This window comes from Parasteatoda tepidariorum, chromosome 7, assembly GCF_982258835.1.
Source record: "Parasteatoda tepidariorum strain Cologne lab strain chromosome 7, Ptep-v5.0, whole genome shotgun sequence".
NCBI classification, from domain to species: Eukaryota; Metazoa; Arthropoda; class Arachnida; order Araneae; family Theridiidae; genus Parasteatoda; species Parasteatoda tepidariorum.
Genome location: NC_141761.1, coordinates 104,051,895 through 104,196,073, shown reverse-complemented (window position 1 = coordinate 104,196,073; position 144,179 = coordinate 104,051,895). Strand labels below are relative to the sequence as shown.

The following is a 144,179-nucleotide window of genomic DNA, read 5'->3' as shown; positions in this document are numbered from 1 at the left end:
TGCTGTTCAAACAGTGACCTTATTTTCACTTTAACAAGTGTATGTTACGAAGAATAGGTAATGTGCAGGTCATCTAGGTAGTTTGCAGACTACCCTGATTACCTAAGTAAATTGAGAGATGAAACAATGTTTCGGCACTTAAACAGATTAAACATTACACATTAGCTAGATAATCAGTAGAATAAATTATTTCTACGCTTTAGAGGTAACAAAGATACTTATGAAGATAATCAAAATAAATAAAAATTTTATTTTTAAACATTTATATTACTTTTTTCTCTTTTTAGTTTTTTTTTCTTTTTTCATTCACTTTTTTTTATTTATTCATATCATTTATTTTTGAGGAATATAATTTTTAGAATATTTTTTTTATATTTGATGTAAACATTTGTTTTAATTTATATGCCATGCAATAAATTTTTAATCATTTATATTTTTCTTTCCTTGGTTTAATTGAAGCCGAATTGACTCAGAATTATTGATAATTTTTTAGATATAAATATTAAAAAAATTTCCAGCATATATATATATATATTGATTTTATACTTTAAGTTCAAATTTAGTTCCGATAACCTAACAGATTTTCTTTAACTATTAGACTGCTTTTTAGTAATTTAAAAAATATCTAAATATTTTTTACTTGTAATTAGAGAGTATAGAGCGTTAGAAAAAATATATATAAGGGACACCGTTGTTTTATGATAATTGTTTGTTTATGATAATTGTTTGCATTGTTTTATGATAATATTCAAATCATTAAAATAGAATGATAAAGTCTGAAAACTGAGCATTTTGACACCTCCTAATAAAATAAATAAAATCCTAATAAAATAATAATAAATTTGATTTTAACATTCTGAATTGCACAGATATTTCTTTTCTTTCTTTATCTTTCATTTTTGTTAAGGAATAAAAATATTTATGATAGAAAAAATTGTCTTTGTTGATAAGCAAAAATTCGTTCTTTGTTGATAAGCAAAAAAACGTTTTCCTTTTTATGTAATTTTATTTTTTTAAACTTATTTCCTTGTTTTTTTTCTTCCTATTTTTCCTAATTTCTATACCTTAATTTTTACTCGTTTATTTTACTTATTTTTATTTATTTATTTATTCATTTATTCATCTATTTATTGATTCGTTTGTTTGCTTATCTGTTCTTTTTTTTTTTTTTTTTTTTTTTTAAATTAGTTATTTTTTAGGAAGGAAAAGATTTCCTTCCTAAGAAAAAACTAAATAAAAAAAATAACTAAGAATTAACTAAATAAAATATTAATTAACTGTTTTTTTCTTTTTTTAAATAACCAAAAATACATTTAATGATGCTTTTTTTTTTCTGAAAAATAAATTTTAGTTTCTTTTTTACCTATTTTTACTTTTTCTATTTTCGAAACATTATTTTATTCATATTTCTATATATATAGTCACACTAATTTATTAATTCAAATTTTATGTTATAAATAATACAACCTTTTTCTATCTCGCATTTTTTAAGAATCTCTTATTCATTGAGATTACTTATTTCTTATTACTTTTTCTACAACAGTGTTTCCAAATTCATTCATAAAATAAATGAAATAAAATAAAATGAAATGAATAAATAAAATATGCAAAATAAAATAAATAAATAAAATGAAATAAAATAAAATAAAATGAAATAAAATAAAGTGAAATAAATAAATAAAATAAAAAATAACAAGACAAGTTTTTTTTTTTTTTTTTTTTTTTTTAAGGAAAATAAACTATATGATCATCAATATGAACAGTTATTTAGATCATTTTTTCACTAGATTTTAAATCTACTCTAACGATTTTTCGTAATATTATTATTATTATGATTTTATATAAAATATATGACCTTTAAATTTTCATAATTCAAATTTCAAAAATATTTGCACAAATCAAGGACCTATTTTAAAGCTAATTCAAACCATGGGAGTAAGTCCCACCACCGCCAAATCAAAAAACAACTACGCCCAACGTGGGGCTCGAACCCACGACCCCGAGATTAAGAGTCTCGTGCTCTACCGACTGAGCTAGCCGGGCTTGCTATTGCAAGAGGATCAATAAATTTATAAAAGAAAGCAAGATAATTGTTTTAAAAAAATTCTTGTTACCGCCACCACATCGATAACATACGAAGTTATGCAATAAAGTAATTGTCTGAAAATTGAGAATCTACTATATTTAAAAAAAGAAAAACTTCAAATAAATTCAATATATAATCTATAACAAAGATTACTTATAAATTCAAAATAACTGCATATAAGGTATTTTAAATTATAGTAAAGTAAAAGTTTGAGTTGTAACTTACTTAAATAAAAAAAAAATTCAAAATTACAAAAATTAATAAGCAATTCCAAATTAAAGCTTATATAACCTTCAAATTTATAAAATAAAAACACCGTTTGAATAATAAATTTTTAAAAAAGAGAAAATCAAAATTAGAAAAAAATATTACGAAACCAGTATATACTTTTACCACCATTTTATTAAAACACCCTATTCCAGTTGTACCATTAACAGAGTATCGAAGTTTAAATAGCAATAAATATTCAGAGAATCGATTTTGTACTTTGAAACCATATTCAGATTTTCATATAATTTTGAATCAAACTTAAACTAATTAAAATTTATAAATTTTTCTGGTGAAAAGCAAATAAATTGTAGGTTTCAAATTCAATTTTTTTATTATTCTATTTAAAAATACTCTTCTTTTTTTTGCCACTTAAAACACTTCTACTAAGTTCTCTACGATTCATGATTATTAAATTTATTTATATGACGATGATTAATCATTTTGAGAATGTGATAGCCCTTTCTTATAAAGAAATAGCCATTAGCGAATGAAAGTGTGGAAAACTAATAAAGAAAGAGCCTTTCTTAGCAGCTCAATTAACTTTTGACAATTGAGCTTTTTTCTTCTTCTTCTGATTGTCTGAGAAACAGTTAGCATCGTCTCATTGGCGATAATTGGCGATGCGTGGGAGTTTTAATAATTCTTGGCTCACAACTCAAGAATAACCATCAAATTGTCACTCGCCGAAGACAAAAGAACTTAAGAGATTCTCACCTTTTTTAAACGCTATTTGCATTATTTCCAGGCAGATTTTGTTAAGACTGGTTTTTAATTTCTACCGAACTTCGTCCATTTGGTTTGGATTATGGATAAAAGGATGAAAATCAAGACATCAAAAGTGGATGAGCAACAACTTCAGTACGCGCACTTTGAAATCTGTACGTTTATTTTATTGTCCGTTTTCGTTGAACAGCTGACCCAATTTTGGGTTTACGACCACTAATGTTCAAAACCGTAACCTTGTAATTTTGAACCCAATCCAGAAGACAAGGGAACTCCTGGATGAAGTATTGGGGGAAATGTTTTGCCTTCGTGGAGGACTTTTTGATGGAACTAACTCGCATTCGTGTTACATGGAAAGGAAAACCACGGAAACCTCACACAGTTAGCCTGACGGCAAGGGGACAGTAGCCCATGATCCGTCTACCACTGAGGATATTTAACGTCATCACTGTGGGCAGTGCGAGCAGGGTGTGGAATTCGTATCGACCAGACCCTGGGATTTGAACCCAGTTCACCTCATTGGAAGGCGAGCGCTTTATCCCCTGAGCCACCGTTTCTGTCCGTTTCTTGTCGCATTTGGGAGTGTCATTTCAGTGTAATTAGTTTAAAAGGTATGAGAACATAGTCGTAATTGGGTCACAATTTCAGTGCAGGTATTTTAAAAATCTGTAAGTTAATAATCATAAATGGATTGTAACATCAGCTTACGCACAGTACCAAAAAACGGACCATCCTGAATAACTTTTGATCTAATGATCGGATCTTCCTGTTCTAGGAATCAATCTTCATGGCTCGAGGGGGTGACCTCAAATATGCTAATTAATAAACGCAGACGATGTTTTAAGTTATGAAATCAGCCTTCAAAAAGTACTTTCTCTGAATAAAAATATCTTTTTTTCGGATTTCTGACCCCCAAAATATAGGGGGTAGCCGCAATCTGGGAAATAAGGTCCCAATAGTTTCGTCAAGTCACTTGATAGGGTAAATTTTGGCTGTCATAAGTTAGCTGCCAGGAATAGCATCATGCCAAGTGACGCTAAATACTGTTAATCTCTATTCTGATGGGATAAACTACAAAAAACGACTTTAATTATGTAAAGCCACGGGAAAGGCCAAACAAATAATACATTTAAAAAATTTATATTATCTTTAGTAATTGAAAACAATTGTGGAAGAACCAGGTAAGTAAGTCTATAATCTGTGTAAGAAGATAAAAAATTGGTGTCTGAACTATTTTATTAACGATTTATTGGAAAGCGGGGCTAATAATTCTTTGTCTTGTTTTATTTACCACTGCCTAATTTGAAAATAAAAACAATGTATGCATACTGAAAACTAATGTGGATTAGTTATGTTAAGATTAAAGTGAAACAAAAAACAATTCAGCTACATTAAAGTTACCAATATTGTTATAACCAATTTATGTTAGTATCACTAATTCATAAATACCTCTGAAAATCTCACTCAGTTCTTCGATTGTGCTCTTCAATTGTGAGAGTATATGCCTTTCAGTTTTCTGCATGATTTTCTAGTGTTGTTCAGTACTCATACTGATTTTTTTTTTTTTTTTTGGATTTTTTTACCCCGTACCAAGAACATTTCAAATTATTAGCCAGTAAATTATCCAAATGTCAAAAGTATTCGCCAATTTTCGAAAGTCTTCGCCAAATGCAAATCTTAACTATTTTTTATGATTAATTTTTTTCCATAGAAAATTATTTTACTGCAGTTTGTTATAGGCTTATATTATTTGGACCCAGATCTAATCAGTCATGCGGCTCATCAAGCGAAAATTATTGCAATGGAATAAAAGGAAATACTATTTTGCTTAGAAAATTTCGTTTTAACGTAATTTAAATTTCTTTCGAGTGGAAAAAATCATTCGCCATTACTTTCGCCAAAATACAATTTTATTCTACAATTTTACGATTTTATCCCAGTTGGAAAGGTGGCAAATGCTTAGAGTGGGCCCTTAATATTAAGAACAAAAAATGAACTCAAAGTTACCGTATTTAGTCATTTTATTATCCAACCAAGGGCCTAAGCCCCCTGTTCGCTGACGCTCGCCAACCCCAATGATTGCTTATCAATAATTGCTGTTTCTTGGCATAAAACAGTTGAAACTATTCAACTAAAAATATATGTACTTATTAAGAACACTTTTGCCTCCACTTCCCATGTCCAAATATTTTCCTTATGATACTATTAAAATCTATAAGTGAACATAAATCATTTTTCTGAGTAATCACTTTTAGAAATAACATTTAAAATTGAAAGTTTATTGTTATAACAAATTAGGTGAGTTTACGATTGTAATTTAATATTTTTGCTTTCCACGGACGGGTGTATTTTAAACGCAATTTCACAAAATCAAACAATAACTTAATGACTTAATGACAAACCAATATGAAAATTAATCTGGGAAAACTGAATTTTATCATGTGATTTTCCAGCCAATGAAAATGTATTGACAACAAAGCAGAACTGCGATACCATCATTAGAATTTTATGTATAGTAAGATACTCTATCTGATTGTTTTTCTTTACTTTATCACCCATTGGCAAAATGAGTGTTGTTTAGGGTTTGATGGCGTGCTGACCTTATTTAGATTTCATCACACTTTTCGACTGTGTTCAAGACTAATAGTAAACAGTGCGCATGCGTCGTCAGTGCATGCGTTGCTGTAGTGACCGCTGCTATTTGATTTTTTTTTTTTAAATTCTTTTTTTCGCTTTTAATTTTGTTATGCACTAAGTTGGTGAGTTTATTTTTGAGATAAGGGACCAGAGAGATCCCATAAATGCTTCTTGAGTTGTGATTAAAAGAGAATTTCATCATTTGAACGATATTTTTGTTTTTGCTGCTTTAATTAAGAGTCAAAAATTCTAACCTGTAGTTCAAACTGGATCGTTTTCAATACTAATTCAGGTGAATATCACAAATAAAGAGGATTCCAAACTGATTGACACGGTCTCAAAGGTTAGAATTGAAATAAGAAAAAAAAAAGGCCTAAACTTACCGTGACTGAAAGAGCTAAACCCGAAGAACGTAGACGGAAAAAAAATTTAGACAACAACCATTTTGCCGAAATTGCGATCGCTGAAAGGCGATCGCAATTTTTTTATGAGTGCTTTTTAACTATACCTTACTAAACTTAAAATTGCATTAATTTTAAAATTTTTTAATTATCAATCTACTGATTTAGTTAAGTTAATTTTTACGTATTTCCGTACAGAAAATTAACATTAGATAGCAACAAACCCTAAGAAAACGAATTACCCTTACGATTTCTATTTTATCAGATATGCATATATATGTGTCGCTCTGTATTCTGAAAGGTTATTTCCTGCATTTGAAGAAATATTACTCGGATGTTCCAAAGAACAATTGCATTTTTACACAATAACAAAAACGGAAATAACAAATGGCAACAAATTAACATTGTTTCCCGAACGCCACCCTTTATCCCAAAGGGGTTAAAACTCGGAAAACATGGATTCAAAAACATGACACCCATATCACCTTCCGCGTACGTGTTTCATTTACGATATGGTTACCCATACCAACTGCAGTAAAACCTCATTGAAACACAACGCGTAAATCAATAGAGATTCTCACGAGTTTTAACTGTAACCGGAAAGGCATCCACAGAAATGTATTTAATCAGTACATTTCCCATTCAATTGAGTCCCTTTGGGGGCCAAAAGAGAGAGAGGATATGTATGTATCACTTGTATACATATTTATTTAATCAACGGTAGTCATTATGCCCGTTTCCAGCGTTGTTAAAGCGCGTCGAAGGTGTTGATTTGACGCTTGCTAATGATAATTATTTTGTCTTTTCATTTGTGCAAAAGCGTGTGGAAAGGTAATTGTTAAGTACTCGAAGTTCCATTGTGCGGTGGTCGTGAGAAATTGTATTTAGATCTCGATGAGTATTCTTTTTTCTGTGGATTTGTGTCAGGTTCATAACCGCTAAATTTGAACGGATATGGCAATGATTTTTTCCCATACAGAGATGAATTGGGAAGTTGATGTTGGTATTTTGAAAATAACGCGGAAGAGTTGTTTCATTTGTGAGGACTTATTAAACTGTTTTATGCGTAGATCTATGATTTTTTTTTCATTGATTAGAATCAGCAGTATTGTTTAACTATTGCGTAAATTAGTTTTTTTTTCCCCTGAGATTTGTAGGGATTAGTCGTGAAATGCTGTTAGATATTTTTTTTAATTTATATTAAAAACATCGCTCTCAGAAATTAAAATCTCACTTTTGACGATTCCGGGGTCATTAGCGCTAATTTTGAGAATCATTCCGTCACGAAATCACAGGATTTTTTACGAAACGCGAACTCTCAAATATATGACGAAAATGTTTTCTCAACTCGCATTGCATTGTGGGAAATAGTTAACTAGAGTAAAGACTGTTCCGTTGCAAGTTAAGAAAAGACCATTTGCGGGGTAGGATTTAAGTAATCATCCGTGACTGCATATAGTTCCGTTTTATTTCGTTAACAAATTGTGCAAATATGCTTTCAAAACAATATGAAAGATTTTAAAAGTTAAACACGTGAGGCAGAAATTTAATTCGTACGATGTTCTACGGTATATATTATTGATATATTTAAAAAAGGTTATAGTTTTGTTGTCTTACTGGAATTCTCGACTTGGCGTCATATTTCGATAACTAAGGAGAACATTCGTTTTTGAAAATTAAACAACTATTTGACGTTGCAAGAGTATTGGATTTTATTAGTCCACTAAAAATAACACGTCTTATGCTGATATGTTCTTAATAAATAAAATACGAGGTAAAGAATTTTTACTTTTGTATCGTTGTCGAAGAAAATCGTCTGCAAAAAACAATATTTATTATTTTTTCATCAGTTTCTTTAAAGTGAACAGAAAGACGTGTTATGAGTTTTAGATATCATTTTTATGAATTCCTATTGCTTGTTAATTGATTATTGTTGTTAATAAGAAAACAAGCAGAAAAAGGCAGCGCAGCGTCGTTTCAAGAGTTGGCGATGTTTATATTCGTTAGCGCTGTGAGCTTGGCATTCATTTGGCGTGCACTCAGAGGCAAACAGGCTCTCACCATAGGAATAATGGTTTTTTCTTAACTTACAACAACGGATAAACGATCGAAAATAAAGAGACGAAACAAGTCGACTGGGCCGTATGGTGGTGAAGGAGTTGGCTACGTAACTGAAAGATCCCGGGTTCGAAACCTGTTTCGGGCATGAGTATAATTTATCTATTTGTTCTATCTGTTCGTCTTGTGTTCTTGGCAACAGATAAGATTCCTACGGTAAAGTAATTGCTAGAAAAGTTAGCAGAACGAGGTCTGTTGTTTTCTTCTTCTTTTTTTTTTCTTAGAAAGAAAAATAGAATACATTTTCTTTAATTTTGACGAAGTTTGTTAAATTGAAGATTTTTGACGAAGTGACAAAATTTTTGCCCAGAGCTTATACCAAGAAACGGTTTCGTCAAAAACGAAGAAAGTTTCGTGACATTTAAGTATTTAATTTTTACAGGGATTAAAGCGTTAAAAATGAAGCTTTGTGATTGTGAAAGCGAAATAATAAGTAAACATTAGTACGTATTTGTCATGTAAAAGCATCTAAGAGGGGAGTGATTTTTTTAAATTTAAAAAGGGCACAGTTAGAAAGTTAATTGATAGAAAAAGCTGGAAAAAATTTCTTCACGAAGTTCCGAAATTTTGTAAAGTGAATTAAAACTTAAATAATTTTTTTATGAACAAATTCATTTTGCCTTGGAACTTATACCTGAAATTTCAAAACTAAATTTTTTCAATACAAATCAAAGGTTAAAGGGAAAAAAAGAAACAAGTACAGTATTTCGAGCTTCTAATGGAATTTGTGATATTCCTATTTTTGGTTTCAAATGAAGGAGGTCCAAAATTGTCAAAATCATTGTTACGTAATATTTGCACTGTTCCCGGTGAGAAAAACTTTTTCAACTTTCTAACCCTAATTACATTTGACACACAATTTAGTTTCTTTATAAAAAAAAGGCAAATAAAAAATTAAATTGAAAGAATTATTAATGAAAAAAAAATTTCAAGGAAAAGAACAGCTTTATGATAATTATTTAAAACTGTTTACACTGAAATTATGCAAATTTTCAGTGAACATTCTAAAACTACATAAATAAATTAAATTATTAAATACAATCTTAATTTAACAGTGATATTGTCTACTTTATTGAATAATATTTCGATTTACTAATAAAAATCTCTTGACTAGACATGAAGAATAAAAATTTACATAACGAAGAGCATTAATTCATATTTAATGTATAATAAATGTATAAAGATGTATAATTTTGAATAAAATTAAATTATTTAATTGCAATATGCTGTTGGCCCCCTTGGTTTAGAAAAAGAGTGCACCTGGTGAAATGTACCATTTATTTCAAAGGAGAGGAGACAATCCCCCTAAGTTACTTTTCAAGGTGTCCATTTGCTCTATTTTCATGAATAATTACTCTATTTTCATGTTTAATTTAATAATAATTAAAAGAAATAATTAAATAAAAAAAACGATAACTGAAAAACAGAAGAAAACGCTGCTTAAATAATAATCGTTATTTTTTAAATTAATTGCGCAGAACTATTTAGCTTGTCTTATTGTAGTGTGAAATTTATGCCTTTCTTTTTAGTTTAAACTAATTGCTTTCTTTTAAACTAATTATTCAGTTTTAACTAACGCTTATTAAGTCGGAAAAATATCCATTTTCTCAAAGCATGTACTTATTTTGTGTTTGTTTGAAAAACAAAGAAATAAAAGCTTCACGAGTTATGATTATTACATAGTAATTCACGAAAAATATTAAATTAATCGACACTCCCAACATTTCTTGTGTGAGACGTTTGAGCAATTAATTTGTTTCATTGGCTAAGCATTTGCCATTTTTACAAATAAAATTGCAGACGATTCTGTTGATTCAAATATTTTAAAGACAATATCTGGTATTTTCGTTAACTTACAGCTCTATTTAACCTCGTCATTACCTCGGTCCATATATGTATCCCTTCGCTTCTTAGCTTCTAATAACACGTTATTATAAAATTTATAGTTTTACCTTCCCATAAACATTCGTGGATATTTAAGCTTTCTGCTGATTCGGCAATAGATGCGGAACATTCAGGTTCTGCATATATTGCGTATTATTATACATAGTATTATTATAGTATTATATAATATATTATATTATATTACGTTACGCTGCGTTGCGTCGCATTGTGTTGTGTTGTGTTGTGTTGTGTTGTGTTGTGTTGTGTTGTGTTGTGTTGTGTTGTGTTGTGTTGTGTTGTGTTGTGTTGTGTTGTGTTGTGTTGTGTTGTGTTGTGTTGTGTTGTGTTGTGTTGTGTTGTGTTGTGTTGTGTTGTGTTGTGTTGTGTTGTGTTGTGTTGTGTTGTGTTGTGTTGTGTTGTGTTGTGTTGTGTTGTGTTGTGTTGTGTTGTGTTGTGTTGTGTTGTGTTGTGTTGTGTTGTGTTGTGTTGTGTTGTGTTGTGTTGTGTTGTGTTGTGTTGTGTTGTATTGTATTGTATTGTATTGTATTGTATTGTATTGTATTGTATTGTATTGTATTGTATTGTATTGTATTGTATTGTATTGTATTGTATTGTATTGTATTGTATTGTATTGTATTGTATTGTATTGTATTGTATTGTATTGTATTGTATTGTATTGTATTGTATTGTATTGTATTGTATTGTATTGTATTGTATTGTATTGTATTGTATTGTATTGTATTGTATTGTATTGTATTGTATTGTATTGTATTGTATTGTATTGTATTGTATTGTATTGTATTGTATTGTATTGTATTGTATTGTATTGTATTGTATTGTATTGTATTGTATTGTATTGTATTGTATTGTATTGTATTGTATTGTATTGTATTGTATTGTATTGTATTGTATTGTATTGTATTGTATTGTATTGTATTGTATTGTATTGTATTGTATTGTATTGTATTGTATTGTATTGTATTGTATTGTATTGTATTGTATTGTATTGTATTGTATTGTATTGTATTGTATTGTATTGTATTGTATTGTATTGTATTGTATTGTATTGTATTGTATTGTATTGTATTGTATTGTATTGTATTGTATTGTATTGTATTGTATTGTATTGTATTGTATTGTATTGTATTGTATTGTATTGTATTGTATTGTATTGTATTGTATAATTTAGTTTATTCTGGAGAAAAAAAAATTCTTTTAACTTAGTAGTTCTGTGATCTGTATGAAGTTTTTAAATTCATATTTGCTTATTGTTTAAAAATAATAAACGTAAAAGTATACCTGGTACGTATCGCGAAATTTATGACTGTTTAGTAAAGTGAAATCTCATAGTATTATTAGTATTTAATTTTATATCTATTTAGTAATATTTTTATGTGCATTTTAATTAATTACTTTAAATTAAGGTACATACATATATTTAATAACTTTAACTTTTTTTGCTTTTTTCTCTTCAAAATTTCGAATTTTTTCCCCAAGAATTTATTTTCTGATAGTTAATGTTAGATTATTTTAAATAATGATTTATTTTGCGCGGTTCGCAGAATTAAAATAGTTTTGAAACTGAGATTTCATGCAGTAATGCATTGGTATTGTATTTAGTATTACATCGCATTGTAAAGAAAACTTCGTAATTTTCAAAATTTACTTTTTTTTACAAAATAATTAATAAATGTATTTATCATTGTATTTAAATAGGTCATAATATGACATTATGAATGTTTATTACCACTTTTGGTGCAAATTGACATTTAAAATTTTTATATTATTTTACTTAATTGAAAACTGAGGTACACGTATGTGTACCTAAAATTATTAGCTTCCTGTCTGCATAATTCTTATTTTGTTAATGTTTTCATGACTTATGGCAGAAAAATGGAAATTCGAAACTGTAAAGAATTTTTTTGCTATATTCCTTTATACTTGAGTAGAGAAGAGGTTAATATAAAAAAAAAGGAGCTTATTCCGTTTTTTAAAAAATTTAATTATTTTTTATTTGTTGCAACAGATAAGCTCAAGGATCAACGTAAATGTAGTAGCATATGCAGATTATGCCATCAAATTAGTACTCCTAAAGTTATCTGAAATCACGTGTTTATTTTGTTTTTAGTTAATCGTTTGAAATGTGTCATACAAAAACTAAATAATTTGAAATCAACGGTAACTAATTTAAAAATAAAAAATAAGTTATATACTGAGTAAAATTGATAGAAGCTAAAGGTTATTAAAGGTAGGTATTCGTTACCCCCCACCCCGAAATTTAATTCGGATGAACTTTAAAAAACTTATTTAACGCAATCATATAACGTAAAAACTACCGAAAAGAGCACCAAACAATAAAATGCAAAAAAAATATTATTTTTATCTATTATGTTAGTACTATTGGTCTTTCAGTTCTTTTTTTTTTTTTTTTTTTTTGCATGATTTTGTATCATTGATAAATATCGATTTAGTACTTATTTAATTTTTTTTTACCCTTTACGAAAAGCGTGCGCTCAGTTGATAAGATATAAGCGCACGTAACGTTTTCACTTCATTATATTTATCGAAATCATGTCCGCATTTCATTGTCTAAAAACATATATCCCCCCCCCCCCGAACTTGAAAGGATGGCTCATATTTTTCTTGCTATTTCAAATTATTTAGAAAATTAATGTTTAAAATCAATTTATATTTTTAAATATGGTTAAAATTATAAAGATATTCAGCGACTTATTATGATATATTTCACTCGAGCAGTAATAAAATAAGGATTTTTTTTCCATAAATTTCTCTTTCCTGTACTTTGTGGCAACAGCTTAAAAATCGTTCATCATTGGAAGGATTTCAGGTAATATAGTAATAAGTCACAATGGAAAAAATTTTCTAGATATATATAACCCTTTCCCTTTACTTTGTTGCAAGAATTTAAAATATCTTTCACCATTTAAAAAACTTTAATTGATATCGCGATGGGCCACACTGACGTCATAATGAAAAAAGCTTTCTAAGAGAAAATAATAATCTTTTTCTTACTCTTTTCCTTTACTTTGTGACTATAGCTTAAGATATCATTAAAGGATTTTAGTTAATATAGTAATATGCGCAATGGGATGATTTTTCTAAAAATATTAATCCATTTCCCCTTGCTTAATGGTAGCAGTTTAATTAGATTAATTTAATAACTTAGTGTAGTGATAAGCACACTTTTTTCAAATGCGACGTTTTTTACATTGAGTTGTTCTTTAGTTTTGCAGAGAAATTGGAAGTTTACAAGTTTCTACTACAGTCGAACTTCTATTTAACGAACTTCCACTTTGCGAAATTCTCTACTTCGCGATTTTTTTCGAGGAGCCAAGAAGTTTTCGGAAATTTCTTCGTAAAATAACTTCCAAATTGCGAAGTGAATCTTCTATTTAAGGAACTTTTCTTTGAGACCAACCTGCCTTATTTCCCGAAATATTTCAAAACATTTTAAACTTGTTAACTCATTTTATACCTTACCTTGAATTGGGAAATAACCTTGAATTGTTTTTAGCCACTTAACTTTTAGCAGTTAAGTCCCTTTCCCTCTTTGTTTGCATTTCAAACGAAAAACTCAGACAAAATAAACGGATTTTATCAGTAGTAATTAAACTTAAGAACGCGTGTGGTAATGCATGTTTAAAATTACTTCTATAATAAATACAACTATAATCATATACATACATTTAGCTTTTATTTAGTTGAAAATGCATGTAGCATGCACTGGATAATGTTTTGCACTATTCTTGCTTCTCATGCAGATTTCTTTTATGGTTAAGATTAATAAAATAAATTGCCGATACTAGTTTACAAGATAAAAGTGTATCAATTGCTATTTTAATTATGTCTAGTGTTTATGAATTTAAAACCTGTTTTGTGTTGTTTAAGTATTTCAAAAGGTGACTTTCTATTTAACGAATTTTCCATTTAACGAACTTACTATCGGGATTTAGCGACTTCGTTAAAGAGAAGTCTGACTGCATTTCCACTAGATTATAGAACAATATATCGAAACATCTTATTTCCTTACATGGATAGATCATGGACTACAGATTAGTCGTATATAATAGAATCGCCAATCAAGCATCGAGTTGTTCTTTAGTTTTACTTCCAAATAGGAACTTAACAAGTTTCTGTTATTTCCACTATTTCCTTACACGGATATCGCTGCGTTTTCTACTGAAAAACGCTCTCCTGAACGATTTAAAAATGTGGCTTATCATTATATTGCCTCAAGCGCTTTATATGTATATTCGAATGAAAGTGTCCTACACATTCAGTCATTGAAGTAATTAAGTTAGAACACGATACTTAGTTTCTGTTAATCTCCTCCACATTGTCAACCATGCGGGAAAAAAACGACTATAGAATAGTCGTATATAATAGAATCGCCAATCAAACATGGAGTTGTTCTTTAGTTTTGCTTCCAAATTGGAACTTTACCAGTTTCTGCTATTTCCACTAGATTATTATGGAACAATCTATCGAAGCATCTTATTTCCTTACATTGATATCGCGGTGTTTTCAACTGAAAAACGCTCTCCCGAACGAATTGAAGATGTGGCTTATCATTATATTGCCTCCAGCGTTTCATGTGTATATTTACATGAAAGTGTCCAGTCATTGAAGTAATCTAGTTAAAACACAATGCTTAGTTTCTGCAAACCTCCTCCACATTGTCAACGACGCGAAAAAATAGGAATATAGAATTACATGACTTTATTAACTTACTACACGCTTCGGGCAGTCCGAAATATAGATATCAATCCCTGACCAGTCCCTGGAGCTTTTATACTGATTCATCATATACCATCGAGCATTTATCCATGAACAGACCAATATTTAACCAGGTTAACTCGTCACCCCACCTCATATCCATGGAAAGAATAAAAACGCGATTAAAACCTCGGGTCAAATAGCTATTCATTTCTTGATGTGTAATAACTGAGCCTAGTGTCCATTCCTAATATAATTTCTTGCACAGCAATCGTTATGGGAGATTTCTTTTTATTGTGATGTGTCCCCCCCCCCTCTTTATGGGGGAGATAGAGGAACCCCAATCTAGTGCTTTCACATTCATCCATATTGCAATAAAGCCTGCATGGCGAAATAAGAAAAAATAATAGATATAAAAAAATATTGTGTCAGGGGGCCGTGGAGGTCTGTTCCCCTAAAACGCAGGGTCCAGATAGAACGACAGATGGCTCCTTTGCGAATTCTATCGTTTTAGCAAGGCGGGGTTCAAAAAATACAGACCCCTGCTTAGATCGATGGGCAGCATTAGCTATCTGCCTCCCTATACTTGAGCCTCCTGTCTTCTAGCATCATCTTTCGGGGCCCCCCAAGCCCCAAAAAACTCATATCGGCGTGTAGGGGTGGAGGGAGATTTGCCCACATCACTTTTGTGGTGAGTCATATTTAGAGGGTGGTTGTTGAGGTTTCCCGCAAGAATGGAACGACTCATTAACCATTGAGCAATGTGGGAGGGCGGGGGTGGCATGCCCTGCAATCTTTCTCCACCCCCACCTTCTATTTTGCCCGAACGGAATCTTGCTGGAGATGCACTGCATCACAAACGACTTTTTGGTAACTTCGTTTTGGGCTTTTTAATTTGCCTGCTTTCCAAAAGTGGGAAGATATATTTTTTTAGTGCAGAATTTTAGGGGGTGTCAGAATCGTGTGGTTTAGGTCACGTGTCGACTTTGTTACGGGGACAAAATAAGCGTGCGTTGCACCAACGGCCACCCTTCGAAAATACCATTTATTTTTCAGTTCGGGAGGTCAGAAAATTGGATGGTGTGTAAGTTTTTGATACAATAGGAGTGATTTGAAAACTGCCCTTTCAGCGGTTGCAAGGTGCAATATTTTCTGGTTGAAATACATATTTGTTGATTTGTGAATCGTATTTATTACAGCCATATATTTAAAGAGTGGAACACCGATCTTTTGCTTGCCTTTTTTTCTTTTTTTTTTTTGTATTTTGTATTGTATTATTGTATAGTGATTTTTGGATCGTAAGCTATATATACTATTCTTACAAAAGATAATTAACTGGACATTAAAACGAAAAAAATAGTTTAAATATTTGAAAACGTTAATTAACTTTTTTTTTAAAAATTATCGCTAATTTAGGGAGAGTTTTTCCTTAGAACAAAATTGTAAAAATATATGAATAATTCTCAATTTTTCTATATTTTTATTTGCTTAGATAATGCAGCGTTTTAATAACTTTTCAAATGTTGCATAATAAATTGCAAACGTTTTTTATTTTTCCAAAACTGAGTTTTTTCCCCCCTTTTGGTAATCATACGTACAACATACAAGAGGCATGCTAAAAGATGGACAAAACTTAACCTGACTGTCATGAATAACTTTAGAAAACTTACAACACCTATAAAGGTTTTAAGTTTTATTCAAAAATGTTATTTCGTGTGACAAAAGAGCTTTGGAAGAATAGCCTTAACGAAAAGCAAAAACAGTTTCTTGCAAACTTACATCACTTATAAAAGTATAATATTATTTACTCAAAAATGTTATTTCATGTGACGAAAGAGCCTTCGAAGAACAGCCTTGACAACGAGCAAAATCATCTAACATTTGCAAACTCACACCACTTATAAAAGTATAATGGTGTATAATGTTATTTACTCAATTCTGCTATTTCATGTGAGAAAAAAGCCTTCGAAGAACAGCCTTGACAACGAGCAAAAACAGCTAACATATCCAAACTCACTTATAAAAAGTAAAATATTATTTACTCAGAAATGTAATTTCATGAGACAAAATAGCCTTTCATAAACAGCCTTAACAACTAGCGAAAACAGCTAACTCGCGTAAACATATTTCAATATAACCTCAAATTTAGGTCAAATGTTCTATACATGCATAAAAACTTTCTTTTTTATTCATGGAAATTTCCTAAATGAAAGTGGAAACCAGTTTTCTATTACCCATGCAAACGTTAATTTCCAAATTCAAGATTCGCAAACTATTCTTGAAATTTTCAGCAATAAGAAAAAAACCATACTTTAATGTTACATTCCTTGCATTATCAAGTCAAAAAAACCAAAAAAGCGAAAATCTTTTACGGAAATAAATCTTTTGTGTTCGCTCAGCCAACCCCTCTTTAGCTTATCAAGTAGCATTTAGTCCTCTCTGGCTCTTCTTTCAAAAATCCCCTCCGGCATTCTGTTTCGAACTTTTTTTTTTCTATTCCATGCAAAAACATAGGGGGTGATCTGCATGATTCAGATGCCAGTCGAGCAGTAATAATCTTTCCAACGCTTTTTTACCATAGTTCGACGCCTCTTATATTGTTTGCGGGTTTGCCGAGAACGAATCTTTTCCCCTATCCTCCTGTTACACTAGAACGAAAAACGGGCAACGCTGTTAGTGTAAGGCTTAACCGGGTTGATTACACTATCAAAGGATAAATCTAGTCCACAAAAACAAGCACTCCGGATTAGCAACAGGTTTTAAAAAGTCTAGTTGAGTTGTTTTTCCCGTTCGAGGGGTGGGTCTGCAGAGAAAACACATTTACAGATGTTTTAAGAGGACGCCATACAGCGGAAGTAAATTTTCGTCTCAAATTCTTTTTCACCTCCATTACTAATTTAAAATTTAAAAAAAAGAAAAAATGAGTTCAGGCAAATCTAGAGTAAGTCATCAATTGCTGAAAAAAAATACTTTAAAATATTAAAATGCAATCATTAGAAGAGAACTTCTCCATTACGTAATCATCTCATCATTTATTTTCATTTGTATATTTTAAAATTTTCTGCTCAGTATTTGGCTTACTCTAGGTTTGACTGAATCCGCTTTTTCCACACTTTAAATTAGCAATGAAAGAGAATTTGCGAGGAAAATTTTCTTCCGCAATTGGGTCATTCCGAAAATGGAATTAAATGTCAATATGATAAAAATCCATAGTTTTGTGAAAACAAAACAATGGATTAACGCTTAACCTTTTGCTTACAGCTGGTACAACAAGTCGACCACATGTGATGGTACAACATGGTATACCGTAAGTAAAGGGTTAATAAGGCCTGTAAATAGTAAACGCTTGCGATCAAGTATATTAAGAAAAAATTGCAACACTGCAATGACGCAGCTCAATTGAATATGCAAAAACTAAGAAATTACTTATTGATTTAAATGATTTTTATCAAAGTGAGAAAATCTAGCAAAAATGGCAATTTTTTAAAATGTTTAATAATTGTTTAAATGTTTTAGCTACTTGTCTATTTTAAAGCCCAACTAATTTCCGTGCGTCAAGATATTATAAATTGGTTTAAAATTATACCTTTGCTTCGAGTTTAAGGACCTAAGGTTTGAAGACAAAATCTCGCTGTCAAAATATTTACATACAGAATTCGTGGACAAAATATAGCGAAATCAAAGTATTTATGATTATTATTAATTTTTCATCATGGCATCTTCAAAAGAAAAAAAAAAGCACATTTTTCAGTTTTATTGGATTTGGGACAAACCTCAGCATAATTAGTTGTTTTATTTATTTAAATATGTCACGTGGTATTATTCTAGATAAAGATGATACTTTTAAACATACAATATAACTGTACTCAAATTTCCAAATGTGCAATTGCTCCGTTTACTCCGTTATTTTGTTATCGTGATCTTTATCAATATTTAAAACTCTTGGTGTGTCTTCTATTTTTTTTAAATTCTTTTCGTTTGGTTCTACTTCATTCAGCAGTCCACTTTTTACAATTTTTTAATTCTCTTCTTTTCATAATTTTCAATTACATTTTTACAATTCCATTCCATTTTTACTATTTTCAATTCTATTCCATTTTTACAATTTTCAATTCCATTCCATTTTACAATTTTTAATTCCTTTCCATTTTTACTATTTTCAATTCCATTCCATCTTCACAATTTTCAATTCCATTCCAATTTTCAATTCCGTTCCATTTTACAATTTTCAATTCCATTCTATTTTACAATTCCAGTCCATTTTTGCAATTTTCAATTCCATTCCATTTTGCAATTTTTAATTCCATTCCAATTCATTTTCAGTTCCATTTTTACTTCATTTAAAGAGATTTCTTTCTGGAAAAATTCTAAGCATTTCCCTAATTGAGGTAATGGTTTAAAACTCCCATGCCAAGCGTTTATGGCATTATTTGTTTTCAGAAGTTCATTTTCAGCTGTTTGAAAACAATTCCACATTTTAATAGAAAAAAAAGACCCCTCTACTTCTTTGACACCCATTAATCCACATATTTTCCACATGATCCTACGTAGAAGCTGACGAACCTCTTGCAAATCTGAAAGAAATTCTTATCACCCAATCATCTTTTCTTCAGGGACGAGTGCAGCTAACATTTGAACTTTTTTAATTCACGTGAGGTTTTGTCTACGGAGCGTCGTAAAACATCTTGAAGGGTCGAAAAAACAAAAGTATTTTGATTTTCTTTTCCTCTAAGAAATGGACTAAATCATAAATCTGAGAAATGTTCCCTACTATCCAAGTAGCTGAGCCGCGATGATTAAGGGATGGAGCGTTCGCCTTCTAAATTGAATTGAACCGGATCCGAATCCCAGCGATGGCTGGTCGATACGAATTCCGCATCCGGCTCGCACCGACCACAGTGCTAACGTGAAATATCTTGAGTGGTAGATCATGGATCAGAGTCCCCTTGCCGTCAGGCTAACCGTAGGAGGTTCTCGTAGTCTTCCTCTCCATGTAACGTGAATGCTGGTTAGTTGCATCGAAAAGTCCTCCACTTAGGCAAATATCTCCCAATACTTGATGCAGGAGCTCCTGTGGCTTCTGGATTTTGTTCAAAATTACATGGCTACGGAGTTGAACATTAGCTGTCGTAAACTCAAAATTGGGTCGGCTGTTCAACGACGGTTATGATTATAGTAATATCCAAGTGTCAGACTATATATAACTAAATTTTTCAAAACGATGTGGCAGCTGATAGAAATTTACTTTTGTATAGCCGAACAAGAATAAATACAATAAAATAAATTTTAAAAAAAATGATTATCCATGCGAAAAACTACATGAGTATGCGAAATCTTCGTAAGAAAATTTTTAATAGGTAGATATTTAAAAGAATTACGCGCTTGAAATTAAAATCATGATATCCATGGGGGGAAAAATCGCGGTATAATATATACTTCAAAATACAAAATATGAATAATGTGTATTTAACATGCATTGTAATTACATTGAAAATATTCCTTAACATGGTCGACATTTTATGCATTCAACTTGAACTGTTAACTATAATATTTAAGACATATTAAATTTAATGATTTTAAGAATTTTCATTTTGAAGGCTTTAATATTTTTGTTATGTTTTAAGAAAAGTAAATTGAATAAAATAAATTGAACACTCTTTGTAGAGAAAAGCCCTTAAAGAAGAAATTTTAAACCTTCTCTTTCTGATCAAGATATATCAGTAATCCGATTCGTTGAACATTCCTTACCTTAATTGAAATACTTTAATCCAAGCGAATTACCTTATTTAAATGCGTTCGCAAATGAAACCGAATAACATTTCACCCCTGCGGTACGAAAGGAGGTAAGCCAATTACGATTCATCTACAGGAATCACTCGTGTTTGTACTTTTCGAACAAGTCAGTTGATTCTGGTGCACCAATTAGCTTCATTTATAGTGCATTGTCCGCAGGCCACCATAAGACGGAAGCCGTCCGAAATTTGATTGAAGGGACGGATAGTGGACATAAAATGCCCCTAGGCGTTGCCGGCTATTGTCCTTGCCCAACCAAGCAAGGCCGATTACTGTCTTTTATTTTTACTAGTTTTAGATCTGTCCTCAATTGAGGAGCATTGGTGTTAGATTGTTACAATTTAGTTGTAAAAGTTCGTCTGCCCTTTGACGTCCATACTGGATCGAAGAATGGATTCCTCTTTTTATTCTATATTCGATACTAAACGAAGCGTGCAATATCATGCGATGAGATTGAATTGGGCGTGAAAAGGAAATCGTTGGCAGCTCTGTTAAATATTTGACAAGAACGGATTGAAGGACTTGGAAATATGATAAGCCACTGCTGCTAAAGATCTCCTTTTTTTTCTTCTGAAAAACTTAAAGATTTTAACAAGTTTTTTCGATGATCTGTCACAAAACGAATAAAATTCGTGCCCCAATTTTAGTGCTTTACAATGAAGCAAAGTGATGACTTTAAACTATACATATCAATCATCGTTCCGTGAAGAATTATTTGGACTTTAAAGCGGACAAATGGCTTAAATATTTTTTTTAAAAAAAAAAAAAAAAAAAAAAAAAAAGAACCTTTTTAAAAATCGCGACATTTTCCCTCAAGGAAGAAAATTATTAAAATCGCTGCCTTTTATGCTCAGTTTTCAAGCGTAAGGCATAAAACTGAGCCTTTTTTTTTCCATTTTCCTTGGCGACAGAGCTTCGAAAAACCATGTCAATTAAATATTTAATTATTCCTTACGTAAAAGAAAAAAAAATTATAGCGATTAGCTTAGAAAAGCTTTTCAATAAACTATGCGCGATAAAGGAAAGGGTACCAGATACAGACAAGTTCAACAGCGTTTCGAAAATCTCAACTTTTCAAAGGAACTTGTCAAGTAGTTTCTGAGAATTTACAATTAAAATAACATGAAATATAATACAGTAATTGTAATTCATCCTATAGTTCATATCTTGGCCAAAGAATACAAGGTTCATATGTATCCATATCCATAGCTTACCATTATATATTCAGAGCTTACAATCCAATATTTCTTTTTTCTTTTTTTTTTAAGTATTTGGATTCAGGTTAAAAATCTCTACGGAAAATTATTCTAGAAAATTTGAGAATTATTTATTTGTATTAATAAATTTCATTGAAGTGTAAAAATCTCGCCAAATTGGGAGTTGCGCGACTATATGAATAAAGTGTCTATATGAATAAAAGCCATAATTTTGTGAAAATGAAAAGCGATCTAATTTTTTAAAAGTTACTACAACGCTGCATTATTTTGACTCTTAAAAATTTTAAAAAACTAAGATTTGGATACTGCAAGCAACGTCAAGCGTGATCATATCGTGGCATTTGTTTATGCCATGATTCTGCAGCCAATCAGGTTCGACACACACGCGTGATGTCACTTGTAGGCATCCTAATAAATCTGATCCAAAAATTGGTTTAGCGTGATAATAAACAAAGCCTAATAATTGATAACGTTAACGAACAGCCACATGATTAAGTCCAACCAAATGATTTCAGCGGTATACTTCTTCTCGAGTAGCAAGTACCCAAATATTCATTGTATTTCCATAATTTTCAGCTTGTTTTAAAAATCTTGACAAATTGGAACTTTTTAAAGAAGTTTAAAAATATTTGTTCGTTTTTCAACCCAGATAATTCTTTACGGAGATATACTTAAAAATTATTTCTTCGCCTCAAGCGTAAGGCATGTTGATGACTATGATTCTATTGACGATGATTTCTTTCTGCGAAAATGAAAGAACTGCTTAACACTTCCTACCGGTATAATATTTCATTTAAACAAGCATATGCTGTTGACAAGATACTTGAATTTCGCAACATCAGGTGTTGAGATAAATATCGCATAATTATACTCCAGCGTAATAATTACGACGAAAACTAATAATTACGTAGCAAAATATCAATTAAGTCGCTCGAATGCGTACGGGAGTTCACTTTTTTGTTCTTTCCATAGAACGAAGGGACAGTTCATTTCACCCCTGTCGCTTTCTGGCCACCCATCTCCAAATAAGAGGGTGTTGTCGCTCAAAAGGAAGAGTTTTAAGAGGGTGACCTTTTCCCCATCTTCATCTCCACCCATATCCAAACCATCGATCGATTATTATTCGATTGGGTCAGGCCCCAGCATCTAATTGCAGAATCGCGTGGAAATACTTTTTTTTATTTTGAATAAAGAAGCTGGCAACGCTGTAACGTAAGACGTTTCGAAAATAATTGGGGCTATAAATATAATCGAGGCTTTTCAAAGTAGTTAAACACTTTAATTTTTAAGGTTTTTGGCCCTTATGTTGAAATATTTGTTTTTCATAATTTTATTTAATATTTATTTGATGCTGAAGTATTAGAAATGTATAGGAAAACATAATATAACGTTAAAAAGCGGTATATTGGTGATTCCTTTTAAACATGACAATTCGGACCAAAAAATTTCTTCAAATTTAAAGTCTTCAAAATAATCTAAAAAATTTTTTGTATACTTCTTTAGTTACATTTATTAATATCTTACAGACAGCAGTGTAGTTTATTGACATTTACTCGAGAGAAAAAATAAAATAGAAATTCACCAAATCTTGAATGCCAGGAAAATGACATATTAGCTTAGAAGTTTAAAAAACAGTCATTTTAAGTTAATAGTAAATAACTCAACTTAAGTCTTTATGTTAGATGGACCATAAGTTGTTTAAATTAATTCTTTTTATCCACTGTAGAAAGAATAAAAAAAAAACTTTTTTGTTGCTGATATGTACAGAATAAAATTGTGCATAATAATCAATCATTAAATAAATAAATAATTTTGATTACATCCAATCATATTAAAATCATACATAAACTTGGTATTAGGTTAATATTTACTTTCCCTCTTTACAGTATTAGCAGTTAAAAAGAATTTATGGTAACACTTCAATGTCCTGGCATTCATAAGCCAGGAAAATGACAGCCAGGATAATGACAAATTCGCCATTTTATAGCATATAACTTTACTTTAATTTAATATTTTGTCCTAAGACGTTTTCATTCTGCAGAAAACAACAGGATTTCTTAAAAGAACTCATATAAGTCTATGTAGTTTATGTTATTAATGATTTCAAGAAGCCAGGAAGATGACAACACAAAAACCTACTCATCATGAAAAAATTTTTGAAATAGATTTTGAACCAGAAAATTGATTCTTTATTCATGCAACAAGACATGTTCAGATAGGAGGGTATCTAATCAAGCTATTTGCATAAGATATTGATTGCTGGCTCTATCTATTTTGGTTATAAATCACTAAATAAAAGTAGCCAGGAAAATGACAGATTTTCTTGGGACAAACAAATTATTGACAGAAAAAATTATTTTAGACGAAGTTTTCGTAAATAATACCTTCTGCTTATATTCTAGAAATGCTTACACCGGTTGAGATAAAAAAAAAATTAGATATTGAAACATTTATGGGAAGTTATGAAGCTAGTTATTATAGGAAACATTGTTTGGGACATGCCAGGAAAATGACATTTTGAAGTTCAATTAAATTTTTTAACTATACAAAACAGTCAATGCTAGAGCAAAGTCATTTTAAAATGCTAACAGCAATGCAATTTATTAATACTTTTTTAAAAAAGTTCTTTTAGTATTATAGTATTAGATCTGTAGCAAGGGACAGTGAATTGTCATATTTCGTGAGAATCACCCATGTACTTAATGATATTAAAAAATGTTTACTAAAATTTCAAATACTAGGGAACTCCGCTTTCTGTACGCTGACATTTCCAAACCCCCGAAGATTGCCTTGCAATCTTACATGGTTCGCAAAGCAAACCATATAAGACTAAGATCATATAAGACATACTACAATATACTCTCGATATCTTGAACTTCTATATCTCGAAAACCTTGTTATGCCAAAAAAAAATATTTTTCCCCTTGGCATTATATATTTACTTAATTTGAATTCCTATGTCGAAGAGTTTCTTCTCAAAACCTTCATATGTCGAATAATCTTCGATATAGAAAATGAATTGTTTCCGGAGAAAACACAATGTAAGTTTATTGTAAAACAATTCTTTTCTCTTTATTTCATAATTGTTTTTGTCTTAGTTTTAAAAATTATCATTGCTGTCAACTATCATAATATGCATAATTATTAGTAGTTATTCTTATGTTTCATGACTCTACTTTTTAGAGTAAAATTTTAGAACAAATTTTTCTACTTTTTAGAACACATTTATCTCTGATTGGATGAACCAATTGTTATTATTCTGTTTACCAATTATTATTTCTTATTGGATGAACCAATTGTTATTGTTCTGTTTACCAATTATTATTTCTTATTGGATGAACCAATTGTTATTGTTCTGTTTACCAATTATTATTTCTTATTGGAGGAACCAATTGTTATTGTTCTGTTTACCAATTATTATTTCTTATTGGAGGAACCAATTGTTATTGTTCTGTTTACCAATTATTATTTCTTATTGGAGGAACCAATTGTTATTGTTCTGTTTACCAATTATTATTTCTTATTGGAGGAACCAATTGTTATTGTTCTGTTTACCAATTATTATTTCTTATTGGAGGAACCAATTGTTATTGTTCTGTTTACTAATTATTATTTCTTATTGGAGGAACTAATTGTTGTAAGATCACACAATTCATTTATAAATTTCATCAATACAATTCTTCAAATTCGCATTCCATGTCCGTGTTTTTAATTCGAAGGTAGGCTTAAACAGATAACAACATTTAACAGCTATAAAGGGCGAAATTATGGGAGCTAACGGAAACTTATGTAAAAGTGCGAAATCTCCCTATTAACTCTTCATAATAGATAACATGTCTTTCCATTTTTACGCTATTTTGTTGTTTTATTATGATATAAAATTTATTTTATTTGTGTTTCAAATTTGTTTTCTGTTCCATTTTACTTGGTAGGGCATTGCACGCAAACACAATTGGCACCAAAAAAAAAAAATGCCAAAATTCCCCAGACAGTTCCTCTAAATATATTTTACCTCTAATTATATTTTCCTCTAAATATATTTTAAGAGTTATTAAACTTTTTTAAAAAATTGACAATTTGGCAACATTTTTCTACCTACAAGAAAATAATCAAAATCAATGCCTTATTCTCAGTTTTTGCTAATTTTTATATGCAGAGATAATGATGCATTGGTACAGGTTTTTAAATATTAAAAAATTAGACAATTCAACAAAGTATTTTTTCTCTATATTGATGTTTTGCGCCATTTTCAGAATAAGGATAGATAGCGCTAGCTTTAGATAGGGTAAACTTGTCCTAACAATCTTGAGTAACTGTTGCAAAATCACAGCAGTTATGAAAATAGCATATTATTCGCAAAAAGGCATCATTTCATAGGACGACGAAGGCTTCGAAAAACAACCTTAAGTCACTTAACTCAGTATTATCATATGCAATATACCGCTGCATACAAGTTGCCCTAAAGTAGAATGACAGTTTCCCAAAATTTATAAATGGAAAACTATTAAGGTTAAAAAGAAAAGAAAAGAAAAAACAATTCTTACAAAAAAATCGTGTGATCGGGCATACAGTTTCCTCTTAGAACAGGTCGTTTTCAGTTCAAGCACTTTTCAATAGATGGCGCTGCAAATAGTGAGCCAGTAAATCAAAGTAACACAATTGAAAATCTCATCACAATTTTTCGAAATCTTTCAAACGATATTTTCGAAATGCTTTCTAATTTGATAATACACTGTCCGCGTATCTCAACGAGCTATGCCATCAAACGCAATTACTTGTCATAATAGAGGGACAAAATTTTCAGATATCAAGTTCAGAAAGGAAATAAATAGTCTTGCAGCACTAGCTGTCGGAAAATATTTGAACTAGAACCAAGAACTCGGGGAGGAAAAAAATCATGCCTTATCAGATAAAGTTGCTGCAAGATATTTTTTTATTTTTAATTTAGTTCTTTTTCTGTTATAAATTTTTTAAAAGCGTTAGCTTTATTTAAAATACCCTAATCAATATGCATATACCGTGATGAGTAAATATGAATACATACCCAAGTCAAAGTTTTTGATGGTTTTCCATTGATGGACTAACATAATCTTGATAGTAACCATCAATAATTCTATTATGAACCATTATATTTTTTGATGATAACCAACATAAGTAACCATCACCCCGATATAGGAATTCGGACTGATTTATGATGGTTCAACGGAAGAATAGCAACTTGTTTTGATGGTTTGTTCACGTTGAACCATCATAAATTTCCATCATAGTTTCTTAGAAATCAAATGTTGGAACGGTATGAACAACCATCATCACCCCAATGTAGGAATTCGGACTGATTTATGATTGGCCAACATAAAAAAAAAAGAATTGTTTTGCTGGTACATTCCTGAGAACCAACGAAAATCCGCATTAAACCATCATAAAAATGTATAGTTGGAACCATCATGAACCATCACAGATCATCATGGATTGTTGGTCCATGAGAATCAAACTTCTCCTGACGGTTAACCATCAGAGTATTAAAGTATCATTTTCCATCATGGCATGATGGAAGTCAGTTGGCATATCAAAAAACCATGAACGCTTAATGGATAAATTTTTATGATGGTGACCATCAAATGATGTCGGACCATCATGAATCGCACTGAAAACAACATAAACCATCAAAATGTTGTGATGGGACCATCAAGAATTTTGACTTGGGTAAATATAAGACTTTGAAAATAATTAAAAGAGTGGTTTAGGGGAGTTGGAAGCGATTATTTTGCTTTAAAAAAAGCACGAAAATTGACCTTTGTTACATTAAGGGCACTGAAAAAAAGAAAGAAAAAAAAAACTTCATTCTGACTTGATAATACACCTGTACGCATATCAGAACGAACGATACGAAAGCCACTTTGGTTGTTCCCCATATGAGGTACCCAGACATATTTTTCAACTGTAAAAGGTGTCGAATGAGTAGGTCTGGTAATGCCCCCCCCCCCACTTTCTACTGAGGTTCGAATATTTTTTTCCCTAATAAAAACTGCGGTAAACACATCGTACGAAAGGTCAGAGGGTCGGTGAACTTGAATTCATAGTTCTATCTCTCAATAACGCTCTTGCAAGCACCCTAGTCTACCCCCACCATTGTGCCCCCTCCCTCTTTCATTTTATTATTTGCTTATTTTTTTAAGTCTGTTGGAACGCTTGGGATTTCGAGAAAAAGAAAGTGTGTTTATTAGAGCTTGTAAGCCCGTAAGTACTAAATACAATGATCGTCTGCAACCACTTACAGAAGTTTCGAATTCTATTTGCAATAAATGGAATCTTTTTATGTTTCGAAACGCTTCGTTTTCCTTATCTTTTATTTTTTTACTCTTCTTCCTTTGCTTGTATTTTATTACCTTTGTTCTAGAAAATGGAAAGTATCGATATAGTTTCATCATTTGAAAGAAATAATTTATGGCTAATTTTCGTTAAAAAAAAGACTAATTAAGAAGTAAAGATAATTTATTAACAAACGATTGAGAAACAGTTCTTTTTCAATCTTTCAAAACATTATTGAACTTCTCATAAAAGGAAAAAACGGAATTAGTTATAGGTTATAATTTCTTCATTCTTCGCTTACTTTTTTTTTTTATATAATTTTAAAGTCTACGCATAAAAAATAGTTGATTTTTTATCAACAGAATTTTTCGTCCCTTTTAATTCTTTTCTAGCTTCAGCAAATTGAGTGAAATCAAACGACTGATGATTTTTTTTTTTAATTAGTGAAATAAAATTATATCAGAATCGAATAACACCCACTTTAGCAGGGCTGTTTGAAATGCAGTAAATAAATCGTACGAGTACTTGGCAGTACCTGAGAGCGAGTACTTTTTACCTTGATTTGATCCGGAATTTTTTACAGCATTCATCGATATTAAGAGGACGCTTTAATAAGGAAGAAATTTTCCATGGAAAATTCTGTTTCACTACCATTTAATATTTTAAAATATAGAAGAAAAAAAAGTTAATATAAAAAAAAAGAAAAAAAGCTTTTTTATTTACACAAAGTGTGTCAAATTATTTTTCACTTTGTATCAAGGGAATTAACATTTTTGAAAATGATCGTTCTCACTTAATGTATCAAGAGAATTTAGCATTTTTCAAAACAGTAGTTTGCGCTTTGTCAAGAAAAAATAATAATAATAATAACTTAACATTTAAGAAGTATCAAGAAAATTAACATTTCTCAGATGGACAGTTTTCACTTGGCATGATCAAGGGAATTAACATTTTTCAAAACCGGAGTTTACGCTTCGAATAACAAAAGAATTATTGTTTAGTTTTTCCAGAAAATATTCTACAAAAATATATTTATTTAGAGAAAGAGTGCCTAACCTCTCACGATCTGCGCTTTCTTAGAAAATATGGTGCTTCATAAGTGATCTCCAAGTTTTGCACGTGAAAAGGTTCCAATAAAGACAAAAGACGTCAACCTGCCAGCACAACCTGTACAGTCAACCCCGCTTAAAGGAATACCATCGGTTCCAGCCAAATCTATGCTATTAAGCGGGTTATTCGATTAATAGGGGAGTGCTATATTCAATTTTTAATTCTGAATTTTTGCTAAATTTTATTTTTTAATTGTATTTGATTAAATAAACTCAGTTTTGTGATCAATAAATAATTATAATTAAAACTTTCTGCCTTAGTATCATCATAAAATGTCATTTAAAGTTACATAAAAATAAATCAATGTTAGCAAAAAGCATCATGTAGGAACGAAAATATTATTTTATCCCATCCGAAAAATTCTATAATTGAAGACTGTTTTTTATACCCGTTTAATTCGTTAATTTATCAAAATTAGATATTCCCTTTTAGTTTCTACAAAAATTTTCATGACTTGTACGTATTCCTTTCAAACACATTCAGATTTTTTTTTATCGTTGAAACTTGAGAAATGCGCTATTTTAGTTGGGGATTTTTTTGAAATTTATTGTTTCTAAAATTCATTGTTTTTTTTCGATTAATTTAAAGAATTTTTTTTGCATTCAACTTGCAACAAACTCAAAATTATTCATTGGATTAAGCAATTATTCTACTTAAGAGAAAGACATGCTTTACACTAGTGTATTAGGTTTTTAAAACTTTTTCTTATCAACGCTAATAGTGCATCAAGAGGGGGCCACAAGTCTTGACCTAAAAACTAATCACTCTATCCCTTTTTTACATGCTAAATGATGTGTGAGTGAAGTAAGTCAAAGAGGGGTAAAACCCCCTTCGTTTACTTCAATGTATAACTGGCAGCAAGATTTGATTAATTTTTCAACTTCATCCCAAACACCTACTATAATGAATAAGAAGTTCCTATTGAAATGACCACCTACTGTATCCTTATCTTAAGTGAAAAAGGGAAATTCCATTTCAGCTGGTGAAATATTTCTTTATAATTAACAAATTTTTTTCATTTTAGTACCACTTCTTTATGCGATTAAGCGGGGACAAAAAACAACAAATAACCGTTTAAACGGGGAAGTTTAACATTAGTTAAATATAAAATGATTTGGTTCCATTAAATTTTATTCCTATAAGCGGGTTATTCGATTATCCGAGGGGCGAATAAGTGGGGACGACTGTATTGCAAATTGGTGTTGCAAAGTGCAACCTGTGGTGTAATTTGTTTGACCTTCTTGCGGTTCTCTGAAGATCAACTCTGAAAAAAAAGGAAGTAATCTTTAAAATTTAAATAAATAAATAATATATATAAATAAATGTAAGAATATGTTTATAATATGTATGTATGTGTCTTGGTGATCACCCTTATATACATATTATAAATTGAATAAGTGTCTCATTTAGACTTATGAAACACGATAGATATGCATGTATATCAAGAACACAAGAAATCATCAATTGATGCACATTGTTGGAATCTTGGCCATAAATTCAATTTCAACAATTTCCAAAATTATTTCCACCCTAGTCGCATCAGCTCATCTTGATGCCTTGAAATCTTTTTTTATTCATGCGAATGCTGATTCCCTTGTTGACGACACTAATTCCACATCACTTCTCCGTAGAGCATGGAAATGCATTTCACACTGATTTGCCCCTCTCGGCAACTGTGATTTTTTTTGTTCTGTTTTTTATCTTTTTTTTTTTCTCTCGGCTGCGGTGATTTTTTCCCCTTAAGTTTTGTGTCCCGCAATACTTTTTGAATGTGTATGCATACCATATACTTTACATCATTCCGATATATTTAGAAGTGTTTACAAACAACATATTGAAAATTGACGATTAGAACTTTTTGGACAACCAATAATTTACGACTTGGGGTGTACAACTGTGGTGGTTAGAACATCCCACTAAACTTTTGAGCCGTGGTGGTTCAGGGGATAGAGCGCCCGCCTCCCAATGAAATGGACTGGGTTCGAATCCCAGCGATGGCTGGCCGATAAGAATTCCGCACCCTGCCCGCATCAACCACAGTGCTGACGAAAAATATCCTCAGTTGTAAACGGATCATGGGTTAGAATCCCCTTGACATTAAGTTGACCGTGAGAGATTTTGTAGTTTTCCTCTTTATCTAGCACAAATGCGTGTTAGTTCCATCAAAAAGTCCTCCACGAAGGCACATTTCTTCTAATACTTGTTCCAGGAGTTCTCTTGTCTTCTGGATCATGTTCAAAATTACAAGGCTATGGAGTTGAACAGTGGTAGTCGTAAACTCAAAATTGGGTCTGCTGTTCAACGACGGATATAAAAAAAATAAAAAAAAGAACAATAATTTAAAAATATCACTCTTTCTCAAACAATTTCAACTTTGTAAGTTGCAGTTGTTCACTATGTCTCCCGAACGCGGAACCCCCAGTGTTTAGTAAACAAGCATGCTTGGTACTCATTTTATCAACCCACTAAAAAATTAAGCAATTCTAATTTCATTATAAAAAAAAATGTGATATTCTATTAATGAAAAAGCAAATTTCGGATTTTTATATTTTCAATGTTTTGTTTAAAAATTTATCTTATTCTAATATTGTTAATAAAATAATTCTAATGTATTTAAGGGGAGGGGGGAAAGAAGAAAAGAAACAGTATAAAAAATATTTAATTTCAATATTGTGAAAAAATTACATATGATTACTTATTATTATTATATATATATTTTTTTTTGATTTAATCAATTGGTTTTTTTTCTTTTTAACATCTTTAACTGTAAAGAAAAATAAATTTTTTAAAGCAAATAATTAAACCCTTTTTAGTCATTTTTTTAAATCGAAACAGTAACCAATATGGTGATTGAGGCACTGATATTTACACATTTCCATAATAAATATTTATTTAAATCTCTAAATAAATTTCTCCTTAATACTGACTGGCCACTTAATTTATAATTGTTCTCTCAGTTGACGAAATTAAGTTATTTAGAAAACAAAAATTAAATGATTAATAAAAAGAAATTAATTAAAGTCAAATGTATATTAATTCAGGAATTAATAAACATTTAATATGCTTCCTTATGTCAATAAAATGTTATGTACTTCATGTTAGGGAATAAATAAAAGTTAAATGTAATTAACCATGTAGAGGAATTATTAAAAGTTAAATGTACATCATGTTAAGGAATTAATAAAAGTTCAATATGCTTAATGTTAAGGAATTAATAAAAGTTTAATATATTTCACCATGCTAAGAAGTCATTAAATGTTCAATGTACTTCACCACCGTATAAAGAAATTAATAAAAGTTTTAAAGTATTTCACCATGTTAAGGAATTAATAAAAAAATTGAAGTTATATTAATTCCCTAACATGGTGAAATACATTAAACTTTTATTAATTCCTTAAAATTAAGCACATTGAAAATGTTCAATGTGCTTCATGTTAAGTAATTAATAAAAGTTTAATGTATTTCAATAGGTTAAGGAATTAATACGAGTTCAATGTGTTTCATGTTGAGGAATTAATAAAAGTTTAAGGTATTTCACCATGTTAAGAAATCATTAAATGTTCAACATATTTCACCGTATTAAGAAATTAATAGAAGTTTAAAAGTACTTCCCTATTAATGAATTAATAACATGTTCTTCATCATGTTAGGGTAGCAATATGAAACGGTTAATTTAAACTTATATGTTCCAATATCGTATAAAAAGTAAAAAGCATCGAAAGGAAAATAAATAGCCTACTATTGACCAAATGGTTAAGTGTGAAGAATATCATATTTAAAAGCTCCTCCGAGAAAGGATGTATAAAAAAAAAAAGAGAACGCAAGACTCAAATTTAAAACGTGAAAAGCGAAAGAGCAAATAGCGATCAACTGAAGAAGAAATCAGTGATAAAAATAAAAGGCGAAAGGAGGCATCATCATAATATTTTAAGAGAAAGGGCAGGGCCCCGACCGACCCCACCACCGATATTCGAAAGAATGAGAGAGAGACAAGTAGGGCGTACGCGGCGGCGGCGAAGAAGTCACCCGCTTCGGCGGCTTGCCATGGATAAAGAAAAACCTGTCAACACTGGCATGCGAAGGTTCAAGCAGGTTCGGTTTGTGGCGCATCTCCACTGCTCTAGGGGTCGTGACGGGAGAAAGGGGGAGGTCGCAGTCACGTGACACGATCGGGCAGGCCTCGCGCGTCCCGCCTCTTCGGATCTCTCTCTCAGTCACAGTCAAGTTCGCCTCTGGAGTTGAGGTGGTTGTGTTTCGTTGCTAGCAGAGAGAGAGTCGCATGTAGTAAACACACCAAAAAGGGCGCAACAATAAATAAACAAAAGTGTGTTGTGTGAGTCCAAACATGGCGGCGCTGGCCGTTACGCCCTGGCGAGACGGCGGCGCCGATCTAACCGGCGGGCCGCCCCAGGCTGTCACGCCGTCCAGTTCGGACAAAAACGGCGGTCAGCAGCAGCAAATAGAATGTGTAGTGTGTGGAGATAAGTCCAGCGGAAAACATTACGGACAGTTCACGTGCGAGGGCTGCAAAAGTTTCTTCAAGAGGAGTGTCCGGCGGAACCTGAACTACACGTGCCGGGGCAACCGGAATTGCCCCATCGACCAACATCACCGGAATCAGTGCCAGTATTGCCGGCTAAAGAAATGCCTCAAGATGGGAATGCGAAGGGAGGGTAGGTTGCCAGGTCAGCTATGTTTTATTCCAATGTGTCACCCCCCTGTGTTTGGTCCCTCAAATTGACCCCCCAATCGAGCGCACATCCAATGCCAAAGTACCCATGAACACCTGTGGGTGGTAAGTCGCATTCAAGGTCATCCCCCCTTGTTAACAGGTCATGTTTATGGTGACCTTCAGTTCTGGGGTTTGACCTTAGCTAATTTTTACTACACCCACTTAAAAGTGATCTTTTACCATGATTGGATTACTTTAGGGAATCAACTGAATTTTAAATCGTTTACCATGTTTAGGAAACGAATAAAAAAGTTTTTGAAGCCAGTTAGAAATATATATTAAAGATTTAAAGTTTCTTACCCTTTTTTAAAAAAATTGGTAACAAAGTTTGCGTGGGAAATTAAAAATATTTTCCATTTTTTAGGAAATTAATAACAACAGGATTTAAAGTTTTCCTTGTTTAAGAAATTCATAACTAAGTTACTTGATTAATGTTTCTTTTTAATAATAAATAGGACATTAAATTTAAATGACATTTAAAAAAAATTGAAAATATATGAATAAGAAAGAGATTAGTCAGAGAACCATTTTAGGGAAGTAAATGTTTTTAAAGGTAAATGTTCTAAAAAGTTTTTATTATTTTGAATAGGGATGGTAATGAATGTTTATTGTTGTTTACCATGTTAGGAAATGAATAACAGAACGTTATGTTATTTCTAATTTAATGTTCTATATGTTAAAAGATTGAATGGCATGTTTAAAAAATTAGTTAAAAAGTTATTTTAAATAATATGATAATTCAACGTTTAAAGAACATTATAAAAGACAAACTTTCTTATGTTCTTCTTAACTAACTAAATTAAAACTTTTTTAAAAATGTTTTTTATCTTCCTTGACTTGGGAGAATTTTTTCCCTGTTAAACTAGTATTAATTAACGCATTGTTTGCTATATATATGTTTTAGAATTATATTGCTTTTATTTATAATTTCTGTAATAAATAGTTATAAGATATACTCAAAATTGGTATTTTAGTTTGTTTTGACCATTAACCAACTTAATAAATTATAAATTAAACAAGTATTGGTTTTTAAATACGTTTTTTTCATTTGTTTATTTCCGCTTTATCTCGTCTTTAAGAAAGTGTTAGGCAGCTATGTTCTTACAGTATTTGTTATGTAAAAAAAAAAAAAATGTTAGACAAATATTAATATAGTATTTAATTACTCTGTTTTGAAGAAATAAAAGTTTTAAACAATAGTTTATTTTCGTAATAAACGATGACGTGGTCTCTGTTAATATACATAGTAAAGTATAAGATTAATCGTAAAATTGAGATGTTTTGGTTCATGAGGTTTCCAATTTTTGAAATAGTGATTGATAAAAATATAATTTATATGTGCGCTCGCATAAAAAATTCTTTATTTATATACCTATTTCCTGTCCTAGCCTAAAAAGTTTTAAGACAATTTGTTTGTTTAAAATGTTTTTATTTATGTGATTTCCACTGTTTAGAATTCAATGCTGACTTAACATAAGTTTTGATTTGAAACCTATTGCATTTTGAATAACATTGCGCATGTCTCCTATTTCCGTTTCAAATCTAAAATTGCAAGCGTTTACATAAACATTAACGTGAATAAACATAACGATAACATTAACAATTTGCTTTAACTTTGTTTTTATCCCAATAATTAGTTATTTCTTTGATATAATAACTAGGTTGCTTAAGTAATGTTAGAGTCAGTACTTTGAGTTAACTTTGTTATCTATTTTCTTTAATTTTTAACACTCTACTTAAACATTATTACTTTTAACTTTATTTCGAAATTTGAGAATCAAAAATAAAATATTTTAATATGTCTAATTTAATAACTAATGTGGGTTACTTTGATGTATTTATTTATTTATAAATACTATGTATATATATTAAAAAGAACACCGTTGTATAGTGTGAATTTTTTTTTGCTTACATTGTCTTTTAAGTAACAAGAGTTCAATGAAAGTTTACTGACAGTTAATTAAAATTTTTTAAAGTCATGCATTACCACTTGAAAAAAAAAAAATGCAAAAAACATTGGTTTGGTAACAACCGTTGTGCGATAAAAACTTTTAATTCTTAATTATTCAATTAGTGAAATATTTAAATGGTTTTTCTAGTTTGATTTTACCAAAATATTCAACTAAATTTATTATTAGTAAATTTATTATCAATAATTGATATTAATCTCGATGTATGTTATCTAGTTATTAAGAAAATAATGTTAATAAGAAAAATTCAATTCTTGATTTAAATTTTACGTGTTTCAGTTTTTTCCGAATGCCGAAAGAAATATCTCCAAACAAGTTATAGTGAAAAATATTTAAATTTGTCAACTGTTGTTGATTCCGTTATTATTTTTAGTTTCATTTGTAAAGATGATATTTTAATTTGTATTATTAATTTAATCAACTTAGCTTGAAAGTTTCAACTTGTGCTTTGTCTGCTTGGGAAACAAGTTTTTATAGTATAGCTAGCTTAAAATTTTTTAATAGTGAGTAGATACTGATAATCTAGTTACCGAGTAGTTGTTTAACAAATATGATTAATGATTAAATTATGGATATATTTCAAAATAAAATTAAAACAGTTAAAATCAAATGGCTGTTATAGTTTTCAACTTTGTATTCTCAAAAACAAATGTAATTCGATTTAAAAATAGACTTTTGAGTTAAAATATTTAATTTAATTTTGGTATTAATTGAATTACAAATTTTATATATGTAAATATCCAGTGCTTCTAATTATTCTAAATATTTACATTATCAGAACTATTGAAGTTGACGCTTGTTACGGATATCATCATTTCAAAGTTTTAGTTTTTTTTCCTTCCCTTTTTATTTAATTTATTTAATTCTTTTTTACTTAAATCTTTTGTGTTTTGAACTTTTCCTTTAGCATTTTTTTTGTTGTTGTTCATTTTGCATGTCATTAAAAAAGTAGTTATTCTTACTTAGATGCTTTGCTACTAGTCCTCGTTACTTAGTTTTTATTAAATTTCCGCAAAATATACCTGCATTGCAGCGTAGGTGTATGTCCGAAATAATTGTTAACCATGCCATATTTTTAGTATTTTATAATAAAATTAATTTTTGAAACCAATTTCATTCATAGTAGAGATAAATATATGCGTTAATGAAGTTTCCTTTTATAAAATACCCACAATTTTGAAGTAGGTTGTCATAAGAAAATTTATTCCCAAAAATAATTTCTAGCATTAATATGACCTCGATTCTATAAAAATAATAAAAAATAATTCAATAAAAATAATTGAAAAAAAATATTTAGCAATAAAACTCAGCCACCATCCTATTAGAAATAAATTCCTAAAAAGTTATTTTGCTCAAAAGTTAGAAAGCTTTTTAGATTTTGCGTTAAAAAAAATCCTTCTGTACTGGATTAGTGAGAACATGAGCAACTTTCTTTTTTCGGCCTTTCAAGTTTATGGGGGGCTCTTTAAGGGGTTTCGATTTTTATCTGCAGAGTTCTAGTCCCCACTACAGAAGATGTCATTATCTAGGGGTGGGAAGAGGGCTTATCAGTGGTCTTAGTGGCTTATGCTGATAAAAAGATGCAATTCTTCTTTGTTTTGAAATCGGAAACATTTAATGATATTTTTTTTTACTAGGCCATAAATACCACAAGGAATTTCAGCATTGCCATTTAAGCTTTAAGTTATACATGCAGAATAGACTTTATCATTTCTGGCTTTATCATTTTAATTATCAATATTATTTTGGTAAATTCTGATTGAGTCTTTTATTTATCAAAATATATATATATATATATATTTTTTCTTTTTTTCTTTTTTTTTACTTAAATCTTGTGACTTTTATTTTCTTGCCGAAGTTTCAGTCTTTTGTTTATATCCAAAATAATCTTTGTTTTTTTAAATTTTTCTTTTATTTGTATTTACTATAAGGTTGAAATGCTGACTTAATCGTTTCTTAGCATAGGTAATTTCTGCGTTGTTAGTGTGCAATAGCATTTAAAGAACATTAATAATTTATTTCTGAAAATTTTAAGAAGTCTCTTCTTTCTCAATTCTTTCATTGAAATGTTCCATTATGAACTTCAAATGATTCCGAAAATTATATAGTCAATCACAAATAAACAAAGTTTGCCACATAATTAATTAAATAAAGAATTTATCTATATTAATTATTAATTTCGTAACTTTATCTAACCTGTTTTTTAAACATAAAAGTTTTCAAAATTAATTTTTTGAAGGTAAAAAATTCACCTAAATTTAATTTTTTTGGATTAATTTTTAACGAAAATTAACTTTTGAATTTACGAAGTCTAGTCTGTATGGTTTAAAAAGTAATCTTCAAACTTAAGGGAACTACTGGAATTTATTTGTTAATTAATGTGTAATGTAATTCACCGTTTTTAAAACCGAAAAAACTTAGTTTTCTGCATTATTTGCAATAAAAATTATTACATTCTATTCATGTCTCTTAAAAAAAAAAATACTACCCTTTATATAAATTGATATCACTTATTAATTTCGAAAATACAAAATCATGCAAGTGCATAAAATCAAAGCCAACCCCCTATATTTGATTTGCTTTAAAGTTGTATGGTAATACATCATTTCTTGAGCAGTAAATATAATAGCCCTATATTATTTATGCTTGCTGTGATATGTTCTGTGGTAGATGGTTTTTACGCCCTTCCTCCAATTAAATATGAATGGCTGGGATAGCCTGGTTGGTAGGGCACTGGGTCCATGTTCAAGAGGTCTTGGGTTCGATCACCGCCGACTGAAGACTCCCCGTGTGGTAAATGGTGACTGATGCAAGTTAAATCTGTCGAGTCTTCCCTATTCCCATAACAAATCATACCTCTGGGGGCATTGATCCAGGAGTCCCCTTGTCTTCTGAATTCGTTCAAAATTACAAGACTACGGAACTGAACATTGGTAGTTGTGAACCCAAAATTGGGTCTGCTGTTTAACGACGGTTATAAAAACAAAATATTAAAAAAAAAATACGAATCAGTAAAATCCAATCTACTTTAAGATATTTGACGAAAAATGTAAAAAACATAATTTGGGGCAAATGAGTTTATTATAAATTTAGAATCCCTGTACTCTTAACTTTCTAAAAATACTTTGCTTTCGTTTGTACTCTAATTATTTACAAATGCAAAACAGTTTTTGTGTTAGGTAGTAACAGTGGATAGACTAGTGATTTTAAGTCTGTAAATGCGTTTATCCCAAAATCACGTTTTTTCACATTTTACGCCACCTTAAACATGATGTTGTTTTTAAAATAATACTCTACAATTTTTATGAGTGTTTATGATTATAACACACATGTTTTGAACTACAGACAAAGAGAAAAAAGTAGAATTTCACTTTTTAGGCATGTTTTAGCGCATTGACAAGTGCGAAAATTTTTAAAAATTTTTTCTTTTAACTACATTGATCCCTAACTCAGTAGTATATGCACTTGCTTTTAAGATAATATTTCAAATAATATTTGATAGCCTCATAAATAAAATCCTCAAAGGATTTTTTGTTTCGGGCGATATAAATTTTTTTACAGTGTTTAGCGTTTAAGAAAGAAATTTTTACCTAAAAATGGCCGTATAAAAAGAAAATAATAATAATGATAATTGTTATTGTTACTTTTATAAGTTTTTACACACAATAAAACGAATAAACTAATGTTTTAAAATTTTATATTAATATTTAGAAAAAAAGTTGTCGAAACTAGTCGGATACCTTATATAGCAAAATATAGCAAAATCTAAAACCATGTGAAGTAAATTTACTCGAAAATTAGATAAATAAATAAAAATTCTATTTTAGTAAATGCATGTAGATTTAAAATGGCAAAGAATTGCGATATTTATCATCATCAGGAACTATATTTGAAATATTTAGAAATTTAAAATGATATCAATAATCAGGTAAATAAATTAAAAAATTATATGTTATTATAATTATATACAATCGTGATCCGTAGGCTGTACTGAGACTCACTGGCTAGTGTGATATTTATCATGATCAAGAACTAAACAATATATGAATTATTTAGAAATTTAAAAATGATGTCAATAATAATCAGGCGAATAAATTTAAAAATTATATGATATTATAATTATATACTATCGTGATCCGTAGGCTGTACTGAGACTTACTGGCTAAAATGAAATCGTCCAGAAATTAAATGATAACAAATAAATAAATAAAATATAATTATACCAACTACTTTAGCGGTATCTGTCACTGTTAACCTTTCATTTGAAACGTTAGCCGCCATGCGTGATAAGCCTAAAAACGAATTGACCCGTGGCCTTAAATACTAATATCCTTTTCACGGCTTTAGTAAATTCTTCATCTCACGAAAGGGGTATCTTTGTTCTCTAATCCCTTCGATGTTCTTTAAAATAAATATCTCGTTTTCACGAGGTCGTAGTGTCATTTGACTTTTGCAGTGTCTAACATATAATTTGGAGTAATGCAATAATTTACACGCATCTTCCTTGTAATGGTTTAGCTAACAGGAAAGAGCGTTTGGCTTTTTGTATAAATATTTTTTCACTCCTAATTGATTGGAATTAAACATAGCAATTTATGTGAGATAGGTTAACACAATTCACGACTTCTTCTTTTCTACCATTCCAAAGAAATAATCGTTTTAGCATTAAATTAACTCACTTATATGAGAATTATTCCATGATTTTACATTTTTTTATTATTATCAAAAAGATCGTTTGCACTCTTTTTATTCCTTAAATGATCCCAAATTAAGCCTAGAAATAGCAATTGATGTACGATTAAATTGCATAATTCCCGACTACTTTTTTTTCCCCTCTATATTCTAAATCATCATTTTAACATAATTTAATTCACACTTATGATAATTATTTCATGATATAACGTATATTTATCGCGAAGAAAATCGTTTGGATTTATTTATTTATTTCCTAATAGATTGGAATTAAACATAATACTAACAAGTGATATAAGATTTCACGGCACAATTCAGGACTTATTTTTTCTTCATTCCGAAGTATCGTTTTTAAAGAATTTATTTCGCTCATATGATAATTATTCCATGATATTATTAATTAATCATTTTTATTTTAAATACCATTTTAATTTACCATTATTCAATTGGCAGTAAGCTGAGAGTTCGAATTTTTTTTAATAAAAATGAATTTCTAGTTTTTCGGAAAATGTCGTCTGCTACCACAAAATATCTCAACATAATTATAAGGTATTGGGGCTGTCAGTGCAGTCAAGTGTAGGGGGCTCAATATAATTGTCAAGTGCAATGCAAGGCCTAATTTAGAGAAAGGGAATAAGAGCACATGCATAAAGTCCCAAAATAACTTTTTAGTTTTTGAAATTTTTAATAAGTAATAATTTAATACCAGTTACCTTGCAAGTCGTTGAAATATCTCAACTTTGTATTTTATTTTATTTTATAACTGTCATTGAGCAGCTGACCCAATTTTCGGTTTCACGACTACTAATGTTCAACTCCGTAGCCATGGAATTTTGAACCCGATCCAGAAGACAAGAGAACTTCTGGATCAAGTATTGGAAGAAATTGGGCACATGCTGATGTGAAATAGCCTCAGTGGTAGATGGATAATGGTTTAGAGTCCCTTTGCCGTAAGGCTGACCGATGGGTGGTTTCCATGGTCGTCTCTCCTTATAACGCAAATACGGGTTAGTTCCGTCAAAAAGTCCTCAACGAAGACAAATGCTTGATCCAGGAGTTCTGGATTGGATTCAAAATTACAAGGCGATGTATTTGAAACATTAGTAGTCGTAAACCCGAAAATTGGGTCGGCTGTTCAACGACGGTTATAAAATAAAATAAAATATCAAAAGATACCCCAAGATTGAAACGAGTTAGCATGTCTAATATATTAATGAAATTATTGAATTAATAAAAATTCATTTATTTTGTTTAATTTGAATTTTAAATTGATAATATTAAACCGAACCGAAGCCACATAGCTGTTTGCATAAATTTTAAAACTCTGCTTTAAGTTCTTTTTACTGGAATATTACTGATACTTTCTAAACTAAACAATATAATTAATAATTTATGGCTTATTTATTTGAATGCATTTTAAGACAGGAATTTCAATATCTGAATAATTGAAAACAGAGTGCCTAGCCAGATTTTTCAACGAAAAATGAGTACTTTTTGAGCACTTAAAAAATATTTTTTGCACTTTCCAAAAAAAAAAAAAATCATAATAAGGGTCTGTGCAGTAATAAAAATAATTTTTTTCTATAGTTTAAAGTTCTTAATTTGTAAACATAAAATCAACAAAATTGAAAAACATTATCACAAACTTTTCATAGATAAAATAACTAGTTTCTGATAAATATTGCAGGGAAAATTGTGAAAATAATGTATTTTTTTTACAATTTAGAACGACAATCCATACGGCAAAGAAAAAATCTCTTTTTAAAAGATAGAAAATTAAGTATTTTTTACAAACACCGAATTGAAAAAGCACCTTTAAGCACTTTTTTAAAATGCTACGCATCTTGGAAAAAGAGACATAATTATTTATTATTTCGAAGACATGCAAATATCTACATAACGCTCAAAATGTAGGTTCGAAATTTCTAAAATATTCTTGATACTGTGTAAACTAAACTGTATCATTAATAGTTGGTGTAGCGTATAAAAATTGAATAAGTCATGCATTTCAATAGCAAACTGGATATAGTAATTAAAAATTCCTCTCATATTGTGATATCGATATCGACTTCGTTTCACATATAGTCTTGTAAGGAAATATTTTCCATATATAAATAAACTGTCATTTATCTGTTAAATTTCTATCAGCTCATAAAAAAAAATAAATGCAAGCAGTGTCAGCTGTAAGCATACTTCGTGTTTATCTTGATAAACGCACTTTGAACTCGGTGATAACTTTTTTTTCTTCTTCTTCTTCTCTTTGCTGACATAATGTTTTAATTTTCTTGTGCAAGATTGGAAGAAGGTATTAGTAGCGGAAATTTGCCTCTACATTAACTGATAAAACTGAAAGAGCTCTTCGATAATTTTTACGAAGAGAACTTGATCTTGCGATTGCGATCTCTGATAATTCAGCCACCAAACTGTCAAAAAAGTATTAAGTTACGTTTACAAAAGTATAACATGGCTGCTAACTTAATAGATTATGTCGGTTGCGTTATTTAAAGCAACCGGCTATTTTATAACCGTATTTGTAACCGTCGTTGAACAGCCGACCCAATTTTTTGGGTTTACGACAACCAATGTTCAACTCCGTAGCCTTGTAGTTTTGAAACCAATCCAGAAGACTAGAGAACTCCTGGATCAAATAGTGGGAGAAATTCGCTTTCGTGAAGGACTTTTTGATGGAACTAACCCCCATTTGCCTTACATGGGGAGGAAAACCACGAAAACTTTCCACTGTTAGCCTGACGGCAAGGGGACTCTAAACCCACAATCCGTCAACCACTGAGGATATTTTCACGTCAGCACTGTGGTCGGTGCGAGCCGGGTGCGGAGTTTTTTTTTGACCAGCTAACGCTGGGATTCGAAACCGGTTCACGTAATTGGAAGACGAACGCTCTATCCCCTGAACTACCACGGCTTAATAATGCATTTTAGTGAATAATACGCACATTTTATAATTACAGTATTATAAAGTAATTTATAATTACAGCACAGTACTGAGTGCCAATTATCGGATTTAATGTGGACCACGACTAACCGAAAAACTCGGTTAAAGCGAAAAGTATAAAAAGGAAAGAAAAAGAGTCGGTATAAATGTAATATATTTAACAAATACAAAATTTATACGAGTACACGACGTAAATTCATATTATAATTAAAAAGCTTACATAAAGAAGTTCTTAATCTTTTTTTGTTCTGCATTATTTGGCGCTTTTCTACACCAATGTTTCGCCATTTTTTTAGTGATAACAGGAATGCTGATGTCGCCTCTCCTTATTGTTTAATATATTCAATAGCACTTTCGGTATTTTTTACTCCATCAGTATGAGAGATTTTTTATGTTGATTTTCATCCTCACTGTCTTCATCATCTTCACTAGGTTTATTTTCATCATTGACGATAATAACGATAATTTCATCGTTAATCTCGTGTTGTCCGTCAGCTTGCTTTCCTGACTGTTTAGAAGATAAAATTCAGGATAAAATTCAGGCGGTAATTTTACATGGTGCGTAGCGTTTTTAAAAAGTGCTTAAGGGTGCTTATTTTTGATCTTCGTTTTTTAAAAGGCCTTTTAAGGTGCTTTTTTCATAGTGTGTTTTTAAGAAGTCCTTTATTTTATTTTTCGAAAATGAGATTTTTTTTTTCATCATGTCGATTTTCGCTGCGTATTATGCAAAAGCTTGGTTTTCACATTGTTTGATGAATTACTTGCGAGTCCGCATGTGTGTCTGCTGAGCAGGGTTCGTTGAGATTTTTGCACTCTCATATGCAACTCTGCTGCATTTTGCAAGGTATTCTTAATTTCAGGCTTCCTTTTTCCACCCTCTGATATCGAACCGAAAAATCTCTTAATCTTTTTATGGTGGAATTAAGAAAATAAATAATGAAGAAAATAAATAATCAGAAACTAGTTATTTTATCATGATCATGTAAAATTTAAAAAATTATTTTGCATTTTGTTAATGTATATGGTGCTTAAAAATATTTTTTGAGTACTTAAAAAGTACTTAAAAGGTGCTTATTTTTTGTTGAACGATTTGGCTACGCACCCTGTTTTAAAAATAAAAAATAAGCTAAAGCAGAAAAACGAAAATCCTTGAACTATTTGACAGCTCGGTTAAAGCGAAAACTGTGATAATCGGGACTCAACTGTATTGTGAGATAACAGTTATTCGTGACTGTTAGGTTGAGTTTTGTCCCTCTTTAGCAAGCGCTTTTTATGTTAATTACCTACTAGTGCCAATTTGCTCAGATTTACTAGAATATTTAGAGTGGTGTTAATTATTTTAATTTAACATTTTATTGGAGATGTAATAAATTTACTTTGCAATGATTTTTTTCGCCAGTACATACAAACAACTTAAACATACATATAAAACCTAATAATTGTGCTGCGAACTTTTTAAATGTAGGCAATATGAAAAAAATTAATTTTACCTTAAATTTATATTTGTCTACCTTTTTATGTATTCTGGGAAGGCAGGGACTTACGGGGCAGTTGCCCCATCCCCCCAAATCGAATAGAAAGTTTATTTTAAGTTTCCTTCTTAAATGATTTTTTTTTTTTTAAACAAAATATGAGTACAGTGTAAAATCCGTCAGTTTTATGTTAACTTCTTCGTAAATTCTAGGGCGGAATTCAGCAAAATTTTCGTAATTACGGTGGACAAATTTGGCTGATCAAAAACCTGTATTTTTACATGCCACAGAATGCGATATGTTTACAAAAATATGGGCTTCTAATTGAGCCATCGTAATTGCGAAAATGTGGCTGAATTCCGCCCTAATGTCAACAAGGATATGGATTTTTCTCAGATAGATGACAAATTTAATAATCAGAAAACTGCATTTGGCATGATGGACATAGAATTGACAGAAAATCATTAAAATGGACAGAGCGATATTTCGTCTGACTAATGGAGGGGGGGGGGGCACTGTATAGCTATATTTGTTTCTGGTGAATTTTTTTGTTATCTATAATGAGGTGAAAAATTTAAATACCTCTCTAAAGTTCGGTTCGTTATTACTGAAGTAGTGAAGGAAAGAAGTTTTTTGCCCCTGGCCCCAATTAGCCAAAGTCGGGCCCTGGCTGTGTATAAATGTATAAAACGGCGTTGACAGCTCTTTCGTCAAGGAGAACAAAACGTTGTAATTTAAGTTTTACACATGAGGCAATTTTAAACTATACATACCATGTTGCCTTACAGAATTATCAGGAACAAGCAAATAATTAATACATTCTAAAAGTTAGGAAAGTTTTTTTTTTTTTTAAAAATTGCCAATTTGGCGAGATTTTTTTCACCTAGCTGATAATTATCAAAGATTATGATTATTTATATACATTTTCTGAAAAAAAAATATTTCTTCATTTTTGATAAAGATTCTAAAACTGACGTTAATCAGGCTCTTTGTCTAGGCTTCATAGACTCTTTGTTTCGATGTAAATATTATATATTCAAGTATAGTATTTATTGAAAGATTGTTGCAATAACAATAGCTTTTTTAATCTACGTGTCTTATTAAGTTATTCTGATTAACACATGTTTTTTTTTATACTTAATGTGGCTCTACATGTTGTCTTTTTTGTCTTTTCGCAGCGGTGCAGAGGGGGCGGGTCCCCCCTAGCCAGCATGCCCTTCCTGGACAGATGACCTTGACCAACGGTGATGCACTCAATGGTACACCTAATTCTTATCTATCAAGTTTCATCTCATTCCTGTTACGGGCAGAGCCTTACCCATCCTCAAGATACGCCCAGTGTCTACAGCCCAACAACATAATGGGCATTGACAACATATGTGAACTTGCAGCTAGGCTGCTCTTCAGTGCCGTGGAATGGGCTAGGAACATTCCTTATTTTCCTGACCTTCAAGTGACCGACCAGGTGGCGCTGCTGAGGTTGGTCTGGAGTGAACTTTTTGTATTAAATGCCTCCCAATGTTCCATGCCCCTGCATGTAGCGCCCCTGCTTGCGGCTGCGGGGTTACATGCCTCCCCCATGGCCGCGGACCGTGTTGTGGCCTTCATGGACCACATTAGAATCTTTCAAGAACAAGTGGAAAAACTGAAAGCGCTGCATGTAGATGCAGCGGAATACAGCTGCCTCAAAGCCATTGTTCTCTTCACAACAGGTAGGCTCAACTCTCTTTTTTAAACAACACTGCCGTTCAATAAAAATACAACGTAAGCCGTTACGTTGTTTTTTTAATTGCTCGGAGGAATACATTTGAATCACAATGACTATTGTCTGTTCGGCGAGAATTAATAGTGTAAATAAGCATATATCCAAGGTGCGTAGCATATTTAAAGGTGCTTATTTTCGATTTTCATTTTTTAAAAGCCCTTATGGGTGTTTTTTTCATGGGGTGTTTTTAAAAAGTGCTTAATTTTCCCTTTCCGAAAATCAGATTTTTTTTCTTTACCGTGTCGATTTCGTTGCATTTATGCAAAAGCGTGGTTTTCCCTTTGTTCTTTTCAACGTTTTCACAATTCATTCAACCACAATCCATTTCGCCGTAGCGTCAGTCCGTAACATATGATAGCACCAGTCATATTACATATTTGATGTACTTGGGAGTTCGCGTGTGCGTCGACTGAGCTGGATTCGGTGCGATTCTTGCACTCTCATGTGCAATTCTGCTGCGTTTTGCAAGATATTCTCAATTTTAGACTTCATTTTCCACCCTCTGAAATCGAACCGAAAATCTCTCGATTTTTTTATGGTGGCTAATATAATTAAGAAAAAGAGTTCTTTGTCAGAAACTATTTATTTTATCATGATCATGTAAAGTCTTAGAAAATTATTTTGCATTTTGTTAATGTATATAGCGCTTAAAAATATTTTTGAGTGCTTAAAAAGTACTTTAAAGGTGATTGATTGTTGAAAGATTTGGTTACGCACCTTATATCTGTCGTTTCCTCGCTGAGTCGGCGGTTCTTTTCATACATGCCGTTGGTCAGATTTGCACCGCTTGTCATAATTTTGGCGCCAAGCAGCCAAAGGTTATGCCAACTGTTTGGTGGCTTCGTTTACTTAGGCTGCCAGTTATCGCTGAACAGAGTATAAAAAGTAATGCAAGTCGTCAATCTTGAAACATTGCCAACTTTTTAAAAATTCATATCTCTGTTTAGCATGAATAGTCTCCGTTGAAAAAAAATGATAAAATTCAGTTATAAAATGAATTTTGTTATAATATAAAAATTTGCTAAGATAAAATTCCTGGAGCTACATCAGAAAAATCAAACTTACATCAATGCAATTCATGCTATTTTCGCTTCCAAGATACTAAACTATAAAGGCCAAGCCATTGACATTGAAATTCGCGTGATTGTTGTTGAAAATTCCTAGGCTTTCTACAAAAACCTATCATTTGACGATGGAATATACTCAATGGTTGCTTAAAAAACGTTCTTTTACCATTGATATTTGTACTTTTAACTTCAAAAAACACCATAAAGACCAAATCTCATGCAATGAGATTGTTCAACCCACGCTCAAACACTCTGAAGACACTTTGAAAACCAAATCCTTTTTAAATCTTTCAATTTTTACTGAAGACACCATGAGCTAATGATGACTAATTCAAACCAATGTCTTACAAATTCTTCTAATCCACAAATTTACACATGAAAGTTTTTAAAGGTCAAATATATGAAATCTTGCAACTTTTACCTTAAGACCAAATCTCTTCTAATGCCAACTTTTGCATAAAGGTTAATTCTTTGCCAGCTGAAATTTGGTGTCCATAGTAAAACAATTAATTTAAAGAACTATTGCCTTTTGAATTTATATTACATTTAATTTTTATAATTATCATTTTCTTCCTCTGCTTACACGCGCTTCTAATTAGAGAATAAACCTGAACAGATTCTCTCCCCCTCGATTTCTTCGATTCAGTCGATGAATAATGGAGAAGTTAAGTCTATAAACATTTGATGAAGTAGTTGAAAAAAATTATCTCCCCAAAAAGTTAAAAAAAGAGTAAAAAAGAATTGATCCTGTTGATTATTATTCGTTCGTATTGTTTCTTGACATTGACGATGATAAATAAACGCCTTCTTAACTTTTTCCCTCTTCTTTCCAATTCTGTAAAGTGAAGGATTTTTATTAAATGGAGAAAAGGGGTGTGAAATAAATAAAAAAAACGAAAAAAAGTGATAAAATTCGAAAAAAAAAAAAAAAAGAATAAAATAAAGTCAGATATCACAAATTCCTGTTACCCCCTTCCGAAATAAAAATGTTCTTCACCAAAAAGTCATAAATATTCCCTCTTTAACATCTTCTCTTGGGGAGGGGGGGGGGAGAAGCAAGAAAAAGGAGTTAGGAATTTTGCATATGACGCATCACTTGATGACATCAAAAAGGGGGGTGGGGAGTGTCACTGGTGGGGCATCCACTTCGACATCAGTACCCCATCCATCCTGTTACAGATTAGGAACTACTCGTACGGGAAGATATCAGGATAAAAAAAAAAAAAATTGAAAGAATTTATGTAGATGCGTTCTAGAAGAATCTTAGAGAGGACTTTTAATAATGAATTTGGCTTCACTATTTCTTCTCTCGCTTGGCAGTTAAGGAGCAAGACATTTTCACAAGTGTCGGCTCGAGTTCTTCGTTTGGCAATAATTCGAATTTTAATAAACTTATTTCTTTGATGATGTTCTTTGTTCTTTTCGGCTTCTTGAAATCGATTGTTGTCGAACTCGACATCCGAATTTTAGGAATCGCTCGGTGATCCTTTTGTAAAACTGTCCAGGTCACTTTGATTTCAATTTTTTCATCATTCAATTTCGCGTAGCAATAATTTGAATTTTAATAGGTTTATTTTTTTTAATTATGTTTTTTGTTTTATGCTACTTGGAATATATTGTTCTAGAATGTGCCTTCTGATTTTCTATCGATCAACGAACTAATCACTTTGCTTTTAATATTTCCTACATTCTTTGCGAGTTGGTATAGATTATGTAAATCATGTTAAACTTACCTAAGAACAGCATAATTTGGTGAATGTCATATAGTTGTTGAATGCAATTTCTTTTTTTCTTTTTTTTATCGTTTTGGCAGTTACGGAGCAATACATCGCAAGTGTCGGCTCGAGATAATGTTCTTTGTTCAATGCAATTTGGAATTAATTATTGTTAGAGTACTGTAATTAGATTGCCACCACAATTCTTTCGTAAATTGTAATCATCATTTTTTACTAGCTCTTGTGATTAGTTATCGCTTGGCATTAATTTGAATTTTATTAAATTCGTTTTTATGACGATTTTTTTTCATGTTTTCCACAACTTGAAATCAATTGTTTCAGAATGTGTCAATCAATTTTTCATCGATCTTAGGTAATCAAAGTAGACTAGGTTGCTTCACTTAAATTTTTTGATTGCAAATTTGACTTATTTTTAAATTAAATAACATGTTCTTCCAAAAAGCCCTTCAATCACTATATTTAGTATTAAAATAAATTATTTTAAAATTTAACAAAATAAATTATGGTTCTACATTTAAAGCTCAGCAACTGATCATAAATTGCTATTTAAACTTAAAATTCGTTTGTTTTAAACTGTTCACTTAACACGCTCTTTTAATCTAAGATTTTCAATGATGAAATTAAAGGAAAAAAAAAAGTAATTGTAGCAGGCCCCGTGGCTGAGTTACAGCGACACGGAGACATTGTCGCAGAACGTTTCAGAGTTCTTGCAGAAAGATTTTACTTTTGAAAAGTAAAAAATTTTAGTTTTCTTTTCTACAGAAATTTGAATCGCGCATTTAGATAATCACTTTTTGGAGAGCTCAATTTACACCGATAGTATCGTCAATCGATATAATACTTTGATTGTATTTTCGGCAGTTATTGATATTGATTTTCACGTGGTTTTTAAATATCGCGATTAGTTTCAAACAATGTGGAAAATTCGAATCGTGCATTTAAGTATTTATTTTTTAAGGTAATAATTCTATCGATTTTTTGGCAGTTATTGTTATTGATTTCTCCATAGTTTATAAATCCGATATTTTTTATACGATATTACAACAACTCATTCTCCAAACGAAACACGCATTTGAGAAGTCCGATTCGCTCGATTTTGTCATCAATATTTTTTCGGCAATTACTTCTACGGATTTCATGATTTTTAATTATTTTTTTATTGTGATGATTATTTACAAAATGCGAAGTGTATATATATTAAAAGTATCTTGCCGATGGATATTAGTGCTAGAGAGCTTTGTCGCAGATAGCTCGAAAAAATTTTGCAACAGGGGTTAACAAGGAACTGAGCTTTCGTCTTTAAAACATAAATTGAACACCCCAGTTATAGTTTTCCATTCGAACATTTAAATTGAGATAATCCAAGCTTTCTGTAGACGCTTGAGGGCCCAATTCGTGTGGCCACTGTCCTCATAAATAAAACAATCCGACAAAGTCAATTAAATTCAAAGAGATGAAATGAATTCAAAATTTTTGAGGGAAACGCAGACTATCCCACGTTAGAAATTTCTCATTGCTTGCAAAAGCAGCGAGGCGTGTCTAATGTTGATAATGGTTAGGCCTAGGCTTGGAATATATATGGAGAAGAAAAAGAAAAAAAAAACCTGCCGACTTGACCCGGGTCGACGTAATGGTCTGTGACTGAAGAGAGTTGCTTCTTCAAAATGTTCCATTCTGGAATATCGAACTCTTCGCTGTGTCAGAAGTGCCAGTGACAGTTCACTGCGTACAACTCATTATGGGTGTTTAGCGTATTAAGGACACAGAAATAGAAATAAGAATTACTAATTCTTCTGCATGCCATGATTCAATTAGACCTCAGCTTTTGATACCTGTTCTTCTTTCACTTTTCTATTCTTCCTACGCTATCTACTTCTGGAGAAAGAGTTGTTCTTAATTGGGCTTTTCTTTGAGATGATAAAGTAATTAGTGTCTGAATACTCTAGGATAAATTGTATCGGCAGGCTGAGTTCGTTTCCTTTGGTGTATGTTTAGGTATTGCTCGGAATTGAATTTATTTAGTTATAAAATGACACTCATGGAGCAGAATTATTCTAGAACAAGACTTTTTTCTTTCTTTTTATAACTGTCATTAAACACCCGTCCTAATTTTGAGTTTACGTCGACCACTGTTCATTTCGTGGCTTTGTAATTTTGAATCCAATCCAGAAGACAAAGGAACTCCTGTATCAAGTAGTGCGAGAAATTTGACTTCGTGGAGGACATTTTGATGGAACTAACCCGCATTTGCGTTGGATGGAGATTGTTACCACGAAAACTTCCCACGGTTAGCCTGTCGGCCAGGGAGTTATTAGCCCCTGATCCGTCTACCGCTGAGGATATTTTATGTTGGAACTGTGAACCGGGTGCGGAATTCGCATCGACCAGCCATAGCTGGGATTCGAACCCGGCTCACTTCATTAGAAGGCAAACGCTCTATCCCCTGACCCATTGCGGCTCTGACACTTGGATAGTAAGGAACATTTCTCAGTCCATTTCTTTGCGGAAAAAAAATCTAAATACTTTTGTTTTTTCGACCGCTACAGTTACCCCCTTTAAGATGTTTTACGAAGCTCCGTAGACCCGGAAGCTTCGAAACCGGGTTACCTCATCGGAAGGAGAATGCTTTATCCCCTGAGCCACCACGGTTGGGAACAAGACTTTTGATAATAAGAAAAGTTTTGCGGGTATTGTCAAAAATCAAATAATACCTGGTTTTCAACTTTCTCTCTGGATATATATAGAGAGAAACGCACATTGACCATTCGATTTTTCTTTTGGCCCATGACCGCTATTTGCGATTTCCTAGTTATTGCTTCATATATATATATATATATATATATATATATATATATATATATATATATATATATATATATATATATATATATATATATATATATAATATCAAAATTAACGGGATTAAAATTCACTCTTTTCGCTTTTAATGTTTTTTTTTAATTACTAATTGTTTATTTTGTTTTTATGCCTTGTAGTTACAGAGATACATTTTTAAAAAATCTGATTTAAAAAAAAATAAGGGATTATTTCTTATATTATATTAATTCTTAATTTTGTTGTAAAGAAAATTTTATTTATTAAGAAGTTATTTAATGAATTTAAATAAAATAGTTGTAATAAGAATATAATTATACTGTTTGTATGGTTTTTTTTTCTCGTTATTACCATTGACAGATGAAAAAATCAAATGTCCGTTTTAAATTAAATCACAAACAAATGAATATTTTTTTCCATAGTTATTTTATAAGGGAGGGTATGCAAATTAGAAGAAAAAAAATTATCTCCTTTGTATGCAAAATTAAGCATCTGAGATTTTAAAACCAGCAAACTTATATAAATAGGATTGGTTTAATTCTTAGTTTTAATTGTAATTATTTATTTAAAAAATTGTAATTTATCTTTAATTTGCCGTTTTTTAAATCAATCAGTTTTATTACAGAATCGATATGAAATTTTGTATTTGCAGCCTGTTGTATTTGTACAAATATATTATTATATATAATACATAGCTGCCAACCAGGGTTGGCAAGGTTTAGGACAGAATGGATTAATCCACGGTTTAAACCGTCCTGTCCAAAACCCCTTTGTCCAAAACTGTCTTAAACTGTCCAAAACCCTTTTACTCAAATTATGTCACAATTTTATCTGAACTATATTTAAAAGGTAAAATAAACATAGAACTAATAACATATTGATAATTAAATATACTAGAGAATATTTGTTTTAAAAGTATAATGTTTTATTAATATTATTTGACTAAACAAAGTAAGATTAATCAGTAATCAAGTTCAATTGGTCCTCTCATTTAATAGTACATAACTGAAGTTTGGCCTTGCCATACATTTTAAAATATTAGGAACTAAGTACTTGGTTCGTCATAAACAGGTTTATTTATCTATAGTACTATTCAAGAATACTTTTATTTCATTCATGTTCAATTCTTTTAGCATAGTGGTGATACATCACCAGTGTCAGTAACTGAAACTGACTTTATGCCCTTCAAAACTGTTAATACATTTTTCAGTTATTTTGTATTTTCAATTTAAACTAATATATTTAAATTTAAGAACATTTTTTTTAAAAACAGATGTCTTTTTCATCATCCTGTGATGCTGAAATTATAACATTTTTTAAAAAAAATATTGTGAAAAATAAAAGGGTAATTTTTGAACAAATTTAGTATTTTTTTTTAAGAAAAATTATTATTTTTTTATATTGCCATATTTATCCTTATGCAAAAATATTATTTATCAGTATTAAAAGCATATTTATATTTAAAGGATTAGGTATTCACTTTTGTTGTTCAATGAATTGTGGAGCTTCAAAAATTATAAACCTTTTCCTATTATATTATATTATTTTCTTTGAATAAGTTATAGTAGATTGTATAAAAAATATCAAATATTTATTGATACATGTAATTATTAAGCGTACAATGGTTACACCTATAGAATTTTTACCTTTTACCAAACTTCAAGGTTTTGGCCACTTTAAGACAGTTTAGGACAGTTTTATCCAGTTTAGGACAGTTTTACCCAGTTTAGGACAGCAGTTTAAGACAGTAAAACCCACGTGTCCTGTCCAAAACCAATTTAGGACGTCCAAAACCCCAACCCTGCTGCCAACTCTACTGGATTTTCCAGTAGACTACTGGATTTCGTCAGTTTATCCTAGTCTACTGGTTTAATTAAAATTCTCCTGGCTTTTGTACTTTTCAGAACATTCCCTAAAATTGAGTAAGTTTTCTAAAGAAAACTCCTTATTGAAATAGAATTTTGCACAGATTATCGCTTGCTTTCTTGAATATTTAAATAAGCAATACTAATACACAAGGAAGCAAACCTCATTTATAGTAATAAGTTCAGAACTTTTTCTGTTCTAATATGTTTAGATTATTTTTATTCAAAACTCTCTTTTTAAATTAAATAAAAAAAATTCTTTTAACTATCTTTGATGAAATAAATGCCTATTAATATTCGGAATTATGAGTAAACATAATACATAACATTTCAAGTCTGTTTAATGTCTATCATAACTGGAAAATATTGCAGTTTTTCTATTTTGATGACTATAAAAATCCCTAAAGTTCCCTATGTGTAATATATTTGTACCCCTTTTCTTCCAAATCTTTAGTTTCATAATTTCGTATATTTAAAAATTATTTCCAACGGATCCCACATAATTCTGAAAAGAAAAAAAACTTAAAGCAAAGAAATTAACTGTACTCAGCTACTAACAGCAAATTCTTACGTTGCTCGTTGTAATACTTTCTTTCATGAAATTTCTTCTATAAATAGTATATCTGTTTGGCTTGTTTCAGAAAACGGGATTTTATTTTTTTAAAAAAAATGTTGATGTAATGTTCCGTGGAAAATTGATAACTGAATTGAAAGAACAACAGTAAATACCCATTTTTATGTTTGATGAAATTTAGAACTTTGTTTTTAAAGTCAGGGTAATGAGCTTTTATGGTATTAAAACACATCTTCGCTGGCACGCATCATTTGCTTGTGGAAAACAAGGGCATTTTTGTTCCATCTTTCTCTTAATCTGAAGTTCGTAAAAATATGCCCTCTTTGGCTAGAAATCAAGTATATTGTACATTTTTTTTAATGTTAGTATATGCTTGCTGTACTGAAAAATATCTATCACAGATAAAAGTTGTATTGCTGTTCTTTAAAGATTGCCCATTTCTATTGCTATGCGTCCATGATTAGCTATCTAAGATTTCAGAAAAATTCAATATTGGAAAATTATATCAATACTTTGACCATAATACGACGGAAATTTTGTGCGAACTTAAGAGGACGCCATACCATGGGAGAGACTTTTCGTCACAAATTCTCTTTCATCGTCAAAAGTAATTTAAAATTAATAGAGTTCAAACAAATCTAGAGTAAGCCATGAAGTTTCAAGCGCTAAAAAAAAAAAAAAAAAATTCAAAATATCAAAATATTGCTTAATTTTAAGTAAGTTATCTTATTGTTTTTTAAATTGAGTACCGTTATAAATCTAACCATTGTCCATCTCCTAAATACGCAATTTGAACCCTTCCCATTTTCTGAAATGCGCATTTCAGCTATGATTATTGTCTTAAATCCGGAATTTGAGCTATGATCATTTTATTGAATACGCATTTTGAGCTATGATCATTGTCTTATACTACATTTGAGCTATGATCATTTTATTGAATACTCATTTTGAGCTTTTAATCATTGTCTTAAGTGCGAAATTCGAGCTATAATCATCTGAAATACGTATTTTGAGCTATAATCATTTTTTGAAATACACATTTTGAGCTATGATCTTTTTCTTAAATACGGAAATAGAACCATGATAATTTTCTTACATACGCAATTTGAGCTATGATCATTGTCTTAAATACGCATTTTGAGTTGCGTCTATTGTCTGAAGTACGCATTTTGAGCAATGTCCAGAAGAGAAGACCTATCGACGATATAATTATAATTTGTAAATGTTTTCTACTAACCGATAAACTTCCTACTATTAATATTTATATGTTTTTAATTAACTCTTTTATTTTCCTATAAACTCAGTATTACGCAATTATACACACATACATATATTATCTTTTTATTATTTATTTACTTTCTGTGTTCTGTTTACTAGCCATGATAAGACTAAACTGACTGTAAGATCACTTTCAAGTCACTTCTACGCATATTATATATTTTTCACTCTCACATTCTACGTAATCCATTAGCAAATCGTCAAAAACAACTCTTTTAAGTTCACCCGAAGAATGTTAAATAAGAACGGCACACGTGGTTTCGAATTTAAGATTTCCTTGCACGCGCCTTTTAATGGTGCCATTTTTCTTGTAAGCGAGATAAGGAGAGACATTTTAAGTCTGCATTTGTCATGAGAGTACTTTTTTTAATAGTATGCATCAGGCTGAAAGTCTTAATACTCTCTAGCCAAGAATGGGTCACAATGTTACAGCTTTTTTCTTTAATGAGATATCGCCAAGCCCTGGGGTTGCCAAGCCCAGTGAAAGTCTTTTTAACTATAGACCTTTTTTTTAATACTGATAACGATAAAAATATGGGTGTGTTGTTTTTTTGAATTATGCTTTGAAATTAGCTTTCTTCTGCTACGTACTCACTTCCTACAATTTTTATAATTTTTATAAGATTATGTATGTAGCCCTTTTTTATCATAACTTTATTGTTTTGAGTTGGTATGAATTATGCATCTACTTGCAACAAGCGAATAGATTGTAATTGATTTTTTTTTTATTATTAAAGCACGGTTAGAAAAATTATAATAAAAATTTTCGCTTTTAGTTTTTTACAACTACCTAGTTCAAGCATTCCACTATAAAAACAGTATCTCTAGTTTCAGAAACAAATACATTATTTTTTCTACAACTACCTATTTCAAACATTCCACTATAAAAACGGTATCTCTTGTTTCAGAGACTAAATCATTATTTTTTACCTCTAAATTTAAAAGGTACCACATCCAATACCCATGTATCACTTATTGAGACACGTGCTTCGAAGGTACAATAAATAAGTCCCTCTTTTTTTTTTACAGTTGTACTTTTTAACGATACATGCATTTGAGTGATGCTGTGCATACGTGTTTCTCACGTACATTGTAGAATGGTTCAAGAGTATTGAATAAAAAGGCCATATTTATTAACAATCAAATTTAATAATTGTAAGCAGTAAAAACATACAATGATTTGACATTTGTCCCAATAAGACTTTCATACCAATCCGTTGCCTGCCACGCATCATGTGATACATAATCAGAATTATTGCGATTGATTTCAGCTCCCTCTGTGGGTCAGACAGAAATTTATGACACACATATTTTGCGCTATTTTGATAATCAACATAGTACACTGAGATTATCCACACTTAAAATAACAGTAATAAGGGGTCACATTGACGAGTGTGCGAACGTTTAGAAAGCACATGTAAGACGAAATATATAATTTTACATTCTTTTAAATTTTGTTAACTACAATTCGAACACTTATTTATTATAAAGTTTGTAATGTAAGCTTTAATACTGATATTGCTATAATAGTAAAACTGCTCTAGCGTTTATAGTGAAAATTTATGCATTTTTATTGCGTTAACTATTTTTGTATCCTGAAAAGTTATGAAATTTTTTTTTCTTCCTTACTTTTATGCTAAGATGTTGATGGAGAAATACATTTAAAATAATTGAAAAAAAAAAAAAAAAAAACACATATATATATAACTTATAGCACATTTGTTATAACTCTAAATTACAGTCTAACCCCGAAATAATGAATCAGGGATTTAGTGAAAAATTGATTGTAACGACTATTTAACTGATACGCTTATGGTAAACAGTGGTAGTTCATTTATAGTGGATACGAATTTCTTTTTTTCTGTGCATGATGCAAAATTTTATTGTCCACCAACAATCCATGATAATCCGTGATGGTCCAACTATACATTTCCATGTTGGTTTAATGGGAATTTTTGTTGGTTCTCAGAAATATACCATCGGAACAATTTGGATTTTTTTTTTTTTTTTTGGATTATCATAAATCAATCCGAATTCATGCACTTGGGATGGTCGTTGCTCATGATCCTTCCAAGATTTGATTTCTAAGATGCTACGATGGAAATTCGTGATGGTTCAACATAAACCATCAACGCAAGCTGCTATTCTTATGTTGAACCATCATAAATCAGTTCGAATTCCTGTATTGAGGTGATGGTTACTTATGTTGGTTAGCATCGAAAATTATAATGGTTCATGCTGAAATCATTGATGGTTATCATCAAGATTATGTTGGGCCATCCATGGAAAACCATCAAAAATTTTGACTTGGGATAACACTATCGAAACTGAAAAATGAAAGAAGGATATATTTCATGAGTTTATTATATTGTAATTGCCATTTAAAAACCATACACATGTTCCATTTGCAATTTCCATATTTACCCAAAGGGCAAAACACCAAACACGCAGCCAAGTGGAGACTTATTAAACCAATATACATAAACCTGTAATACCATGCGTTGGTATTGACCAAACTAGTCACACTCAAAATTTTTTTTTTCTCACGCAGGCTGTAAGATAAACATCTCTGAAAATACTCGCTGCATGAGTGATCCAGAGGTCAATTACAGTCAGTAGAAAATTAAAAGGCATTTTTTTTGGCTGCTGTCATTTTGTTTCGGTTTCATGAAACACGTGGGAAGCTGCAACCTGTCGTCTAGCTACCTTATTTTCGGAATTAATGTTATTATTTGATAAGCAGAGCTGTGCGATACAGTCCATGGACAAATTATTAGACGCACTATAAGATTCTATGTAAAATCTTTAATTATCAGGTTATACACTATACAGCTTTATTGTTTTTACGCGACTCAAACCGGTTTGCACTTGTTTACGTTCGTGTATCAGTTGGCTAACATTGTAATGTAATACGTTAAGTATAAATACAAATAGGAAGCATATACAGAATCTCCTGAATAAGAACCCATTACGTGTATGTTTAATTATAAAAGTATTGCATATAAACTCGTGCAAAACATGTAATTATTTAAAAAAACTAAAGTGCGTCTAATAATTTCGTCTAATTGTTATGATATACTAATATAATACCTGATATAACAAATATTCTATATTTGTTTCATATATCGTCTAATTTATCCAATCTTCGAATTTATATTATATATCGTCTACTAATTTAACCAATTGATTCACGAACACAAACAAGTGTAAACCGGTTTCAGCTGCGTAAAAATAATAAAGCTGTATAGTATCACCTGATAATTAAGATTTTACATAGAATATCACAGTGCGTCTAATAATTTGGCCAGGGACTGTATATCGGAAAGTAGCACTAGATTTGAATATCGGGCAAACGATATTTGCACAGTACTCTCAAGATGTATCGTGAATAAGGGACTATTCAAACATTACGTAAGCATGTTTTTGGCAATTTTATACTCCCCTTCCCCTTTATTAGAAAATAAGCAAATCAAAAACCTCCCGTGCTTATATAAGAAAGTTGTAATACACCCCCCCCTCCGTCTTTGCCTTTTTTTTGTAGTAATTTTACTTGAACTTTGACTTTTATTGTAGTAATCTAATTTTACGGTTGAATTCAAATAAAGGATATAACTATGCACAGAACAAAATTTAAATTTTCTTTAATTTTAAAAATTTTGAGTCGAATATATTTTGTGTTTTACATCTGTAGTCGAAACTATTTACCTGTAAAACTTTTCGAAATGATATTTTCTATCTTCTCCAAATCTTATCTCGTTTCTATCTCGTTCTTATCTATCTTCTCCAAATTTAATTTCAAAATTGAAATTCTTTGAGGTATAATTTTTTCGTTACATTTCTTTCACATTCAAAAAAAAGAAGAAGAAAAAAAAAAGACGTAAGCATTTTTACGTAAGCATTTTTCGCACCCCACTCTTATCAACAAAAATAAGCAAATCATAAAACCTCTCCCTAGCTTAGAGCTTACGCAAGTTAAGATCTTAAGTAATATTTGAACGGTTTTCAGCCAACGATGATATGCCTATCATTATCAAATATGGAGTCGCGAGTATAGAGATAATTCTAAAATATCATAATAATTTAAAGGACATAATCGTTAATGATAATTATCGAATACGGTATTATAGTGAGTTTTGCTATAAATTTCATTTGAAATATTGGCCAAAGTAAAAATATAATCACGACTACTGTGTCTGGAGATAAATATCGAATATAAGATAATTATCAACAACTATAACACCCGGTTATTATTTATAGCGATAATTATTGAATCCGATCATTATTTATAATGATAATTATTGAATCCAATCTTTATTTATAACGATAATTATTGCATCTGATAATTATTTATAACGATAATTATTGTATCGGATAATTATTTATAACGATAATTAATGAATCCGATCATTATTTATAACGGTAATTATTGAATCCGATTATTATTTATAACGATAATTATTGAATCCGATTCTATTGCTATCAGTATCGTGAGCGAAAAATGTCCAATACAATAATAACTCGAGTATTATCGAGTGCAATGTTATCGTTAGTTTTAGTGAGTTTCATTTTGGTATCGAAAAAAATTTCCAATGTGAAAATAATTAAATTGGAAAAAATGTAGCTGAATTGTTGGTATTTTCTGATGATCTATCGTGGTATTAAAATTTATATATCGCTCAGAATTCGTGTTAATGTTAAGTACCTGCATTCAGGGCTCCCACGGGTCAGGGAGAACAGGGAATTGTCAGGGAATTTTATTTCAACTCTAAAAATCAGGGAATAGTCAGGGAAAATTGCAATTTTCTTACAAAAACCTGGAAAATTCCTTCATTATTCCTGGAGAAAAAAAAAAACCAGTCTTAAAATTGTCAGTAACAATACTCAATTATTGATATTCGAGTTAAAAAATTCTAACACCGATTACAATTATTTATTGTAAAAATTTTACATTTTAGACATACTGAAATGCTTCCTTCTTCATATAATGATATTTATTTTACACAAAAAATCTAATACTTGGCATAGCAAATAAAAGAATCTAAATTTTCTAATGAAAAATTTCGTAGTATAGATGAAATATGGTATGGATTTTCATTGAAATTTGCCTGGGAAAGTCAGGGAATTTTTTTTTGTATTGCAAGTTTGTATTGCAGCTATGGTGCGAAAGTTAGCGTTTGTACCAAGTGTACAGTACCATATTTACAGTGCAAAGTACTCACGTTTACGTTTAACTTTTCACTAAAGTTTTTTTTATTATTTTTTTTAAAGTTTTTTAAAACTTTTTCAAAGTGAAAACTATCAAATTTATATTGTAAGGTATGCAGATCGAAATTTAAATTACCACAAGTGTAAAAGATGAGATAAGTGCAAAGAATCAAATTTATCTTGTAAAGTATGCAGATAAAAGTTTACATTGCAGCAACTGTAAAGTTTCAAATACGTATTAACTATGCAGATTAAAGATTAAATTACATTATGTGTAAAATATCGGATTAGTTTAAAATATCAAATTTATCTTATAGAAAGATTAAAAATCATTATGTATAAAGTACCATGTTTATAATGTAAAGTATTTGTTTTGGAGTACCGCGTAATCGATTTATAATTCCATGTATTTAGTGTATAATATTAATATAAGGTGCAATGACGTATTTTTAAAAGGGATCTAAAAAAGACGAAAAATACATATCATTCGAACATATATCAGCCTTTTAAATATCTCTGTTTAGTAAATCCTCATCCGAGGGGGATGTAAGGCATTCCCAGGCACTTGACACAAATGCTGAGTAACAACAGGTTAGATTTGGATAGGAAAAACGGACGTCAAATGCTGTGGTGGGGGGAAGGTAAAAAAAAATTGAAAATCAGAGGGGGTGGACGAGATTTCTTCTTGCTCTTTTCCGTCTCCCCGTATCTTCCAACATTCATTCCTTTTCATTGTTATGTTCTTTACATTCCATTGTTGAAGAATCCCCTCTATGGCGGGTCTTCGGTTTTAGGTGATTGTCGGCGACTCCTAGGTAAAAAGACTCTCCTAGACATTCCATGTTTTTGATTCGCGATGCCCCGCTGATTTTTTGGAAGGCTGTCTTGTCAGGAGATTCCTGGAATAGATATTTCTTTTACGCCCCTCGTTCTACGGGATTTGTGTGGATGTGTATTATCTCTTTCCTTGTAAGGAATTGACCATAAATGTTGATGGATTTGTGCGGATATTTAATGAAATACTTTTTAGCAGGGGATTTTTTTTTTATTGGGATTTTTTTTGGATAATTATATTAATTCTTCGAATTTAATTCATCGTATTCACTGAAATTTTCTTTTATTTTGTTTTATTTGTCGTGTGCTGAGATACATGGAATAGATATTTATTCCTTTTACGACCCTCGTTCTTCAGGATTTGTGTGGATGTGTATTATCTACTTCGTATTAAGGAATTGACCATAAATTTAGATGGATTTGAGTGGATATTTAATGAAATAGTTCTTTGTAGGGATTTTATTTTCTTTACTTGGGATTTTTTTTTCGATAATTATATTAAGTCTTCGAATTTAGTTCATCATTTTTATGGAAATTTTCTTTTTATTTTGTTTTATTTGTAGTGTGCTGAGATACACGGAATAGATATTTATTCCTTTTGCGACCCTCGTTCTTCAGGATTTGTGTGGATGTGTATTATCTATTTCGTATTAAGGAATTGACCATAAATTTTCATGGATTTGTGTGGCTATTTAATCAAATATTCTTTTATTGGAACCTTTTTTTTTTCTTTTACACTTTCCATACATGCTATATTTTTTTTTCCTTTTTCTTTTGATAATTATGTTAATTCTATAAATTGAATTCATCATATTCAGGAAAATTCTCCTTTACATCCCTCGTTTTTTAGGATTTGTGTTGATGCGTAGTTTCTCTTTCTAAGTAAGAAATCGATCATAAATTTTGATCAATTTGATTTTGTATTTAATAAAATATCTTTTAGTCATATTTTTTCACTATTTTCCATACACCTGATTTTTTTTTTCTTCCGATAGTTAAATTAACGAAATTCCGCCAATTTAATTCCTCCTATTACTAGAAATTCGCGTCATTTGAATGTTGCTTTTATTCTCCGTGAATTCAGAATAAAACATAGTCGAGTCGTGAAGTCGTTATAAACGAATCACATTTTGCGTTCCCTTTGAGAAGAAAAGAACGCAACTCTTCACGATCCATATCAACACGATTTATGTATAACTCTTTATGATTTATATACACGTAACTCACGAATCAAGCATAGATATTATTTTGATCGCGATTTAGAAATCACGCTTCCTGATTTATTTATAAACCTTCCATCGCGATTATCCTAAGCTGATATTAAAACCACACGCGCAGGGCCATTCGCATTAAAAAATACTAAAGTATTACACATCTTACGAAGAGCTAGTTTCATGACTGTTTTACGTACGTAACGGTTAGGTTAAGTTTTTATCCTAAATTGTGTGAACTTTATTAATTCACTGAGTTTAAATATAATTTTTGGAAATAAAGATATGCTCATATAGTTTTATGCATTTTAAGGTAATATTTTTTTAAACCTTGAAAATGTCCCGCAGTGAACTGATCGTTAAGACACGGTTTCCAGCAGATCACCGAAGTCAATCATCACTGGCTGCGGTCAGTGTGCGGGTGGGTGATGCGTAGGGACCGAGGGTGTGAGGTATTGCTCCTCGTCAAACTGTTCTTCTCTCGACTTCGCGTGCAGAGGTCGTCCGGCTACCGAAGCGGGGTGCCACCCCCTCTGCAGAGTATCAAAATTGTGATGGCATGTCTTAGGATCATCCTCAGGATGTTTCCCAGATCGTCGCCAATAGCCCATTGTGCAGCTCTAGTGCGACGTAAATGAGCTACAATAAACAACAAACCTTGAAAACATTTGTCTATTTTTTAAAGTCCCGTATCTCCTGCAAGATAGTTTTTGTGGCGTAAAATATCAGCTTTATATGTTTTTTAACGGTACTAAATTATAAAAAATTGGAAAAAAAAATATACGGCAAAAGAGATTTGAATAAAGCTTTTTTTTAGTATCGTAAATAATGAAATTTTGGTATAAAAAAAAAGGAAAAAATCAACGAAAATGTTATGTCTCCTTTCCAATTACATTTCTCATACTAATATTAATTAGGAGACAATTCAAGCGCTTGTAGATCATTTTATTTGATAAGAAACAATTCAAATTAAGTATTTTTCCCTCTCAAGTGTTGCCAAATAAATAAATTACCTTCCTATTTATTACTTTCAATTCAAGAAACATAATCCTCACTTACAATTAAAATCCGTTCATGTTTTTTTTTTGTACCGACTACTAATTGCTCTTACTTAAGATTTCAAGAGATTGTCTTTTAATTCTTTAAGCAGATGAGCAATCAAGCGGTTGATTTTAAGATCGTAATAATGCTGCTCTTCAAAAAACACAAAGAATAACTCGCTGTTTTGATATGTATGCATTAAATGTCCTGGAATCATCTTGTTACATGAGGATTTTGAGTGCAAAAAATCTTGAGTTTGAAGTGAGGATTTTTTTGAATGGTATTGGGCTCTTATTAAGTACTAAATGCTATTTTTTTTTACTTCTGTTACACATTTAATGCATAAGAGTCTTTTTTTTCTTCTACTTATGAATTAAATTATTGCTAACAGTATGTTGTGTAATTTTTATTGTTGTTTAAGCTAGAAAAAAATTTCTCGAATCATTGTGAGTTTTTTTTTTTTATGCGTAAAAAATAATACAGTATTCTCTCGATATCTCGAATTTCGATATCCTAACCTTACTTTAAGAGATTCCTAAATGTTGAAGGGGACTTATACCACCCGCCGCCAACGAAGCCCGTGAATAGGCGTTATTTTCAGCAAAATGAAGCATCATAAAACTACACTATACTCTCGATATCGCGAACTTCGATATCTCGAAAACCTAATTACATCAAAAAAAAAGTTTATTTTCTACTTTTTAGAACATATTTAATTCTGAACTTGTTATCTCCAGCATGCGTAACGCTTTTAAAAAGTGCTTAAAGGTGCTTATTTTTGATTTACGTTTTTTAAAAGCCCTTTAAGGGTGCTTATTTTCGGGGTTTGTAAAAAGTGCTTAATTTTCTATCTTTTAAAAAAGAAATTTTTTCTTTGCTGTGTCGATTGTTGTTCTAAATTACAAAAAATGCATGATTATCACAATTTTCTGTGCAATATTTATCAGAATCTGTTTATTTTATGTAAAGTTTTTGAATTTTATTGATTTTATGTTTATAAATTAAGAACTTTAAACGGTAGAAAATAATTTTATTACTGCACAAATCCTAATTATAGATTTTGTTTTTGGAAAATGATTAAAAATATTTCTTGAGTGCTTAAAAAGTGCTTATTTTTTGTTGAAAAATCTGGCTATGCATCCTGATCTTGAAAACTCGATATCGAGAGCATACTGTAATAAAGTTTCTGAAAGTTAGTTACTTGCTTTTTTTTTTTTTAAATTTTATATGTAATAAACTCTAAAAAATTAAATAAAAAATTTCCTTAAGAAAATTTTTATTAAAATAAAAAAATTTCATTAAGAAATTTTTATTTCAGTTGTTTACATACTATGACAAAAAGAGAAATACACGTGCTGAATCCTTTTGGATACAGTATTCTTAATTTGGAAACAACTATTGCAAATATCTTACAAGTCAATAAATAGAATTGTAATAATATTATTTCTTTACAACTTCAATAGCAGGCATGAGTGTTTTGTAATATATTTTATGTATAAGATTGAGGCATTAATAAAAAAATTAATAGTTCAAAATAAAACTTTTTGTTACGGATCCCAAAAATTAGGGAAATTTAATAAAATACGGGAAAATCAGGGAATTTATTTTCTGCGTGTTTGGGGTCACCCTAATTTATCACATTTATTTTTACTTACTATTTCCCAGAGGTAAAAAAAATTCCATGCAAAGAAAGTAGAGAAAGATATGTAATTTAAATTAATAACCGCCTCTGTAATTCGATATCACGATAAACTATCCCGTATTTTATAGCAGTGGTTCCCAAATGGTGTTCCTCGGATCCCTAGGGTACCAGAGTTAGCACTTTTTATAATTAGTAATAAGTTTTGAAACCTCTGAATACATTTAGGTCCAACCTATAACTCATCATTTATTTAATATTACGGTTGACTTTATGAAATTATTTCAATTAAAATGCCTATGAAATAGAAAAGACATTTTTAAAGGAAAATACATGTAACGCTTTTAAATTAGAATAACTCCTTTTTTTTTTTTAACCAAACCCCCCCCCCCCCCAAAAAAAAAATTAACCTCTTTTTTTTGTGTGCACCGCTTTTGATCTAGCTGCTAAACCTAATTTTATGTTTAAGTATCGTTTATGTTTAAGTGCGGAATTTAATGATTATTTAACTCTCATTCACCTTTAATTTTGCGTATGATGCGTTTTTAAGGTGCTATGTGGCAAAAACTAAAAAAGTGTCGAAAATTTCTTAAAAGTTCAGTTCACTTGATAAACCGTCGCCAATTCTCGTTTGGGCTACCAAAAGCAAAATAAAATCATATCCAGCTTTCTAATAATTAGTTCGAAGCACGGTGTTTTTTAGATCTAATTTGACTGGGCTAAACGCCTATACCATCAGAGATTTTTAATATGTGGGAGCTGCTGCAAAGGTAAAAGACGCGATAATTTAATGACTATAATTTGCTGATTGAAATCACGTGGTTTCTTTTAATGACGGTAATTGGATATTTTGAAAGTCACGTGTGAGGATAAACGATTTTAATTGGTTAGTTGAGGTCGTATATTTAAGGCATGTAGTCACACTTAGCACGTTTTGTTGCCCAAACTTGTTATTATGACATAGTACCTATAGAATTAAAAAAAAAACCGAGAAAGCGTATTCAATGGAGTAAAATAACATTCTAAAAGAATATGAAGGAGATCTTGTTATCTTTATTTTTTTTCTCTTCGGTTTCGAGGTTTGAAATTTTTTAATTAGGAAATCATGTTTCAGTCTAGTAACGAAAAATTCATTTATTTTCAAAATATATTCTAACGTTTATTTTTGTAACCTTTGCCTTTATAACTTTAATCCGCGTAATGCTTAAATCGCTATAATAGAATGGTATAAATTTTACAGATTTTACTAAAATGGTTTAAAAGAACCAAAATTATATCTATATTCTAATTTTCGTTTGCCATCTTACTAATTTTTAAGTTGCAAAAAAATTTTACTTGTCAGATTTTTTTTTTTTAAATTATCTACATTGTGTTCAAGTTTTCTCAAAATTCTAATGATTTTGATCTAGTTGAAGTACTCCACGAAATTTTAGAATTTTTTTTTATTAATAATAGTTTAATATTTAACTAAGCAATAATTTTTGCAAGATAATATGATTGATATAAAAAAAAATTAATAGAACCAATTTCCAGTTTTTATTTTTAACACTTTTTATCATTCTGCCGTATATAATTTGAATGATCGATGACAGTAGATTTTTCATTACATATGAAAGAGAAAAAAAAAATTATAATTTAATGGGGCATATAATTTAATTAACTATTGTTCGCGTGTCAATGTAGACGGAGCAGGTGACCCTGGTGGATTCTACAGGTGTCAACTGAGAGTCCTTTTCACCATTCCACCTGCGCAGAGTAGTTATTATCAATTGTTTACGCTTGGTATGTCATCCAGATCTAAATGGCCAGTTAGGAAGCATTCCCACACTAAAGGATGCGATATTTTGTAGCATACTTTAACGACAGGGTTGGGCGTGAAGTGCAGCATTCAATTTGTTTAATGCGTGGGATACTATAAAATGAATGCATTTCGAATTCTTTTTTTGTAGAACCCTGTTTTTATGGGGAATATCACCTGCTTGATACAAAGTATCCGCGTAGTAATTTAATTCCTGGTTCCTTCCGTAAGTTGTTGGACTTTGATTTAAATAGAATTTATTTTATTCTTTTTTTCCTCATGTTAGCATTCTGTTGTTTATACGATTAGGCTTAGTTATGATTAGTTTGGTGTTGTTATACAAAATGAAGTCATTTCTAATTTTTTGTTGCTCTTTTTGTGGAATCCTGTTTTTATGGGGCATATCACCTGCTTAACACAAAGTATCCGAGTAGCCATTTATTTCTTGGTTCCTTCCTTAGTTGATTTTCTTCTTCTTTTTTTTTATTCATGTTTGCTTGCATTCAGTTTATTCGATTAAACTACTCTTATGATGCTATTTCCCTTTCGTTATTTTAAAATCTATTTAGTTAATTTTAAATAAAATGAAAGAATACATTATGTACATATATTATTTACTCAGTAGCGTATTTTATTTTTTTTTACTTAAGGGTATATTATTTACTCTTATATATACGTATAAATATATAGTATGATTAAATAATTAATAATAACATAGTTATTGTTATTTAAAATAAATAATACAAATTTGTAATACAAAATACGTTTCGAATAAATAAATCATTGCATACGCAAAAACGCAAATCAAAATTAAGATACGGTTAATAAAATTTTGTTTCACGAACTAAAGCTCGACTTATTACCTGTAATGATTATACTATAATTATAGGCAAAAACATATTATAGCTGTTAAAAGCATTAGAATTTTTCAATTTATTCACTTAAATCCTTTTACGGCAATTTTTTTTTAAATTTCCCGGAAGCTTTAATTAAAAAAATATTTTCCATGAAATTGAATGTAATCGTGGGAACTAATTAACATTTAGACTTATAATATTTTTAATCTATATTTGAAAACAGGGGGAAATCATTTTAAAAAAATCTGTAATAATGTTCTTTTATTAAAAACTGAAATGAAAACTTGTTCCAGGTGCTTCATTTCTACAAAACTGTGCTACTACATTTTATTCTATTTTTATCGTATTTTGAAATTTAAAAATCCCTTTCGTGTATTTCACGTCATAAATACATGGTGCACAATTTATTTTACAAATAAAAATATTCGCATTTGACAAATGTAAATTTTATTACTGTTTATTTACTTATTTATTACAATTACTGTTTCAATTGGGGAAGGTATAAAAATTGAAATATAACGTTTCCTATGCTTAATACAAAGGAACAATTAAGGGGCCGTTCATAAATGATGTCACGCTTGGAAGGGTGGGAGGGGTGACAGTGTCGAGTCGAGGGGGAAAGACGAAAAACAAAAAGTGCGACATCCTACATATTGGTTATAATAAAAACGTTTCAAATCAGAAAGTACGATATTTTTTCATCAAAATAAAAAGACATATAATAATCATTGTTGTTATTTTTTTTTATCATCAAAATAAGAAAACCTATAATAATCATTATCGGTATGTTCACATCATTATAACTTGTCATTATCACATCATTATAACTTGTAAATAAAGTTTAGAAATAAAATTCGAAAAGTGTTCTAAAACGTAGTGCTTTCTTTCTGATTTGCAAGATGTTTATGTAATAATCGAGTGACAAGTCATAAGAGGGTAAAGTGTGATACTTTGTGACGAAGGGGAAGAGAGGAGTTAAAAATGTGTGACTTTAATTGTGGACGGTCCCTATAAAATTTATCACCCTTAATGAAATATCTAAATATTCTTCTGTGTACCCATTTTAACACAGCTTAGTGACACAAATCACTCTCTGACCTTGTAAAGACAAAATTGGTTTTGAAATTTCTTTTAACGCCAGCATCGTTTTCCTCAAAAAATAATTTGTTATTTTATTATTTTTTAAACCACGTTTTTACTAATTAGCTCGTCATTCATCAATCAAATTTTTTTTATATTTAGTTTGTAAAGCACATAAACAGAATAAAAATTTAGTTTTGAGATTAAATTTAAGCATAAGGAAGCTTGTCTCGTAAATGTCATTTGTTCCTTCTGCTTTAACAACACTGATTTTTTGTGTGTTTTACTTGTCGAAAACTATTATACTGTCGATAGTTGTTGCATTTGTTTGTTTTGGTAAATGAGATCTGCGAGAACCTAAGTAAAATTATTAATAATAAAAGAAACCCAACTTTTAACACACGTTAAAAGAATTTGATGTATAAATTCCATTTTTATCACTGACAACTCTTCAGACATGTTGATTATTGTGCAAATTCACAGTACCGCAAGCGTGTTTTACTTTTGATTTTTCCCCCTCTTTATTTTAGCTGTCATTTCGCCAAAAACTAGGATTTCTTTTTTGAAATCCTTAAATTTTTTCTTTGAATTTTTTAGTTTAGTTTCTTGCAGGAGATTAATTATTGTTCTTCTCCAACGCAATTATTTATAAAAATAACAAATCAATTATTTCTGAAACCAATAATAGAACTTTAACTATATTCAAAACTTTTTTTTAGAGAAAAAAGCTTATCAAGTTAACATTTAATTCGTACCTAGAGTTCCGTTCCTATATCAAGCTATAAGTTAATTCAAACCTACAGTTTCCGCATCCAGCCATTATATAATTCGAAACAAAAGTTCCTATATCAACCTATCAATTTTTGAGATGCCACATAAAGCCGTAGGAAAATTCGAGCTTAGAGGTAATTACATCAAGCTATAAGTTAGTACGATTCTAGAGTTCCTATAACTAGCCATAAGTTAATTTGACCCAAGAGTTCCGCAGTCAAACTGCAAGTTGATTCGAACCTAGAATTCCTATATCAAGCCATAAGTTAACTCGGACCATGAGTTTCTATATCAAGCCATCGATCTTTGAAATTCCATATAAAACCGTAAGTAAATTCGAACCTAGAGTTATAATATCAAGCCATAAATTAATTCGAACGAACAGTTCCTATATCAAGCCAACGAGTCTAGAGTTGCTGTGAAAAGACATAAGTTATATCTCATAGAGGGTTCCTATGTAAAACCGTAAGTTTGTTTACGCCTTGGTTCCTTTTTCAAGCCTTACATTTGTTCGAACTTATATTAAAATGCAAATTCGTTGTAGCCTAAAGTTTCTGTATCAGATTGTAAAACCGATCAAACGTCTGATTGATATCATAGTTTACGTCCGACTTTACACTTCGGAAATCATCTTTAGCCTAGTACAAGTATTCTTAGTAGTAAGTTTTTAGTATAAGTATATAACAAGTTTATAACACAAGTACATAGATTATGGTTCAGAGTATCAAGTGATGCATTAAATGTGACAAATTTTACTGTTTTCACTGTAGTATTTTCGGAACTAATTACAACTCTTTTTTCTTTTTCTTTTTTTTCATTTTTACCCCTAGTTCTTTTTTCCTAAATGTTCCCTGAATTTTTAAATTATTGATTTGCAACCAATTAAATTTGATTAAAACATGTTATGCTAACTCGCGTGCCATAAATAGGCATGTCACTTACCTTCAAAGACAACATAACTCATTCTATTGTGATCTAACGATATCGTTCGAAAAAAAAGATTCGATTCAGGTATTGATGAAGAATCAAAATGAGAGAGAACGGAAGAGATTGTTGATAAATCTGATGTTCTTCTTTTCAAAAAAAAAATTTTTTTTTCCCCCTCTTCATTGCCATACCGTTGCACGCCAATGTCTTGATCTAGATTAAAGAATCTTGACCTTTTAATGAGCATTGGCGAGCAGTTTGTGGAACAGTGACCCAAGTGGCGGGAAAACGATTATTTTGAATGTGTCAAGCGTCAGAGGTTGTTACCCGTGAGTTGAAAAAGTTATTTCCATCAATAATTATCAAATTGTTTTTTTTTTTAAAAATAAATTAAAATAGAATAATTATTAGTTTGCTTACTTTTCATCCTGGGCTGCTATCAGGTTTCACTGAAAGATGGATTATCTTTTATCACAAATTTGAATATATAACTGTTTTTTTATTTATTGACCCCATAGCAAAGACGATGTACTACGTTATTTATAATCAAAACATCTACTGTTTTGAATTATTCAAAAAGCAATATTTTCAAAGTAATTCCACTTCTAACTTGCGTCGTAACCTTTTATAAGGCCTTGGGAAGAACACTTACCACGAAATGTTCCCTTTAAAAATATAAGTGGGAAAATTGTTCCCTATGGCTCTCTATTAATAGCTTTAAAATATAGGTTTAAAAAAACAATGAATAGGGCTTAGTTTACATCAATGTGGGTAACAGAGTAAAGGTTAGCGTGTAGCCAAGAGTCTGATACTCGAGAACTATTTTCTCTAGTGCGTTATGCCTTCGTTCATTTCATCATTTCTCAGAGAGTTTATTTGTATTGATAAACACAGAATTTATAAATTCGGATATTGAAAAGCACAGAAGTTCAAGTTTATGACCAGTTCTATACAGTAGGTAAAATTTTGAAAGATCCCCAACCACCTAAAAATAATGGCTTTAAAAATAAATTAATTTTAAATAAGAAGCTAAATTAATTTCTTTTTATAAATCAATCTCGATTCCAAAAAAAATCACTGCTAGAAAAAAGTGGTCCAATATAAAGGTCAGTTACAAACAAAATGGCTGTTGATTTTTACTGATATCGTTATCAAAACGAAATTCCTCTCTCACTTCAAATAATAGAAGAAAAGTATGGACAACCCTTTATCAGCATACAACCTGGTTTATTTGATAAAATAATTTGGCACACTTTTTTTGTCGTTACTGTATATAAAGGTTCAAGATATAGGAAACCTGTATACCTTGAGAAACCTGTATAGGTTCAAGATATAAGGGCATTTTTTTCATTGAATTGGATTAGGATTTTTATGGGCTGTGTTTTAGATGTTTATATCACTTTGTTTTAGGGATGTAACTAATATTCGGTTGACCGAATGTCTAGTCTGATATACGATACAAGTATATTTTTTTGGAAAATTTGTTTAGAATTTTAATAGATTTAATAAGGAATAATAAAAAAATGTATTTTTTACTATAAATTATTAGAAACAGTTTTTAACACATATTTAAATTCTGGAGCTTGCAAATTTATATTCTGGAAGTCAAATGGAAAAGGGAAATTTGAAGAATTAAAATTAGATTAGTTTATACGGAACCACGAGTTTTGTACTGCTGATGTTTTTAATTATATTCAGTCAAGTCAGTTTCGTATTTTTTCAACATTTTTGGTTTTAAAAAAGTTTTTTTTAATTATTTTTATTGTAGCGCGGCATTTTAACTGAGAGTTTCTGATAGACTTATTCTTTTATTATCACCTTTTTCCTGTGCAGCAAAATAAATAACTGATAACATAGAAAACTGTGATATTTAACATTAAAGTTATATTTTAAAAACTAAGAACAATTTTTTTCTGTTTCTTTTGCTTCTTTTTATTCACTTTTCTTTTTACCAGCGTTTTTATTATGACACAGCATTTTTAAGGAGCGCTTTAATGAAAGTTATTCTTTTATCGTCACTTTTTTCTAAAAATACAGCAATGTGAATAAGTAAAATTAAGATTTTTAGTGTTAAATTTTTTGTTTAAAAATTAAGAACGATTTTTAGTTTTGGTTTCTACCTAATTTTTTCTTTTTTGAAAAAATTTTGTTTTTACCGACGTTCTTATTATAACGCGACAAGTTTCTATTAGACTTTATTCTTCTTTCTTCATTTTTTCTTTAAAATGCAGTAATTGGAGAACTGAGATTTTCAGCTTTAAAATTTTCTTTCGAGAATTAAGATCGATTTTTGTTTTTTTCTGTTCCGCTTTTATAATCTTTTGTTTTTATAGGCGTTTTTATATAATATAGAGACAATATAGGCAATATAGAGACTATATAGACAATTTATACATATACGACAATATAAAGAAAAGCCACAGTTTTATGGAAATTAAAAGCGTGGGCTCATAAAAATATGCAAAAAACTGAGAATACGGCAGTGATTTTGATAATTTTCATCTATGTGGAAAAATGTCACCAAATTGGTGATTTTTAAGAAAGTTTAATAACTTTTAAAATGTTTGAGTTATTATGCCCAGAAAATTCTTTTCGGCAAGATTATATATATATTTAGTTTAAAATCATTGCATTGCTCCAAGTGTAACTTTGGCTTTTATATTTTCCTAGGCGACAGGGCTTCGAAAAACAGTCTTAAATTCTAAATTACCAATGGAAACAGTTATGAAAACTTTCTCTCTCAAATTTTTGTCTTCACGTGAGGTACTCCCTTTTTCTCTATAACGAAGTACCTGTCCTTCTTTCCTTTCACAAAAGAAACAGTTAACTTTTTTTCCTTGCTGTAGTTTTGGGTGTGTGAGTTTACACTGAATTATACCGCTGCAGTCTGCCAGAAAAGAAAACGTTTCAACCCTGCTCATACATCAAACGATATCCTTGACAGGAATGCATTTTGAATAGAGTTTACCCCCCTATGGTCAGTCAACGCCCATGTTTTTTATATGGGGCCTTTTTATTTTTCAAAATCTACATAAATTACTAGGTTACACAGAAAAGTCTTTTGTTAGAAAACCCATGCCCAAGTTATTGTGTTGTTTTTAAAAATCATAACTTGATTTTTTTAAGCATGTTTTAACTTAGCTTTCTAATTTAAACTAATACTCATATTATATTTTTTAGTGAGAATTTCACAACTATATTCTATGTTTGATTAAAAAATATTTTGTTCAAAAATTTATAAATTTCAATTTTGCCACGAATTAGGCTTTAGACCTTACGGTACCAAGTTTGCACTTAGTTAATTATTTTCGACTCAGAGAGTATTAAAATAAACGGAAAAGCTATTTTTTAAAATTTATTTATAAGGAAAACTACGCTTGCAATAGAAGTTTGTTCGAATAATTTTAGTTAAAGATTCAACTTGCCAAAAATGAACGGTATATTTTTAAATTATGAATTTTGATTTAAGTGGGTCCGCAGGTGGCAAAATAGTTCATAAAAATATGATGCCGTGTAGTTAATCTTTGTGAATCTACGAATCATATATATTAAATCGGTATACAAATCACACATTCTGATTCATTCGCTATCGCTTTAGAAATCACTATGTATATGTGAATGATTGAAATTGGTGGTTGTTGACCTCCACCGGTGAATGTTGACAATCACATAATCGCTTTGGTAAATGGCAGAAATATATATTAGGTCTAGTTAAGTGCCACTGCCCGGTATACATTTGCCCGGTGTTCCCTATATCGATATTTTTTTTTAAGGTTCAGTGCCACTGCTCGGTATGCATTTAACCGGTACTCCAAACACTGATACTTCTCCTAATTTATCCTCAGCAGATATATTTACATATTGAATGAATATAACAATATCAACGAATAAATCATTATCAAATCGGACATTCACCAAAGCGACTATGTGATTGTTGACATTCAACGGTGATAGTCGATATTCTCTTGATTTAGATCATTCACGGTAACACATATATGAACGCACAGTTGTAACCCACCAGCCTTTAATAGTAAGCCGGCTAAGGTCTCAGTGGCGCCACCCTTGTGATAGCTGAGAGAACTTTACAAAGTACTAGATAGTTTGACTTGAGTTTCGAGGCTCAAGCATGAAGTTGACTCTTTACCCTTCTGTCTCGAGAATTGAGTAATTTTTTATCATTTCCTTCCTTAAATTATTTTTTTTTTCTATTTACTTCATGTAATGTATAAATGAGTTGTACTCCTATAAAATTTCTTTTATAAAAGTGTTAAATTTATTATACTGGCGGTTCACATAACGCTACTCAAGGTATTTACAAATTGTCAGCTGTTGATTTAGTCATGTAAATATCACTCCGTCATTTCAAACACGTAGTCTATTTCTTGCTTGTTAAAACAAGAATAGATTTCTTATTTTTTTTATTCCATAATAAAAAATTGACATTTTATTTCTAAAAACATTTTTCGATTACTTGGGAGAATAGAATTCGATATGTTAGGAGAAGTGAGCACCACGCTTTTAAAAAGAGAAAGAAAAGCATTTCTTTTTCTTCAAGGTCGATATTTTGTTATAAACCAGTTGCGTTAAATAGATAGAAACTGTGTGTCGCAAAGGCCGATGTAGTCACATGTCTGCTTTTCTTTTGAAAAAGCAACATTTTGATGCTGTTTGACTGTAACTTTCACCGGACCTATTCTTAATGTCTATTAATAGAAATTAATTATCTGAAAGATGAGACTTTTGAAAAGGAAAATCAGCTGTTAAATGTAAATCGGTTAATTTTTAGTATTAGAATTTATGTGCGTAGGAGACTTCAAATAGAGTGTAAGCATAATTTTGCAATTTAAGTTTCTAATACTACATTATTATTATTATTTTAATTGTATCATTTGTAATTCAATGAATTTTTTCCTCGACAGAGAGAATAGAAATTATATGTCTTTTCTACAGATTGTTTTTTAACGAATGATTCAGACTTGTGTAAAAAGTCCTGCTATTATGAATTAATATAAAATCTACTCCTCATTTTGTAATTCCGAAATTGGCATTGATATTTTTTTTCCATCAGGAGAATGTGTGTAAATTGGATTCTGTTTTTGTTATTTTGTGAAAATAATCAGCTATTAAGCGAAAATGAAAAAAAATTTCGTTCAACAACTTTCTTTACCAAAAATGTACAATTCGACCAAGAATAAGCATGAAAAATTCGGTCACGTGACTTTCCGTCCGTGTCTTCGTTGCCTTAGACCAAACTTTTCAATATTATTATACTGTCTTTACAAACAGTGATTGCATCACTGCATTGCATTCATCATTGCAGATATGCAATGGTGAGCTACCCAAACATTTGCTATTTTGCCAGCTCAATCAAGATGCGTGGCCCTGTCGTTTTGAACCGGCAAAGGTCGTGACGTCGTTGGCCCGCAGGCACAATCCGTAAAGAGAAATAAAAAGTTGGTAAAAAAAAGAAGCCGCTAACAAGCCTGCAAGTAACATCATGGAACAAGCCTTTTGACGTTGAAGAAGCGTGTGTCGTAATTAGTTTTCAGGTTTTGGCAACAATTACGATATTTTTCTTTTAGTCATTCAAGTGATTTCCCCCTCCCCTCCACCAGGTAGCATCATTTGAAGAGGTGAAGGTGAGTGACCTGTCATGTTCCTGCCGGGTATTGGGTGGTCGAGAGTGGTCTGCCGGACACGCGTGGCCCGCGGGCTAAAATTTGCAATCGGCAATCATTATTCTTGATAGGTTCTTTTTATACGCTTTTGCCTTTCCTTCCGCCTTAATTTAAATGATCGTCCGCGATATTTATACGTAGGACTGGTTGGTTGAGATGAGTGTGATATCGTCTTTTTAATAAGATCGTTTGGTCTTTAATTTGTTTCATCTGAGTAAGAACGATTGAAAATAAATAATTGTGGAATGAAATTATTAGCTATTTTGAAATTTAATTAAAATCCATTGCTTATTTTAATGAGAATGATTTATGACTATTATATGCAATACTGCTTAACATGGATTTTATTTTTACATTCGACAGCATAATTAAAATTTATACTGTTCGATTTTTACTTTAATTTTTTTACTACTTTGCTATTATAAATTTAATACAGTACGAATGTAGTATAAATTAAAATAGATTACTTTTTGACTCATTAAGTAATAATAAAATTATAATTAAATCTATTTAGTACTGTAAAGAAAATGTTTTATTGTAATTGAAAAGATGATAGGTTTTAAATTTTAATCTTTATTTATTCATTTTGTAGACTGACATCTGTATTAAAATAATTATTTCATTGTTTACAACTTAGCTTTGCATGGTAATGATTAGAATACTTGGAAGTTGCAAGAGATTAGAATGATTGCTTTTTTGATTCATGTATCTTTCACATTTGACAAGAAAAATAACTATTTTAAAATTATCTTGAAGATAGTCATATTGTCATAGGTATTTTAAATTTAAAAAAAAAAAAGATTATTTTTTTAATCAAAATTGAAAGGTTAGGATGAAATATGTACTTCTACTCTTATCAAAGATTTTTAAAAACAGACTGAGTTGGTTTTGAAACCCGATATTCTTCGAGTCGTTTGCTCTTTCTCTGTTGCCAAAAGGCATTTAATAATAATAAAAAGTTATTAAAAATGGATGAATTTGGATGTGAAATTCATACTAACTACTAAAATCCATTAGATGTTGGGTTATAAGGGTGAATGATCTTTTGAACAAATTCATTAGGGGGCTCAAAATAATAATTATAAGTTTTTGATTCATTTTTATAACGTTCTTTAACTTTAAAATAGATTATTGTTCATTGTTATTGCGTGTAATAAATTTTTCCGTTCACTAATTTATTTAATGTTCCAGTTTTAATTTAAATGTGTGTTAGATTAAATTTTGTGTCTTAGTTGATTTATTTGCTTGAAATAAACGATATTTGAGTTTCCCATCTAATTTAAACAAAATGTGTATGAAATATGTTCGAGTCAAAATTATATATGCATTCCTTGTTAATTTCATGAATATTATATAAATTAATTTGTATAAATGAAATAAATTTATTGCTGATTCTATTGTATAACTGGCCTTGAACGGTCGAGCTATATAGTGGTCGGATGGCTCATAATATAATATAATGCTGAGCTGTTAATTTTGAAATCAACCCAGATGACAAGGAAACTCCGGCCACAAGCAGTGGTGCAACTTATCTTAGTATAGAGCGTTTTTGGTTAAACTATTAGTATTTGTCTTACACAAACCGGAAAACCTAGTAGGGTTAGTCGGCACGGCAAGGGAGTATTGACCCATAATCTGCCAGGTATTGCAGACCCTTTGCTATAGTTGCTCAACCACAATAGCACATTGGATAACGTAAGGCACCCAGCTGTAAATGATGGGATTTTATCCAAGTAGGCCTACCCAGTTTTACCGATGAGTACCGTCTTGTCTGCAAGTAAAGGCGGCCGGTGCACAATGCGGACTACTACACCACTATCAAGCCGTTAGTCTCGAAGATGTGGAGCATTAATCTTTATGAACCCATTGGCCAAATATTGGTGGTTCGGTTCACGTTTCCTTTTTTTTTTCTTTTTTTTTTTTTTACTGTGGTAGGTTTGCTCTGGGAGCATAATGCTAATTGACCAGCTATTATTCTAGCTTTGGTTGAATTCATGGAAATCAAGCATACAGTCCACTGCAAAGATTTCAAATATTTTATAACAAAATTTAATTCAAATCGTGTCGCAACTGTTGTTTTAACCCTTTAGCCTTTTTTTTTTTTTTTTTAATTTAGCTTAAATTATTTGAAGAGCTTAAGGTAATATAGTGATGAGCCATATTTCTTCAAAAGATGATATTTCCACAATTCCTTAAAGAAAAGGTTAAATTTTTGTTAGCTGTTTCCAAAAAACTATGAAATAAATGAAGCTTATTAAAGTTTTCGATCTATCCAAAGTATATTTTATTTTTTTACCCATCGAACTTAAAATCTATGATGCTTTTTCTAAACGGGGAGGTATAAGTAAGTTCAGAATAATCAATTAAGCGTGAATCCGATAAGGGTAAAGGCAGTATTAATCTTAAACGGAAGCACTCCACTCCTTAAATTCTTTAAAGATAAATAAGGATATAAACTCCGGGAAGGAATTTTTTTCTTCACCTATACCCCTATACCTTTGAAAATATAGCAAAAAATAAGGTACAAAAAAGAAAGAAAAAAAAAATTTGATTTTTTATTTTTTTTAGTTAAGTTTAATTAATTTTTTCAGTTTTCAGCGCTTCAACCTTTCTAGCTGTCTCTAATACTTTGTTTATTAAGTACAAGAAGTTCTTTTAATTCATTTTTTCTATGTTTGGTTCGAAAACGCGTATAGAATCAAATTAAAGCATGAAATTGCATGTAACTTCACGTTTTTCAAACAATAATTGTACTTTTCAATTCTTACTTAATTATAATATTCTGGCTTAAATGATGATTATACAACAGTTTTAATTTTTCTTCTAGTGAAAAATTTAATTCATTTTTTTTTTACGTCTGCTTCGAATTTACCTGTAGAATAATTAAATTAAAACATGAAATAAAGTGTTATTTGACGTTTTGCGACCTAAGAGATCCAGTTTTTCAATTTTTACTTAATCATGAAATTTTGGCTTCAATAATTATTTATCTTGCTAATTTGTACTTTCTTAACGATAACACTTAGAACATATTACTCACTTCATAGTTCCGTGTAAAAAAGTTATAATTGTTTAAGTATATTCATTTCAATATAATCTACTTTTATAGCCTGTTTTAAATTTTTTTTTAGTATTTTAAAGATCAGAAATAATTCAGAAATCGTACGGTTAGTAGCGGGCATTTTTTCTCAATCTTCCAAATCCTTGTTTTCTACTCACTTTTACCCCTTATTTAAACAAACGATAAGTTTTCCTCCAGTTGAAATGAAAACGATTTCTTACTGGTAAAATAAAAAGAAAGAAAACTTTTCTTGTGTAAGCCGGGAACTTTGGCGCCATATTCGTGACCTTCACGACCTTACTCCGGACCGTAGAATGAAAAATATAAAAAATAAAAACTTAGTGGATGGGGTCCAATTGCTCGTCGTCGCCTGTTGCCATGCGCATTAAAGTGTTGCGATTTTTCTAATTTTATACTTAATTTACTTTTTATTGCAAAATAAAAGTTTTTTTTTCTAAATTTTATTTTTATACTCTCACTTTCTGTAAACTAGTAGTTAAAATATTATTTAAGAACTAAGGAGAAGATAGTTTCACAGATTTTTCTCAGTCAATGTGCGAAATCCACTATTCTAAAAGGAGAAGTGCAAATAAGGAAGGGAAATAAATTTATTTTTTAACAAACAATCTATATATATAAACAAGGAAATGATATATATTGTCATAAAAATTTAAATTCATTTTAAAACACATCTATGTACTCATGTACAGGCTGGCAAAAATAATATCGGTCCGTGAAATATTTTTTCAAACGATAACTTATATTTAATTAGCATATTTCTATGATAAATTATATTTTTCGAACCGCTTTTAGTTTGTCCGGATTGCAAATATTTACAGGAATAATTTTGTGTTAAAAAATCTTATTGTTTCCCACAAAATATTTTAAAATTTACTTGAATGTCGAAAATGTTAGGGTTAAAAATTTAATATTAAATTGTTTGTGAATTGGGTATACTATAGCCTACGCCACAGATCGTGTTATTCCTACTAAATTTAACTAGTAAACAGCATTTTCTGCGAACCTGATTTCTAGCAACAAGTAAAAGCATCAAACGAAGTGTCTTGTTTATAAGTCGCTACTCGCCAGGTTGGAATTGTATTAGTCTAGTTCCTTTGGAAATAATTTATATTGTTGTTTTACCGAAGTTTATGAATTTAGTAAACATATTTAAAACTCAGTTTATTAATTAAGCTAAAAGGTAAATGTTATTCCTAGTAAGTGGAAGTAGTTGTGCTTTTTTCATATTATACCCAATTGTATTTTAATTTAATCCCATAAGCATGTCAATAAAGTGACTAGAGAATTTGCGTAAAAAAATGGGCATTTATAGACGTTTCTTTTCTTCCTTTGTTAAAATCCTGTAGTCTAAAAATTAACAAAAGTAAAAATTATTCTGGGAGATTAGTTAACTTCTTGTCAAATATTCTCTAATATGCTTATCATTTAGTAGCATGCATTCATAAATATTTCTTCCATTTCTTTTATAAATTTATCTTCAGTTTGAAGTTATCACACAATGAATTCGAATAATAAATAGCCATAAAAACAGCCGAAAATGCAAAATACTAATGTGCCTATACATTAAAAAAAAATGTTTAAATGCTGTGCCCTTTTGTTAACACGAATTTTGAGAAATTCATTAGAATACAAAGTTCAAACATAAAGAAAAGAACTTGAAGGGGGGAGGGGGTAAAGCTTCGACCCCTCTTTCTCCATCATGGTATAAAATTATTTTTCTTTTTCTTTACCGCTTTCTTGACTAAATAGTGCAGCTTAGAGAAAAGACAGAATTCAAAAAGAAAGACACCTGTAAATGAGCTCATTACGTCGTAATTAGAACTGTGACCGCCAGGGGGCGTGCTCAGCAAAAGAACCTCTTTAAAAGCTGATGCTTTAAATGGTAGTAGTATTATTACTTTTTTTCTTCTCCTCATTAAATGTTCGAGAAATTTTTTTCTTTTTTTGTTCTTTTATTCCCTCTCTGCTTCATTTTTCGAAGCTTTTGGAATATTAAAATAGAATGACTATTGCTAGAAAAGAGCAAATGTGAGTTGCGTTTCTTTTTAGTTTTCTTCATAATAGCAAAGATATTTTACTGAATATGTTTTGTAATTAGAATTATCAATGGTGGATTATTTCTCTCTCTTTTTTTTTCTTCCTCTTCTCTCAAAGCCCCGGGAAGACCTTTTAATAATGATGTTCAAAAGTTTTCGAACTTTTGTGAGGATAATAAAATATGCAGGTATTATGGAAAAATGATCGTAAGAAGATATGCCCTAAAGGATTTTTTGAGCAAAGGATTTTGTAACCTGTAGGCCCATTAAGAATATATTATGTTTGTTAATTTTTTTTTTTTTAAAATATGACAAGAGATTTTATTGATTTTTTTTTAATGTTTTAAGTTTATTAATGAATATTAATAGTAAACATTTGTTGGCTTATTTTTAAAATATATTGCTACAACCATGATTTTCTTTACATTTTTTTTAACTCGAAAAGATAGCATTTAAATAATTGTTTTACATTTCTTCGCAGATATTTAATTTCATTTTTTTTTCCGTTTCGCTTATTCTGATCCAGGCCTTTTGGTAAAAAAATGTAATTAATTGAAAAATATGTATTTTATTTTTATACCATCTTTAAATTCCAGTATAATTTTTTAGTCCCACAATAATAATAATAATAATAACTGCAAAGGATGGTATCATATTTTAAAGTGATTTATTCGATAATCTTGCCTTTTTAAAATTTCCAAACCTTACGTCCCGGTTCTGAAAATAAATACCAAAGCTTCGCATACCGACAAAAATGTCCAAACTTATAATTAGTTTAAGAAGCATACAAAAGATCGAAATTGCATGCAATTTGGAAACAACGTCCAGAAAAATTTCTATTAGATAGTTGTTATCGTAGAGATGTTATCATTTCTATTAAATAGTAATAAAACCACCGTAAAGAATAAAAGTCTAATTTAAAATTTCGAATTATCCTTAAAGTAGTAGTCCTTGTTTTTTTTATTTTGTTTCTCATCGTGAGTTTTTGAATCTTCCAATTTGTTATTCCATCTGCAGCTGTGAGAAAATCTTTTCTTTTGTATGTGTGAAGGTCGCTTTTTAAATGAAAAGGTAATGAAGCTGTTCTTCTATTGTACCTTACTCATTTGTCTTGAATAGCCTTATGACATTTGATGGGATAATCAGTAAGCAATGGCTTTTAGAATTAATTTAGTTTTCTTTCATTAAATCGTAAGGCCAGTTACTTCAAACAATCAGGAAGTAATTCTTTTTTTTTATTTATTTATTTATGTAGAATTATTTTCCCTTCTTTAATAGTCCCCAGTCTGCACCATTTGAGATTTTAGAGTTGGAATAAATGTAGAGATCCTATTCTCGATTTCATTAAAATTTTTGTGGAACTGTACTTTTCTACTGCACAATATGTTTGGTAAAAGTAAAAAAAAGAAGAAAAAAAAACTTTATTGTAATTTATGAATGCATTTTCATCGTTGTTTTTTTAATGAATTGTGCGTTACACATCTTCGGCCCTGTGCCTGTTTTTTTTTTTTTTTTTTTTTTTTTTTTTTTTTTTTTTTTTTTTTTTTTTAAAGAAACACTTTTTAATTCTATTGGAATTCAGAAAATTCCTGTTCCTCATTTTTTTTTCTTTTCTTCAGATATCTGTGGGCGGGAGAGGGGGATGATAAATACTTCTCAATAATTAAAAATCTTTTTAAGTCCCCCTCAGTACAGACAGGTAAAGAAAATTGTCGTGAATTATTATGGATTTAAATTCCTTATGGTTAAAAGCAAGAAAGACATAAAAATAATTAATCTTTTTGTAGGTACTTAGTACATTTAAGAATTTTTTTTCTTGGGTGTGAAATTTAGAAAACTATTGTGACTGTTAATTTAATTTCGTCCTCCTCAAAATTAAGTCCATTTGGCGCCCCCTAAATTCAAAGATAGTAAAAACATTAGTAATAGAAAACAAAGATTAGTAAAAACATTAAACGGGTGATATCTCAAAAAGTGAGTGTAGTTCGTATTTTTGTAAATATTTGACTGTATTTATAAAGGTTTATTCATTAAAAAGGCAAGAAGGTTTATGTAACATAAAATTAAAAACATGTTTTACTTCAAATTTAAAGTCCTGAAAGTAGGGCTATTTATTATTTATTCATTCTCATCGTCTTAGAAATATAGCCTTTATTTGATTTATATCTAGGATATTTCCAGCTATAGCGAGTTTTTAGACGAAAATGCATAGCTGAAACACTTACAAAAATTATATGTAAAAAGTCTGGGAGACATTTTTGTCTTATAGCAATCAAATAAAATGCCGGCTAAGTCATGGAAGTTGCAAATTACCGCAGACTATTATAGAATTCCCGCGAAGATGAAGCATCATCACAACGGTCTCACACTCATAATGATAAAAGAAGTCACGTCACCACTTGTTGGCGGCTTATCGCTCACTCTGCCCACACGTATTGCTTTCTCCTCATCTTCTAGTATTATTGTTGCAACGCTTCTTTAGGACTACTTGTTGTACTGAGAGCGGAAAGAACAGAAAAGCAGACGATGATTTACTGTGTGTTTTGTGTGTCTCAATATTTTTTATTCTTTCATTAATTTCTTTCTTTTTCATTAGTCGTCTGCACTGTATTTCAATTTCATTTTGTTTTTACGTTATGCGTCACTGCAGCTACTCATTTGATGAATACAATGCTATCATAGTGACGTATAAGTGACGTGTTAATTATCGTTTGATATGACTGTTGATCAAAATAGATGTAATAAAGTTGCGTTAGAAACTAAGCGTTGTTGGAACTGTAATAATTTTGTCAAATATTTTTTTGTGAAGTTGATTCACAGTTCCGATTAATATTAATGAATTTTTGTCTATTATTTTCATTTGTATTTTATTTATCTCTTTATAGATATTTTTTAATTGAAAAATTCGGTTTAATTAATTTTAGATACACTGCGCTTTATTTTACTGCTTATATATTTTGTTAAATACTCATGCCTTAATACAATTGAGTTAAGATGAATTTTTTTTAATAATGGCGTGATTCTGAATGCTGTTCCCAAGCAAATATTTTTATTCTAATTGCGAATTCTCCCTCTCCGAATCATTCTAGTCTACAAAACAATGTTCTAAGATTAACAATTTTCAGAAACTTTCGTTAAATCTGATACAAATTGATTCAAGGAAAGGATTTTTTTTATTTACAAAATGACTGTATAGTTAACGTAATTTTCATAGCCTGAGAAATTTGGCGTATTTATTAGTTATACTAAACTGTTTGCTGTATTAAAAAATAACCTAGATTTCTAATTACGATTTTCATTAAATGGCAATTTTCCTTAAAAATTCAATAGAATTAATAAACTTGTACTATTTAATTTCATTAAATTACGTAATAAATATAAACAGTATAGTATATTGTAAAATAATACAAAGGCTCCAGCCAAATATTACGTAAGGACCTAACAGGAGGAGGAGGGTATGAGCAATGCTTACGTAAGTCATTAAAATGACATTATTTTATTTTTAAAAAAAAATGCAAAACAAAAAACTTGTAATAAAAAAGCTGTAAAAAATTTATTTTAGGGAACGAGGTTTTTTTTCCCTAGAAGTTTCAAAAGTTTTAACCGCAGAAGGAAAATGCAAAAGAATAAAATGAATGAATGAAACATAAATTTTGTTTTATGCATAGTTACATCGTTTATTTGTATTTAATCCTAAACTTAGATTACTAGCAAAAAATAAAGGGTGTCACATCCGTAAGCATTGGAAGAGTTTTGGGATTTGTTTGTTTTTGCTGACACGAGGGGAGGGTAGTCCGAAATAGTCAAAACACGCTTCCGTAAAATTTTAATGGCCCTAGAGTCTAATTTTGTGCATAAATGAAATATTTAGTTAAGAACAAAGGCCACGTTGAAAACATTTAATATTCCGGATGACAAAACCTATAGCTGTCCGAAAATATTAAACAATAAAATTAAATAGTAAACCATGTATTACAGTTATGTAATCTTGGTCTTAAACTGATCATGCATGGCGATTACATTTGTTTGAAAACCTGTAGTTGGTTCAGGATACTGAACATAATAATATAAAATTTTGCGGAGACCAAAGCACTTATCATAATTTGGTGAACTTTATCTTATAAGTAACTGTTAAGACATGTAAGGAAAAAAAAGCGATTCGAACTAACTCTTAAAAACTCTAGACTTGTTAAAATCTGGTCGTCCTTCGCATTTTCTCCATACTTGCTAAAATTACTATCAACCTAAAAATGGAGTAGAAGGTTTTCAGATCAAAATGGTTAGACCATCATCAAATCTCAACATTAGCATTAACACCCATCTTACAATTAACGACAAAATCCCCGTTATTACAGCTTCTGTGCCTCCATTACCCTAGATATCGAAGAGTGTGGTAAATGATCGTCTGAATGTGTCATTAAATGCTCAAAATGGTAGCTAACCGCTGTTTATTCCACGCTTGAAGTAACTGTTTTCCAAAACGCGCGTTTTCCTTATAGTTTCAGGATTAAAGAATTTAAACGAATGATTATAAAGTGATATATTGGTTGTTAAACTCATTTACAAAAATCTTGTTTCCAAAATTTCTTTTCAAGTTATACCGTGTGCATGGCATTTTGCCATACTTGGACTTAAGAGTAATGTAAATTAATCGATGAAAATTAATCGAACTTCTAACAGCCGTTTCTTATATTTATTTATTTTTTACATTTTTAATAATACAGTAGTCCTTTTATATCCTACATTCCGATTCGCAGATTTTTTGTTACTCACCTAAAAATGTATTTATTACTGTTAAATAATATCTATAATCAATTAATTATATGCCTAGTATCACTAAAAAAATTATCTATTTTATAAAATTTAAAAAAAAAAAATCTTCGAGGGTATTGTAATTCAGCATTTTTTCTACGAATTTTTAGCATTATTAGGTAGAAATATTACCCAAATGCTAGACTATCTGAGCAATTGTTCAGTGTTTCTTGGGGATAGGGATTTATTTCGAATAAATTTTTTATCCGATGAGAGCAATTTTTGGTGTTGATATTACTTTGCACTCCTTTTTAATTTTAGTGTTAAGGTTACTTTAAATTAATTGTTCATTGAAAAAGTGTATTTTTTAGTGTTTGTTATAATTTAAAATTAATTTTACATCTGAAAATAGAAATTTTATGTGTTGATTTTGAAACAAGAAATTTTTAATGCTAGCATTAAACTCATTCTTCGTGAGAAAATTCTTTTTTTTTTATTGTTTGAGATTTATTTTTTCATGCATAAAGCGTAATTTTTTTGTGTTAAATTTACTCTTCGTTTTTCATTAGAAAAAGAGTAATGTTTGTGATAAATTAAAAGTCATAGACATCCGAAACGAGAGGTTTTTAATGTTGAGATTTATTTTTCCTCCGAAACTAGTAATTTTTAGTGTTAAAATTACTTTTGATTCTTTCTCTTTTGTGATGAATAATTATAATTGTTAATCAGAAAAGCTTAATTTTTAATGTTTGTGATAATTTGAAATTCATTTTGCAACTAAAGTGTGTACATTTTAGTCTTGAGATAGCTTTTGATCCATCACTTGAGTTTATTTTTTAGTGTTTGAGACTAATTTTCCGATTTAACGAGTATTTTCTTTGTCACGACAAAAAAGGTTAACATAATGATCTGATTTTTTTTTCATAAATCCTTTGATTTAACGAACAACAATAGCTGGAAAAAAATTCTCACATAAAACTAAAACTTTGAATATTTCGCACTTAAAATTTTGAATATTTCCCACCCTAACTCAAGTAGGTAATTATATGCATATATTATGTATTAAGTTTTAAAAGCAAGTAGCATTAAAGAATTAAGATCATTTTAAAGTTGATTTCCTAACTGATAACTTTTAAGCTCGTAGTAAACAATATTTTTTTAAGCTCATAGTGAACAATATTTTGCATTTTTATTCTTATACCATATTCTTTACAAAGATTGATGCTCGATTTAACGAATTGCTTCAATTTAACGAAAGGATTTGTCGGATCAATTCGTTAAATCGAGGTTCAACTGTACTGTTTTATTTAACTGCTGCTGTTGGAAAATTGCTGTTGCGAGCAAAATCAGTTCTTTCTTTAAGCAAAAGGAAGAAAATAATTACTGGAATTATTTTTTCCGATATATTAAAAAGAATTTTAATGTCACAAGCGATGGCAACCTTTTACAATATGAATGAAATTATGTCGCATAAGTATATGTTGAACTATATATGGTTTTTAAGTTGTAATCTTCATTTTTTATTTTAAATTGAATCGATAGTTTAATATTGAACTAAAGAATAAATTTTTATTGCAGAAACTTTTATTGACAGTGACCTAGAAATACATCTTTCAATCATTTTTTTTAAACGTTATCTAGATGTGAATCAGTTCTATTTTATGGCTGTTTTCTTGTTTACCCTCACATATTCAGATAAGTTTTGCGCAACTAACGTTAATGACATTTTTTTTTATTCTTCTTTTAAATATTGTTTATTAAATTTCGTAATATTAACAAACTGGATGAAATAGTTTGACTGCGATGCAACTTTCGCATGACGTCTTTAAATTTTTATTGAGAGTGTTTTGTTGGTCAATATTTCAGAAAAATAAGACGGTATTTGTTTGTACTTCAATTTCCACGAAGATCTGGGCATCTGTTCTTCGAAATGTTCAAGTCAAAGACGCTAGATTGACATGAAGCTCATTTAAAATCCCCTTTTGGTCTAATAGAGATTTAGGTCGCTACATCAGACCAAATGGTTTATTTCTTTTCATTTTGTTCGTCTGCCAATGATGTAAAATAGACCTAAACATTAATTTTCGGCTCTTATTTTTGGTCTGCGAAAATTTGTTTATTTCATTAGTTGGAGCTGGGAAACTTTATTGTCAATTTGGAAAAAAGATAAGTGCTGTCTAGTTCATAGATCCAAAACTTCCGGAACACAGGGGCCGATCATGACAAAATCAGGTCCAAGGCCCACCAAATTTACCAGGCCCCTTACGAAATGTTTTGAAATTAAATTACTGAAGGGTAGTCCTAACAATAAAAACGAATCTATTGAACTGTATAATTCTTGCGAAACATTCTAAAACTTTTTTGAAAGAAGACTATTGTAGATTATTTTTCTAAGATATATGTATCTATAAATTAAAGCAAAATATAAAACAACAAAACAATGTTACGTCAAAATAAAAATAGTTTGGTGACCACAAACAATCTGAAGTCAGTGATTCTTGCTAAAAGTCACTGATTAGCTGAAATAATTTTTTTTATTGTAATTTTTAATTACTTTTTTATTTAGTACTTAAACCAACACATAGCTAGCCCACCTTTCATTAGACATTTTAGTAATTTTTGAGGCCCCTCCGAAATTGTGGGCCCTAGGTCCGTGCCTATTGGGCCTAGGCGATAATCAGTCCCTGCCAGAACAGTAAGATGTTTCGAAGTTCATCGTAATCATCTAACATCACTTTCAGAAACGTTTTTCAAAGGTTGAATCTTGTTGGCAATTATGCCTAAATTGTATAAAGATTTGTAAAGTATGTTTGGGAAGTTCAAATGTTTGCATCATGAGGTGAGAGTCATGGACAAAGTCAAATTTTCATTCAGTCACATAGGTAATTTAACTGTTAACCGAGCTGAAAGTAAAAACGTAAATACACTCGGACTTCTATTTAACGAACTTCCATTTTTCGAATTTATCTTTAATTTGCGATTTTTTTTTTTTTTTGAGGAACCAAGAACATTTCGGAAATTTCTTCTTAAAATGACTTCTGAATATCGAAGTGAATTTTCTATTGAACAAACTTTTCTTTGAGATCCACTTTCCCTGTTTCCCGAAATATTTCAGAACATTTCAAACTTGTTAACTCATTTTATGGGGGAACTGACATTGAATTGATTTTTGAAGCTACTTAAGTTTTAGAGAAAGCAGTAAAATCCCTTTCCCTTTTTGTTTGCATTTCAAACGAAAATGTCAGACAAAATTAACGGATTTTATCAGCAGAAATCAAACTTAAAAATGCATGAGGAAATAAATGGAACGCATGCTATAATTATATGCATAATATAGCATGCGTTCTAAATGCAGCTATAATTTTATACATAAATTTAGCTTTTTTAGTCGAAAATGTATGTAGCATGATAGTGTAACACTGGATAATGTTTTCCTCTATTCTTGCTTTCAAGCGGCGGTGCAGAAACACCGAATCTGGCGGGTACAAAAACACCAAATCTGGCCGGTACAAATACACCGAACGTATGAAATACGACGCATTGAAGTAATCCAATTTCATGAGAGTAAAACGTTTATTATAATTTTTAAAATTTATTTTACTTGTATCTAAACTAACGTATAGAATTACCTTTTGCTTTTTTGATTGCTTTATAATCCATAATTAAAATAGGCTTTGCTAAATTAGATTATTCAGATGCTTTGTCTTAAAATAAGAACCTCTCTTACATTTATAAAAAGAAAATTTATAAACGTTTATTATTTATTAAATATTCTTAATAATAATAAAATATAGGTAATATTTTCTTTTATTTATATTTGCGAACGAAAATATAAGGTCAGCTTGATGCTTATTTCGTTAACTTAGAAACACATATAACTTGGTTGCAATTCGTTGAAATCATGAGTTCTGGCGAATCTTTTGGTACAAGCTTGGGAGAATAATAGCCTTCTCCCATTTATATAAATATAATGTCTTCCTCTCCCCTAGTAAAAGTGAGCAGCTTGTTAATCCGAAGAGATCGAGGCTTAACTTTAATGGACATAGCAGCGACTTGGAATCCATTATCACTGATTGGCTTCCCCTCTCTTCACAACTTCCTCAGTTGGCGAGATTTTGGCGATTACATCACTTTTATCAATGCCTTGAGTCTTAAAAAAAATTTTTTTTTCCTTCTTAATCCTAGGGCTGTGATCTGGCCGTAATAAAAGGAAAATGTATCATTGTACTTTAAAAAAGAAATATAATTTTGCATTATTTAATTTAACATGGATACTTTTGCACTATAAATTTGATAATAAGTACAAAGAACTACAATTCGAATGCTTGAACTTTGATAATTTGTACTCCGAACTACAGTTTCAATACTGTGAATTTATAATTGCACTTAAACCTAATTCGAATAAATTTGATAATCTGCACAATTCAAACTCTTTGCATTTAAAATTTGGCTTGTATATATTTCGATTATATTTGCATTTAGTTATATTTCGAATATTATTCCTTTATTATGGAATTTTAAGTTAGTTCGAATACTTTACACAATAAATTTGATAATCTGCACTTGGAACTGTTACTTAAAATTAACTGTTACTTTAAATTACTGTGACTTAAAATGTCATAATTTGTACGTAGAATTATAATTAGCATCTTTTATACAATTAATTTGGTAGTATGCACTTGGAATTCCAATTCTTGTAATCGATAATTGTTAAAAATTCATGTATTTGATAACGCATCCTTTATTCTGGTTGCGTAATAGTTTACTATTATTACAATGTATTATTATTACTATTATTTACAATGTAAATAACGCATGATCTCTAGAAAATAACTTTTATAGAGATCTTGTTACATTTCTGATAAAAAAAAATGTTTCAATCCATTTTTCGCCAAAGTTGGCGACCCCTTTCAAAAGAAAGGGGAGGATGGAAGAAAAAAAAAAAAATTCTCACCTCATCAAGTATCCCTGTTTCAATTGGCGCCCCAACTTGCTAAAACGGCGATAGAATGCCTCTGTGGTGAAGAGGGAACAAACGTCGTTTTTCACCCAGCGAATGCGACACTTCTAATTTTCCGTTCCATTTGTTATTAAAGAATGGGTTTATAGAATGCCAGCCTTCATTTTTTTTACTTCTTTGAAATCCCCTCTTTTCCCAATATTCTGATTATGAATTTTTAAAAAAAAAGTTAACCAACCGCGTTGTGTGGGAAAGAAACTTCTTTATGCATTGTTTGAATACTTCAGTAAACAATGTATAATGCGTTACTAAAGTTTATTCTAATTAATTTGTAATTGCATTGCTAAACAATCAAATGATTAAGAAGCGTTTAATAAATTTTTTGCTTGGATAATGAGCGTTGTTGACAGGGTGGCCGCAGAACCGGGTTGGAGAACTTCATCGATCTGGAAAAATCGGAGAATTTAAATAAAAAAAACCAAATAAATCAGGAAAAATGAATTAATAAGAATTTAAACTACATAAAAGTTCAATATCACTTTTTCCGAAAAAAAAATTGGACTCTTAATAATTTTCTTTAAATTGTTTCATTTCTACTTCAATGGCTGATAGAAATGTTTTATAACATAGGAATTAAAAATAAGATAAAGATCAATAATAAAAATTTATGCCACCAATTATAAGTATCAAGTAAATTCTATAACGTCACTTTGAAAAAAAAAATCAGGCTATTTTTATTTTTTCCTGAGTAAGGCTTGCATGATTTAAATCCCGTGATTTTTCTTTTAAAAAAAAATTATTGATTTATAGAAATCAATACGTGTAATATGTTTATTTATTAATGTCGTTTAAATATGTAGAATTTATTCTTAAATATTTATTAAAGCATAGATTAAGTGATAAAATTTAAATTTTGTAATGTTCAAAGCGTTAAAGTGTATAGAATGTTAAGTTAAAAGCCATGTTACTGTTGCATAAGAAAAAAAAATTTGTTACAATTTTTATTATTGGTATTTTTAAACCAAATATTCATCAAAGAAAAAAATTGGTTTAGAAATACAAGGGATGCTTTTTATATGTTAAATTTAAAAACGCATTTATTTATTTTCTATAAAAAATAACCTTAAAAATCCCATCTTCATTTGAAAATAAAGTGTTCTTATCCTTCCAATAGCGTCATTCATTTTGAATTGAGAAAGGAAAAAAAAAATAATAATAAATAAATAATTGACTTGTGATCACCTGATCAAAGCAAGAATTATAATTTTCTGAGCGACCTTTCCATCCAGTTTTTTCTATTCTTTAGCTTCGACACCCCCTGACCATCAAAACCACCAAACGATCTGACCTTCGGGATGCATATGCGTTATCCAGCAGACGATAGATGGGACGAGGCAGCCCCCCTTCTTACTTTCAGGGCCCCCTCCTCTATTTGTGTTCTTTTTTTCGCCAGTGCCATTATTATACTTTTCTTTTTCTCTTCGTTCATTCCCCGGGGCTGTATCGAAATATACAACACGATGGAATGCGGAACACGCGGGAGTAGGTCTTTTTTTCTTTAACACTTTGAGGGATCGTCTCCAAATTTAAATCACTCATCCGTGATGGATTGACTATTGGATTAAGGCGATACTTATTGCTTTATTAAGGTATATGCATTGACAGTAACATTTCTTAATCGATTCAATGACAATAGATAACATTAGGATTAATTAAATTGCCTTTTTTTTATTTTAAACCAAACCTAATTATTCTGTTTAACATAGAAGTTATGTTTTAAATTACTATGGGCCGACACCTCAAGTTCGTAAATGGCTTTAATTATCTCAGTTTCTCCCATTATTTTTTTACATCCACTTAGCTAATTGTATATAATTTGTCCGTTTTTTCAATGGTTTAATTTATTGTTTTTAATTTTTTGACATGAAAAAGTTATTTATAGAGATTTAGTTTAAAAAATGTGTGAATTTATTTTTTAAAAAAAATATGTTTTCTTGTTTTCCTATGCCGTGCGCTCAAAAAATCTCTGGCTTTTTGAATTTTTGTGATTGGCTAGTTTGCATATGTAATATTAAATATATATATATATATATATATATATATATATTGTTTTTAAAGCATTCAACAGCTCCGAATTAATTGCTTGTAGAACTGCTTCGAATTGCTGTTTTGAAACAGTAATGCAAAATATTACTAGAGCAGCAGAAATATTTTTTTCAGGCGTATGAAACAATATTTACAATATTTTTATATGTTTTAGTTTCATTATTGATAAATAATTACTTTAAAATTATTAAATTTTAAATTTTTTTTTTAACGTTACGATTTAAAACGACATCAATTAGTATCCAGCGGCCTTTTTTATGGACTATTCTGAAAACCAACCAAAAAAAAAAAAATGCCTTAAAAAATTGCTAATTATGTTTTATCTTCTATTAAATAATTTATTTGCTTTCAGTTAAAGGTTTTAGTATAAACGGTAATAAATATACCATTTCTTCTCGAAAATTCTTCTTACTTTAGATTTTGGTAGTTTTTTTTTTTATGCGCTTAACAAAACATCAAGTGCAGATTAGCGTTGCCGTGTATGTATATATATATATATATATATATATATATATATATATATATATATATAAACGTAAATTTTCCAATTAAATTTCAAGTTTAATTCTAATTCTTAATTAAAATTCCAAACATCATTGAAAAACTACCATCTAAACTTTAAAACAAAAACGAAAAAAAAGTTTTTTAAAATGAAATTTTTTTATAGCATTATTTAAAATTCAAAATATCATTGAAAAATTGTGCTTAGCATTGCATTGTCCAACATTCCCATAATAATTATAAGGCTATTAGTTTTTTTTATTTTTTAAATTGGCTTGCCTGAATAAAAAAAAGTTATTGTTAGACATTATTTGAAGACGAAACCATACAACAATACGGCAAAATATAACGTGTAATTATTTTTTTTTAGAGGATGTTAAAACATCCGGGAATCGGTAAAGAGACCTGGTTTACTCAGGTAGGCATGAAGGAGGCCTTCTTTCAAGAAGGGTGCGTGTTCAGGTCGGATGGCCAAGAGGTGCTTTTAGCTCTCGTGGTATAAGAATTGGTTTCGCTTCACCGAACATTTCTACTATAATTTAGCTAGTGTGTACTGACTGTTCGCCAAAGAATTTCGTTTTTCACACACTGTTATTCTACCAGATTATAATTGATATATCTATTTTTCTAAACGCTGCATTGAACTTAAATGCTGCACCACGCAAACTTTTTACACTGTTAATAATGCATTGTATGAATTTTTAATTGGTTGATATGAAATGTTATCGTTTGTAAAATTAAGTAATTAACCTCTCACATAGAAGTAAATGCCGTTAAATGGGGTCGGAAAGAAAGGCCAATTTTTGCAACCTTAACAAGGTAGTGACGTTAAATGAATTAAAAAAAAAAAAGAAAGTAAAATCCCAATCGTTCTTTGCAAGCTTAATAATGTGTTCGATTGAACTATATTTCGGTTCAAATTCAACCATAATTTTGCGTAAATTTGCTGCTACCTAAATAGGCCTTAATGAGACGTTAAAGTAAACCATTAAGTACAAATATTCTGCAACTTAAATAAGGTGTAAAACTGAAACATATTTCCGCTCCAATTGAATTATAATATCGTTTTAAATTCGTTGCAACCATAATGAGTTGTTAATTAGAACCGTATTAAGATAGCAAAGCAATTTTTGAGGGTATTTTAGTTCATCACACTCCAAGTTTTCTAATAATGCTGTATCTGATTTAAAAAAAAAAAACACTTTTTTTAAATTTATATCTTAACTTTATATTTATTTTAGTATGTATGTATGTTAAAACTTATTCGTTTTAGAAATTTTAAGCTTAAAAATTCAGTGTTAGGTAATTTAAATTATTGTTAACGATTCTTACATTTATGTAAAAAATATTTCTTATATATATATATATATACAAAAGTAATGATACAATATCGCATACTCACTTGAAAAAATTTTAATTGATTAAAAGTACATGACAAATTACTTACTGGTACATATTTTTCGACATAGTCGCCGCCATTGACAAAGCATTTGTTAAGTCTGGGTACAGTCTAATAACAGTATTGGTTTGGGTGCAGCCTGGTAACAGTACTGGTTTAAGTCTGGGTACGAAGATTGACTCTGTTTAATAAAAAGTTATGTTTATTTTTTTAATATTTAATTTAAACTTAAAACTAGATTACTACAGTAAAAGCTGCAGCAAAAACCAGGGGGGGGGTGCAACTTTCATACGTAAGCACAATAGGGGATTTGAGATTGCTGGCAAAGTGGGTGAGTCCAAAATAACCAAAAATATGCTTACGTAATATTAGAGCAGCCCCCAAGTTCATGAAAACTACTCAATTGTTAATAAATGTTACAAAAAAAATTAGAAAAAATTGTTTTGAATAAAGCAGGAAGTAATCTGAAATTTAAAAACTATATATTTCCCCCTCGTTTTAAGTTTTCAATGTTGCGTTTTGCAATGCCTCAGTTACATCTATTGGCTACAGGGCAGATTTTAATGTTGCAATTAGGAACCTTAATTATAGAACGGAGCATAGAATAATCATTGTAATAAATCCTAAATATAAATTTTCTCAGAACGTATACCAATATTTATAAATAATTCCTTAATAAATTTTACATTTATACAAAAACATTTTCCATTTATTTATTTTATTAAAAAATGTCATCAAAAACATATGTGTCTTAAAAAAAACTTGTGTTGCTATCATTTATACAAATTATGTTTCTTTTGATAATTTGAGATTTTTTTCTAATTGATAATCCATTACAGTATGTTTTGAACATTTAATTAATTGTCTTTTTTTTCTTTTTCAGGTAAATAATAATTTCTATTCCCTTGACAATATATGTCTATAAAATATCCTTAAATGAAGGTAAGGCTGATTAAACTGAATATTTTTTTATTCATTTATTTCATATTTAGTTGTAAATTAATATGGAATATTAAACCATGCATTTTGATATTACTAGTTGTTACATGATTGATTGTAAATGAAAATTAACTCAGTATTTTCTCTTAATCGCAGACATAATAATTCTATAATCGTTTCCCATAATACTCATTTTTATTTTATGGAGAAAAAAATGTTTATTTAAAGGTTACTGATCCGGTGATGATGGTTTAATCGTCTTGTTATAGGCCAATCTGTTATGGGTCAATAATTTTGATTAAAATGTAGATTTGATTAAAATTAAAAAAATAATTATTAAAGTTAAATTTAGAAATACGTTAAAAATGTTTATAAATTTTCTTGTTTTTGAATAATTATTTCGTTTGATTGTTTGTATCACCTACCATTGTTCGAAATATGCTATGTTTTTCGAACGAAATTTATTTAAAAAGGATTCACGGATAATTATTATTATTATTATTTCTTTTTTTTGTGCATTACAATTATTATTACTTTAAAAAATGTTGCAAGAAGTGTTTTTATTACACTGTATGAAAAAAATTTATTTTGTAAATAAAGTGAACGAACTTCAAATAAAATAAAGAAATAGTTGAATTTAGAAAATGCTCATTCATTATATACGGAAAAAACTTTTCGCAATATCTGTATAAAAATAATTAAAGTTGTTTATTTTTTCGATGAAATATATAATTTATATATTTCATCAAATATATATATGATTTATGTTCAGTAAATATTTTAGTAAATTTAATTGAATGGATGTGCTTTTTATTCCTTTAAACTTCAAAAAATTTTAGATTTTGATTTATTTAAATTTACTTATGTTATATTTATTTATTCTGCATTTTGCTGTACATCACAAAATTTTACGAATTTTTAAAATATGTTTTAAATAAATCAAACGCTTAAAATTTTATCAAGGAATTATTTTATTATTTTTCTTTTTGATTACATAACAGTTAATTTTAATGTACGAAATTAAATTGAAAAATTGTGATTTATTCTACTAATAGGACGAATAAGGAGTTTTTTAAAGACTTTTCAAATTGTTCAAAATGAGCGATTTTAGTGAGAAATACCATAATTTTTATTTAGGCAAAAAATTTTATTTTATAACCATCGTTGTATAGCCGATCCAATTTTATGGTTTAAGACTACTAATGCCTCCGTGAAATATGCCTCCGTGGAGGACTTTTCTGATGGAACTAACCCGCATTTGCGTTGCATGGAGAGGAAGACCACGAAAACCTCCCACGGTTAGTCTGACGGCAAACGGATTCTAACCCATGATCCGTCTACCACTGAGGATATTTCACGTCAGTGGAACTGTGGTAGCAGATGCAGAATTCGGATCGACCAGCCATCGCTGCGATTCGAACCCGGGTCACTTCAATGGAAGGCGAACGCTCTATCCCCTGAGCCATCGCGACTCGCTTTCACGCACTTAAGTAATTTAACCTTTTACACTCCAAGTACTTATGCTGTATGTCCCTTCTATCTTTTAAAAAGATATTTTTTCTTTGCCGTGTCGGTTGTCGTTCTAAACTACGAAAAATACACGTTTTTCACAATTTTCTCTGCAATATTTATCATAAACTAGTTATTTTATCATGATTATATCTAGTTTTTGAAAATGTTTTTGAATTTTATTGATTTCATATTTATGAATTAAGAACTTTAAACGATATAAAAAAAATAATTTTTATTACTGCACAGATCCTAATTACGATTTTTTTTTTGGAAAGTGATTTAAAATATGTTTTGAGTGCTTAAAAGGGTACTTATTTTTTGTTGAAAAATCTGGCTACTCACCCTGATTAATACTCTGATTAATAAGAGTAAAAAATATACATATGATAATCCCTTGCTCTCATATAAATAAATGCCACTTGATGGCAATGGGCTCTTTTTAAAATTTAATCTAATAATGTCATTAAAATAATTGGCATTAATTTACATTTGGGCAAATTATAATTACTATTTTCTCCTATGTAAATTTGTTATTATAATTGGAATTAAATCTAATTTAAATTAATGCCTTTAAAATAACTGACATTAATTTTTATTAGAGCAAATACTTTGCATCTGGGTTATAATCAAGTTTAAAAAAATTATAATTTTATATGAATAATTACAGTACGTTATACTTCCATGAAGCACAGTTTTTTTTTCCAGCTTAATTTTATCTTTTATAAAATTTTAAAAAATTTTTAAATCTATTACTAGTTTATTTTTGAGTCAAATTTAGCTGAAAAAAATAGCAAGTTTCCAAAGTTGTAACTACTATTTAATTTCAAAGACAACTGCATTGAAAAAAATATCTAAGCAGTTTTTTGTAAACTAAATTTTGTACCTTTAACAGGATAATTTTATGCTAAATCTTGTGGTAAAATTTTCAAATTTTAATGGCTTGTAAATCTGTCACCTGCTTAAATTTATGAACATTCGCAAGTAATTGAAAGAAAAAAATCAAACACTTTTTATGCGTCGATAAAATTTAAAATTTTTTATCAGTTAAAAATTATGGCTTTCACGTTTAGAATTTTTTTTTTTTACAGCGTATGATTTTAAAATTTATTGAAACACGTCATTCACAACTTTTTGCGATTTTTAAAGGAAAGAGATGATAGTAACTTTTTAAACAGAAATGTATAAAACTCATTTTAATTTTCAATGCGTTAAAACCATATCGACCATTTTTTTTCCTCCCTCCCAAGCGTTCTTCGAGTTTAATGATTAAAACGATTCGACTGTACTGTACGTAATACTCTTGAGGTACTAGAAAGCACTTATCTCAAAAAACTTTTACCGAGAAACGAAAATTTTGCGGTGAGAGCTTTGATATTTCTCTAAAATCGCTGTTAAGAAATATTTAAAGAGAGATTTAAAATGTTTGGTGGGGGAATTTTGACTTCTTATATTTTCATGCATCACCGCATTTTAGCATATTATCAAAATATACAAACAAGGGGGTGAGGGGGTGAAGAAAATGTCAGCATGTCAATATATCGTCTGCTCACTGGGGATTTTACATTTAATGATACGGAGTTTTATATACTTCTTTCTCAACTCTTTTTTAAAAAGCAAGACTCTAAAAACCAAAGAGTTCGAGATATTTCCGAAGAGAAAATTTTACGTATTTGCTTTTTTACTTAGACAAGCTTACTTTAACTTTTTTAGTTTTTTCCGTTATGTTTTGTGCATGAGATTTAATGGAGAAGACGCTTATGTAAAATATGCCGCCAAGTAGCTGAAAGAAAGGCGAAGTAAATATTTATAAACATAAATGCAAAATGTTACCATTCGTTTTTGTTGCCGCAAATCGCTTCTGCCCTCCCCCCCCCTTCTCTCCCTATCTGGCAAACTTCTTTCGACACTTGCATGCATGGAATAATTTCGAGCGAAAATGGTAGTGCCGATTAATTTTTGGGAAGTGACGTTTATATCGATTTTTGAGGACTAATTGATAATTGGCAAATTTGGTGGAAAAGCGTGTTAGAGCTTTTTTTCAGACAATTTGAAATTTGTCAAAATCGCTTTGTTTGAAATTATTTTTAAAACAGTCGTATGTTCGCAATACTTATTCACGATTTTTCAGTTTTGTCTATATTCAGCTCTATGCAAATTTTGAACATGTGAATTAATAAAAAAGCCTCAGTTTTAAGAAAATGAAAAGCATTTAGGATCTAATTTGTTCGAAAAATTACTCGGACTGTTTTTTAAATGTTCTATCGTCACATGACTTATTCATAACTGTTTTCATTACTGTTGTGAGGTTGCAACAGTTACTCATGACTGTTAGAACAAGTTTAGCCTATCTGAAGCCAGGGCTGTCTGGCAAATGGCGCAAAACGTCAATATGGAGAAAAGCCACAGTTTTGTGAAAATGAAAATCGTTTGTGATCTAATTTTTTAATATTTAAGAACTTATTCCGATGCTGCATTATCTGAGATCATAAAAATTTGCAAAAACTAAGAATAAGGCAGTGATTTTGATAATTTTCCTCTTGGTGGAAAATATTAGCGAACATAGTTAACAAATAATAAATCTAAGTTAAGTAAAAGACGTAGACTAGAAAGAATTACATTTTAACTAATTCGATGTGAGATAGAGAGCTGTATTTAATTACCTTCTCGTGAATTAACATTGTAACTTATGTGGAAACTCTTAGTTCTACTTAAGCACGCCATTTTGCTTATAAATAATCAGCTGAGCAGCGATTGCTCACGGGATAGAGCGTTCGCCTTCCAATGAGGTGACCCGGGTTCGAACCCCAGCAATAGCTGGTGGATACGAAACCGCATTCGGCTTGCACCCACCACGATGCTGTAGTGAAATATCCTCAGTGGTAGACGGTTCATGGGTTAGAGTCCCTTTGCCGTCCGACTAACCGTTGGAGGTTTTCGTGGTCTTCCTCTCCATGTAACGCAAATGCGGTTAAGCTCCACCAAAAAGCCCTCCACGAAGGCAAATTTCTCCCAGTACTTGATCCAGGAGTTTCCTTGTCTTCCGGATTGGGTTCAAAGTCACAAGGATACGGAGTTGAACTTAAACAGTCGTAAACCCAAAAATTGGGTCGGTTGTTCAACGACGGCTATAGAAATAAAATGATCAGCTAGCGCTTACGTCATAGATCACTTGTGTGGCTGTCCGTGATCTTCTTCTTGAAGTGCAAGTACCCATTTTAGCGCCACTCTTGTGAAAGCAAATTATTGGTGTATATATATATATATATATATATATATATATATATATATATATATATATATATATAATATTGATAAAAAACATACTGTTCTTTATAACGTTAGCTCCAAATCTTTTTGTAAAATTAAAAATGTTATTTATATGTTAACCTGTGGTCTCTGTAATATGAAATATGTTGGACAAACTAGTAACTCACTTAACATTCGAATTAATCAACACCGTTCTGATATTAACAGTAATAAGACTATCAATAACTTGGAATTGAATCATTTTAGAGTACATAAATTTAACAGTGTCAAAATTAATATCTTAGATATTATAGAGGATTTAGATTTAAGACTACTGAAAGAAAATTACTACATGCTTTTATATAAAACAATTTTGCCTTATGGGCTAAACGATTCCTTCCAACATACACAGATTAACTACAATAACTCATCAACTTATTCACTTTTTCATATTAAAGACAAGCGTACTAATCGAGGTAAACGGGGTTCAAGAAGTAATAGAAACTCTCTTAATAGTGACAAATTAAATATAAAATTTCTTTCTAATATGGAAAATGACTTTAATAAACAATATAGCATTAAACCAATTAAAGATTTTGTCTTCTCCCTTAAGAATTATGAAATATATAAGTTCCACGATCTTATTACTAACTTTTCTTTCTTTAATTTACATTTTAAAATTCTTTGTTTTGATCTTATAAAAGCCAAAATGAGCAAAATTTTGCCTAATAAAAAGAAAAGTTTAGATAATTTATATTTCGTTATTAACTTTCAAAATCCTATTTTCGATAAGATCAAATTTCACAACATTTTTGAAAATTTTAAAGCTTTATTTCCATTAAAAGATTTTAACATTATTAAAAGTTTTAAATATAACAAATCTCTTGGTAGAACCATATTTAACTATAATAATATAAGCAAAAATATAGGGAGTATTAATATATCCGATTATGAATGTCACTGTGAGGAGGATAAATATTTTGATTTTGTTGATAAACATCATAAACATATTATTACTGGTAATTTAAATATTATAGAAAACTTGGAACTTAGGAATTTAATGATAAAAGGCACAAAGTTTAGACCCATTTACCGTATATCAATCAAAAAGATTCTAAAATACTTTCTTAATGATCTCAATAGTTTTTGTTTAAAGATATCAAATAGATTCTCTTTACCTTTAGGTATGCTAACAGAATGGAAATGGGGAGTTTATTATTACTTTAAAAACTTTATTTTCAATAATAAGGATAATTTAAATAAGTATAACAATTCAACAAATTTTTCTAATATTGTTCAATCAATTAGGCAACTTCAAAAAAATTTTGTAATTACTCCCATAGACAAAGCTAACAATAATTATGCTATATTCTGTAAAAAATTCTATGCTGAACTTTTAAATACGGAATTAAAAAATAGTAAAAATTTTGAACTTAGTAATTTCAATAATAATATTGTCATTAAAAAAATTTTAGCTTTTTACAAGAGATTAAAAATTAAAATTAGCAATATACAATTTCCTTACTTAATTATCAGTCCTAAATTTCATAAAATTCCAGTAAAATTTAGAACTATCACATGTGGGTCTAATACTTATTTAACTAAACCTGGCACCCTTTTCTCTAACTACTTAAATAAGATTATTAACTATATTACTAAAGAAGGTTTCTCTTGGATTGTCACTAATAATCAACCGATTTTAGATTTCATTAAACATAATAAAATTAATTCTATTGCGACTTTTGATTTCCAGGATCTTTTCAATAGCATTCCCCTTTCTAAACTAAAAGATGTCCTTTTGAATTATTACCATGATTTTAAAAATACCCTTTGTTGCGATTTTGATTATTGGGAAATTCTGATTAATCTTTGTCTTTTTAATAATTATCTTTACAATGGAAGGGATATTTTTCTTCAAATTAATGGAATACCACAGGGATCTAATTATTCATCTCTCTTAGCTAACTTATTTTTGCATTATTATGAAAAATTTTTTACTCTTAGTATTAAATTTGTTTTTAGATATATTGATGACTTAATTGTCTTTAATTTCCTAGATTTTACTGTTTTATTGAGTGATATATACCCTGAGGAATTAATCTTACTTCGTAATCATGATGATAACATTAATTTCAATTTTTTGGATTTGGGTATTATGAAAGTTGAAAATATCTGCTTTGTTGATTTATACGATAAAAGAAATGATTTTAATTTTAATATTAATAAACTAGTTACTTGGAATTCTAATGTTTCTAGGAGCATCTATTTAAATACCACTTTTAATGAAATGAACAGAATTAAAAGAATATGTAGTAATATTTATTTATCCAAAAAACAAATCGATAAACTCTTTCAAAATCTGATAAAAAACAATGGATACCCAACTAATGTAATAAAATTTTATATAAAATCATTGAATTAATCGTATATTTTGGTGGATATATTTATTAAACATTTTTTTGTTAATTTTTATGATTTTCCCATGTGCAAATCCATTTCAGGTAAATCCATTGCCAAAATTATTTCTTTGTTAATTTGTATAATTTTTCCATGTGCAAATCCATTTCGGGCAAATCCGTGGTTAGAATTATTTACTAAAAATTCCTTTACTAAATAATTTTCTTTGTTAATCTATACAGTTTTTCCATGTGCAAATCCATTACGGGCAAATCCGTGGATAAAATTGTTTTCTAAAAATTTCTTTATTAATTTATACAATTTTCCATGTGCAAATCCATTTCGGGCAAATCCGTGGCTAAAATTATCTACTTGGGTTTTTTCTTTGTTAATTTTTCCATGTGCAAATCCATTTCGGGCAAATCCGTGTCAAAATTATCTATTGAAAGAATTTTTTCTTTGATAATTTAAATAATTTTTCTATGTACTAATCCATTTCGTGCAAATCCGCGGCTAAAATTATCTGCAAAACAGGCAATTTATGTTTCTCTTTTCTATTTTATACTTTTTCTTAAATAAACATCTATCTTCTAAAACTATTTATGATCAATTTTTAAAATTATCCAGTATAATATTACCTTGCGCACATCCATTTCGGGCCCATCCTTGGTAACTAACAAATCAAAACTCAGAATAACAAATCACTTCAACAGTGCAGTAAGAACGACACTTTAAAACCCTCTTGTTACACTCGATTTGCGCTTTTGTTTTCATCTTTTGTTTTCATATTTTGTAATCTGGCAATCTTTCTGCGAAAACATTTTTAAATCATTCTTGAAAAATATTCGTCCATGTAAGTTGAACTGATTTTGCTGCTCGCTTTATAGTCTCCCCTTTTTAATGTTTTTTCTTTTTATTTTATTTTATTATCCTGTTTTTTCATGTTATTTTTACTTATTTGTACTTTTTGTGATCTATTTCATTTGTTGTTATTTTTTTAAAAAATTTTTTTGAGTGCTCCTCACACTATTGTATTAATTTATTTAGCTTTGGCTTTATTGATACAATATCAGAAAGCACTCTGTTTTGCGGATATAATCGTGTGGGCTGAAGAAAAGATTATATCCATTTTTTCCGGTTTTTTAATTAACATTTCATGATTTTTTTTTTTTTTTTTTTAAATTTTTTTTTTTTTTATTTATTATTATTTTTAATAAACTGTTGTTTGTTATTTTTTACTTATTATTTCCCCCCCTTTTTCATATGTCTTTTATTTTTCTTTGTTTTATTCTTCGTTGAACTTATATATATATATATATATATATATATATATATATATATATATATATATATATATATATATATATATATATATATATATATATATATATATATATATATATATATATATATATATATATATACAAATTAACATGAAAAACATGAATAAAATAAAAAACTAAATGGTAGAGAAACAAGAATGGTAAAAGCCAATAGTCGTTGTCAAGACACATCTATTGCTATAAATGCGATATTTCTGAATAAAGAATAATTATCCTAAGATAAAAATTATTCTTTATATGTGTCGATATCGCAAAAAACCTTATGTTGTAAAAAATCATGAAATAAAAGAAAAATGTAAAAGGAAATCAAACTTACCGGCGTGAATTAAAACGCGGTTTAGGTTTAAAAGTACAATAATAAAACAGTTAACAAAAATCGCGAAGATGTAGAAAATTGCTTATAGCTTGAATCGAATATAATAAAATTAAAAAAACATTTGATCGAAGAAGAAGAAAAAAAGGCTTAGGTAAAATATTAGTGCTGCCATCTACGAGAAACAATTAGTAAAAAGGTAATAAAATTGAAATAATAATAAAAATGTTAAACGGATTGAATAAATTAGCAGTCTTAAAAAAAAAAAAAAAAAATATTTATAGGGAAAGTAATTTAAAAGTCAGTCTGTCAGGATAGAAAGCCGTTTGTAGACTTATCCTTCATTCATAAATTCTAACATAATTTTACAGAATACACATATCCATCTTTCATAGGGTGACTTATTTAAAAATCAGAGCCTGCATACAGGAATAGAAAACCGTTTATAGGTTTTATTCTTCATTCATACAACCTTACATAATTTTAAAGTATACACGTATCACCTGCATTCATTTGGGGTGGTTCTTTACGAACCAGAGCCCATTCCACTTATACAAAAATAATAAATAATTAAATAAATAAATAAATAAATAAACTGTTTATTATACTGGACAATTAAAATTAAATTAATTTTAAGAGGCTACAAATATTAAAAAGTAACTAAAAAATATTTAACTAATTGTACTATTGTACTATATATATATATATATATATATATATATATATATATATATATATATATATATATATATATATATATATATATATAGTACAATAAAGACAAAGGATAAGAGAGAAACGGAGAAAGCTGAAAATTATTAAGTATTATTTATTGTGCATAAGCTGCAAGTTGTTTATAGAACTCATATAAAATAAGTAAAAAATATAGAGAAAACATGGGAAATAATAAAGATAAATGAAAAAAGAAGAAAAAAATTATTAAAATTATATATTTAAAAAAATTTTTTATTTAAAAGATAATTATGAAAAAGTCGAAAATCAATATAATTAAAAGATATAATCTCGTCACATGATTACATCTGTAAAAAGGATATATATATATATATATATATATATATATATATATATATACATACAGAGAGAGAGAGAGATGAAAATGAACTATTACCCCGTGGCTTTCAAAATTGAGACAAAAAGTTAAACAGGCTAGTTCTAAATTTCTCAGAAATAATTAAACGGAATTCCGCCAAATAACAGCACAACGATTTATGAAAACGCACTGCAATACAATAAATTTTCTTTACAAACCCATAAACATTGAATACCGAAGTAAAAACCTGAGATTATAATGATCAACTTGCACTATCAACCATAACGTGTTCATGAAGAGAAGAAGAACCCCCATCTTTAATAATAAAAGATATTTCATGCCCCCCTTCGAAGAAAAAAAAAAATCACTTGAATATTGTATGTTGGAGTATTAACCTAAATTCAAGAATCTTTTTATCATCTTTTCTTAATCCTTTCTTGATCATAAAACAGGAGGATGTTGCTTCTTTCTTTTAATAGTTTCCTATATTTCATTAGTGTGTTATTTATTCCTGAAAAGGTATAGTTGCGAAAAACCGGTTACCCATATCGTTTTATTATTTAGAAATCAAGAGAAAAAAAAAATTCATTTTTTTTATTTTTAACGTCTATATAAAGATACGTTGTAGTAGGAAATAACCATAAATTACAAGCATTAAAGTCATGGACTTGACTACGTTTATTTATTTTTTATTCTTCGGGATTTTTTTTAAACTTAATCTTTGAGAGAGATAATAGCTATGGCAATATTAAAGGAGAAGCCATTTTCAAAATCCTTCGAATTATTTAGTAAGGTCAAGTTGCCGAAGACAATCATTTTTTTTTCTTTCTTTCTTTTTTTTTTGAAATTGCCATTTATACTGGAAACTGAACAATTTTTATGAATTCCGTAAATTATTTAGTCTTGAAGTCAAAAATCTTGAAGAATTCAATTTAAAACTGTTTTAAAGTCGTTGAATCGACTACTTATATTTATATTTTATTACTATTATTATTCGTGATATTCTAAACTTAATCTTTGAGAGAATGACTAGACGTGATAGTATTAAAGGAGAAGCCGTTTTTAAAATTCTTCGAAACATTTAGTAAGGTCAAGTTTAGCCTTAAAGCTTGTTTTCTTAAGACGAACGCCTTTGCTCGGCACGAATGTTTCGCTAGCGCCCCACGTGGATATCAGAAAAAAGTTCTGTGGTGGACCTCACCACAAAAGTCCTGTTATAAACAGCCACCCAAGTTCTGTTATAATGGTCCTCTAAAAATTCTGTTATAATAGTGTTATAAACAGCAATAAGGAAAATTTATAGTCACCAGTATTCTCAAAAAAAAGAAGAAAAAAAGAATTCATTTCTTATTTATAAGTAATGAATTAACAGCTATGGTGGCTCAAGGGATAGAGCGCTAGCCTCCCAACAAGGTAACCCAAGTTCGAATCACTGCGTTGGCTGGTTGATACGAATTCTGCTCCCGATTCACACCGACCACAGTGCTGACGTAAAATATCCTCAGTAGTAGATGGATCATGAGTTTAAAATCCCTTTGCCATCGCGCTGAGCGTGGGAGGTTTTCGTGGTTCTCATCTCCATGTAATGCAAATGTGGGTTTGTTCCATCAGAAAGTCCTCGTAGATGGCAACGGAGTTGAAGATTGATAGTCATAAATTCAGAATTGGGTCGGTTGTTCAACGGTGGGTATAAAATAAAATAATGAAATAAAAGTTATGTACTAGTTTCTATAGGAAAAAACTACAATTCATGAATAGTTTATTTACGATATTTGTTTAAAAATGTTACTATGAAATCGGCATTTACAATTAGTAAATAATAACAATATTTATTTAATTATGCAGAATTTTATATTCGATATAAAAAGATAATTTTTTTTAAATAATTTTGATTCTATTTAATGTGGAAAAAGAGTATCATTATTTCGTGATAATTTTGTGTCATATTATTTTTTACAAAGAATTTTTATACGTTATTCTTAATTCGAGGCTTTGAAAGTTTTAATTATGAATATTATGTAAAATTATGTATCAAATTATGTATTATAGTGTCAAAAGTTTTTTTTTTTTTCAATCAACTAAATGCATATTATATTATTTTATCACATTTTTTAAATGGTTTCAAATGACGTGAACCTTTCCTAACAAACCATCTTTTTAGTATAAACCTTAGAAATTATTCTAAGTTGCTATTTATGCTATTCAAAAATTAGAAAATTAGATTGATAGTTCAAAATTGAGTATTGAATTTGACTATTGAATTTTTAAAAATTAGATTGATAGTTGAAACTATTCTCTATTCATGGATATAACAAACAGGGTGACGTCATATTGCTATTCAAAATCACAACTTGAAATTTTTTATTAAATTCTTTCAATTTATAGGGGGGGGGGTTGCATCCGTAAATAGTGTCCCATATTTTGTTTAAATAATTGAATAGTAGAACTTTTCTAATCTAACACTTCGCGTGCACGAATTACTGTTGTAAATATTAGCTTTTATTCACGTAAAATTATTTTTGCAGGATATTTTGTTTCGGTGAAATTGTGTCAAGCGATATTTTGATGTATCCGAAATTGTATTCATGCGATATTTTGTTTCCATGACTTTAAGTGAATAAGGTATTTTATTCTTCTAAAATTGAAACACTGTTATGTTTCCTTGAAATTGCGTTCAAACGATATTTCGTAAAATTGTGTCCGTGCGATAGTTTTTCTCTTGAATCTCTACGCGATGTTTTGTGTTTCCGAAATTGTGTCTGTGCAATATTTTATTCCGATGAAGTTGTTTGTGTCCAAGCGATACTTGGTTCTCTTAAATTGTGCCTACAAGCATTTTGTTCCCGTGATATTGTTACTCGCAATATTTTACGAACGTTTAAAAGGCATGAAGTTACATCAAGATTAATCTATTCACTTATTTATTTAATGTAGTAAAACGACTTTACACGCAGTGGAAAATTGCAAAAATTTAAACTTGCTCCGCGATGGCTCAAGGGATAGAGCGTTCGTTTTCCAATGAGGTGAACTGGGTTCGAATCCCATCGATGGCTGGGAGTTACGAATTCGGCATCCGGCTTGCACCGACCACAATGCTGACGTGAAATACCCTCAAAGGCGTATCATGGGTAAGAGTCCCCTTGCTGTCAGGCTAACCGTGGGAGGTTCTCGTGTTCTTCCTCTCCATGTAACGCAAATGCGGGTTAGATCCATCAAAAAGTCCTCCACGAAGGTAAATTTCTCCTGATACTTGATCCAGGAGTTCCTTTGTCTTCCGGATTGGGTTTAAAATTATAAAATTACACAACTGATTATTAGTAGTCGCAAACCCAAAAATTGGGTCGGCTGTTCAACGACGATTAAAAATTTTTTTATTTTATTTATACGCTTTTCTAACTTGTTCCAAAACTCATCAAAGGCATTTTTTATCACGTTAAAAATATACTACAGAAAGCAAAAAATATATATTGATATGTAGTCTACGTAATACATAAAGATAAGGTAATAATATTTGAGTTGAAGATCTTAATCCTAATCTCTTTGGGTCGAACCGATTGACTACGCGACAAGGCATGATGAACGACTAACGGAACCGGACTGAACCGGAATCCTACTTCCATATCCCTTACCTCACACCAGATATACCGCATAAAAGGACCATTTGTTTAGCAGTAACTCTAAATCGCTCTTTAAATCTCCTGGATCAGGGGTAGATGTGTCCTTTTTTTTTTTCTTTCTCCAACTTCGTCTTGCACTTACTTTTTCACGGTGTATTTAGTTCATAAGACTCGAATGATCGATGGCAAAGTTATATTTTCGATTTATATAAATATATATTTTTAATGTTTTTTTTTCTGTCTAATGCGTCGGTGATGTTTGTTCCTTTTTTTTTTCTTTTGGTATTTGTTTTTGAAGCTTATGTGAGGGTGTATTTTTTGTTCTTGTGAAGAAGAAAAATGTTCCATTTCGATCCGGATAGATTTTTTCGGCCTTCGAATGTCACTTTTCCAAATCCTTGATGATATCCCTGAGAACAAATGCGATATAGAGGAAAGCGGAAGACCCCGGATGGAAAATCTCGAAACTTTTGAGGTGAAACTATTTGTTACTTGGATACTTTTTCATCCGATTTTTTTTCTAACATTGAGAAAAAAGAAAGTAAAATGAATAAATGTAAAATGTTTTTTTACAAAAAAAAAAAACAACTTTTTCTGTTCACAGTCAATGATCTTTTTGAAGGACTAGAAATTATACAGAACTTAATGGTAATTACAATCGGACCTCTATTTAATGAAGTAGCTAAATTCTGATAATAATTTCGTTATGTGGAAAATTCGTTAAATAGAAAATCACCTTTTGAAATTTTTAAACAACACAAAACTGGTTTTAAATTCTTAAACACTAGACATAATTAAAATAGCAATTAATACACATTTATCTTGTAAACTAGTATCTACTATTTATTTTATAAATCTTAACCGTAAAAGAAATCGTCATGGAAAGCAAGAATAGAGCGAAAGTGTTAGCAGTGTTACACTTTTATGCTACATACATTTTCAACTAAAAAAAAGCTACATTTATGTATAAAATTACAGCCGCATTTATTATTAAAGTAATTTTAAACTTAGGAACGCATGTGGTAATCCACATGCGTTCCTAAGTTTAATTACTACTTATAAAAATCCGTTAATTTTGTATGAGTTTTTCGTTTGAAATGCAAACAAAAAGGGAAAGGGATTTTACGGGTTTCTTTAAAATCAATTCAAGGTCATTTCTCCCATAAAATGCGTTAACAAGTTTGAAATGTTCTGAAATATTTTGGGAAATAGAGAAAGTGGATCTCAAAAAAAAGTTCGTTAAATAGAAAATTCATCTCGCTATTTGGAAGTTATGGTACGAAGAAATTTTAAAAATGTTCTTTTTTCCTCGAAAAAAAATCGGAAAGTTCGTTAAATAGAAGTCCGACTGTATTTCGGATAACTCTGAAATTGTATCGGTGTAAATGCGATTCAGTTTCGTAATTTTGAAATTAAAAGAACTGTTTCTTAATTGATCGAAACCATGCTAATAAATGAAGTCCTCTGAGATTTTCAGAAACATTTTTGTCTAGTAAAAATTAGTTTCTGAAATTTTTTACAGAGTATAACCAAGTTTGATTAAAAAAAAAAAATTAAAAATGTATAGTAATCAAGCACTTTTTTCATTGGATGTACTTCTAATTGTAAAACAATATTCAATTTGAAAGAAAATTTCAATTTTGCAAGGTTTCGAAAAATAATTTCAATCTTTTTTTTTTTTTTATTACTAAATAAATCTTGGTTACAAATACAAATTAAAAACAAATATTACGCGAACTGTTGTTACGAATATGAAGAAGGCGAAAAATGCTTAGTTCTACAAACATTAAAGCTGTTGCAGTTTTTTTTATTGGAACTCCAATTATAAAAAATTACCAATAGGGCTCACACGTGTCAGGGAAAACCTGGAATTGTCAGGGAATTTCATTTTAACTCTAAAAAGCAGGGAAAAGAGGCAATTTTTTGCAATAAAACCAGGAAAATTGCTATATCATGCCTAAATAACCAGTCTTAGATTTGTCAGTAACAGTAATCAGTTATTGAGATTCGAGTTAAATAATTCTAACATCTATTACAATTATTTTATAATATTCCACTCTTTAGTGAAACTTTACCCTTTCCATTCTATTATGTGTTTTTGCTCACAAATACTAATATTTGACGTTACAGATTTAAAAAAAAAAAAAATCAAAGTTCTCTGATGAAAAGTTGCATCGTATAGATAAAATATGGTATGGATTTTCATTGAAATTTGCCTGATATACCTGAAAAAGTCAGGGAATTTTTTTTCTGATATTGAGTGGGAACTCTGTATCAAATTTTTTCAAATAGAGAATCACAATGCAAAAGAAACTAAATTCCCCACTAAAGTCGGAAAGATATATTCAAAAGTCACAATTTCCCTATTTATCGTGGTTTTAAATAACTACAAATAAAGTAACTATTTATTACGCATAAACTTCAATTCATTAAAAAACAAGATCGGTTGGAAGTACCTATAACCTACTTTCTATTGTTTATATGTTTTCTTATTAAAATATTGCTATGGGCTATGGTATTATCCCTAAATTCGTCACCCTTTAGCAGTTCTTCGGTTGCAATAAATTCTTTTCTAATGTCCGCTATGTCCTGGCTTTAGAACAGAATGCATATAATTTATATTTTTTGACGGCAAACTACAGTAGGCGCTGCATAATTTATTCGAAAAAGACTAGTTTAAACCTTATTTCTACATTCGTTCGTTGGTGGTCAACAAATAAAAATTGAGACCTCAAGCGAGTTCAAAGATTGGGTTTTAGAAACGTGAACAAAACTAACGGATTATGCTAGCTGTCAAAAAAAAAAATTATAAATTATATAAAAACTATTTGGATTGAAAGAAAAAACTATTTATTTGGTATCTATCTGTGTCAGGCGAAGCTTCTCGACAATTGCCAAGTTATTTATCTTGAATCGCTTAGCAACAAAAATTTAGTCGTAACTAACAAGTTTTAACAAGTTGAGTGTTTGACACGTCGAATTGCGGTGCCTATGATGTGTATACTGGTTGTGTAAAATGAGTATGACAATATAAACTCGAAACTTCAGTAAAATACAATAAAATATTATTTGGTGTTATTTGGCGGATCAAAACTTAATGCGTAACTTAATCATCCGCAACAAATTTTCACCGCTATCTAAAATTTGAAATTAAAATTAAGTTGTACAATTTAAATTTTGAAAGCTTCGCTAAGTCGCGTTACCGAGACGTTTTCGGACACGTGACTTCCGCAAATTAGGTTTTTTTTCTCCCTTGTCTGAATTTTACCAATTTTAATATTTGAAGCTACGCCGGAATACGCTAATATCGCTATTCATATACTCGCGATTTTAAAATCAAATATCGAGATCTAAAAATCATACATCGCCATTCGTATTTGCTACGCGATTCAAAAATCGACTTATGCGGTCTGTATTTTCGCGATTCATAATCATGGGATTTTAAAACCCAATATCGTGATTCATATTCACGCGATTGTAAAATCCAAGATCGCAATTCATATTCACGCGATTTTAAAATCCAATATCGCGATTCTTATAAAAACTAAGTTTTTTCTTAAATTAGTTAGTATAGAAGTGTGATATTCTTTATTTTTTAGTTGGCAATTTGATTATAAATCTTAGTTCAAAAAATTATATTGAATATCAATAGTTTATAAATTGGCCTCTTGTTATCGAGATTTTGCACGGTTGTTATCGAAATTTTCAGGGTTTTCTGATTTGCGGAGAAATTGCGTCAATAATTAGCAGGGCCATTAGCGGACCCTTCGCTTTACGAGACAGAGTCCTAGACATTCTTGAATTGAATACAAGAATCCGAAGCATTCGATCAAAAAGCGCTTTCTCCTCATTGAATTTGTATTATTCTTATATTGTACCTTATGTGTTTTATTATTTTTCGACAATTTTTTTTACCAAGTTCTAAATAACATTAACCTTTTCAGAAACAAATTGTTAAATTTTTAGCAAATAAACGTATAATTCTTCCTCGTTTTCCGTAAAATTTATAAGAAAGCCATTTGTGTGTATACACGCGTTCGACATGTACATGTACACGCATCACTTTTTACTTAAAATTATAGTTTAACAGTTTATTTTGAATTTCATGTTGCCAATAATTTTTCTAACGTGGTAGAATAGTTTTTTCTCGTTCTTTCATTGCTGATGTGTCCCAAATAAAAAATAAAAAAAGCCGAGACTTGAAAGTTCAAAATTAGGGGTTAAAAACGTGAACTGAAATAACAGACTGCGCCAGCTTACCAGAAACTATAGATTATTAATTATAATTAAATTATAGATTGATATTCTGCTTCTATTTCCAAACTGCTGATGATGTTTCTAAATTGACAAGGCAGTATAGTTTTGAAAGTTTTCTTATTTTCACTTTGTTGATGCGTCCCAAATGAATATAATAAAGCTGAGATTTGAAAGGAGTTCAAAAGTTGGTCTTACAAACTTGAACGAAAGCAACAGACTGTGCCAGCTGGTCCATAAATTATTAAAAAACTTAATCGGATTAAACAACAAGCAATCAGTTTATGTTTTCTTTTTTTTTTTTATAATAAAAATAGGGAAAAAACCATTTAACACTTAAAATTATCTAACCATTATAACTATTTATATAACTAACCACTTGATATTTCTATTTCCAAACTGCTGATGATGGGATCATAAGCAGTTGATGATGGGAACTAACAAAGCAGAATAATTTTGAAGCTTTTTCTTATTCTCACGTTGTTGATGCATTCCAAATTAAAAACTAAGACTTAGGAACAAGTTAGACAAACATGAATAAACCAACGTCCAAAGCGTTAAATACCAATAGCGTTAGAAACCTATCAGATTAAACGACTATTTATTAGTGTATTTGTTTGTAATGACGAACCATTTGATTGTTGTTCATCAGTTCTTATTTCAAATTGCTTGTGTTTGCAGTATTTTGAAATCTCTTATACGAAAGCCAGAATCATTTTGAAACTTTTTGTGAGAAAAGTTCTTCGTTTTGTAAGAAAAGTTCTTCAAAACAACGTCGTTAAAAATATTTATTTTTCACCTTTCATTTCGTATCTAACTATATCATGCTCAAGGTTCTTGCTATTCTTCTAACTATCTTGTCTTTGGTTAAATTATTAGACGAACTAAAAGATTCTATGTAAAATCTTAATTATCAGGTGATACTATACAGCTTTATTGTTTTTACGCGGTTTGTACTTGTTTACGTTCGTGTATCAATGGGTTGAATTAGACGATATAAAATATAAACATAGAATATTTATTCTATCAAGCATTATAATTAGTATATTATAATAATGAGATCAAATTATTAGACGCGCTGTAGTTTTTTAATAATGACATGATTTGCACGAGTTTATATGCAATACTTTTATATTTAAACATGCATGGAATGGGTTTTTCTTCAGGAGACTTTTTATATACTTCCTATTTGTATTTATTTTTAACATATTGCATTACAATGTTAACTAATAGATACAGAAGCGTAAGCAAATGCAAACTGATTTCATCCGAGTAAAAATAATACAGCTGTATAGTATCACCTGATATTTATTATTTTATATAGAATCTTATAGTGCGTCTAATAATATGGCCAGGGACTGTAAATGGGGGGAGATAAATTTTTTTCCTGTTCATTTTCTACATGCTCCATCAAGTTCGTCAATAAATTTTTTGTCCTTTTTACTAGTTACTACATTTGTCCTTTTTACTAGTTATTTCAAACTAATCATTTTGAACAAAATTACATTTTCATGACAGACATTGTTTTTCGTATTTCATAAAACCGAACTCATACTTTTTTTCTTCTTAAAATAGATAGTATTAGAATTTTTATGGGCTAATGACCTCATTTAACATAGGTTTTGGGGGTCTCAGGACAAAATTTTCCATAGGCCTCTTTCCCAAAACGCAAAAAATCTTTCTGAAAAGCCCTTATTCTAAATTGTAGTTTTTATCGTTATATATATATATAAAGGAATTTTCATCAATTTTCTCGCCTAAAAAACAAATTAATAAACGCTACATAATTTTATGGGATCTAAACCGGACCCCGGAACAAGTGTCCCTCTCTTTCCCCCTTAAGTTCCGCCTCGGCCATTAAATAGCTATTTCAATTCAATAGCATTTAATATAGTTATTATTAGCCCTTCATATAGCTGCACATTTCAAAATATGGTAAGAAATCTTATAAAAGTAATCTTGTTTTTACATTTAAAATTGTACCGAAAATATATGCCAAGATTCCTTAACAAGTTCAAATATATGCCAAGATTCTTTAACAAGTTTAAGGTTCAATCTTACAAACCTGAACATGACTAATCAATTATTCCAGCTGTCCAAAGATTGTTAAAAACTAATTGGCCATTGATATAGTTCCATTATAAAGTAGTATCCGGTCACTATAAAGTTATCTTGTTTTAACATTTCAAATCGTGCCGAAAATGTATACCAAGATTCCTTAACAAGTTAAAATATATGCCCAGATTCCTTATCAAGTTCAAATATACGCCAAGATTCCTTACACAAGTTCAAGGTTCAATCTTACAAACCTAAACATGACTAATCAATTATTTCTGCTGTGCAAAGATTGTTAAAATCCAATCGGCCATTGATATAGTTCCATTATAAAGTAGTATCCGGCCATTATCAAGTATTCTTGTTTTAACATTTAAAATCGTACCGAAAATATATGCCAAGATTCTTTAACAAGTTCAAGGTTCATTCTTACAAACCTAAACACGACTAATCAATTATTCTCGCTGTCCAAAGATTGTTAAAAACCAATCGGATTGTTACATTCTTTCTATTTATTTCTCCTCGAGTGGTGTTTTATTGCGTGCCATTTAGAATTATAGCGTACCATTTTGCTTGTAGAACTTCAAACTAGTGATGATGTTTCAAAATATCACTTCTTGTTGGAAGGTCAATCCTCAAACTATATTTCTTGTTCTTTCTCCAGTCTATCGTGTCTTCTAAATATTTGAAAGGAGAAATTTTTTTTTTTTCTGTTCGTTTTTGTGATAGATGAGATATGGATTTGAGCAGTCTGGAATGGATGTTGCAGGTCATTGCCTGTTCCAACATGAAACCCTGTCGCTTTAAGAGGCATCGTGATACAGAATGTATCTTAAGTATCAGTTACCTGTTATAATAACGATGCGCATCTTTCTGAAAGAAACTTGGGCGGAATAAAGATGAGCTTCCTTTGGCTTTATGTTAGTTAGATTGATGCGCAATAATCAATCTAACTTATTTATTGCAAGTTTGTTCCAATGAAGAAATTATAAAGTAAACTAAGTTGTTGCACTCTGTTACGAACTTTTGTTGAATATTTGATGAATGTTACTTTAATTTGTTACGTAGTAAATTAAATTCAATTGTTCTTATTTATGCGCCTTTTTTCAAACCACTTGGGAGCTCTGCTTGCTTCTCTCCAGAACCTTTATGATTGCTTCGCAGTTATTTCACTATAGAACTGAATTTATTACACATTCCCATGACGTCCCCTTATTTGTGCAGTTTTAAACTCAACTAAAATTAAATCTTAAATTCAAATATTCGATAAAGAAACAAACTCGTCATTGTCAGAAAATTGTCCCGTTATTTTTTTTTCTTTTCTTTTTTCACTTAATTTTGAATTCAATTCTAAAGACAAGTATTAAGACATTTATTTTTGGTGACATGTCGGCGACTTTGGGGAAATTTAGCGACATCTGTCTATTACAAGGAGTGACAAACCATGAAAATTTCGGATTTTTTTTACAACGGCAACAGGACTTTAATCTTCGATTAACTACTACTGAGGGTAGCTTTTATTAACCGTTTAATTTTATGCAACCATTTTCTGTTATAAAAAATTTACGGGTCTCCCTGACCGAGCGGTATCACCCGCCAAACGCTGTGCAAAGCGTGGAGGTAGCGGATTCGAATCCCGCTATTACCCTGGATGTATCTTCGTGCTGTCTCTCTCTGTATTGTGCTATCTATCTCTCTATTTGGCAAAGGCTTATAAACCTAAATTGAGCACACAAGCCTGCAAATGTATGAAAAAATTCCAATAAAACCAATTAAAAACTTAAAAATATGTGTCCGTATTATCCCAATTCAATTCTGGTGTATGTTTGCAAAGAACTAATGAGAAGGAACAAGAAATGCGTTTATGTTTCTAGTTGACAGATGGTATTTAAATGCATGCTCTGAAACAGCAAGTAGGCGTTCTTAGAAGACTGTATAGGGAAAAAAGAGCAGGAATTTCGTTTAGATTTGACACAATATTAAACGAAATCATGGGTGTAAGAACAATAATTGCTTTTAAATGCAATGAATTCAATAAGAGGAACGGGAATTGCGTTTAGGTTTTTGTTCCTTCTCATGTTAGCATGAACGTATTAAGTACATTCATTCAAAGGTTATGATTAAAAGATGTCGGTTATTAGGTTTAGAATATCTGTCTATGTATCATAAATTACTTATCAAACACTGTAAGTAATTTTGACCGACAAGGGACCATCATTCTACTTGACGCCTGAATTGATAACGCTTGTTCTGAAACAGCAAGTTCTTAGAAGACTCTTTACGGAAAAGAACAGGAATTGATTTTAGCTTTGGCTCATTTATATATTCAATGAAATCATGAGTGCAAAAACAAGAATTGTGTTTAGATTGGAGAGATATAATAAATTGCAACTACTTTGGTAAAAAAAAAAATAGGTTAGGCATATTTATGCAATTGACAATGTATGGATAAAAACAGAAATTGCGTTCAGGCGTAGATGTATAATAAACTAAGTAGGGACTAAGTTTGTTATTATACTCTGTTGCAAGTTTTGAAAAACCATTATGCATATGGCAGAGAGCCTGTTTACCTCTAAGTGCACGCCAAATGGATGCCAAGCTTTCAGGGCACATTGGGCTAGCGTCTAAGGTTTCGTGGCCAAAAGTAGTATCTCGATAAAAAAAAAATTCAAAATTAGGGGGCTTTTATGTGCAGGTAAATTGAGTTCATAGTTGAAATTTTGAAATACACTGAAATGGCGAGCAAAAATAAAAAAAATAATATAGTACGCTTAAATAAATTAAATATAGCAATGAAAGTATAATAATTTTTGTAATTCTATATTAAAAATGAAAAGCAAATTACATTTCCGAAGCAACATTACAAAATAACGCGAATTAATTACGAAATAACGCGAAAACATGAAAAAAAAACATACTTTTTGTTTTTCGGTATATTTAGTCCACCTTTTGCGGTAGGTTTATTTAGTCCAAAATGGGGCAGGTTTTTTCGAAGGAAGAAACACCAGAGAAGACAACAACAGAAAAAAAAAGTTTAGCTAATTACCTCGTGGAACTTTTTGGAACTAAGTTTCGAAAGTCATTCAAACATTGTAAAATGTCAAATGATAAAATATAAACTATAAGTTTGTCAAGAGTATTAACTAATCCAACAAATTGAAAAATTCTACTATAATTTCAGACTAATTACTCTGATAAAAATGTAACAGTAAGGTGATATTCTTATATATATTTCTGAAATAAAAATTTAGAAGTTACATTTAAAAAAAAAAAAATTTAACATATTTTTCATAACATTGTACTCTCGTCGGTTCAAAAAGTAAATTATAATGTTTGAAATGATTATGAATACTTAATTTGGGCTATATTAGAACTGCCTACACATATTTTAGTTGAAAATTTAATTTTTGACTTTTGGTCAAAGATCATGGTCTTCTGGCCCACAGTGGCCTGGTGAACGTATATCAATATCGCCAACTCTTGAAACGACGTTGCGCAGCTTCCTTTTTGCTTACTTTTTTATTAACAATAACAACATTTATTAACAACAATAATCAATTAACAAGTAATAAGATTTAATAAAAATGATATCTAAAAATCGTAACTAATATACGTCTTTCTGTTCGCATTGAAAGAAACTGATGCAAGAATAATAAATATTGTTTCTTGCAGACGATTTTCTTCGTCAGCGAAACACAAGTAAAAACTCTTTATCTCGCATTTGATTTGCTAAGAGCATGTCAGCATAAAACTCATCATTTTTAGTGGTCCAATCAAATCCAATGCTCTTGCAACGTCATATAGTTTTTTTCCTTTTTAAAGAATGATTGTTCTCCTTATTTTTCGAAATATGTCGCCAAGTCTAGGATTCCAGTAAGGCTACAAAATTATAAACTTTTTTATAATAATTCTATGACGTATATCGTGAAAAGATAGCCCAAATTAATTTTCTGTCTCACGTGTTTAACTTTTGAAACCTTTTACATTGTTTTGAAAGCATATTTGCTTAATTTGATATCGAAATAAAATGAAACTATATGCAGTCGCGGATGATTACTTAAGTCCTTTTTTCTTGCAACGGAGTACAGGCAGATATGTGTATGGAATGACCTGATTTAAAATCGCGTTCATTTTAGGAAATTTATGTATATGTGACCAATAAAATGTAAGAATACTATTTATATTTTTCCACAGATTATCTAACTAATATGCAGATTAATTAGGGTGATCTGTTTCATTAACAATTTTTTCTTTCATTTCTCCAATTATCTAGGTTAATCTGCAAACTAGTAATCCGCACATAACCTTGAAGATTAACTAGGGTGATTTGTTTCATTAACAATTTTTTTTTCTTTCATTTCTCCAATTATCTAGGTTAATCTGCAAACTAGTAATCCGCACATAACCTTGCAGATTAACTAGGGTGATTTGTTTCATTAACAATTTTTTTCTTTCATTTCTCCAATTATCTAGGTTAATCTGCAAACTAGTAATCCGCACATAACCTTGCAGATTAACTAGGGTGATCTATTTAATAAAAAAAATTTTCTTTCATTTCTCCAATTATCTAGGTTGATCTGCAAACTAGAAATCCGCACATAACCTTGCAGATTAACTAGGGTGATCTATTTAATTAAAAAAATTTTTTTTCCATTTCTTCAATTATCTAGGCTAATCTGCAAACTAGTAATCCGCACATTACCTAATAGGCTTTCATCGAATTGAAAATAATATCTTTGCTGGAACAATAATGTACGTTTAAAATTAGTATATTATTATTTGTTTGGTTTTCGCTGTCTAAAAAATCAAGTAACTACAATCGAACAACACATAAGTTAATAGAATCAATCATCAGTCACTTTAAGAACAATAATGAAAAAAATCAAACGGTCATAATTATTATTACAATTAAGGAAATTAATATAATGTTATTTATTTATTTTTCGATGATTAAAGAAAGTCAAAACAATAAAAGAAACTAGTTGGGATTAATGAGCGAAACAAACTTTTGCACTTAAACGATACGAAACCGTTAATGCGCTAGATAAGTAGTGGAAATTCTTGATTCCGCACGTTAATAATGGTGCCCTCGTTAATTTTCATATTTACTAGGTTATATAACGGCTTTCGAACTTTAGCGTTAGTATATATTATGAGCTAATATGGTAAAAATAAAGAATAACGTGGACGTTAGATTTGTGTACACGAGTTAATATATGAAATAACAGGTATTGAGTTTAGTTTTAAACGGATTTGTGTAATGAATATAGTATCTTAGAAAGTTGCCAGACTACGCAATGAAGATCTGCGGAGTCCAGCCACGTAGAAGATCCACGATCTTTAACTTAATAAAAAGAAATCTTTCAATTAGAATATCTGTCTATGAATCCTGTTTTTTATCAGACATTGTTACGAATTCCAACACCAAACTGAATAATATATATAACATGGCCAATATGGTAAAAATAAAGAATAACGTGGACGTTAGATTTGTGTACACGAGTTAATATATGAAATAACAGGTATTGAGTTTAGTTTTAAACTGATTTGTGTAATGAATATAGTAGGGGAGAGGGGGGCACATGTGAACAGGGGGCACATGTGAACATGGTATGTTTTACCAATATGATTTGGAATAAAAAATCTCGAAAAATTTTCAATTGGTGGCAGTACTAGTCCTACCTCTCTGAAAAACTTTCAGAACAATGAGACATTTTGTTGGTCTATTCTGACAATTTCTTTGTATCAGCTGGTGTTGCATATATTATAATCGCTCGCTTCTTCAAGTGAAAGCATAATATAAATCAACTAATAAACTAAAATTAACTATTGCAGATCATTATATGAACATTCAATAAGTTTATGACAATTATTCCTTTTTTTTACTCAATTAAAAGTTCTTTATTTTTCAAGTTAGGTTTAAGAAGGATGATAGGGGCACTTGTGAACAAAACGTCTGGGGCAGATGTGAACAGTTCACAAGTGCCCCTACATAGTATTAAGATTATTATCCTCATGATATTATAAGTTTAAAAAATATGTATGCATTTAAAATTATCATTATTTAATTTTCCATAATTAATTTATTAATTTTTCCTTAAAAAAATTTTTTTTTTTATTAAATGGTTGATCGCGCATCACGCATATTAACTGATACACCTGAGAAAATAGAATTGCTAAAGCTACAAATGAAAAGATAGAAAAAATGGAAAAAAAGCATGAAAGAGTATTAGAGAAGAAAGAAAAAGGCCCATTACAACAACCGTGGAACATGAAGTTGCGAAAAACCCAATTACGGAAAAATTATTGTATAGCTTAAAAATTATGTTCTTATTGACAGTACTGTTGTACAATTTAAATTCACATAGTAAGCTACCACCCCCTCAGTATAATGCGTATCTATATCTGTTATATTAAAGATTTTTTCTCTTTGAAATATGATGATTGCTTTGTAATTTTAATCTTGTTCATATGTGCCCCAGGCCTGTTCACATGTGCCCCCAATAGGGGCACATGTGAACAATTGAAGTCATTTTTCTAAAATATTATAAAGTAAAGAAATATTTTATTGAAAAATCTCAAAAAATTCCACAAGACAAAGAAAAGACTATTTAAGCATATGGACTTTTTCACTATGAAAAATTGATGATATTTTTCGAAAAGTGAAGAAATAAAAAAATTTGTTCACATGTGCCCCCCTCTCCCCTATCTTAGAAAGTTGCCAGACTACGCAATGAAGATCTGCGGAGTCCAGCCACGTAGAAGATCCATGATCTTTAACTTAATAAAAAGAAATCTTTCAATTAGAATATCTGTCTATGAATCCTGTTTTTTATCAGACATTGTTACGAATTCCAACACCAAACTGAATAATATATATAACATGGCCAATATGGTAAAAATAAAGAATAGCGTTGACGTTAGATTTGTGTACACATCATGAATTAATATATGAAATAACAGGGATTGCGTTTAGTTTTAGACAGATTTATGTAATGAATATAGTAAATTAGAAAGTTGCAAGATTATGCAACGAAGATCTCCGGAATTCAGCTACGTAGAAGATCCACGATCTTTAACTTAATAAAAAGAAAAATCTTTCAATTAGAATATCTGTCTATGAATCCTGATTAATTATCAGACACTGTTACGAGTTCCAACACGGAACTGTTATTTGCCTAATTACTGCAAGACAAATAGCTGCAGGAATCCTGACCGACAAGGGACCATCATTTCAGTTGTGACACCCTGAATTCCTAATGCCAGTTCCAAAACAGCAAATAGGCGTTCTTAGAAGAGAGTGTCTCTTCCCCTGGAAGCACGAAGGGGAGGAGTCGGGGGAGACAGGTGAGCACTGTACGTGAGGTGCTCCCCATCATGGGGTAGAAGAGGAGAAGTGGAAGAGAAAATCGGTTTGACATGAACTTTCCATGAGGAGTTCTAAATACATTATGACATTAAGAACACTAGGTGGCTCTTGCATTAGCCACAATAAAAATTGACCCATTTAGTCGCTGTTTGGTACTTTAACAGTCCTTGCTATGTCGCGTGGATGCCAGTCTTTATCATAGAAATACATTATTTATGATTCCTAATTGGCGATTATTTTCTTCGAAACATGTGTATCTGTTATCTTTTTGTTTGATTTTTCCTTTTATTAGTTTGCTTGACTAAAATGGCGTAGCTTCAAGTAAACTTATTGATCGCTTACAACATTTGTATTTATTTTAAAATGGTTTAACATGTTGCCAAGTAGATTTATTGAACGAACATGCATATTTAGTTTTAGATTGATATTCATGTCTCTAAGGGGAAATATAGGGGCTTTACAGTCCTTGCTATGTCGCGTGGATGCCAGTCTTTATCATAGAAATACATTATTTACGATTCCTAATTGTGTATTATTTCTTTGAAACATGTGTATTTATCTTTTTGTTTGATTTTCCTTTTATTAGTTTGCTTGACTAAAATGGCGTAGCTTTAAGTAAACTTATTGATCGCTTACAACATTTGTATTTATTTTAAAATGGTTTAACATGTTGCCAAGTAGATTTATTGAACGAACATGCATATTTAGTTTTAGATTGATATTCATGTCTCTAAGGGGAAATATAGGGGCTTTACAGTCCTTGCTATGTCGCGTGGATGCCAGTCTTTATCATAGAAATACATTATTTACGATTCCTAATTGTGTATTATTTCTTTGAAACATGTGTATTTATCTTTTTGTTTGATTTTCCTTTTATTAGTTTGCTTGACTAAAATGGCGTAGCTTCAAGTAAACTTATTGATCGCTTACAACATTTGTATTTATTTTAAAATGGTTTAACATGTTGCCAAGTAGATTTATTGAACGAACATGCATATTTAGTTTTAGATTGATATTCATGTCTCTAAGGGGAAATATAGGGGCTTTACAGTCCTTGCTATGTCGCGTGGATGCCAGTCTTTATCATAGAAATACATTATTTACGATTCCTAATTGTGTATTATTTCTTTGAAACATGTGTATTTATCTTTTTGTTTGATTTTCCTTTTATTAGTTTGCTTGACTAAAATGGCGTAGCTTTAAGTAAACTTATTGATCGCTTACAAGATTTGTATTTATTTTAAAATGGTTTAACATGTTGCCAAGTAGATTTATTGAACGAACATGCATATTTAGTTTTAGATTGATATTCATTTCTCTAAGGGGAAATATAGGGGCTTTACAGTCCTTGCTATGTCGCGTGGATGCCAGTCTTTATCATAGAAATACATTATTTACGATTCCTAATTGTGTATTATTTCTTTGAAACATGTGTATTTATCTTTTTGTTTGATTTTCCTTTTATTAGTTTGCTTGACTAAAATGGCGTAGCTTTAAGTAAACTTTTTGATCGCTTACAACATTTGTATTTATTTTAAAATGGTTTAACATGTTGCCAAGTAGATTTATTGAACGAACATGCATATTTAGTTTTAGATTGATATTCATGTCGATATTCATGTTCCTAAGGGGAAATATAGGGGCTTTACAGTCCTTGCTATGTCGCGTGGATGCCAGTCTTTATCATAGAAATACATTATTTACGATTCCTAATTGTTGATTTTTTTCTTTAAAACATGTGTATTATCTTTTTGTTTGATTTTTCCTTTTATTAGTTAGCTTGACTAAAATGGCGTAGCTTCAAGTAAACTTATTGATCGCTTACAACATTTGTATTTATTTTAAAATGGTTTAACATGTTGCCAAGTAGATTTATTGAACGAACATGCATATTTAGTTTTAGATTGATATTCATGTCTCTAAGGGGAAATATAGGGGCTTTACAGTCCTTGCTATGTCGCGTGGATGCCAGTCTTTATCATAGAAATACATTATTTACGATTCCTAATTGTGTATTATTTCTTTGAAACATGTGTATTTATCTTTTTGTTTGATTTTCCTTTTATTAGTTTGCTTGACTAAAATGGCGTAGCTTTAAGTAAACTTATTGATCGCTTACAACATTTGTATTTATTTTAAAATGGTTTAACATGTTGCCAAGTAGATTTATTGAACGAACATGCATATTTAGTTTTAGATTGATATTCATGTCTCTAAGGGGAAATATAGGGGCTTTACAGTCCTTGCTATGTCGCGTGGATGCCAGTCTTTATCATAGAAATACATTATTTACGATTCCTAATTGTGTATTATTTCTTTGAAACATGTGTATTTATCTTTTTGTTTGATTTTCCTTTTATTAGTTTGCTTGACTAAAATGGCGTAGCTTCAAGTAAACTTATTGATCGCTTACAACATTTGTATTTATTTTAAAATGGTTTAACATGTTGCCAAGTAGATTTATTGAACGAACATGCATATTTAGTTTTAGATTGATATTCATGTCTCTAAGGGGAAATATAGGGGCTTTACAGTCCTTGCTATGTCGCGTGGATGCCAGTCTTTATCATAGAAATACATTATTTACGATTCCTAATTGTGTATTATTTCTTTGAAACATGTGTATTTATCTTTTTGTTTGATTTTCCTTTTATTAGTTTGCTTGACTAAAATGGCGTAGCTTTAAGTAAACTTATTGATCGCTTACAAGATTTGTATTTATTTTAAAATGGTTTAACATGTTGCCAAGTAGATTTATTGAACGAACATGCATATTTAGTTTTAGATTGATATTCATTTCTCTAAGGGGAAATATAGGGGCTTTACAGTCCTTGCTATGTCGCGTGGATGCCAGTCTTTATCATAGAAATACATTATTTACGATTCCTAATTGTGTATTATTTCTTTGAAACATGTGTATTTATCTTTTTGTTTGATTTTCCTTTTATTAGTTTGCTTGACTAAAATGGCGTAGCTTTAAGTAAACTTTTTGATCGCTTACAACATTTGTATTTATTTTAAAATGGTTTAACATGTTGCCAAGTAGATTTATTGAACGAACATGCATATTTAGTTTTAGATTGATATTCATGTCGATATTCATGTTCCTAAGGGGAAATATAGGGGCTTTACAGTCCTTGCTATGTCGCGTGGATGCCAGTCTTTATCATAGAAATACATTATTTACGATTCCTAATTGTTGATTTTTTTCTTTAAAACATGTGTATTATCTTTTTGTTTGATTTTTCCTTTTATTAGTTAGCTTGATTTTAATGAGCAACTCCTAAGTCTCTAAAATGGCTTAGCTTTAAGTAAACTTATTGAACGAACATGCATATTTAGTTTTAGATTGATATTCATGTTGTCAAGTATATTTATTGATAATGCAATTTATAAAAAAAATATTATTTTTAGATTGTTATGCATGTTAAATAGATTTATGGATCGCTTAGCAAATTGTTATATGTATATTTACTTTAATGCATTCTGTTAAATATCCTTATTGATCATTTAGTAAATAAAAATTTTATATTTATTATCAGATTGTTATACAAGTTGTTAAATAGATTTATGAATCGTTATAATATATTACGTATAAATCGTATTGTTATGAATCGTTATATATTACGTATATCGTTATGAATCGTTATAATATTACGTATAAAAGCTTTATGTTATTTATGTCTGTTATTAAATTCGTATCGATGTTGTCAGGTAAATTTAGTGACCGTTTCATAAATAAAAACACGCATATTTTTATATTGTTATGCATTATTTCCAGTGAATAAAGATTAATCAAAAACTAAAAGATTAGTATTTACCCTTTAGTCAAAAATAACAATGAAACAGTTTCCTTCTGACGCATGTTAAACGTCAAATAACTGTCAGTTTTGGAACAACGTACTTGTTTTACCTGAAAAATGCATCAATATTCTTATAAATATTGGTAATGAATGGTTCTAAAACAATAATGCAATGTTGTGACCATTTAATTTCAAAATAAAAATTTTAAATAAATTCTTAGTGTAATTATAAAGCACTTTTAGAAGAAGTATTTTCTCCAGGCAATTTGGAAATGATATTTGACTCTTTTTTCTGAATCAGGACAATGAGGTGAACTTTATCAGGTTTTTGAAAATTGTTTATTTTGGGCCCATGATAAGTTTCTAATGCAAACAAAAGAAAACCATTAGTCATCGATCAAATCATCAATCAATCACTCCCTTATTGTTTGGCTGAAGAATTTGTGAGGCACAAAATATCGTTATTACAGAAATCTGGCAATGTAGGATACTTTTATTGCTTCCTCTATTATTTAGATCATGAATTAGTTGGAGAGTATAAAATTTCTTTCACAAACCTGGTTATGGAGGAGAGCATTATTGTTTCACCAATTCTTGAATAGTATTTCCCGAGCGCAAAATATCATTTTCTCAAAACCTACCACAAAATTAAACCAATATAATGACTTTTCTATTGTTTGGATGAGGAATAGTTGAGACGAGAAGCATCTTTGTTTCAAAAACCTGACAATGTAAGAGACCGTTATTGACTCCTATTGCCTTGGATGAGGAATTTGTGGAGGACTAAAAATAGGTTTTTCGAAAAAACCTGGCAAACCTTAATTGTTTGTATCGGAAACTTTATAAAATATGATAATGTAGGGCAGTGGTTTCTAATTGGTGTTCAGCGAAACACTATGGTTTCGTGGAACACTTTAAGTCGTTCCGAGAGTTAGAACCCTTTTTCTTCTTCTTTTTTTTCTTCTTTTCTCTGTTTTTTTTAAAACCAATATTGATTTTTGTAACCTTTAATAATATTTATATGCAATAAATAATTCATTATTTTTATATTTTAGAGTTGCCATTAGGAAATTATTTTAAGTAAATATATATATATAGGGCCTTTGCTAAGGACTTAAAATTACTGGCTACTAGATTACTATTTAAACTACTTTTATTGTTTTAGTTGATTTAACACAAAGTGTACCAAACAACAAATTGAAGCAAATCAAATTAATGAAAATGGAAATGTGTCCTGATTTTCTTTTAAAGAAAATCAGATTATTTTCAATTGGTTAGCAATTCTTAAAAAGTTGATGAAAATTTAAAATTTTTATGAATAGGAGGACAGATTAATATTTTCTACGGAATTCAAATTTTAAATTGTTCTACGAAAATAAAAAAAATGAACTCTTAAAAATTATTCTAAATGAAGTATTATGTCCCCTTATATTTCAACAATAATTGTATAAAAATTTTGAAGCATTTATATAAAAATGACTAAGCATTTTTGCGCAAAAGAAACCATAACAAACGCTATCGAAGTAAACAGACAGCTGCTTTTGTTCTGATTGGTCCATTCATTTCCGAATGCGTGAAAACAAAAATAATTCTTCAATGCTTTGATAACTGTCAATTAATGAACAGGCATATTTTGGAGAACTTTATGAATTTATGTTTCTCAGCCAAGATTATGTTCTAAAATTGCCCCTTAGGTGTCGGAAAGAAAATTAGTTTAGAACTGCTTTTGAGACTTCGGGCCGCCCACGAAACGTTCTATCACGAACAAAAACATTCTACTGATGTTTATGTGGCGGCCTTGGATGAAAAAAACCTGTTAAACAGTCCAGGCACCCTCCCAAATTAAACAACCAAGCATTAAAAATGATGAAAAGCTACATTAAAAAGTAAATGCGGCAGAAAAAAAAAATTAAGATTGCTAAATTCAATTACATCACAAAAAAGTATCCCCATTATTTAGTTATTGTTTTAAGATTTGATAAGGAACAACCCCAAAATGGAAACAACTTAAATATTGTTGAGAACACCTGTGGTTGGCATATGGAGGAGGATGGAACAAGCCCAGGGGGGAAGAAACAATTTTTTTTCCTTAAATATTATCATATAGATGACACTATGGTAAAAGGAAGTAAATTAAAATTCCCTTGGAATTTTTTTTTTCTGGTATTATTATTTTTTTATTATTTCATGTCGGATACGTTATTAAGAGGATTAGAATCTTTAAAAGCGATGGCAGACGATTTTAGATCGTAGTTTATCATATTTTCTTTTAAGGTAGGAATCTTTTGCGGATTACGTGCCAAGTCGTAAGATAATTTCCTAAGAGGATAGATGACAGGGTTTAGTTTGTGGATCGTCTGCGAAAAATGAATGACACATTTGGCTGGGAGAAAAGGATTTGTTTAGTTTTTAATCCGCATTGTCGTATGCAGGTTGTCTTTCTTATCTTGCCGCAAGGTGAAATTTTTTTATGCTGTTCTAAAGTTAAAAAATCGTTTTCTCTTTGTTATATTATTTTTTTAAATTTATTTAATTGTTTTTACTTTTTATCAATGTTTCTTAAAAACTTAAGAGTTCTTTTATTTATTATTATTCCTAATGAAAAAAGTATTTTGAACATTTGTCTTTAATGTTTAATGCTATGTTTATTGTTACAATATTTTATGCGTTTTAAACTGAACTATTCTCAAGTTATTCTTCTATTATTCTAATATTATATAACTAGAAGGGTACTTTATGTGTTATCCCTATGACTATTTTCGTCAGCGCCGAACCAAAGTAATTTCCAAGTTTATTTTTACATAGTAATTAATTTATTTTATTAAATTTATTTTAAGATTTGATAAAAAATGGTAAATGGGATAATTCGTAAGTATCACTAGAAGTTATAATTCTGTCATATAGATAGCAACAACTCCAGCACATAAATAAATTAATTATAAGTAGAAAAGATGATGCTTTTCTGGCATAATTAGGAAGACAATCCAATGTATCAGATGCATTTCTATTCAATTAATGAAATATTTAATTAAAAAAAAATATGATAGCTGTATACAATGACTGTTATTGTTTCTGTTAATTGAACCATAATATATCATTGGTTCTGCTTACATGATAGTTGTTTAATTACGAATCAATTTAATTTACTAAGTTTATTTCTTATGATTCGGGTTTGTTGCATTGTCGTGTGAATAATTTTCTTTCGATTATAATTAAGTTTTTACAACTAGATCGTGTAATGGTTTAAAGCAGTTTTCATTTCTTTTATGAAAATTTTTGTTGCTCATCATTTTTTTCTAGTATTAGTAAAATAGTTTTTCTGATTTCGCTTGTCTTTAACGATGACAATAACCGCACTGCAATCTTTATCTGAGTTTCTGTTGCCTCTGTAGTACTCTAATCTAATTAGCACGAACACATTGCAATTTTTACGTCAAATAATTTCTAGTAGTCGAAATTAATGCCTTTCTTTAATTACGTTTCATTAATTAACGTAATTAAGAAACCAATATCTCGGATATGAGTTTTGTAATCAGGGATTCATCTAATAACCAATCCACGATACGTCAAAAAGAGGGAAATAAGGTAATTAAAAACACTATTGTGTTCGTGTTGTACACAGGAAATAAACTCGAATAATTCGTTGAAAAAGTTTATGTAGGAAAAAAAAAAGTTGTTTTCCAAACGATTCCAAAAAAAGAATAAAGTAATATTGATAATGAGTCGGCCATCAATGAAGATCTGGAGAAGTAAATTTCCTTAAACCAATCAGAAGACTTTTTTTTTCTTCTTTTTTTTTCCTTCTGCCGACAGGGGGTAATTTTATTATTGAAATTTCTGTATAGCTTCGGTTTTTGATTGACGGACCTTATTGTTTGAAAACCAGTTTTTAGTTTGTTCTTGTAGAATGGAAATAAGCTATATTTGTGAAGAAACCTTGTACAGGATTTGCATGGTTCTCGCCTTGTTAATTTTATTTGTTTTTCTTTTTTTTTCTTCAAAGTTAGTAGAGTTTTGAAAGGTCAAATACTCGCGTGTTGGCTTGTAGTAACTAGGTGAATTATTGAAAGATTTTTTTTTATTAATTTAATTTTTGTTGTTTTTTTACCTTTATATCGCAGGAGACGTAAAAACTGATTTTAATGGTGTATGCAAAGAAGCAAAATATATAAAACTGTTTTTCCAAAGCTCCTTCGTCACATTAAACATTTCTTTTTTGATTACGTATTATATGGTATTTTTATAACTGCTGTGAATTTTCAATAGTTATTCGTTGATGCTAGGTCACGTTTATACTATCTTCAACTAGCACTCTTTATGCTGATTCTGAAAACGACACAAAACTTCAATATGAAAAAAACTTTTGTAAAAAATATAATGTGTTTGTAGTTTTTTTTTTCTTAATATTTTAAAAGTGATTCTAACTCTGCATTATTTGGGTTCATAAAAATTTGAAAAAATTGTGAATCACTCATTGATTTTGATCATTTTTATCTAGGTCGAAAAATCTAGCCTAAATTGTGGATTTGATTTTTTAAAAAAATTTTTACGTTATTTGTCCGTTCTAAAGCTCAGTTAATTCATTGTGACAAGATGAGATACATAGTTTACATAGCTTTGGCTTTTTTAATGTTATTATTATTATTTTCCTTCGCTAAAAAACTACGAAAAAGACTATCAAGAGTTAACTTCCCGCTAGGAATGTTCTCTTGGTGACCACTCAACTCAGTACGCGCTATCTCGCACGTGTTTTGTACCAAAAACAAATCGCGGTTTCTAGTTTTTTCATCATTCAAATTGCCACATGCAGACGAATCTTCGGGGATCTCCCCTCGTCCCGTGGCTCTTTGAATGTAGAAAGCTAGTAACCGCTGTTCGTTTGTGGTCAAAAACGCGTAGCAGGTGCTAGGTTGCTTAGCACCAAGAAAAAATTCCCAGCCGGCTGCCTATTGAAACTGCACTTGAAGAGCTGTAAGTTTTAACTGCGTACTACACTGGTGTAAAAAATTAAGAGAATTTGCAGACTCGAAATGGAATCGAATCGAAAGGTATTGCCACTGGACAACTGAGGACAATTGCCACTGGAAATGATAAACTGTCTTATTTCAAGTATAAAATCACGCCGCAAGGCCGGTATATCTGTAAGAGGGGATCATGCCTCCTATCAACCCACTTTTTCTGCTTATTCTGCAACCGCTGTTTCATACCTTCCTACTCCAACGAGTGTTACTCAGGATCATGTGTGTGTATTACTATTGTTGAATGGTTATTTGTATAGTATCGTATCAATGTATGTTCATATCAAATTTCATTAAAATCGGTCCAGTAGTTCTAGAGATAATCTGCAAATTCTCTTAATTTCCTTACACCGGTGTACATGCAGAGTGGAAAATTAGTAGTCGGAAACCCAAAAATTGAGTCGGCTGTTCAACGACGGTTATAAACTACATACTATCTTGTTCAAAAAAGTTGTCGGACCTATCCCTTTTTCAAAAAATAAAAAATTGTTCACCTGATGAATCGCCACATGAAAAAAACTCTTTAAAATCAATGAATAATTCACAATTTTTGCTTCTATATATATATACAGCGTTGGAGAAACTATTCAAGCATTTAAAAAAATTTTTAAACTTCCATGCTTTCATTCTCATTCAATATTTTTTTTAACTTACATTCAATCTAATATTTGACATTACAAATATATAAAGAAAAAACTAAGTTTTGCAATGAAATATTGCATGGTTATAGATTAAATAACGTCTAGATTTTCATTGAAATTTTCCTTACATACCAGGGAATTTTTGTTATTTTTCTGAAACTGAGTAGGAGCCCTGTCAGAATTCTCTAAACGTACTAATGTTTTACTCTATTTTTAAACAAATTTTACTAACGTTTAGTCCTTACAAAAATAAGTATTTTTCTGAAGTACAAAAGTATAACTATCATATTATGAAACAAGAATAAATTTTTCTATAAAATAAGAAAGAATTTAATAATCTTAGATTTTTTTAAATATTTTTTTTTTACTTATTTTTATAAACATTCACTGTTAAAAAATTCAACTAGATAACACTGGCTCAATCCGCCAGTAATGCTAAGCTAAAATAAAATGTGAATGCATTAAACGAACGGGAAAATTAAAAAGGATATGTTACTATTTGGCGTGTCAAAATGGACAATTTAATTAAATCTCTTTATTAATTATATCACTTAAATTATCAAAAAATTAAAAAAGTCATTATTTTATTAATAAATAAATGTTGAGTAAATACTATTGTTGCCATATCATAATTTGGCTTTGTAAAATATATTTTTTCGAGGAACTTAAGAAATACAAAAATATATTTATTGTAAATAATAATAATAATGGAGTTATTAAATGTAATGAAATTAAATGAGAATATTCAAAATTTGCAAGTTAGTTTCCTCGAACATTTAGAATTGCTCACTTTTAAAGTTAATACTAAGAATTTCGCTTTCCAACTTTTTCTGTTTTGAGAAACCAAACACGATTTTCGTCCTTCATACAATGACGAAAAATGTTGACTTTGAGAGCCATCTAGTAGAGAAATTCATTACTAATCTTTTTCAACCGGCAGACGATTTCATTTTTAGAACAAGAAAGTGTTAATCTCGATTTTGATTAATCTTATTGAAGTGTATGAATTCGTTCCTTTTTGTTTGTCATTACAATATAGTTAGAATTAAAGAATAATGTTAAATGCTTTTATTCAATTTAAATCTCAGCCTTATCGGAGAATAAATATTGACCTATTTTAATTAAAATACTAATTAGTAATGGAGCATTTTAATGTACTAAGAAAGATAAGCCAATTTTAAGTTATATCAATTTTAGTAACCATGGTTTTTAAAGTTTTTTGATATTTTCAAAACATTTTTAGTCTAGGCTTACCTGAAGTTTAGTCTAAACTTAGTCTAAATTTAGTCTAAGTTTAGTCTAAACTTAGTCTAGGCTTACCTGAACTCATTTTCTCTATGTTTTAAATTTCAAATTACTTATGTAGATGAAAGAGAATTTGTCATGAAGGATTTCTCCCATGACATAGCGTCCATATTGACTTAACAAATACAATCGGACCTCTATTTAACGAAGTCGCTAAATCCCGTTAATAAGTTCGTTATATAAAAAATTCGTTAAATAGAAAATCACCTTTTGAAACACTAATACAACACAAAACAGATTTTAAATTCATAAGCACTAGACACAAGTAAAATAGCAATTGATACACCTTTATCTTGTAAACTAGTATCTACTATTAATTTTATAAATCTTAACCGTAAAAGAAATCTGCATGGAAAACAAGAATCGAGCAAAACATTATCCACTGTTACACTATCATGCTTCATACATTTTCAACTAAAACTAAATTTATGCATAAAATTATAGCTGCATTTAATATAAAAGTAATTTTAAACATACATTACCGCGTGCGTTCTTAAGTTTAATTGCTACTAATAAAATTCGTTAATTTTGTCTGAAACAAAAAGGGAAAGAGATTTTACTGCTTTCTCTAAAAGTTAAGTGGCTTCGAAAATCAATTCAAGGTCATTTTCCCCATAAAATGCGTTAACAAGTTTGAAATGTTCCGAAATATTTCGGGAAATAGGGAAAGTGGATCTCAAAGAAAAATTCGTTTAAGTAGAAAATTCACTTCGCTATTTGGAAGTTATTTTACAAAGAAACTTCCGAAATGTTCTTGGTTCCTCGAAAAAAAATCGCAAAATAGAGAAATTCGCAAAATGGAAGTTCGTTAAATAGAAGTCCGACTGTACTTTTATGAACTTACGAACTGTCAGACGTTTTATATTATTTTCTTACATCAAATTCAACTTTTTAAAACTTGAGTTTTTTATACATAAAAATTAGAGTGACATTTCAAATGTTTCTTTTTTTTTCAGACGCTTGCGGACTTTCGGACGTGGTGCACATCGAGAGTCTCCAAGAGAAATCCCAATGTGCCCTGGAGGAATACTGCAGGACGCAACACCCCAATCAACCAATGAGATTCGGTAAACTCTTGCTGAGATTACCCTCCCTCAGGACTGTCTCTTCACAAGTCATCGAGCAATTGTTCTTTGTGAGATTGGTGGGCAAGACTCCCATCGAGACACTCATCAGAGACATGCTGCTCAGTGGTAGTTCTTTCAATTGGCCCTACTTACCGCTACAGTGACCCCCACCTCATCTCTATGTGGGCTGCTCAAATAGGACGTGATAAAAGCTCTCCAGTGGCGTGGACCGCCACTGCTGTGGTTGTGACATCTCTATTCCTGCTTCTACAAGTGATGATTACCTCTTGGAACTTCTGGCAGTTTAGGTATTGTCTTGGCCTTAAAAGATGCCCAGCGCAGAATCCAATGAAGGTTGCGTGTGATTTTGAATAAGGATTGATTCTGTTTTTAAATTCCTCTTTTAACTGTCAATAGCCATAATTGAAATGATGAATCGGATTAACGGTTTTTAATTCCGTTTATTGTTTAAATGTCAATAGCCCTAATTAAGATAATTGTAGAAGTAATCCTAATTAAGATGACCATAATTAAGATATTGTGATTTTGAATCGGATTAATTCTGTTTTTAATTCCTTTTATTGTTTAAATCTCAATGGCCTAATGTAAAAGTAATCCTAATTAAGATGACCATAATTAAGATATTGTGATTTTGAAATTGGATTAATTCTGTTTTTAATTTTTCTTTCATTGTTTAAATGTCAATAGACACAATTAAGATGGCCTTATCAAAAATACTATCATCCTGGATCGGATTAATTCTGTTTTTAATTCCTTTTTATTGTTTAAATGTCAATAGCCCTAATAAAGATGATTGTAGAAGTAATCCCAATTAAGATGACCATATTAAGATCTTGTGATTTTGAATCGGATTAATTCTGTTTTTAATTCCTTTTGTTATTTAAACTGTCAATTGGCATAATTAAGAGGACATTATTTTAAAGTCTTATAACAGTAAAAAATGTTAATGCTTAGAAATTGATTAATTCTGTTTTTATTTCTTTTCATTATTTAACTGTCAATAACCATAGTTGAGATGATATTGGTTGAAAATCTTTTATTGATTCAAAGGGACACTGCTTGAAAAATGAAATAATATTGGTATTCTGATTAATTCTATAGTTAATTTCTTTTAGGGAATAAAAATTCAGATAGTATTGTCGTTATTACGAAAGGATTCACAATAGTGAATTATCTCAAATTGCTTGAATTAATATGGTATTTTAAATCAAATTAATTCTGTATTTTAATTTTTCGTACTCAAATCATTATTTAAAATTTGTTTGAAGTAATATTAGTATTTTTAATCTGGTATTTTGATTTATTCTTTTTTTTAAAATTCTTTTAACGATTAACAGTTAAAATTATGTTGTTTAAAAATCTGTTACTACTCTGAAAGGGTTATAATTTTTTTCTTTTATGGAATATTGATTTATTCGGATTTATTCTGTTTTAAATTTTCTTTAATTTCTAAATAATTATAATCAAGTTGATATTGTTTGAAAATCTGTTATTACTGTAAAATTGTTTAAAAAATTATTGTGGAAACTGTTCGGAGTAATATTGATATTAATTCTGTTTTTATTTTAATTTTTTTTTATTGTTTATAGTTAATAGCCAGAATTAAGATGGTATTGTTTGAAATCTACTGGAATTGATGTTTTTCGATTAATCTAAAGGCATCGATTACAGTAATCGAATCTATTACTGTAATCGATGCCATTAGTTTCGAAATAGGGAAGACTCTTGGTCCACAAATGGATGCTCGAACTTTATGTATCGGTACTTTCAATCAGGTTAATTCTGTTTTTAATATTTAATAGCCAGAATTAAGATTACTTTGTTTGGAAATCCGTTTTACGAGTAAAAGGGTTCCAAAATTTAATTGTGAAAAATTGTTCGAAGTGATATTGTATTTTTAATCGGATAAATTCGGTTTTTAATTTTTTTTTTTCGGTGTTCAGTTTAGGGAATAATTGTTTGAACTTTTGTGATTATGACTTCTCTAATAAATTGAAAATTTATTATTTAAATATATTCTTTATAAGTCATATTTTTCAAATTCTACGTTTAAAACTCGAAAAAATGGAACTAAATTTTTGTATCGATAAATGGCCTTTTTTTGTGTTTCTCTTAGTTTTATTCTAGGCAACGACTAAAGGTATTAAATTATTTCTAAATGTGTTAAATTATTGAATTTTGTCACTGAAAGACAATATGTGACGTTTGCGCTGGTGCTATATTTTCTGAGGCCAGTGATGTATGTAAATATTGTGTACATAATTGTAGCTATAATAAATTAAGTACCGGCGATTAAGAATTAATTTTTTTAGAAATAAAAGTTTTTACTGCACCTATTTTTAATGATCTCACTTAATAAGTTTATCTATTTAAAATAGTAATAACTAAATATTCTTACACAAAATTATTAAATTAACAATACTTACGTTGATTAAGAACAATTAGAAATTCGTCATTACTAATTTTTAAACTAAAGGCAGTAGGTTGAAAAAATGTTTAAACATAATATTACAACTTTCATTGATTATTAGTAAATTTTATTGCGAAATTCTTATTATTATTAATAATTATTCTTCTTATTAATAATTATTCTTATTTATTCTTACTTATTATTCTTACTTATTATTAAATTTTCACTTATAATTTTTAAACTTTTTTCAAAATTTATTCTTTCAACATGATTTCTCAACACATATTAAATTTTTATTCCTAATTATTATACTTTTTTGTTCATATCAATTCTTTTAGCATGATTATTGAACACATATTAAAATTTCATTCATAATTATTATACTTTTTTTTTTTTTTTTTGCAATATACATTTTTTTAACGGGAATACTTAACACGTAAACATTTTTATTCATAATTATTATGCTTTTTTTCATATAAATTCTTTTAAGATGATTATTGTACGCATATTAAAATTTTATTCATAATTATTATACTTTTTTTTGCAATAAACATTTTTTTAACGGGAATACTTAACACATAAAAATTTTTATTCATAATTATTATACTTTTTTTTCAATATCAATATTTTAAACACAAATACTTAAACATACATTGAATTTTCATTCATAATTATTATACTTTTTTATTTTTTCTATATCAATTCTTTCAATTTGAATTCTCGATAGTTTTGAATAAACGTAAGTAATTGTATAAGGCAAAGGCTCCAAAATACTTTTTCGGATTATCTTTAGTTCCAAGCAAACATTATGGTTTAAATCAGTACTTATCAATGTATCATACTTATTTCTTTTTCGTCGGTATATTAATCATTTATAAATAAATCAATTTATGCATACATTCATATATATATATTTTCATGTGTTACATATTTTCAATAGTGCATTCTTCACAATTCCATAATTGTATGTACATAGAATAGTTGTTCTCAAGTGACGTCATCATGCAAATATTAGCCAATCACGTAAAAACATTTTTAAAGTATGTTGCAATAATTATAGTTAACCCTTTATTTCACGGTTAAATTATTTATTGTTGATTTTAGCGATTTTTCACTTGTTGCTATAGCACCGAAATGTGATAGATTTTAATAAATTTTAATTTTTCTCGGATCTGTTGAATAATTTCTATACTTTATTTGTTAGCATCAATTTTATAATTTATGTATAGGTTTCTGTATTAACTTGTTATTTTAGAATCACTTGCGAACAGCTATTTTGAAATCTATTGCATTGTACAGGTGTTTATCAGTTGTCAGTGACATTGTGTTCAATTTTGTGGATTTTTAGAGAAAAACTTCGTGCCGTCTTATTATTTTTTTAATTTTTTATTAATGTTTTTTTTTAACTCACAGTTCCTGCAAAGCACTCAATTATAACAGAATTTTTCAGTTAGTGTAAAATTCATAATTTAGGTTTAACTGTCAATAATTGAAGGACCCCCTTTTCTAACAGCCAAAAAAATAAAACAAATTTTTTAGAAGATTTTTTTTTTTTTTATTCCGAAAAAGACGCAATTTGCTTGTAGACAATAATCAATATAATGTTCCTGTGTATTGTGCTGCCATCTTGTGGATATTTCCGGAAACTTTTATATTACGGATCTGATAACACCCAGTAACAGTTTAATGTAAAAATGTCGTCTTAGAAAAAAGTGCGGCATATTACTATATAGCTCCAAGCTCTTTGGATACTGAAGAGATAACATGAAGTATATTGCTTATAAATTAATTTTATATTTAAAAAAAAAATGCTTATTTACTTATTTTTTCTTACCATAATGTTGCTAGCACTAAAAAGGTTTGAATCTCAATGTTAAAATTTTTTTGTGATAGAAGTGCTAATTATTAAATTTAAATTATTGTTCCAATTTATAATTGTTTAGTCATTGGATATGAATTATCATATGTTACTACTATTTTTAAATGTGCTATGATTTAGTAAATCAAATTTTGTGTATAAGAAAAGATGTTTTGAAAATAACAACATTATTGACTTTTAAAATCATATGATTAGTTGTTGTGCATCTTCAGTTACTTTAGTTGCAAATATAAATTAATACTCAATGAAGAATATCAATGTTGTATTTTTTTCCAGTTGTACATGGCAGTAAATTTTATTGTAAAATAATAACTGTGTTTAATTCTGCAAATTGTAAAATTTCTTGTATTGCTCATTTAAAAAATATTTTTGATGAATACTTTGTAATTTAACAGTGCAGGTCTGTGAGTAATTTTTTTTTCTTGCGGAGGTTCCGCAAAAATAAAGAGTATTGTTGAATATAATTTGAGAGTTTTTTTTTTAAATTTCATTTCATGTCTTCTTAAATCATTAAATACCTTTGCCTTCCAATGAAGTGAACCGGGTTTGAATCCCTGAGATGGCTGTTCGATACAAATATTGCATCCGGCTTGCATGAACACAGTGCTAGCGTGAAATATCCTCAATGGTAGACGGATCATTGGCTTGAGTCCCCTTGCTGGCAGGCTAACCGTAGGAGGTTTCCTTGGTTTTACTCTCCATGGAAAGCAAATGCGGGTTAGTTCCATCAAAAAGTCCTCCATGAAGGCAAATTTCTCTCAATACTTGATCCAAGAGTTCCCTTGTCTTCTGTATTATGTTCAAAATTACAAGGCTACGGAGTTGAATATTAGTAGTCGCAAACCCAAAAAAAAGGGTCAGCTGATCAACGACGGTTTTAAAATTAAATGTTTATTCAACCCAAAGACAATTCAGTTTCACGTATGCAAAGAACTCCAAACATTTGAAAAATGTTGAAACATTTGAAAAATGTTGATGAAACCAGTTAAAATAGTAGAACCTCTCCCGTTTCTACTCCCCACCCTCCTCCTGTAATTTCTTAAAACAAATATCAAAATAATAGAAATCTATGGAATGTGAAAAAACCATCTGTATGTGTAATTTCAAAGTATTATGTTTTTACAGTTAAATATTTATATTATCTGAGAATTAGTGAGTACGCGTAATAAGGTTCTATATATACGATAATTAGCGCTAAAGGAAAACTGTAGCAAAAATCAAGTCCGTGGAACATGAAAATGTTTTTAAAAAAATTCCGAAATCGCGAACCTCGTACAAAAATTGCCCTATTGCTGTTAATGAAAACAAATGCTTCTCCACATTAAAATGGCGGGATTTCACATGATGTGACCACATTCACAGATTCGATTTTGCTGCGATTTCATTGTAAATACAATCGTGTTTGTAAAAATTGCAACACGATGAAGGAGTTATGCAAATTAAACCAAACTTACTTGAAATCTAAAGTGAGGTAAGACAAGCAAATGATTAGAATTTAAAAGCGCATGCGTGAAACGAGAACGGACTCCGTAACAGCTGCTTGTTCCATGTGTATAAAAGACTGTAAAGATCAGTTGAAATCAGTACTTCAATGATCCGAACAATACTCACCGGTCTGGGAAGCTATACCTGAACATCTAATGAAAAAACTCAATCAATGTCAAAACAAAATACTTAGAAAAATCACCGGTGCCAGATGGTTCATCAGAAACACTAATCTCCACAAAGATCTCAAGATTCCGACTTAATCAGAATATATATACAAACTAAACGCAGATTTCTATGACAAGGCAACAAAATGTAATGCAGTCAACTTCAACCAAATATTCAACTTTGGAAATGTTTAAAAAGATGCAAAATTAAGACCAATAGCTGCACATTTCACCTCCGACGCCTCGTTTCATAACTATCAACATAAATAATCGTCTACTGATATATTCAAAACATCAAATACAATAACAATTCTAATACCTGACCAATCGTTTCCTCACGTTGACCATCAAACTGCATACAGCCTCACATACTTTAGAGCGAGCCGCTCCTTATAATTTCCATTAGTTTTATTTTCACAGCAAGGTGCTTGAATTTTGAAATCAGCCACCACACAGTCTGCTGAACACAAAATGTTTTTACTACATCTACTGATAAAATCATGATGGATGGTATAGGGGCCATTGCGCGGCCCAGGAGCCCAGTTAAGTTAAATAAAGAAGAAGAAAGTTGAAATCAAAGGAGTGGAAATTTCAAGTAAACGGCCAAAAATCACAACTCCTAATCATCCGAAATAAAAAGTAGAAAAAAATACTATCACAAAAAAATTAATTAGATTCAATGAAACAATACCAATATTTGATAAAGCCAAATACCTTGCACTCATCCATATTTTATTTTATAACCGCCGTTGAACAGCCGACCGAATTTTCAGTTTACGGTTACCAATGTTCAACTCCGTAGCCTTGTAATTTTGAACCCAATTCAGAAGACGAGAACTACTGAGAAATTTGTTTTCGTGTAGGATTTTTTGATGGAACTAACCCGCATTTGCATGATGATCCGCATGGACAGGAAAACTCCCACGGTTAGCCTGACTGCAAGGAGACAATAACCCATGATCCGTCTACCACTGAGGGTACGTAATAGTGAGGTAGTTCCATATAAAAAAAATATCCGGATAAATGGTCGTATCACGAAAAATATGGAGGAAATTTTCAGTTGTGATGGAAGATAATTGACGTTAGAAAAATCGTTACTTTTTTCGTTTTAAATCTGACAAAAATTTAAAAAAAATAAATTAATTTTTGTTCATTTTTCCTGAATTTGTGTCTATTTATTATCAAAAAGTTGTCGAAATTTCTTTTGGTGATAAATATTGAATGCACCATTTAGGAAGGAATTGTAGCAAGTATTGGCATCAAGCTCTGAGCTTCGATTGAAATTTGAGCCCTCAATATAGTCATAAAGTGGTGATAATTTCGATTAATTATAAATTCTTGAAATGTAAAATGATTATTATAAAACGGTCAAGAGCAGCAAAATTAAGAATTCTGTTAGAAGCAAGAAAAAAATTGAACAGCCAACGTGTACTTATCTTAAAACGAATTTTAATATAAAAATCAAACTTTTTATTTTCAATCTCGATGTTGAACATTTTTTTAAAATGAAAATATAAAATGTAGGTGGCGTTCCGGATAGTGAAGGAATATTTTTCTGAAATGAAGACCAAATTTAAAATCTCCTGCCGGGCAGCGATTAAAGTTAGTACATCCGACGAACGTTTGCAGTGTGAGATTCGCAGTGTAAAATATATGTCAGTCTTGAGTGAAGTCACGTGATCGTCATCATCATCATCATTTTCCGGAGTTGAGTCGCTTCAGAATGCATACGGGAATTTATTTTCCATTTCTTATTCCGAAATGTGAGATTTACATTCGTTGAGGATGTTGAAATATGCATAGAAAAGAGAGATCTGGGATTTCCTGCACTTTTTTGTCAATTTTTTCACTTTACAAAATTGCGTGAAAAGTGCAGCACCCGTAAAAAAAAAAAGAGCTTAATCTAACCTCTCTCTCTGACTGCATGGAGGCTGCTGACAGTAAAACAAACGCTCGAAATCAATTTATTGCCATTTGCAGAGAAAATAAGGTCCTAAGTCGGAACCATGTTTACGTTACAAAATCTTCACAGTGTTTTTTTTTGGGGGGGGGAGGGGGTAATAGGGTGCAAGTCATGAAGTGACTGACCTTTTTATCTGACCTGACGATGACCATACCATGATGAAAATACCTTTCCCACAAGAAAACGTAGGGACTATCCTCTGTAGGACTGTATATGCCGAAAA

General features: G+C 29.9%; 1 protein-coding gene across 2 annotated transcripts; it reads left to right on the top strand.

Moving 5' to 3' along the window:
• Positions 1-33,270: 33,270 nt before the first annotated feature.
• Positions 33,271-140,805, top strand: LOC107457543 (nuclear receptor subfamily 2 group F member 1-A). 2 transcript variants are annotated; one of them, XM_043043505.3, is made up of 3 exons: positions 33,271-33,958; positions 46,283-46,816; positions 135,921-140,805. In XM_043043505.3, exons 1-3 carry the CDS (start codon positions 33,631-33,633, stop codon positions 136,193-136,195), a joined length of 1,137 nt encoding a protein of 378 aa, XP_042899439.1. In that variant the 5' UTR covers positions 33,271-33,630; the 3' UTR covers positions 136,196-140,805. The 2 variants fall into 2 exon arrangements, with proteins under 2 accessions (XP_042899439.1, XP_015931201.2); XM_016075715.5 differs by having other exon boundaries at positions 33,271-33,970.
• Positions 140,806-144,179: the final 3,374 nt, after the last annotated feature.

What these genes read in the sequence shown, in the direction of transcription:
- LOC107457543 (XM_016075715.5), top strand. Translation starts at nt 33,631, where the DNA reads ATGGCGGCGCTGGCCGTTACGCCCTGGCGAGACGGCGGCGCCGATCTA. An exon ending in AAGGGAGGGTAGGTTGCCAG is followed by an intron (nt 33,971 to 46,282) that starts GTCAGCTATGTT and finishes GTCTTTTCGCAG; the next exon opens with CGGTGCAGAGGGGGCGGGTC. An exon ending in CATTGTTCTCTTCACAACAG is followed by an intron (nt 46,817 to 135,920) that starts GTAGGCTCAACT and finishes TTTTTTTTTCAG; the next exon opens with ACGCTTGCGGACTTTCGGAC.